General features: G+C 37.9%; 2 long non-coding RNA genes across 5 annotated transcripts; one reads left to right on the top strand and one right to left on the bottom strand.

Moving 5' to 3' along the window:
• Positions 1-51,864: 51,864 nt before the first annotated feature.
• Positions 51,865-126,122, top strand: LOC140696317 (uncharacterized). 3 transcript variants are annotated; one of them, XR_012072473.1, is made up of 5 exons: positions 51,865-52,018; positions 110,927-111,101; positions 111,839-112,413; positions 113,674-113,912; positions 117,740-117,927. It is a non-coding gene; the product is annotated as an uncharacterized lncRNA (long non-coding RNA). The 3 variants fall into 3 exon arrangements; XR_012072472.1 differs by lacking the exons at positions 51,865-52,018; positions 117,740-117,927 and adding exons at positions 93,102-93,353; positions 126,050-126,122; XR_012072471.1 differs by lacking the exon at positions 51,865-52,018 and adding an exon at positions 93,102-93,353.
• Positions 75,299-92,922, bottom strand: LOC140696318 (uncharacterized). Of its 2 annotated transcripts, none has more exons than XR_012072475.1 (3): positions 91,785-92,922; positions 82,193-82,332; positions 75,299-75,347 (listed from the first exon to the last, which is right to left on the bottom strand). It is a non-coding gene; the product is annotated as an uncharacterized lncRNA (long non-coding RNA). The 2 variants fall into 2 exon arrangements; XR_012072474.1 differs by lacking the exon at positions 75,299-75,347 and adding an exon at positions 76,745-77,532.
• Positions 126,123-144,179: the final 18,057 nt, after the last annotated feature.

Here is a 144,179-nt window from a genome sequence, read left to right as displayed (position 1 = left end):
CAGGAGCTTTGCAGATAAGCAACCCCTGGTTCAAATCTTCTGCCGACATTTATAAGTTAGATGGTATTTTCGGGCGGTTTAATCTTTCTGCATTTTATCTTCTGCATCCATAAAGGTACAAGAGTGATGTTTAATTCACTGATAGTCAACAAGGATTAAATGTGGTTACATGCAAGTATGGTTGCCAGTGTAAGATTCCTAAGGCGTGTGCAATGCTTGACAAACGTTGCTTCTTCACATTGTTGAGTGAGATAACGCCAATTTGTTGATGACAACAATAGCTCCAGAATTTCATGGTTATTGGGGAAATGAAATCGGTGTGTGTCATTAACCCAGAGCCTGAAACACAGAAGGCGTGTAAGGAAGACTTGCCCTTAGTTTGCTAACTAGTCAAAGGCATCAATGGTGATATTGAGAAGCTCACTTTGAAACACATCAGATCTTTCTGAGAAAGCATGTGTGGTCTCATGGAAAGGATCCTGGTCAGGAAGCCAGATTTCCTCCATAGTTATTTTGACTCTGTTCCTCAGCGGTATTGGTCACGATGTTCGGCATGCAAAGGCTATAGTCCCTCCATTAGCCATATGTTTACGTGGCATGGCTTAATAAGATTTCAAAACTGGACAGTTCTCTCCTTTGGAAACTGAAGCAGCTGAGATTGGCTCACCAGAGCTACCTCTTTAGTTATATTCTGTGTCGGCTTCCACCATCACATGAAGAAACTGAACTAAGGAACTCTTTTTACTGGGTAATCAAATGGCCATTTCACTAACTGATTGCAAAGGCCAGTAGAACAGAAGATGCGTTGAGTGGTGGTGGCCCTTTAACCCTATGCTCCCCAAATGGGGAACTGGGTTAAATCCCGGCCTTAAAGTGAGTATTTATGTGTACTTCCACCCTGTGTCTTTCAAACTAGAGATAGATCATACCTAGGAGTCTTGACCACGTTAAAATCGTCCAATGTTTTCAAAAAACTCATTTCTAGGCTAAGAGTGTTGAGAGTTTATAAAAATACTCACATGAAACCTTGCTGGTTTGTAAATATAAAAATAAACACACCAGCTCTTACAGTTTTTAAACTTGAGAAGCTTCTCAAAAAGGCAGTATAGTCATCAAAACTAAGTGTTGTATCTAAAATCTCCAGTCCAGCATGGACAGACGGGGCTTCTTTCTGGCTCCTTTTTCATTGTTCATTTATTCAATCTTGCTCCTGTCTAACTATCTCTGGCTATGGAAGAGAAGCAAGAAGCACAGCCTCGTGAGAGCAGGTTTTGGAGGGAGGAGGGTAGAGCTCAGTGGTAGAGCATGTGCTCAGCATGCGTGAGGTCATGGGTTTGATCTCCAGTACCTCGTTAAATACATAATAATAATAAACAAACCTAATTACCTTCCTCCTCTACCAAACAAACAAACAAAAACACAGGTTTTGGAATCAGATGAGTCAGCTGTAATCTGAAATCTTACCTGTTACCTGGAAACTGTGACCTTGAGCCAGTTACCTAACTTTTGAAGCCTCAGGTTCCCTATCTTTACAATCAATGATTTTTTTTATTGAATAATAATAATTTTTTTATTGAAGTATAGTCAGTTTACGATGTTGTGTTAATTTCAGGTGTACAACATAGTGATTCAGTTTTATATGTAGATATAATATATATTATTTTTCATATCCTTTTTCATTATAGGTGATTACAAGCTATTGAATATAGTTCCCTGTGCTGTGCAGTAGGAGCGTCTTGCTTCTCTGTTTTGTCACAGTGATTACTGAAGAGGGCTTCTGTGCAGCTCAGATGAGATGACACGTGGACTCTTTCTAGCTCAGTGCTGGAATATGTAACTGTCAACTGGTGGTATTACTAGTGTTATCAACATTTTCACTGTGAAGGTTATCTTTATGAGGAAGTACCTGATAATGTAAAGAAAAGAAGGAAGAAGAGTATGAAGCCAGTCGAGCCAACTTACAGGCCATTCAATCTCCTGAAGTGAATGTTAGTATAAGTAAAACTGTATTATAACAAGACCTACTACAGCTTTCTGTATGTGAGGCCTTACAGACACTGACAGACATACACACTCGGGTCAAGTCCATTGAACCTGTGGAAAGTGACCTGTACAAAGCATTTGGGAGGGAGCTACAGTCTGCATTTCTTCTGAGATGCTCTGTTGCAGAACCAGCCATTCCGGTACTAGACTATATTATATGTAAGCAGTCAATGTTTTCTTCATGTTAAAGATGCTCTTCCTTGCTTCTTGACTCTTTGAGTCTTGTTGGTATCATAAACATCGGACATCAACAGGCAAACGGATTCTGCAGAATAAGTTTTTTCAATGCCCTACAAAAATTGCTCAAGAAAAGACAATCTCAGAATTCTGACTGCCTCATCAGTCACAGGTAGGGAGGCCTCGGGGCGCTGTGTCTTGTCTGCCTTGCTGACATGAATAAACTGATGAGAAGCTTTTAAGAGAAGAAGGAAGGACAATTTCTCAATTAAAACATGTATGGGGAGATTGGGCTTGGCGGATTACAATTACTCAAGTTGGAAAAGGGCAAAGATATCAAGGTTAACCATCAAGTCTGAAAAATAAAAAACACTATACATGTCTTGGGACATTGTTAACGATCACTTTCTTTCAGCATTTTAACATCCACTTACAATCCCAAAGCCCCCGAAGTGGGAAGCACTATATAGTAGTCATTCCAACCCAGTTTGATGGAGTCTGAACCAACTCTGGCAGGAAGTTGAACAGCTTCAAGGACAGAGAAGCTAAGTTCTCAAGGAGCATAGTTTCTATAAGAAAATGAAAACTCCAGCCTCAGACAGGAGGCAGCTTCTGGAAATTTACTCGCAAGCGTCCGAAGAACGTTATTGGCTATTTTCGCAATTACAAGTGCGTCCATGCAAGATGAAGTGTGATGTCTCATTTGTGCCTCCCTTGGGCTAGGCTTGGTAGGGAGGATGTCAAAGAAGAGCCAGACTGTCAGGCTCTGCTGTGCTTTCAGGTGGATCCACAGTGACCTGTTTTCTGCCCCCTGTCGCCTTGTCATATAGGTTATAATGTTCATTCTTTAAAAGGCCACCTTGAGGAAGGATAAGGGGCACTCATCACAAGTCATAGGAAGAGAGTTTCATAAAACAAAATCAGAGTTCCTTAGGGACATCAGGGGCTGAACTAAAAGCTACAATGAATCAGAGATTCATAGACAGATTTTCCTCTGGCAAACTGTACCGTGGGAGGATTATACTTGGCAAGTTGTGACATTCTACTCCGTGCAAGGCATTGAGTTGCTGCTGTTTGATTTCAGGTGACCTTATGTGTCATTGTGAGAGGAATGAACCTACCAACTGCTAGTCAAAAAGAATAAGAAAAAGAAATATCATTTGCCTTGATTATATCTATTGATTCTCATGGGAGATTCATAATATTTCCCCCAAATTTTTCATGAAAGGGGTGTGGTAGCTGATGCAAGGACAGGGTCCCAGAGGACTGAATATTCAGAGGAGCTTCTACTGAGACAAAGGAAGACTTGAAGTTTGGGAAATAGGAAACCCCAGGTGTACTGTGCAAATCTCCAGGGAGGGTCAGAAAGACAGCAAGTCCAGAGCGGCCAAAGCAGAGATCACAGCCCAGGACAGACAGGCAAAAGTCTGCATTCTGGAGGCATGACAATGCACACGTTTGGACCCAGCAGGAGTGACACAGACTAGTCCTGAGAGGACTTGACTCTGAGGGTGACATGGCTTCTGAGGGTTTCTTGTCAGGGTTGGCAGGACTACAAATTGTCAGCACTTCAACTTGGCTTAATGTTAGACCCTATGGATAAAATAAGGTCACTGCTTACTTAGCCCAGGGCAGTAGGTAAACAGACAAAAATGATTTGCTAATGTGTATTTTTATGTCCTGTATTATTTTTAAAATTTCCAATTTCAGAAAGATTTTAAATTCCAGCTAACATCAAAGAGTATGAACTTAGTAGACTCAAATGGAAAAATATACTACAGGGTTTGCAGAGAACTGTACAGAAAATAGGAGACATATGTCATCACCTCCAGCGCCAAAATTATTTCAAAGCTCTCATTTTCATTTTCCTGCAGTAAACATGTACTGTTACATATTTTTAAAATCATCATATTTAGCATCGTCTAAAAGAAAATCTCAGGCACCATACGAACCAGACATTCAATTTTTAGAGCCGACATTTTCTTAAATTACAGATGGTCACATATTTGGTTAGAAGAAAAAAAATGAATATCTGCCTCTCATGTGTTGCTATAATGCATTCTCTTCCCTGGTCTATGCTCTATGGCTTCACAGTAAGATTCATCTTCTGTCTAGTTCACTTAGGTGGACAGATTGGTTTGACAATAGATCCATCTACATAAATTAGAATTAACCTGGAGAGGAAATATTTTGGATCTTTCTCCTCAGCTCCACGTTATGAAGATAAAGAGCAAGTTATATTTCAAGTTTGACGTAGACACCAGTTCTTGACAAAGAGTTAGGACAGACCTAGATGGATGTCAAACGTAACAATGAGATCATCTGGTATAGAATAAGACTGGTGACATAATGCTAATTATCAAAAGGATAGAAAATCATGCATACAATAGACTATTAATTATGTAAATATCTTATGCATTGAAAAAATACAACATCATGTTAATAGTTATCTAGGGCACAGAATAACGGTTGCTAGCTATTTCTTTCATGATCATCAACCTATTTTTCCCCTATTATACTAGACAAAGATCAAAATTACAATTTATAAAAAGCAATAATAACTTGCAAAAAGACTTTGAGGACTTTGATTTGGGCCATAAACAGACTTTGGATAAGATGTATCTAAGCATCTGAGATCTCAGATTTCTCAGATTAAATAAAATTATTCAGGATAAAGGGCTTCACAGATATGACCTCAGTACATCCTTGTTTACTCCCTGTTACGTTATAGCTGCACACACGAAAAACAGGTAGTAAAGCTTCTCAAAACAAACAAAAAAACTAAATGGTAATTGGACATATTGTTGGAATATTACTTAATTCTGTGGACGTACAAGAGAAAGGATATCCCCAGGTCACTGTCTTCCTTCTCAAAAAACAGAGTGTTCAGCCTAGCACTTAGAAAGTATTCTGGAAAACTGGAAAAGAATTTTAAAAAATTACCTGTTAGAGTCAAGCTGACACTGTTTTAAGTGCTAATGGAAGCTGTATGCAGTTATCAGCTCGGAATTCACATCTATTCAAGACTTTACTTAGATGATTCAAAGAAATTCTCCTGAAGGTGAAGAACTGTGAAACTGACTGGCAGAGAGATGGCAGGAATCATCCAATCATTTCCAGTCCAGTTCTTTTCTCTCACCAACCCCGAAAATGTCCCACATTAATAAACACAGAGGTTTGCTTGCTATATTGACGTTTCTGCATTCAATTCACTTTCTTAATTCTCCTAACAGTAAGCTACTAGAGCCTTAGCAAATACATTGAATATTCATTGAACGCCCATATTGTGCCCAATGTTGTGAACTGTTTAGGATGTAAAAATGTAAGACATGATTGTTAACACTGAATCACTTTCAGTCTAGTTACAGTGGTTACATCATCAACCAAGGTAGACTCATGAGGGTAAGCCATGGGAGGGGCAATTTTCTAGTCCAACAATTGCCAACAGCTGGTCGGAAGACCTGTATGAAGTCTGGACTACTTCTGCCAGCATCACCTGAGAATCTAACTAGAAATACTGGATCACTGAACATACCACGATATTCATTTTGATAAAGCAATTCCTGATGTGATCATGGGAGACCCTGGAAAGATCCCTAGAACTTTCAGTTTAGTAACTAACTAAATTTCCATTTTCACCTAAGCCAATTTTAGGTGGATTTCTGTAACCAAAAGAGTCCATGATAATTCAAAGTAGCTGTTTCCATCCTCCAAGTGGGAATTCCTTTAAGGAAACTGTGCTTTGATCACCTTTGTGTTTTAACTCAGTGGTCAACATCTAAAAAGTACCAAAAAAAAAAAATTTCTTGAACTGTACCGAGAATATAGGCAAGCATCAACAAACAGAAAGACTAGGAATGTAAGTGCATTAGATGCTCCGACTAGGACGCAATCATGGTGTGACATTGTTTAGAAAGAGGGAGGTGATGCCTGTTCCTGGAAGTGAGAGCAGGTGGAGCTTTTTAAGCTAAAAAAGTTTCTATGATCTTGATAGGTTTGAACCGTGCCTTGATATGCAGGCAATCAATCAATCAATCAATCAATCAATCAATCAAGGATGAATAGAAATTGCAATATGAGGGGGGGAGGCTATAGCTCAGTGGTAGAGCACATGCTTAGCATGCACGAGGTCCCAGGTTCAATCCCCAGTACCTCCTTTAAAACAATAATAAATAAATCTTATTACCTCCCCCTCAAAAAAATTAAAAACAAGGAAAAGAAATTGCAATGTAATAAAGAGAAAGGGGCATTACGCTCCTGTGCCAGGCACTTGAAGGAGCCCTGGTGCAAAAGATGGGATACAAGTGTGTGTGGGGGGGGGAATGTGAAGGGCTTTGAAGGCTAGAGATGAGTATGGAGAGTGTAGGAGAATCTGAGAGATGGCGAAGGTACCATGATGTCCCTGATGCACTGGGTTAGACAGACTCAGGAAAAGCAAAACAAACAAACCAAACAGGTTTGGGATTTCTTAGAACTCTGGACTTGTGATTAAAGTCTTGTTAGTCCAAGATGTTTTTTCTGTGTCTTTTAAAGAGAGAACGTTCATCAAGGTTGTGCATGTTCTTTTCTAAAAATATTCTGTAAGAAGCAAAGCTGCCTCGGTCAGCTGGCATAACAAGGATGTTAAAACAACAAATAAATCACAACCTGGACCTTTACCTTTCATCTGTGTAATAAATACATTTGGATATGCTAACGCCTCTTTCTGAACGCTGTCATTAGTTAAATTAATGAGGCTAGAATAAACAAGAAACTGGACGTGAGTATAGTCCTTAATGACTGGCATTACTGATTTATAAAGCATCGACAACCAAACAGGAACAAATTGGCCAGATATACATGTTTTCATACATTTATTGCAGGGAATCAGGCTTTCTCTTACCCGTTCATTTTCCAGAAAAATGTGTTGAAGTTGCAGGAAGGGAGTCACAAGAAGCAGCTGATGGACTTGAGAAAGAAAGTAAGAAATATGACTAGAATCTTGTCAGTGAAAGTAAAAATGAGTAAGGAGAAAAAACAGAAGATGAAAAGGTAGATGAAACAGGCTGCAAAATTGCTCTGAACACTGCTCACATTGACAAGATTTCGGGAGACAGTCAAGCCATTTGTGAGAATGTGCAATGTAGTTTTGTACGTTACTGGAAGAACGCTGTGTTAAAAATGACTTATACAAATCAGAAAAAAATTAAAATTGTGGGTTTTGTCGTTTCGTTATCACAATCACAACCAGTGGTATGAACATGGCAGGAGCATGTCTTTCTAGTCTTCCTTCTCTTTCTGGAAATGGACCAAAAAAAGTATAATAGATTGATATGTGAAAGAGAGAGAGAGAGAGATTGAGGGAGAGACTTTAAATAGCAACCATCCTATTTTCTATGGGAAGTTGCAGTTAAGAATACTGTAAAAGCTGGGATTGGCAGAAGCCATAAGGAGGAACAACAGGATAAGCTAAGAGAAACCAGGGGTTACAAATTTAAAAATATGTTGTTGAAATCGCAAAGGTGGGGCTCACGTGGAAATATAACACAGCTCACATCTGAAATAACTGGGACTAGAGAAGGAATCAGCAGAAATCACAAGGGACAGGCTGGCAGAGGGGCAGAGTCGAAGGGCCAGCTGGAGAGTGTTTAGAGGACCCAGAAGCCAACAGCAGAAATCAGAAGGTTTCAGCAAAAACACACTCTGTAAGGGTGGGAGATTTCCTTGAAGTGTATTAGCTGTGTTTCTTGTTTCCTGTGGTGAGTGCCTGGACTGGTGAGTACTGGACCCGTGGCAGAAACACTCCAGGACAGAGCGTGAGACAGTGTGTGAAGGCTTGAGCAATCTCACAGGGGAGCCGTGTTGGCAAGAAGCCATCTGGGTTTTTTTTGGAGAGAGACCTTTGAAGATGTGAAACCTGTCTCGGTGCCCAGACTTCCCACTTCTGAAACTGGCTGCAGCTACCAAATGACGGAAAATCCAGTTGATTAAAAGAGAAGTTATTTGAAAGACTTTTGCAAAGTATCAATACAAAGGGATTATACAAAAAAAAAAAAAGCATAACAAAATTAACCAAAAGAATGCTCACTATAAATGAAAAATAATTCACTATATATAAAAACAGATTAAAAAAGTTTCTCCTGTATAGCACAGGGAATTATGTTCAATATCTGGTAATAACCTTTCATGAGAAAAGAATATGAAAATGAATATATGTTTGCATATGCATGACTGGGACATTGTGCTGTGCACCAGCAACTGGCACATTGTAACTGACCTTACTTCAACTTAAAAAAATTTTTTTTGAATTTTTTTAATTGCTACAATCAATGAAGTTGATTCAATAAATTGAATGGATTCAATGAATTGAAGAAATAAAACACTCAGTGAAGGCATGATCTCTCTAAAGGACCATAAAGAATGAGTGAAGGAACAAAGGCAAACAAGGACAAGACAAAAGGAGGAATTTGTGAGGAGACAGAACACAGGGAAGCAGTAGATGGAAAAATTACCACAGAGCAGGAGATGAAAACGAACATTCATACAGAGAATATGGCTTAAAAATCTAAAAAGGGATTTAGAGAACAGGAATCTAGAAAATAAATAAATAGAAACACAAGTTTAAAATAATTAGAGAGTATCTATTTTTCTCTCTGACCGGACAGATAATGGAAGTCTAATAATTGGAATTTCCAAAGAAGATAGACATATTTCACACTTATATATGTATATATGAAAGTGAATAAAGGGAGGGAGGGTAAATGCTGGAAAGGAAAAGCCTTATTATTTGAAAATAAAGTGTTTAGAGTACACAGAACTCCAAAGAAATAATGGTCACATTCTTAAAATTAATCATAGTTTAGCAGGCTTGGCTGTTGACCAGAAACCTCCCTCATCCATCACCATGCAGGTGGGTATCTCACGTGGCAGCTGGCTTCCCTTTCCACAAACCCATGAGAATGACAGAGAACAAGCAATGGGGAAATCAGTCTTTTATGACCTAAAACTGGAAGTGACACCCCATGACTTCTGCTGTGTTCCATTCATTAGATGACAGTCACCAGGTACAGCCCGTAATCCAGGGGAAGGGACTGAACAAAGGCATGGATACCAAGAGTCAGGACTCACTGGGGCCATCGTAGAGGTTGCCTCTGCAACACCACGGAGCACAAAATAATACCACAAAAAGATAGTGCAGGCAAATGAAAGTCTTCCAGCATTAACAACAGAGGGTTTTTGCTTTGATGATTTGCTCCCCAATATTGAGAAGAAAAAACACTGGCATGGTTGAGCACCCATTACACACCAGTCACACCAGCCTCTGCGCCTCCTAGTTTCCAACGTGTTACCGCCTCTCATCCTCACGACCATCTTGAAGGCATTATTTTCCCCATGTTACAGATGAGAATATTGAAACTATGGGAAATGTGTTAAGTCCCTAAAAGCAACAACAAATAAATGGGGACAGTATTTCAGCTCCCAGACTTTTGCACTGAGCACAACTCCTTCCCCCACCCCCATCATTATCACAGACATGATCCCAGTATGGGCACCACCCAGCAGTGCCTGCTCCTCTCTCCTGCGCCTTGCAGCTCCACATCCAGGTGTCTTCCCACCGCAAGTCAGAATCTGCTGATGGGCAGCAAGATGTCAGCCCATCGCTGTGGTGTACTGGCCTCAGACAAATAGATTCGCACGTTTCTCCCTCTACTTGTTTCTATACAAAATACATTCTGTTTCTGGCCACATTTATGCTGATGTGGATGAAGCCTTTCATGGGAGGCAGCTTTTGTTGCTATGGTCTGTCTTCTTCCTGCCGGCTGTTCTTTCTCTCTAGAAATAAATTTTTACTCACTTGGCCATCTGAGCAAGTCTTTTCTGCCTGACACAATATTCATACATATATGTTTTTCAAACATCAGAAGTGTGAATTTCATGTACAGTAACATATTCGGGGAGTATTACGTCACTCTTTGAGGGTGAAGTAGGTTTCTTGCGACAAATGAAGGAAAGGATGGTCTCAAGCTAATTACCACTAGCTTGGAGGTAAGAGTTGTCTTGACAGCAAATCCCTGAATTCAAAGAAGGAGCATATATACATATATATATGTGGCTTCTTTACAAAATCTGTGCACTTAAACTGATTAATTAATAATGGGCTTAATGATAGATATTTGGTTAGTCACAGCCTTATGAGCAACATTTTAGCATTAGGGGAGCATGTCTTTGATGGAAATATAGTTTGATCTTTGGAGATCTAGGAAACTTACTGTGGATCCTGGCACTGAAAATTATGACCTGTAAGTTGTTGAATGGTTTGCTTAACATTTGAAAAAACTTACAGTCCTCAGATATGCATATATATTTATGAAGGTTTTGTGATGATTAAATGGTAATGCATGCAGCCCCCTTATCACAGTGTATAACATAAGGTGTTTTGTTTTAAAAAGTTATTATTGTTATTAATATTGATCCTCATTTTCCCTTTATGTTTTTGCGACTTTCCCCACATTCTCCTCCAGCATTTGTTCTTCATATATTTTTCTCTCATTTAACAAATATTTAGTGAGAACTTGCTGACTGACTGGTACTCAGCTGGGCATCACTGATACTGAATGATCAGTACCAGGCACCAGACCATCATGAGGCTCCCAGAGACAGATTTGCACAGCATCAGTTATGACAGCATATGGTACAGAAAATTAAAAAAAAAAAGAAAGAAATAAGAAGCAGTGTCCTATCTTCAAGAGAAATTAACATACTACTGAATTTTAATCCTTGAATACAATTATCAACAGTTTCAGGAGGAGCAAATGGAGCAAAATGAAAATAGTTTCAAAGACAGCAGATATTAATCCAACTATATAAATAATCAATTTAAAGGGTAATTGTCTAAATGTACCAATTAAAAGACAGAGGTTGTCAGAGTGAATTAAAAAGCAAGATCAACTACATGTCTTCTGTAAGAAATTGACCATTTTAAATGCAAAGAGTCAGATAAGGTAAAAGTAAAGGAATGACAAAGATATACAGCATTAATATTCATTGAAAGAATTCTTGAGTAGTTATATTAATTTCACATGAAGCATTCAAGGAGTTATGAGAGATAAAGAGATGAATTACATAATAAAACATAAATAATTTAGTTCTCCAAGAAGACATAAAACCCTAAAAGTGTATGCAACTTACCGCAGAGTATCAAAATACGTGAGGCAAAAACAGAACTGAAAGGAGAAATAAATCCATCCACTATTATAGTCAGAGACCTTAGCACATCTCATTCAGTAATTGACAGATCAAAAAAACAGAACATCAGTGAAAGGATATAGATGATTTGAACAGCACTATCAAACAGCTGGATCAAACTGACATCTACAGAATTCTCTATCCAAAACCAGCAGAAGACACATTCTTCTCAAGATCACATGGCATATTTGTCAAGATAGACCACATTCTGGGACATAAAACACACTTTAACAAACACAAAAGAATACAAATAATACAATGTGTTCAGACTACAGTGGAATTGAGCTAGAAATAATAACAGACAAGCAGCTAGAAAATCCCCAAATATTTAGAAATTAGACACTCTTCTAAGCAATCTGTTGGTCAAGGAGAAGTCTAAGGAGAAATTTAAACAGTATGCTAAATTAAATTAAAATATAACTTATCAAAATTTGTGGTATGATCTAAAGTAGTGCCTATAGAAGATTTATAGCATTACATTCACATATAAGAAAATAAGGAAGACCTAAAATCAAGATCCCAAGTTTCACCTTAAAAACTAAGAAAGAAAGAGCAAATTAAACCTATTGCAAGCGGAACAAAAGGGATTAAAAAAAATACAGAGCATAAATCAAGGGAATTGAAAATAGAGAAAGTCAATGAAACAAAAGCAATAACTGGTTCTTTGAAAAGAATAATAAAATTGATAAAACTCTAACAAGTCTCTCCAAGAAAAATAGAGAAGAGACTTGGACAGTTGACATGACCAGATTTGGTCATTGGCTAGGCACCAATGTCACACTGGGCATATGAAATGAGTGGCCAGCTGGTATGGACTACCACTCACCCAAGACTCTTCCAGCTGCTACCACCTCTGAATGGTCAACCTGCCAGCACAGAGTCCAGTATTTAGCTCCCAGTATGTTACCATCCCTGGGGGAGACCAAATAGCCACTTGATGGTAAGTTTATTTCAGTGGGCCTCTTCCGACTGAGATTTATTTTCCCTGGAATAGAAATGTATCTTTGTTTGAGTTTGCCTTTCTTAACTAAAGAACCTCAGTCATCATCACTATAGGTATCAACAAAGTTTCTGGTCCATAGGCATCAAATCCCATACAGCAGAGCTACTGACCAATGGACCCATTTTACAGTGAAGAAGCTGCAAGACTGGGTCCTTTACCATGGATTCCACTGATTTTGTTGCACAATGCGTTATTCAAGAGCAGCCTGATAGAGCGTGGAATGGTCTCTGAAAGCTACAGCCTGGCGATAGCCCAAAGGCAATACTCTGTAAGGATGGGGAAGCATCCTCCAGGATGTAAAATACTCATCAGAGCGTAGTCTTCTATATGACACTGTGTCCCAGTGGAAAGAATGCATGAGTCTAGGAAGCAAGTGGCTGGAATTACTATCAACCATCACTGCCACTGAGACACTGGAGAACGTTTGCTTTCCAACTCTACAACTCTGGGCTTTGCAGAGTTAGAGGTCCTGGTCCCCAAAGGGAGTGCACTCCTACCAAGGGACAAACTAGAGCCTCACAGAGCCACAAAGGGCAGTGGACAAGGCCTTTGAACTCCAAGGTAATTGGCCCCGATTAGCTAGAGGAGGTAGGGATGCGGGAAGGAAGGAGTAGTGGGCAACCCTGGCCATCCAACTTGAGTGCCCCTTGCCATTCTGTTGCCCAGCTATGAAAGGAACTCATGGAAAGGAAATGGTTACCAGGGACTCAGATTTCTCCAGGATGAGGGTATAGGGTCACACCCCCAACCAAGCCTCAAAGATCAACAAAGACAATATGTGAGGGAAAGGCGGACTTAGAGTGCAGGGTAGGGAAGGGAGTGAATGTACCACCTAAGACCCTGGGACCAAATGCAACATGGGCAAAAGCTTGGTGGCCCCACCATCTTTATTTTCAAAGCCTCCCCATAAGGAAGGCATACTGGGATGCTGGGGAATGTGTTCCCCAGTCATATTCAGAGATGTGGGTTCACACAGTATGTGAAGAGAGAATAGCAAAAGTCAAGGGAGCCCTTCATCCAACTCTCTTCTCTTCTTTTCTTTTCCACCAAACAGTGCATTCTGTTTTCCTGGTTAAATCGTTTAAATAATCAGTGCACAGCTCAGATATCATCTCCTTAGAAGTTCCTCTGACACCCATTCTGCATCATCTCTCAGGTCAGGGAGTCTACAGATTAATGTTGCTGGGCCCTTTAGCACACTAGGTTCCTCTCCAACAGAGCATGGCCACGCTGTACTGAAACCTTGTTTCCATGTGTCTGTATCTCCTTTCATTCTCTGCCCTTCGCAGGAGTATGCACAAGGGTTTGCATTACAGAGTCTGGCTCATGGTGGGATTCACTGTGCGTTTATGGAATTGAGTTGTAACTTTCACTGAACCGCAATGAGTCGTCAAACAGAAAATTCCACATCCGCTTCTCATAAAGATTCTAAAACATTAAATGCCATTTTAAAGCAATCATCTCCAGAAAACGTTTGACTTCCTCCACTCCAACAGAACGGATATCACTCCCTCCTGCATTACCTCTGTACTCTGCATCTTAGGTATCACAAAAAGTAATACTGCATTTCAAACCATATGTTTACATTACTGTATTCCTACTGGATATGATGAGAGGGACGATTTTGTATCCATTCCTGAATATTCTGATTTGGCACAGTATATTATACACTGGGCTCAACTTATTTGTTTAAATTGATAAATTTTCATAATTTTAATTCTGCTGATAGAAAACATTTCAACAGTACATGACGTACCACAATTCACTGGACTCTTCATTTAGTCTCACATTTCACACTTTATTTCTGGACTTCAGTAAGCTGATCCCCCACAATAACTTTTTTTGGAGATTACCTCCCAAATAGAACTGTGATAAAAAGAAATAAAAACATAAATTTAAAATTCGTCTTGAACGCCAAAAGTTCTATTCCTATAAATGCAAAACTCTGAGTGTTATCATAGTAATCTGTATCACCATGATTGCCATCATGGTCAGTCTCATATTCTATTTAAAACAAAAAAATAGCTACGTGGAGTTGGATGCCTCGTGTTTCTGTGAAACGTCTTTGAGAATGTGAATGGGGGTTGTAGAGAAGAGCAAGCAGAAACTGATGGGAACTCAATCATTCGGAAGGATAGCTGTTATTTTTCTCCATTGCTTTGCTTTATCCCCTGAGTGCTTGTCTAATTCCCTTCTCAGTCCAGGAATATAGCTTTTGCAGCCTCAGAGATCCCTTTGAATGAGAAATTTGGCTTGGAATAACCTTGACCTGGACCTGTGCTGTAGGGTGGGGCCAGACCACAAATTAATTGCACTCCAGTGAGTGCCGTGCATCTGAGGAGTCAATTTCCCAGACGTCTGAATTACGGATTAGGTACTAGGCTGGCTAGAACTTTGTATCTAGTCTCTGTTGTGGTGTTTCTCTTTTCTCCCATCCTATCATTTTGAAGCTAATCAAACCTTGGGGTTAAATTTATCATTTTTTTGTCTCAGAGTACACACTCCTTGAATTTTTAGTGTGAAGTTTATATGCCTCTATAGACTTCATGGGTCCATTACTGTAGTGTTTCCTTGCCTCTGTGTTTCACTCTGTTACTGTTAATATTTCTATCCTCAAACAAAAAATATAGAGGTGCCTGAAAAACCCTCTCTTGGCATTTACAGTTCCCAAATAAACAAATCTATTAAGACTCTCATCGTGTTTTTTTATTTATAAACATAATTTATTCTATTTCGGATTTTCTGTCAGCTGCTGCAGTATCTCCACTGGGTCCCTAGAATATATATTTTATTATAGCCATATTTCTTTGACCACTTTAAGTTCCTCCCACCTTAGAAATAAAATTTTTCATCGAGATGCCCAGCAGATAAAATATTTCCCACTAGACATCTATTTACTCAAGTTGCATTAGAAAAGTAAATTTGTGTCATATTGTGGACTATAAGAGATGCTCGTAGCAGTAAATCCCTGTCAAGAATCTTGCTGATTTTTTTGTGTAAAATGATAAAATATACGATGGCGTAGCCCTTCTTACTGGTTAGTGGATAGCTCTTTAAAGCAATTCAGAATTATTCTCTTACGGGAAATGTTAGATGCAGAAGCAACGCAACCTTTGATTGGCACCTCCTTTCCATGCCTTTTTAAATTAAGACATCAATGGGGAACACACAGACGCCAGCTGTGAGGAGCTGGCATTCGCCTTGACACTTCCATCTGCCCCTTACTCTAAGGCTTCCTCTTAAAATATGAACTATTAAATATATTTCAATCTATGTGACTTCAGAATTCTGTATTAAAGTAGAAAGCTAATAATTGATTTCATTACTTCTTTATGCAAATACTACAGTTCCATTCACTCTGGTCTTCTTAGAGCCAAATGAAATTGAATAGTAAATTACGACAGTAAACTATTGATTGCTTGGAAATTGTTGTCAGTTAAATATAATTTTCTTTGAAGTCTCTAAACACTGGATTTTCTTTTTTCTTTTTTTTTAACTTCAAGTGCTGGAATGCTCTGGTGAAAACCATTTCTGTAATAGCAGTTTTAAGTGTAAAATCAACAGTCTCTGAGCTTTCTGGTTGCCAGGATAGAACCCGGGGCATTCTTTCCCTTTTCTTGATCACTGTGCGAATTTTTCTCTGTTTTTGTACACACACCCTCAGATCTCCAGATCTACGAGAAGGTGGGTAACTACTGGTTTTCAGGAAGACAAGGTTAGGCTGGGAAACCAGAGACATAGTTATTGGAATGCAATGAGAATAATCACATCCCAAATAATGTGCAAAGTAGAAAAATCAGAAGTCTGCCTATGGTGTGATTTAATCAAATAAATAGTGTTCTGCTCAGGCCATCCAGGTGTTCTTTTAGATACAGTATTTAAAGACTCCATTTTTAAAAAGGAATGTATCGATAAGGATAAAGGATCTCAGCTTCTGAGGGTTTAACAATCTGTCAAGAAAGACATCATTTCCTTAGACAAATATTTATTCTGCTTTTCAGAAATAAGTTATCCATAGGTGGAGATAAGTCTCAAACCAATAGGTTTGATAAAGATCTGTTCCACACAGTCAGAGTGGACGAGTAAAGCTTCACATTAGGTTCGACATGGATTATATTATTGTTTTCCATCGGATGTGTGGCCCCAAAGAAAAAGCTCATGTTACAAACACTGTTTTTGAATCTATAGAATGGATACACTGTATGGACCACCGCCTAAGTCTGTGGAGATTAGTTTTCTTGCCTCTACTATAGCCATTAGGTTTTTTCCATCTAGCAATGTCCTATAAAATAGTATCATTTTCAGAAAATAAACAGTCAAGAATAAAATTTCGTGCATACAGTCTTGGCATCCCCAACACATGGACTTCCGGACTAACGGTCTCTCAGTCTTTTACCTCTGTTTACACAGGGAATGCTCCTTACAATGAGGACCCCCGATTGTTAACGGCAGTTATTTCTGAATGGGGAAATTCAGAGACTGTGCATTTTTTTTTCTGGGTTCTTATTTGAAATTTCCTGTTTCAATTTATTCTTTTGGAATAAATACATTTATTCTAAAACCATTTCCCTTTGTGGTACCAGAAAGAAGGAGCCCCCTATAGATCCCTCAAGCACCGTATCCTTTTTGTTTATTGTTTTCAAAAAGATGCATGGATTCTAGCTGCCGATTCCAGATCAGGATGCTGCCCTGTTCTCTAGTTAATGTGACACGTATGGTACTTGTGAGCGTGTGTGTGTGTGTGTATTTGTGTTTGGTTATTGTATTTGTGTTGTATTTATATTGTTAACTTGCTTAATTTTTAATGAAACAAAGACATAAAAAACCTCGTGTGGTCCTCCGGAAAGGAACGAGTCCTGTGTGTATGGGGCTGATGCTCATTCATCGCACGGATCTGATCACGGAGCTATTGCCCTCCTCTCCCGTGATGGAATTTACACAGTCAGTGCACACAGTCAGACTCCACCTTAGCACCGAGCTCCAGGAGCTCACTGCAGTCAAGGTGAAACCCACTTACCAACACAAATTTACAAAACGGAAAACCAAAGCTCTGGTACTGCACCCAAGCCCTCCATAATCTGGCCCCTGCCTACGGCTCTAACTTCGTCTCTCATGACGGTCCTTCAGCTTAGCCATGCCAGAACACTTTACTAAATACGTTGCTTTCTCACTCTATGCCACTGCACACTTCCTTTCTGTGCTATGTCCCGGCAACTTTGGCCCAACCAGTGAATTCGTGCCCATCTCTGTTTTCAGCTCTCATGTCAGCCCTTCTGTAAAGCCATGGTGACTTTCCAGGCAGAGTGAAACCCTTCCTTCTTGTCTCATCCAGAGTGCAGAGTACATGCTTCATTTTCAGCATCTATCTGTCTGTTGTATTTTGTTTGTTTTCTGCTCCGGATTGTGAAACACTACAGTCAGAGTGGGATTCTGTTCATCTAGAGGTTTCTAGCTCTTACCAGGATTCCTGGACTCAGATAGACAACATAAATGAATGACTAGATCATTAATGATCAAACGTTACGTTCTCACATTGAAATATTGAAAACATTCTATAAGGCTCAGTGGTACAGTGTGTGCTTAGCGTGTACGAGGTCCTGGGTTCAATCCCCAGCACTGCCATCAAAATAAATAAATGAACCTAATTACCTGCCCCCCAGCAAAACAAACAAACAAACAAACATTCTGGAAAAAGGTAAAGTATTCTGACCAAAGCCTGTTAGTCAAGTTAAACTAAGTAATGCTAAGGAACAAAGGACCTGCAAATCTCAGAGGTTTCCTTCCCACTCATGCAGTCTGTCCGGGGTGGCAGCAGCTCTCTGGACCGTTCGCCTTCTCAGAGATCCAGGCAGACAGTAGCATCGTCCTGTGGCTTCACCATCTGGAACCTGTGATCTCCTCAGTTGACAGGATGTGGGAAAACAGCGTGGAAGGATTCCATGTAATCTATAGAACGCTGTCATCCAGAAATGATATAGTGCACATCCACTCAACCCCATTGGCTGGAATTAGCCACGTGGCTACACCAAACCACACAAGGGAGGGTAGTATTTTTTTGGTCCAAATGAGAGGAAAATCACATGTGGATGGATCTTGTTTATTAACATCACGGGATGCAAAACAGGTGGGATTCTCTTAATTTGGGATATGAAACAGACGAGTATCAACAGCTATGAATCCACTGTGGGCAAATAGAATCTGTCCAGTCAGATACCAACTGTGAAATAATAGGACATCTGTGTTTGCATAGATTAAAAAAAGAAGAAGAAATACAGATATTGCCTGTGGCAATGATTTATTGGGGTGACTTAGCGTAGAGAAAAGGTGAGTGAGTAAGAGGCTTCAACTGTCTTCGTATTACTAAAGCTGTTTCATGTGAGTGGACTTGTGGCATCCGATCACTATGTGAAAAAGTTCATCCTTTCTGCAAGTGTTGCAGAATAGCATAACGAGAGAAGATATAAAATCTATTTAGTGGTTCATGAATTTTTCTGATTCAGATGTAGCATAGTATTGTGGAAAGAATGCTGAATTGAGTCTTTAAAGGTCTAGACGTGGTTCTGTCAGAGAACGCCTGAATCATATTTTATAAGTCACCCAAGCACTCTGTGCCTCAGTTGATTAACCTACAAAGCAGAAAAGTCAAAGACAGGAGTTCTTAGATCTCTTCCAGCACCAAAAGTGTGCAATTTGTGTAGGTCATGTATTCATTCATCTAATCTTCCATAAAGACCAAGTACAATAATTTAGTTTCCAATACTTAACAAAATAACTTCCAGGAGTTACTCCAACATCACCTTTCATCTCCCTCCTCCTGTTTCACACTGCCTTTTTCCTGGTATACTTTCTTCCTTTAAAGTATTGTTTTATTCATAAACCAGAAATAGACTCACAGACACAGAAAACAAACTGTAGCTACCGGCAGGGGGGTGGGAGGGGTGGGCAGAGGGGAGGGATAGATTAGGAGTTCGGGATTAACAGATACACATTACTATATATAAAATAGATAAACAACAAAGACCAGGGAACTGTATTCAATTTCTTGTAATGAGCTGTAATGGAAAAAAATCTGAAAAAAAAATGTGTGTGTATGCATGACAATTGCTTTGCTGTATACCTGAAACTAACAACTAACATTGTAAATTGACTACACTTTGATGAAAAATAAGAATTAAAGAAAAATTACCAGGTGTTGAACAGACTTGTTAAAATCATTAGGGCCTAATTAAAACTTTCTTCTTGATGCAATTAGAATAAAATGAAAGGACATTTAAACAAGAAGAAATTAAAAGCATGCAGCTATCCAAATATTGTAATTTTGGCATGAATTTATAACTAATTTATGGGGTCCTCCATAACTATAGCAAATGAATAAAAAGGTCTCCTTTAGACATGCCTTGACAGTAAAAAGAAATCCAAAAAATCAAAGATAGAAATTATTTAGCTTTGACTTTATGAAAGTTTTCAAAATACCACATTAATTTACTACAAGCAAGGCCATCTGAAAATCAAGTGATACGAATAGACTTTTTCATATCTTTCAGTGGTCTACAGTAATTTAAATTATCAAGACAAGACAATTTATGTTGCCATAGAAACTTGTAGAGGTTTATCTACTTTCTTCCTCTAATCTCCAGGCTTTCTTTACCATATATATATATATATATTGGCCCCTGGAAAGAAGAAAGAAGTTCAAAATTTCAAGAAAACAGTAAGGTCCAGAATATTTCTGTATAGCTTGGCAAATGTAATTGTTGGAATTGGAACTTGTGGTTTGGAGAGGCTGATCGAGAGGTAAAGAGCAGCCAGATGCAAAGCTCAGAGATCTAAAAGGCCAGGCGCGAGCCCAGGAGAAAGTGATATGTGTGATTCTGAGAATATGGAGTGACCATCTCGCCTTCCTTCTACTTGTTCTGCTCACGCATCTTAGTCTGAAATACCACAGACTTGGGGACTTAAACAACAAACATTTTTTTCTCACTGTTCTGAAACTGGGAAGTCCAAGATCAACGTGCCAGCAGATTGTATTCCTGGTGAGAATCAGTGTCATGGTTTGCAGATGTCCACCTTTTCTCTATGCTCTCCTCCATGGCTTGTAAGAGCCCTAATCTTATAAGAGCACTAATCCTACCATAAGGATTCATCCTCAAGACCTAATCACCTCCCTGCAGCCATTGAGGAAAACAGTATGGAGGTTTTTCAAAAACTAAAAAGAGAACCACCATATGACTCAGCAGTTCCACTCCTGGGGATAGATCCAAAATGCAAAAACACTATTTCAAAAAGATTTGCAAGCACTCCAATGTTCATGGCAGCATTGTTTACAATAGCCAAGATATGGAAGCAACCTAAGTGCCCATCAACAGATGACTGGATAAAGAAGATATATATATTGATATTTCACACACACACACACACACACAAACACACACACACACACACACACACACACACACACACACAATGGAATACTATTCAGCCATGAAAAAGAATGAAATATTGTCCCTTGCTGCAATATGGATGGACTTGGAGGGCATTATTCTAAGTGAACTAAGTCATACAGAGAAACACAAATACTATATGATATCACTGATATGTGGAATCTAAACAAACCAACAAATTAGTACATAAAACAAGCAAGAAGCAGACTCAGATCTAGAGAACAAACTTGTAGCTCCTAGTGGGGGGGAGGGGCAGTATAGAAGTTGGGGGTGGGAGGTACAAACTACTGGGTGTGAGACAGGCTCAAGGATGATCTGTACAACATGGGGAATGCAGTCAATATTTTGTAGTAACTGTAAATGGAGTGTAACCTTTAAAATTTATATTAATCTTAATTAAAATAAATTAATAAAAACATGAAAATTAGACAATAAAGTTCTTCCACATCTTAAAAAAAAAAAACCTAACCACCACCCAAATACTCGATCTTCTAGTATCATCACATTGGTGGTTAGACTTCAACATATGAATTTTGGAGGAACTCAAAACATTCACTCTATAGCGTTGTGATTATCCACAAAAATGCTCTGTTTTCTCTCAAACAGCCCCCAAACCCAAGGAATCAATTCAAAGATTTCTCTCAGAGTCTCTCAACTATTGATGCCCAATGCATGCAAAACGACTTTCACCTCTTTTTTGATTTTGCTGTCCTGCTGCTCAGAGCTCACCGTGCTGAGATCAGTTCATGGCTGGGGAGGGGACACCCAGATTTAAGCTCTCCAAAGATGTTGCAGGAGACAGTGTCTTTTGGCAGGATGAAAATGAGTTTTGTGGAAAAAGTATATTAGGGTTTGGATACGTGCCTTTCCATATCCAAGTTGCATCACCTTAGATGTGAATTTTCTAAGCCACCTTGGCTCATTTTGCAAAGTTACTGTAAGGATGTGTGGTTTCAGTCTCAGCGTGACTGTGTGCAGCTGTGAGGTGAACCCTGATGGGCCCAGGCCAGTCCCATCAGTCCTAATCAAAGTTCAGCGGCCAGCCTACAGTGGTGCAGCGAAGTATGTGGTGAGTCTGACTGCAAGCGTCCGGGAAAGGATTCTACTCTGGGAGAAAAACAGAATCTGGAACAAACTTTCCTCATGCAAAGCTGTTCAGAGAACACGTGAGGGTGATACTGACCGCAGCACCTTGAGGACATGAGAAAACAGCCTCGAGGCAAACAGCAGGGATGCTCCGATGGCCCAGGAGGAAGACGAGGGAGTCTGTATTCCTGAAGGCATTGCTTCCTTGATGAGCTGGTCCCAGGAGGGCCAACTTTGGAACTTTTGTTATGTACGCTGAAAGGACTTTCAGTGGCAGCCAGTCTGCTGCTTTTATTTGTTTGTTTGTTTGTCTGTTTTGTTTTTGTTTTTACCCCAAATGTGCCATATTAATGCATTCATCCTTCCCAGTCTTTACCTCCTCCTTCAGTCTATTGGTGACCTGGATAGCTATGCTCAGGTCTGAACTTACAGCCTTTAAGATTAAAGAGGCCACTCACTTTTCTCCTAACAGCTTTTTTTTTTGGTGGGGAGGGAGAGGATGTTGAGGAGAGGAGGAGAGGGAGGGGAAATCTGTGGCCAGGACAGCCTCCTGAGCTTCCCTCCCTCTTTTCCAGGAGACATGGGACCATTTCTCTCTGTCTTCCTTCTCTGATAACTAATTATTCAAGTTCAATGGAGAGTCGGTGTTGTATTTAATTAAGTCACAAATCAAAACGTATTCCAAACAAAGCCATCATATCCACAAGGTGATTTTTCAAAGCTCCTTATATATCTTCATCTAATTATTAATCTAAGTAATACCAGTCAATTTCTAACACAGATGGTGGTATAAGAGCAATGTATTCCATCTGGACCAACCAGATGGGCAAATGGGATTAAAGTTACGCAGATGAAAATTATGAGCTTTAGGAAAAAAATCCTCATTTAAAAAATGTTTTTAAATGACAGCTTAGCCATTCGTCAGTGATATCTGTCTCTGAGTATGACAGTAGGGAAAACCACTTTTTGCCACTAAATTTGTTCCCAATTACAGAGTTGTGAAAATTAAATAATAGCAATAATAATAATACAATACAAGTTTTAGGGTATAGTTATCTATATAATTTAGATATATAAATATTTATTTAAGTTTAGGGCCATAAACATCTATGTAATTTGAGAAGTGTAAACAACTTAAATCAGATAAATTAATATGTATATATTTAAGAGCACTGAGATGTTTAAGATCATAGGTATCTATATAAATGTAAGGGTGTATGTAGCTAGCTCTATTTAGGATTGTGGATTGCAATGTAATTTAGGGATACAGATAGCTACATAAGTTAAGGGTATAAATACTTAAAGTCTGTGGTCTAAACATCTCTACAAGCTGAGGGAAATAAATAACTGCATAATTTAGGGACAGAGATATTTATATAAGTGTTGGAATGTGGGTTTCTATGTAAATTTAGAGGCATAGTTAAATGTATGGGTATGGGTATCTACTTAAATTAGATGAGCAAATATCTAGATGTGTATATGTCTGTATAATTCCTGTTTCTATAATTCATGAATTACATCTTTAAGTACTGACTGAAAAGATACATGTATATATTTTTAAAAATTTCATTATCTAACTGTACTAAGAGTGCTGATAAACCAGACATTTTATGAGCAGTATACTCATTGTCAATTCCTAGGAACTAAGGAAATTTGTCTTTCCATCACAAACCCAATTTAGGAATAGAGATGACCTGTTACTGTAGACTTTGCAATCAGAGAGCTCTAAGTTCAAGTCTTTTGTCTGCATTAAATTAGGTATGTAACTTGCTTTACTGATCAATGAAGTAGAAAGATAATCGGTTAATTAATCGTAAAGCTGAAAGAGTATGACAGATGAGAATTTCCAGCAGGTTGTGTCATGTATGCATTTCCCTGCGGACCCTTACATCGACGGGGGTAAGCATAGCCCTTGTAGAGCCATGACACTCTGGGTTCCTCCTGAAGATAGGGAGACACCAAGGTGCCACCAGAGACCGAAGACAGAGAATCCCCAATAAGGAAGAACCTACAGAAGAAGGAAGGGGGCTAACATGGCCAAAAAAAGAAAAAAAGGGGACCCAAATATGAGAACCATCCTTGTCATAGACTCAGACTCCACTTGTAAATTCACGTAGTGTCCCGGTGTTTCAGTTTCCTCCACTCCAAGGTGATGCTAAGTTTACTAACTTCCTAAATGAAGACTCTACTAGACCTCTCCAAGAAACAGAGCCTGATACCACAGAAGGAGGAGGCATTCTTTAGCCAGACATTGGTGTGCGGGTCTTGAGGTGGGCTGAGGGGGAGAGGACACAAATACTGGTGTGTTCTATGTGCCACCAGTGCAATGCTGAAGCTCTAAATACAGCATCTCATTTCATCTTTACAGTAATGAGACACGGTAGATATTAATTTACCCCTTTTGCAAGTGAGAAGCTAAGATTCACGGAGATCAAGTAGCCAGTCCTACCTTAACACAGCTAATAAGTAGAAAAAGCAGACAGAGAAAGTAAGAAATAATTGGTTAATTAATTGTAAAGTGTGTGTATCATAATTCAAAATCTGCTCAGTAACGTGCTTGTCCCCACGAAAAATGGTTCAAATATTTTCTTGACTACACTGAACATTTTTTTCTTCGCTGAATACTCCTATCTGGGGCCAGCGTCCCCTCGATGTCCTAACACACGGTCTAGACCTTCAGAGACCTGCCTTCGCATGTGGTTTCTTCCTGTTTGCTAGACAAAAAGGTCTGCAGCAAAGGGGCAGCAGTTCTGGGATTCTCAGTCCCATTATCCTAACAGGACTCTGACCTAGTCACACACGCTCACACCTCCTGTCGTTACGTCCGCTTATCCGTGTGATGATTTCCTGCGGGAAACCATCCTGTCAAGGCTCAAACAGCATTCCTCATAAAGCAGTTCTTACACCTGCACTCTCGGTGACAGGACATTACAGAACCCGTCAGGGAAGTATGTAACTGTAAGAACGCCATAGGGATAAAATGTATTTCTCTCATCCATTGGTGATCACATGTTTTTCTGACCAAAATAATTTATTTACATAATTAATATTTTAACATTGTTTAAATATTATTGACCTCTGTTCTCTCGTCTTCATTTCCAATCTTAATTCTGTCTTTATCACTTGAACTTTTTTTGCATATGAAATATTTTTTAATTGAATAAACGTGCCATTTAACATGAGAAGGTTTAAGTTGTACTGCATGTTACTTTGACAGGTGTGTATATTGTAACATAATACATATCACTTAGATTTTTTGAAAACTTTTTTAAAGTTATTTCTTTTGCTTTTTATTTTTGCAGGTGGGTAATTAGGTTGATTTATTTATTTTTAGTGGAGGTGCTGGGGATTGAACCCAGGACCTTGTGCATGCTAGGCATGCACTCTACCACTGAGCTATAATCTCCCTAACTACCTTAGATTTTTATAACAGATGTTTTGCCTCTGTGTTTTCCCCTTTCCTCCTTCCAAAATGCCTTTAAAATGGCTTTAAGAGTAAGAGTTCTGAGAGGAAAATGTTATATATCAGTTCCTCAGGCAATTCTTTTTTTTTCCTTATTGAAGTAGAGTTGATTTACAATGTTGTGTTAATTTCTGGTGTACAGCATAGTGATTCAGTTTTATACACACACACACACACACACACACACACACACACACATATTCTTTATATATATAGACACATATTTTTATGTATATATTATAGAGAGAGAGAGTAAGAGAGAGACACATATTCTTTTTCATATTCTTTTTTATTACAGGTTACTACAAGCCATTGACTATAGTTCCCTGTGCTACACAGCAGATCCTTGTTTATCTTTTATATACAGTAGTTTGTATCAACAAATTCTGAATTCCCAATTTATCCTCAGGCAACTCTTGGACACTTTCTGATTCCCTGCAGGATAAAACTGACCTCATAGGCAAGACGTTCATAAAGCTCCCCTGATGGTCTTGGGCCCACGGTCCCTGACACAGTGTACTCCGTGTTCGCTGTGTTTAACCACGCCATGCTCTCTCCAGCTTCTTTGCGTTTGTACTCCAGCAGCCCACTGAATCTGGGCGCTCTTCCCTTCTTCTTCCACGGGAGTAAATCTTGCCCATGCCTCGCCACAGCCGTCCTGCTTGGGTTAAAGCCTGCTGAGCCCTAAACTCTGGACCGAGTGTTTTTGCTGTGTATCCTAGGGGAACTTGGCTTAGTTCTCTCTGGGGCTGACATTCAGCCCGTGCACCCTGGAGGAGACATACTGTTTAAAAAACTGTTGAGAGAATTCTCTACCAGTTGGTAAACAGCCGTCGCTGCAAGCCCTGCGAGTGACCCGCCATGACAACCCAGGCCAAATGAGGGAGGGCGTCCCCTCTCCTAGGATATGCCACACTGCCCTCAGATCCAACAACTAAGTGAGACCTTCATGCCCTCGTACCAGCGCTGCAGCGGGTGGTCACTCTGCACGGTCAGTCCCTGTGCTGCCCTGCGAACTCCAGCATCACCGCAGGATCTGTTACAGCACTCCGGACACTGCATGGTAACAGCTGGCTTATTTGTGGATTTCCCCACAGCGGCTGTCGCTGCTGTGAGGAAAGGAAAGCTAGTGTCGCCATCACTGTGTGACTGGCATCTAGAGGCATGCGTAGCAAAATGTAGCTGATGGATGAATGCTTCATTAAGGACGGAGTAAATGAATAGATAAATGAAGAAAATGTATGTCTAGCACAGCTGTCAAAGCACTGGCTGTCCTGAGAAGCACTTTGCCAAAATGCAGTCTTAGATAGATGATAGATAGATAGACAGACAGACAGAAAGATAGATAGACAGACAGATAGAGATACAATCTGAATTTCTGAGTCCTACTTAGGTGAAACAGAGACTAGTGCCTTGTGTCAGTTTTTTAAGTAGCCCCCAGACAGGTGAGAGCAGACAGATACAATGATTTGTAAATGAGGTCTTCTCTGCTTCCTGTGCAATGAGAGTGGAGGGTCCCACTCTGGGAACACAGGCTGCCAATGACTCAAGCGAGACCAGAAACTGACACAACATTGTAAACTGACTGTGTATATATATATACATACACACAGACAGCTGTAAACTGGAGAGGGAGTAGGGCAAAGGCAAGAGAAATGCCACAGAGCTTTCTCCCCATTTCCAACTTCCTTTTCCTTGATGCATCATTCACTTGGGTACTATAAGCCTTTGGCTATTTTCCAGAGTTCTGGCCAAGTTGGTTCTGACCATTTCTGCTTGCTTCTCAGTGTTTCTGCTGGAGGACCAGAGCTCGGAGCTGCCTGCTCTACTATTTTCCCAACATCCCATGATTACTATTTGTGAAGCACACGAGCTCTGTTTTATGCACCAGGGCTCCATTCTTCTGTATCATCGTCACAGTGGTTTGGCGTTTGTATTACATTTTATTAAGAAACTCAGAATATATAGTGACATAGAAAACAAACTTGTGGTTCCCAGGGGGGATGTGGGTGGGAAGGCATAAATTGGGAGTCCAGGATTAGTAGATACACACTACTATATATAAAATAGATAAGCAACAGGGTCCTACTGTACAGCACAGGGAACTATATTCAATATCTTGTAATAACCTATAATGAAAAAGAATATGAAAAGGAATATATATATATATATATACATATACATATATATATATATATATAAAACTGAATCACTATGCTGTACACCAGAAATTAATACAATATTATATATGGACTATATTTCAATAAAAAAGCAAAAAACAAAATTTAAAAAAAAATGTAAAATCATTGGGAGGGACTGTTTTCTTTTATACACTGGTCTCTTACACACAGTCTATTAAGGTAAGTTCCAGAGAACTTGTGAAGGGGTCTCCTGGTGAGGAGGAATGACAGTACGAACCACAGCCAGTCACCTCAATTACCATAGACCATGGATCATATGTGAGTGAGTGTGGATGGCACGTGCTAAGAAATCCCTCCATGGAATTAAATCCTGTTCTAAAGCACAGCACAAAATATTACAACATCATGATATAACACACAAGCCCTTGAGAATAAATAAATCTAATCTGAACTGAATATTTACCCATACACGAAAATATGATATTTGAATTATTCACAGTATAACTACATAGTCAAAGCCAATCTATGCATATGTATGTGTTGCCTCTTTCTGGAACTAAGTTGTTATACTCATTGTGTGAAACAAGTTGTTATACTTCTCATGTACAAGGAATTTCAGTATACCCATTTCTACCTTTTTTCTTTATTCTTTGGAAGGTATCATTGAAGAAAGTGCTGACCTGAATGTTATTAGTTTCCAATTTTCTTTATGCCTCAAGAAGCGAGGGTTTTTCTATTTTACACATTGTTATATCAACAGAGTCATGCTGAGGCAAATGGAAGATGCTCAAGAAGTATTTTTTGTGAATGGATGGATGAATGAATAAAAGAATAAAAGCACTAAAGAGCTTTTTTTTTCCAAATTTTAATCATCAAATGTCTGCTGGAGTGACAAATTAGAATCCAGAAAAGTCCTACCCTCAGAACAAGTCCGTGCTTAAAACAACCAATCAATAAAGGCTCAGAAATGGCCCAGAAGATGGAATTCTTAATAAAATCTCTAAAATAATTATGAGAAAAATGATAAAGAATAGAATAGGATATACAGGTAACACGCATGAAAAAATAGGACATTCCAGTAGAGACACAAAAATGTCAGAAGGACCTAAACAGAAAAGCTGGAAATGAAAATACAATATCATAAATAATGATTTGTGCTTAATAACAAACTGAAGACAGCAGAGGAAAGAATTGGTGACTATGAAGATGGAGCAAAAGATTAAACACAAAATGAAACAAAAAAAGAGAAAACTGAGGGGGAAAGAAGGAACAGAAATTATGAGACTTGTGTTTTGCTTTTAAAAGAAAAGTATAAATGTGCATATAATTGAAATCCCCAAAAGGGAAATATGAGATAATGGATAGAAGTACAATTTGACGAGAAAATGATGAAAACCTTCCCAAAGTTTGTGAAGAGAAGTCCACCCATAAATTCAAGAAGCTCTGTGAACCCCAAAGGAATAAATGCAAAAGAAAACCACACAGAGCCACAGCATTATAAAAGTTTGTAAAGCAAAGGTAAAGAGCAGACATTAAAAGCTTCCAGAGATACAAATACACACTGTTAACAAAGAAGCAATGGTCAGATGCCTGACTTCTCACAAGACACAGAGATGGTCAGAAGATGCCAGAATGAAACGTTGAAGATAACTAATCATAAGAGAAAAATTGTCAAAGTAGAATTCTGTCTCTGGTTAAAACATTCTTCAAAATTGAAGGCAAAAGTAAGTCCTTTTTATGGAGTCAAAATCTGAGAGAATTTTTTTCAGGTAGACTTGCACAACACATAGTGTTACGAAATGCACTTTTCAGGCTAAAAAAATGTACTGGGAAGAAATTACCAGTTTGTTTATGAGGAAAGTCATAGATAACTAGCTTTTTAAACAGCCAATGTTACAGGCAACTGTATCATAAACATGCATATTTTATTATCATACATCTATCTTTTATCAATTTGAACTAAAAAAATGGCTATTTATTTAAAATTGTATATTATTATGTCTATTTTTGCTACATGCATGCTATTAATGAAAGAAAACAACCTTGCCATGAATTACCAGTGGCAATTAGGAATTAATAACAGGATTAAGTAAATAAATAATATTGTTAGAAAAGCACGACATTTTGTGATTTTTTTTCTGTCCTCCACATTTTATTTATTTTTTTCATGTTTTAACTCTTCACTGAGTGTTTAAACCTCGTAGGCTTTATTATTATAGATTCTTAAGCTACAAAAAGGTTTGACTTTTTATGAGAAGTATATAATTACAAGACTAAGTAAAGAGATATTACCTATTTAATAATAATAAAAAAAACAGTATTGAACTGTTTTATTTCTGTCCCCATGATACAGGAATATTTTTAGCTTCACTGCTTCCCTTTCTAATAATACTTCTTTGATTTGTCAGGAAAATTTAAGGAAGTCCTCTTTTTTTTTTTTTAATCTGCAGTGGGAAAATGGAACACAGTGGAACGTGAACCTCCCTGACTTGCATCTCATCTTTTATCAAGCCCACCCTACTGTGATTCCTGACATCAGGTCACGTGATGCCATCAAGGCGAATAAGGTCTCCCTACAGGATGGAGCATGGACCACTTCAGAAATAACCAACAGCAAGTTTGTAGGCTTGGAGTAGTTAGTTTCCAGATCTTCAAATATGGCCATATATTTAATATCTACAGACTTTTTTGGTATGTCAGCTCTTTGCCAATTAGGTCCTTTGTGCCTATAAATTCATCAATATTTTCCCCACGTCTGAAATGTCAATTATTTTCAAATACTCTCAGAAACATTAGATGTCATTGGCTGAACCTTTCTTTCTCAGGTAAACTCTTTCTAAAGCAAAGAAGTACTTTGAAATTGTGAAACTGAAGCTGGAATTTCAATAAGTTACTGTTTTAGTAAAGAAACTCAGAAAACTCTGTTTAACTTGGCTGCCCTTTTCAAAAATAGGGACCTATTTTTGAATTCTGAAGCTGTTTTGTTCTTAAAAATTAGGAGTTTTTTCATGGTTTTTGTCGCAAATGACATATAAAATTGAACAACTCAGGTGCGGTCAATTTATTTATTTTTCAAGTCCTTATGGTCTTTTCAAAGACCATCACACAGTTTTGGAAAAAAGAACATATGCATTTCTGTATTTACTGTAAACCTTTTTCTCTCTATTCATGTCCTCAATAAATTTCCAAATTAAAGAAGGACATTCTTGGTGGGGAGGGCATAGCTCAAATGGTAGAGCGCATGCTCAGCATGCATGAGGTCCTGGGTTCAATCCCCAGTACTTCCTCTAAAACAATAATTAAATAAGCCTAATTACCTTCCCCCCCAAAAAAAGGACATTCTTCTTCTCCCACGTGTAGAAAAATATGACTTTATGGCAAGCCAACATTTTAACATCTTTTCGAAGGCCAGCACCAAGGACAGCCACCCTGTAGGCAAATGCTAAGGAAGCTATCTTCTTCTTTTTTTACAAATCAATAATTTCATTAAGTGCTTGTGCACATTGTGGGGAAATCAAATAATGGCTATTGTCACATTCATTTCTGCATATAATGCAGTATGCTCTGTTGGGTTATTTGCTACCAACACTACTCCAGCTGCGTGTGGTCTCCCAGCTGTCACTGAATAACGCAGTTGTCCAGCTTTCTTTTACCACGATGTCTGGGGTGTGATACAGCTGTGTTCACTGTTAAAAATTATTCTCGCCCTGTGGCAACACAAAGCACAGTCGTTACACCGCAAAAATCACAATGGCAGTGTATTTAAGTTGCCTCGCCCAGTTAAGTTGATCCATTCAGGTAGTTGCCTGTGTTTGAAAAGAGCAGTTACAGGGACTATGCTGATATACTATATCATTTTGACACTAAAAGCAGAGCATTCTTAGCCTTTTTTTAATTTTAGCTATTGTATGTGTTTTGTACTTTATCTGCCTACTTCTGCATCTATCCCGTTTTTTTTTTTTTTCAAATCTCACAGAGGGATTTCCAGAGACATGGGACTTTCAGTATTAAAACTGAGACAATCAGACAAACCATGAGACTTGGTCACCTTACAGGTCTAACAATGAAACCAAAACCTGAGAACTATATTTGGAAAAAAAAATACAGAACACTAAGCTTCACGTTCATATACACAAACATTCTTAATAATAATGATCATATTCAGCCATTTTAAAATGTCATATTATATCATGACCAATAGGGTACATCCTAGGAATGTAATGTTGTTTTAACATTCAAAATAAATCCCCCCCCAAAAAATAAATAACAGAGTAAACAACTTCACCTTTGACATGCAAAGATTTTAGAGATTATCATTCCAATTCTTTCAGCTGGCGAAGTTGGAAAATCAATGACTTGACTTGAACCCATTTGACAACTGATGTCACAGGGAAAAAAAAATCATCATCTGGTAATTTGAATAGACAGTTGCATCCAGAGAGATACAGCATCTAAAATTTGCTTACCAGGAGCAGAAGATGCTGTATGTCTAAAACAGGTAGGAACAATCAGATGGTAAGTGATGGAGGCAGATGGTGGGCTGACCTGAGAGTGTAAAACTCCTGGGGTGGCAAAATTAAAGGACCCCCCCACACACACTTTTGTGAGCTCTCCGTCCAGGAATTTCATCTGGTTCTCATGATGAGAATGTGAAAACACCCTCCCTCCATGGCCTTGGCAGGAAAAGAGAAGAGGAGCCATCTTCATACACGCCTAGATGTTTTTCTCTAAAGGACTAGTCTCTAGGAGCAAGGAATTCACAAGAGAATAAATCTGAAACCTTATTCTAGCTGGAGGAAGAAATGACAGTGTCTCTCTTGCCTAAAGAAAGACAGGAACATCAACACAGAGCTTCAGGGAAATTAGTTCGGAATTCCAAGAATGCTGCAGTCCAGGAGTGAAGTAAAAGACAGAAGGAAAAAACTATATATCTGGAAAAGAAAAGAACTACGTCTTAAGTCTGCAGCTCGAAGCCCAGGTCAACTAAAAGACTGAGGTTGAAATAAAAGATACCTGAATATTCCTTGTCCCCTAGGCTTTGCACCCACCTCAACAAGCTTCCTGCGTGAAAATAGTAAATTAAATGTGAAAAGCTGCAAATCATGGAATATCTCTGAGGAGAAGTCCCAATGCGAAAGAGGGAGGGGAACGTGCAAGGAAATAGAATAATTAAAAGTCATTTTAAAAAGCCATTAATGGCGAGAGATACAACAAAACACATATTTAGCCCAGCTCAATACTCGGTGAACAACATTCCTTACATTCAAGGCCTATGTAATTCAGTAACTGTTATCTAATAAAACACGTCTGGCATTGAGCAATAACAACAAAAGAAGGCATGATAAAAGAAAATGAAAAAAACATGTTTAGTGAAACAGAACAGGTATAAGGACAAGGTATATTTAGAATTTCTAGACGTGGAGTTTAACTATGATTAATTGTTGAGGGATCTAATGGAAAAAAAAAAAACAGACCTTGTAAAATGAGATGTGTAAAGTCATCAGAGAGAGAAAAACTTCAGAAAAAAATCAAACGGAAATGCTACCCGCTACAGTCAGGAACAAGGCAAGGATGTCCCCTTTCATGACTTCTTTTCAACATCATAATGGAAATCCTAATGAATGCAGTAAGACAATAAAAGAAAATAAAAAGTGTATAGTTTGGGAAAGAAGAAATGAAACTATTTCTTATTGAGAAGAATGAAATAAAACTATTCACAGATACAGATGTCATGAGTGTCTATTTTGAAAATCTGGAAGAATTGTCAAAAAAAAAAAAAAAAACCTCCTGGAACTAATAAATGATTATAGCAAGGTTGCAGAACACAAGACAAGTATAAAAAAAGTCAATCACTTTTCTATGCACCACCAGTGAACAAGAAGCCTCTGAAATAAAAACTCAATGCCATTTATGTCAGCTCCCCCCAAAGTGAATTATGTTGGTGTAAATGTAACAAAATAAATATGAGATCTATATAAGGAAAACTACAAAATTATGAGATCAAAGTAGAACTAAATAAATGGAGAAATATTCCATGTTCACATATAGAAAAAAACTAAATATTGTCAAGACGGCAGTTCCTCACAACTTATCTATATAAACTCAAAGTGCTTCCAGTCAAAATCCCTGCACATTATTTTGTGGGTATCAGCAAACTGATTCTAAAGTTTATGCAGGGAGGCAAAAGACCCAGAACAGCCAACACACTATTGAATTCTAACAAAATTTGTCATAAATACTAAAAAGCGTTTTGAAATTTTATTGGAAAGACAAAGAATCTAGAACAATCAACACAATTCTGAAAGAGAACAAATTTACAGAAAAAATTTTACTCAACTAAAATATTTCTATAAAGCTTCTGAATTAAAACAACGTGGCATTCGTGAAAGAAAAGAGATGTTGATCAATGGAACAGAATAGACAGGCCAGATTTAAACCCACACAAATATAATCAACATTTTTTTTACAAAGGTACAAAGATAAATCAACACAGAAAAAATAGTCTGTTTTATAAATGGTGCCAGGAAAATTGTGTCCTCATGAAATGAAATGAAATGAAATAATAAAATAAAATAAAATAAAATAAAATAAAATAAAATAAAATAAAATAAAAACCTAGGCACTGATCTTTTATATTAATGAGAAACTAATTCCAAATGGATCATATTTGCAGAGAGAGCAAATCTTAAAAGTTCTCATCATGAGAAAAAATATATTGTAACTATATAAGGTGATGATAACTAAACTTATTGTGGGTTTTTTTCTAATATATACATATATGAAAACCTTATGTTGTACACTTAAAGCTAATACAATGTTATATGTCAATTATATCTCAATAAAAATGTATCAGGGCCTAAATATAAAACCTAAAAACTGTACAATTTTCAAAGTAGGAATAGAGAGATTCCTTCAGAAATTTGTTAGAGATTTCTACCCAGAAGATCTAAAAAGAAAGGAAGAATAGAAAAATAGAACTTTGAAAATCAAAATTTCTACTCATCAAAACCCATTATTAGGAAAATTAAGAGACAAGTAATGAATGGTAAAATAATGCATGCAATCCCTTTACCTAACAAAGAAGTTGTATTCTGATTAGGTAAAGAACTCATACTGATCAGTAGGAAAATAAAGAACACAGTAAAAAGCAGAGCAAAAGATTTGCATGTACACTCCACAGGAAAAGACCTATGAAAGACCAATAAGGATATGAAAAGATGTTTCAAAATCATCTGTTATTGAGAAAACACAAAGTAAAGCCACAATAAGTCAGCACATATACGTGTATACGAATAACTAAACTGCCCAAGGCTGTCAATGAGAAGTGGCGGGAAACACAAACAGAATGAAACTCTCCTTTATTGCCACGGGGGAGATAGACTAATATTATCACTTTGGACAGCAGTATGGAAAACAGCTTCTTATAAATTTAGGTGTAGTATTACTATATCACTCAACAATTCCACAGTTAGGTATTTAGCCCGAGAAATGAAAACGTATTTCCAAAAAGACTTGTGTGTGAATGAGGCTTATATCAGCTTTATTCTAGGTGCCCCCAAACTCAAAGCAACCTAAATGTTCATCAGTGGATGAATGAGTAAACAAACTGAGATACAGTCATACAATGGAATACTAATAAAAAAAATCAGCAGGAACCAACCACGGATTAATATGCCAGTGTAGTTGTGTCTAAAAACATTATACTGAGGAAAGGAAGACATTCATAAAAGGATACATAATGCACAATTCTGTTTATACGAAATTCAAAAAAATGCAAATTATAGTAACAAAAAGCAGATTGGTGACTGTCTGATAAGGGGGCTCAAAGAAAAGCTTTTCTGCAAAGGGGCACAAGAGTGTACTCTTGGAATGATATGGGAAATGGTGTATATCTTGATTATGGTGGTGGTTCCATAGGTGTATACATTTGTCAAAACTCATTAGCAGGATGTATGCTTTTTATGTTTTAATAAACATGCTTGATTAAAAATAACTAAATGGGGGGAGGGGATAGCTCAGTGGTAGAGTGCCTGCCTAGCATGTACAAGGTCGTGGGTTCCACCCCCAGTACTTCCACTTAAAACAAAATAAGTAAATAAATAAACCTGATTACCTCCTTCTCAAATAAATAAATAAATAAATATGACTAAATGGTAATGGAAATTTGGATTACAGAACAGAATGCAAATATCATAAACCTTCATAAAACCCCAATTATATAAGATAATGAAAAAATTCAAGAGGATGTTAAAAATATACAATTTCTTACTTCACCTTTGATAATAAAGTTAAGGTATTCTGTCTATGAATAAAATATAAAATTTACCCCCAAAATGAATTTAAGTTTTAAAAATTATTTATAAATCTTTTATTCCTCCTGCAAAATGTCTTTTGAAACCTTGTTCTTTTGCGGTAAAGAAATAATTATCTTACATTTACCATTATTTGTCATTGTACTTCATTTATATTTTTCTACTATTGAATCCCTCACTATGTGAACATCCTGTATACATTCGCCTATTAAAATCTTCAATATCTTTCATTTAGGTCATATAGGTAGTTTTATGTGTAGAAGTTTAGGACATCTTTCTTTAAATTTATTCTCTGTAATTACATTTTTTGATATTACCATAAGTGATACCTTCCTTCTTCACTTTCTAGTTGCTTAAACACAAAACGTGAAAAACTTTATATTAATGTTTATCAGTGAACTCGCTCCACTGACATTAATTTCTAGACATTATCTGTACCATTTTTCTTTCCATGTATGTACGCACCGTTATGCATCATGTGAACTGACAGTTTTAATTGTTTTTTTAAATAAAACCATTAACCAAATATCATAAATATTATTTATAACTATTTTCTAAATATATCAAATGGGGATTGTGATTACAAATGATGAAAAGGTCAACACAAATATCAGCACATTTCAAAAATAGGAAAAGCATAATAAAGAGTGAGCAAAACGTTATGTTTCAAAAATAAAAAACGTGTAATAAAGAGTGAACAAATTGTTATGCACGTTACACCGTGTGCAAATATTTTGAATCCACTGCTGGCATCTAAGGGAAGCACTATTGGACAACAGTGTAAACATGAGAGAAACATAAGGAAGGAAGAAAAACACTCTGAATGCACTCAAGTAACAGGAGGGCTCCGCTTGATTACGTCTCTAACACGTGGTCCTGCTCCCACGTGATTTTTAACGCAGTGAATTCAGAATGAGCTATATGTGCCACTTAAAACAATGTAAAAGTTACCTTTAGTCATTTTTTCTTTTGAAAGGAAACCTGAACACCAAAAATAAACATCCTACTCGACTCAACTAAGTTCTTCTATTTTCCCTTAGAATTTTATTTATGCTCTAAATATTATAAATTAAGGCGATTTATAATATAAATTGTATTTATAATATAATACTATAATATAAATAATATAAATTAAGGTAAAAATGTGCTCCAACCTTTGCCTTGTGACCAGCTGCTTTCTGAGCATCACAATGGATCGGCAAAGCTCAGAATTTTAGAAGCTTCAGAAAAATCTTTGTGAGTATTTTATGCCTTTGCCTCTCTTTCCACACACACTATGTTTCTCTCGACAAGTTAGAAAATGGGAAGAGGTTTAAGCTATATTTGTTGTCTCATCATAGTTTTGAAAAGGATGTTTAATACAAGACAGGAGTCGTTTTTATATCTTGAAAGCCAGATACTGCTGCTAAGCTGGGATTATTATAATGAGAGTGTAAATGCCACATCCACCTCGAGTGACCCTGAACGTCTCCCTGACACGACTAAATCTCCTCTGAACCAGTATATGTAGCCATGGCCTCCTTGGCACCACAGCTGCACTTCATACACGTCACATCTGCTGCCTGCTTGTCTCCGCCCGTGAACTTGAGCAGAGGCAGGGCACAGAGGGTGCCTTCTTTATTAGTGTTCCAACATTTACTGCAGATTCTTGGACCCAGCTCAACAACTGCTTGTTGAACTAAATAGAACAAAACAGAGACCAATTTCTTTCAGTTTAGTGGGAAATAAAATTTTAAATTGTGAAAAAGAAAGGAATTATTTTGCTGATGTGCCCTCAGAGGGTGGTAAAGCACTTGAGGATAACCGTAGGTCAAGACACCTCTACTTGCTGAGATACGTAATTTATTAAATAAAAAGGGGAAACCTCAGAATGACAAAGAGAAGTATATTTTATGAATAGCCATCTTGTAATTTAGTGAGGAATGCATTTTGGAAAGGACTCTTGTGAAAGGCCTTTTCACGTCAACTGCCTGAAGTATAAACCCACCAGTGACTTTCCATTTCCATGAAGTAAGGCCACCATTTTTAAAAGTGGCCGCTACTACATACACTTCTAGCCTTCTCTGTCAATCAGAATGTATTTGGACACCACTGACACAAAGTTGGACTTACTCCCAAGTGCTAAATGTATTGACTGCAATAGCTGAAGTGCAAGGGTAAATACAGAGAAGACGTCATTGCTCAGTGTCCTTAGGGCAGACTCATTCACCCTGTCCCTCAGTGTTCTTGTTGTTGTTGTTTGTCTGTTCTTGCTTTTTGTTTTGTTTTGTTTATTTTTTAAGGGGCACAACTCTGAGGCTTCTGCTGATTCCTCTTTGGTGCTGACAATCTCAGACTTGCATACTAACCCCAACGGAAGAGATATTTTCTTGAGATAAACATTCTCAAAAAATTCCAATTGGATCGCGATGCTTCTGGCTGTACTAGCAGTTTACTATGACCTATGAACTGCTCCTTGTACATCTCCACTGAGTTCTTGGGTGACCAGGTGCATTGTCAATGAGCAATAATATTTTGAGAGGATGTATTTCTGAGCAGTAGTTCTCAACAGTTGGCTTCAAATATTCAGTCCCCCATGTTGTCAACAGATGTGCTGTCATTCAAGCTTTGTGTTCCACTTATAGAGCACAGGCAGAGTAGATTTAGCATAATTTTTAAGGGTCCTAGAATTTGCAGAATGGTAAGTGAGCATTGGCTTCAACTAAAAGTCACCAGCTGCATTAGCCCCTAACATGAGAATCAACCTGTCCTCTGAAGTCAGGTATTGACTTCTCCTCTCTCGCTATGAAAGTCCTAGTTAGCGTCTTCTTCCGATATTAAGTCTGTCTTGCCTACACTGCAAATCTGTTGTCTAGTGTGGCCACCTGTACCAGTTATCTTAGCTGAATCTCCTGGATGACTTTCTGTAGCTACATCAGGACTTGTTCCTTCACCTTGTACTTTTATGTCATGGAAATGGCTTCTTTCCTTAAACCTCATGAACCAACCTCTGCCAGCTTCAGACTTGTCCTCTGCAGCTCCCTCACTTCACTCAGACTTTATATAACTGGAACATTAGGGCCTCTCTAACTTGCTAAATTAGGGATTAGACTTTGGCTTAAGGGAATGTTGTGGTTGGTTTGATTTTCTATCCAGACCACTGAAACTCTCCACATCAGCAATCATGCTGCTTTGTTTCCACACCATTTATGTGTTCGCTGAAGTCACGTTTTGATTGCCTTCGTGAAATTTTGGCATTCACAACTTGGCCAACCACTTGTTGGAGAGCCCTAGGTTTCAGCATATCTTGCCTCTGGGCATGGCTTTCTCATTACATTTCATCATTTCTAGCTTCTGATTTAAAGTGAGGGAGATGCAGCTCTTTCACGTGAACACTTACAAGCCACTGTAAAGTTATCAATTTGTCTGATTTCAATATTGTTGGACCTCAGAGAAAAGGGAAGCCTGAGCGGAGGGGGAGAGATGGGACTGGCCATCAGTGGAGCAGTCAGAACACAAACAATGTTGATCAATTAGATTTGCCGTCTTAAACAGGCAGTGTTTGTGACGCCTCAGAACAGTTACAGTAGAAACATCAGAGAGAACTGATCACAGACCACCATAACAAATATAATAATAATGGAAAAGTTTGACATATTATGAAAATTACCTGTTTGACACAGAGACAAAAAGGGAGGAAATGCTATTGAAAAATGGTACCAACAGACTTGCTTGAGTCAGGTTTACCACAAATCGCTGATTTGTAAAAAAAAATCACAATATTTGCAAAACACAATAAAAGGGCAATGAAAAGAGATGTGCCTATAAATTCCTTTCCAAGTAAGAGTTGACAACTGACTGGAAAATAAAAGTAATATTAAATACAATAACAACTTAGATAACCAGTATGAAAAGTCACATGGATTTCTCAGGATGTGGGCATGAAGAGAAGGGGAGAGATAAAAGGGAGGTAAAAAGTTGCCAAATAAAAATGGTTTCCTTTGTTATCTTTCTAACTGCCCAGGGCTCACCCTGGGATGCTGGGATTTGCATCCTCATTAGGACACATCCTAATAGCCTGTTTTGTAAAAACGTATCTCAACATCTACTTGTCATTCATTCACCACCTGAATGTGCACAAAATATTTCACTGGAATTTTGATGCCATTTGCCATCAAACCTTGCATGTCTCACATGTGTCTTCCTCCCTGCTAAGGGCTACGTTCTCTTAGAGACAGGGCATTGAAAAAGAGTCTGTAAACTCAGGCCCCTCTCATCTAGGGCAGAAGCAATGCTGAATGATGGCTTTTACCAGATAGGTTTCTTTCTTTCTTCCTTTCTTCCTTTCTTTCTTTTTTTCAATCTCAGTTGCCAAAGTACAACGTATCATAAGATGCACATGAGGCATTCAAGATTATTGAAAATGTAATCAGTGTTCTCTTGCCCCTGGCTTTCCACAGGAGCGGAGCTCTGCAACCCTGCCTTGGGGAGACACAAAAACAACTCAAGGAAAGGCTTAAAAATAGTGATATTTATGTAAAGTTATTATAGCTGATTTCATTTGCTACTGAAACACCATTCATTTCACATCTTGCTCACTTCTGGTTTCTCAGAGAACAAATGAATTCCCTGTGGGAAAAAGGCTGATGGTATTTAATACAGAGCACCTATTAATAAATCACATTAGGGAACATAATTAATTATCTAACCCATTTGGAGGGGGTAATAAAATCACCTACTTTTAAATGTCCTTTGGGAATATATGAATATAACCCAGCCACGTTTTTAATGGCCTTCAGTATCAGAGGCAATCATTTCAGAATTCTGATTTTTTTTTTCCTGTATTATACAAGGGAAAGGGTTTTTTTTTTTATCTGAATATTTTACGAACACATGATTTAGGGCAGTAGCTGAGTTATCATAAAAGGGGAAGGCAAGTAAGTTGAGAAGTTGGAAAGAGAATATTTTGATGGTATTTCTGATATATATGATTATTAAATAGCTTCTCCTCATTGGATGCTGGATTTAGTTAGTTAAATAAGAGTGGAATGAGTGGGTTCTCCTGCTTTTCATTGGGTGCAAAACTCTTGTTTACTGTGATCTCACAACAGGAAAGCGCTGCATTGTATATAAACAACAGTGAGTGGAATGCAGTTTTGCAAACAAACTAGAAACACCTCTGATGTGAGGATGTTACCCGCCCCTTTTTATTCCTGGATCCCGCTACCCCTTCTTTTACCCATCCTTCTAAATCTCCCTGTGAACCTCCCTTGATCACTGTGGTGTGCCGAAAGACCCTGACCTGAGCTGGGCAAGAGAAGATCTCCTGGGGAAACGAAACCCTGACATATAGCATGAGTCATTGGAAGCTAATGGACATTCCTCCAGCTGTAATCAGCAGAACCAAGAAAATAGTTCAAAATAGGAATAAGGAATAAGGTCGAATTCTGAAATATGATTGGCAGACCGCAATGCAAATAACATTAGCTTCTTGCCTCGAGTCACCTGCTTGTGTCTCATGAAAGCTTCCTGAACACGGCAAAGTCCAGAGTATTACCTTCGTTTCTCAGTCAAGAGAAGATACGTTAACAGCCCAGGAGATGATGTACTTGGCCTTGTGCTTGCCCAGTTCACCTCTGATGGTGCAAGAACTGAGTATTAGATCTAATTCCAGAGCCAAATCTCTTTCCATTATATCGAACTCTTAACAGATCTTAAGCTGTGTGATTCTAAGAGCAGAACCACCACGAGTCACAGAAGGCTGGCTTCATTGTGTATTTAAAGCAGTTAAAGGAAAGAAGGTAATAATTGAGAAATGGGTCTCACAGCATGGTCAGAATTTAATTATATTCAATAGCTATTTTCTAGCATATAATTTGAATCCACTGTTTCTTCCTTCTACTTTATTTATAGTTACTTTCTTAATAATTGCCCCAGGGATTACAATCAACATCGTAATTTATAACAATCTAATTTGACTTAATGTCAACTTAATTGCGATGGTATACAAAAACTTTGCCCCTGTATAGCTCTATCTTTTTCCCCTTTCTTTGTGTATTTACTGTTGTTATTACCTTCTTTGTATGCCCATCATCACAGATTTATGATTGTAACTCTTTTTTTTTTAATCTGATCGGGGGAAAAAAGAATTACAAACAAATGTACTTTTATACTGACTTTATACATTTATACAGTCCTTATTACCTTTACCAGTACTCTTTATTATTTCCTTTCATTTAAGTCTCACCTTCACTTCCTGTTTGCATAGACACTCAGCATCACATAAAGGTGAGAGCTTAGATCTTTCTGTTGGACACGTACGCAGCCTTACACATGTGTGTGGCTTTCTAGATTACAAGGAACATATCAGAAATGTTCCAGCCCTCTCAGAACAGCCCATTGTTCAGCTTTTAAGCATTTTTGTTAGCTTATTGTTTTTTTCCCAGCTGTTATGCCCTGATTTCTGTGAAAATTATTATTATTATTTTTTAATTACTGACAAACATTCTTGGGAAAAAGGCATTTCTCACTGAGCAAGTTCCAGGTCAGGTCAGTTAAAGGCAATCTTGAAAATGTGCTCTTTCAGTGAACCACGACCCAGGCTAAATGATGACAATTCTCCGAGAGCGAGGCTACAACAGAGCTCCAATGTAATTGTGCTTGCTCTGGTTGGCTGCTGGCTTTCACCATGACTACATTTATTGGTTTGCAACGTTGCCCTGCAGCTGAGGAAAGGGGGATGGGAAGGCAGCAAGTTAAAATCCCACAAAACTGCCTCTTCCTACCATGATTTAGGTATTTTTCTTGCACAAATGCTGCAAGCCTTTAGCTGACATTTTTAGTTGACATCCTGCAGGCTCTCATGCTCACTGAAATATTTTCATTGTGTGCACATGTGGGTACAAGGCATTGTACGCCCATGGCTGTCACTTCTCCATCGGTTCATCTGCCTACAATAAGACAACAGGCAGATCTGACCAGTCGGGCACCAGGGTTCACAGCCAAGGGGGTTGGGCTTCCAGTGGGTCCAGAATTCAGAACTTAGCCTTCACCCAGGGGCCTCTGAGGTTAGTGGCATTCCTTTCTGAGGCAACAGAAGCTGGGGCTTAAGTGAATAATTCATGTTTAAGTCTCTAATCTCAGCTGGACAGGTCAAGGCTTAACCTCAGCCTATCAATATTCTGGGACAGGGCAAAAAATCAAACAAATTTCAGAATTCTGTGATGCTGACTGCTTTCCATTTTGCAAGTTTTCTCATTGCTTTTATGAAGAAGAGAAATTCTGGAGGCCTTTAGTCTCATTTGCACTTACATTCCCCCAGGAATTAATCATAAAGAAGGGAACAGAGAAAACAATAAAGGTGCAGGCAGGTGTAAGCATAAAAGCAGGAATTAGAATATGCTAATTAATGAAGCAATTAGTTGGGTAGAAGCAATGGGAATTTATGGGATAATCAGGGTCAGTTGGTGGTAGCCAATGAATGAAGGTCTTGAAAATCAGGATGGGAAGTCTGGCCACCATATTGAAGAAATAGGAATCTCTTGTTAGTTTATATGATTTCCAGTCAAGCAATTCTACCATGAAATCCCAAAATTTAATCTCACATATTGTGAATTAAATCACTTCCAGCAAACAAGCTTTCTTGGAGAATTAAGAGCAAAATATTGTTCCATTGTTTCATTGTTGTTTCCTTGTGTTCATTATAAGCAAAGTTAATTGAGATGCGTTTTATTCAGGGTAGGCAGGTTGTAGTGGAGGAACATGGATAATAACAAAACTAATAGGAAAAAAGAGGGAAATTAAAAAAAAAAAGATTCAATATTTATTCATGTCACATGATCATCATGGTTTAGGAGGTCGACTTTGCTACCAGGTTGAAGGTTTTCAGTTTCTTCCAGAGTGAGAAGAGAGTTCTCTAGAGAGACTTACATCAGTAATTTCATGACGTTTACAGTTACTGGAAACTCCTTGACCCAAACTGGTCACTCCATCCTCACCTGAGGTCTCATACATACAATATTGCCATCTACCAGGGAGGCAGAGAGAAAGAGATTCAGAGGATGTCCCATGGGGTCACCACAACCTCCTCACATCATGTACACCGCCAGGCGCTGATTGTAGGAAAGCTGTTTTGTGTTAGCTTTACAGCAATGGCTATGGATTAGAACACATCACCCCCAGTCTTTCATTCCTATTATCCCTCTGGGGCATGTTCTGTAGGGAGACTTAATGACAGCTTAAACCCTGAAATTCTTTGATTAGTATTGGTTACGACTTGACACCTGTTAAAAAATATATGTGCTTATATATTTTCACCAATGTAGTCCACGGTTGAAACCATTAACTTTTTATGTATAAAACATCATATTTCCTCCTCCAAGAAAAAGATCGTTTTTTCTTGAAAATGAAACACAACACAACAACCACCACGACAACAACATACCAAAAAAAATAAGCAACTAACGTCAGTAACATATACAATAAAGATTGAAGAGATAATTTAGTCCATGAAAGCAAAAAAGCAGCAGTATTTGATTTGTGTCTGTGTGGGGGTAGTGGTTCGGAATAGATTTCAAAAATTAAATAGTATAAAGTAGTCTCATTCTTACCCCCACACCCACCACTATAGTTCCAGCTATGCCCCCTCAAACACATCGGAAAGTCAGGCTGATGCAGGAAAAACAGATGTGCAGCTTGAGGAGAGCCACATCCCAGGTCTCTGTGGAGCCGCTGGGACGTGCCCCACCAAGTGTGGGTCCCTGGGTTCTCACAGGAAATAATTCAAGAGGGAGCCACTGTTGAGTAAAGGTAGATTTATTCAGAGAGATACACATTGCATACAGTGTGGGCTGTTTCAAAAGGCAAGAGAAAGGCCATGAGGTGTGGGAGTTGGGAGCTCAGGTTAGAATAAAAGGAGGTACACACTCCACAGACAGAGTGCAGGCTGTCTCTGAAGCGGGGGGGGGGGGGGGGGGAGCGAGAGGCACCACCAGGGGGCGTGTTGCTAGTTTTTATGGGTTTAGTAGCTTCATATTCTAATAAGTGAAAGGGCCATTCTAAGTGCCCTGGGGAAGGGGCTGGGATTCCCAGGAATTTGGCCATTACCCACTCTTTGACCTTTTATGGCTAGCCTTAGGACTGTCACGGCACCTGTGGGTGTGTTATTTACCATATTAATATATTACAATGAGCATATAATGAAGCTCAAGGTCTACTAGAAGTCAAATCTCTCACCATCTTGAGCCTCAAGGCCTCCTGGGTGTTGAATCTTATGCCATCCAGGTGTTAATTGTTGTGTTATTCCTAGAATGGCTGTGCCCTGCCCCCTTCCTGTCTCACAAACTCTTGGAACAACCAAGAAACAAATGCAACATTTCCTAGTTTTCCAAACAATGTGATCTTGGTTTAAATATCTGGTAATATTTATAAAACGAAGAATATCAAAAGCTGTCAAAGGAGAAACTCACATGGTGAAATTGGCTCAAAACAATTTAATAAATTTTTATTGAGGCTCTATTCTATGCCTGACACTTGATAAGCTTTGCCATGTTTACAGAGCTGGGTGAGTTAGTTTTTCTTTCAAACTCAGGTTCCCTTTATTTGCTACTGGTGATACAGGAAAAATGTGGGGTGAGAGGATGGCTGTGTCCCAGGTCTCGGCTGAGTGAGCCCCTGGGACATGCCCTGTCAAATGTGGGTTCTTGGCTTTGCACAGGAAAGAATTCAAGCGTGAGCCACAGTTTAGTGAAGGTAGATACATTTAAAGAGATACATACTCCATGGACAGAGCGCAGGCTGTTTCAGAAGGCAAGAGAAAGGCCACAAGGCATGGGGGTGGGTGCTCAGTTTAAACTAAAAGTAGATACACACTCTATAGACAGAGTGTGGTTGGTCCCACTCAGAAGGGAGAGAGGCCATGGGGTGCTGTTATAGAAGCCAAGTTCACATGCCCATCGCACCCTGAGGCCAAACTGAGACGTTGGAGTTTGGAGGTTTATTGCAGGACCAAGCAAGGAGAATCAAGTGTCTTAAGCCCAAGAAAACCCCAAACTCCCCAAAGGGTTTCAGCAAAGTATATTTAAAGGCAGGTGTGGGGGGTCATAGGTACATGATCAGCTTGTGCACAACGCTCTGGTTGATATCAATGTGGGGGGGTCAACAGTATCAACCCCTAGGAACCAGAAGGCCTGGGGCCACGTGCTCTCCATTACCAAGTAGTTAATTTCTTCCCTTTGGTAGTGGTTTTTAGCATCTGAAAAACTCAAGAAACAAACATGACATACTATTATCTGGGTCCTTCAGAGAGAAGCTGCAGCAGAGGATACAGGGAGGAGTCTGACCCGGAAGGCCCCACAGGGTCCTGCTTGGTTACAATTCCCCCCTTTTCTTTGATCCTCCTCAATCTTGAGAACAGGTGTTGGACAAGAAAAAAAATAATGTTTGGAACAGAGAAGTTAACCATAAACTCAGCAGAGGAAACTGGTTTTAGGGGAACTTGGTTTCAATCTCCAATCCTGTTTCATCCTTCCCCAAATCTTTCAGCAAATGGGGCGATGACAGCTCTGGCTACTTCCTGCTGTCATGGGGCACAGTCCTACCTCCATCTGGGGGGTGGACACTGAATTGAAAATATTTCCAAGTTTCAAGTTCTGGATCTGAGTCTTGTATGATTAAGATCTCAGTCTTTTAGTCCACCCTTTTGGTGCCAAAAGATCCAGTTAGAGATGCTTGGAGGAGTGACAACAAGAACTTTAATAAACAAAATAGATCTCACTCTCCATTCCCAGAGGAATTCAGGAGACTGAGCCTGAAAAATAGTCTGGACCTGGCACTGTAGGGGAGACTTACAGCCAGGCAGCCAGCTGTTTACTTTTATCTGAGTAGCTTTTAATTTCTGATGTGTTATTAACATATGCATAATAAGAGCTATTGGCTATTAAACATCTTTTTTTTTTTTCCTGGAGACATCTGATCTAAAATAATTTTATTGTCTAAAATTGAATGGTTACAAGAGGAGACCTTGAAGTCATAAGGCTGCAGCTGCCAGCAGGCACTGCTTTGAGAATGGTTGGTGATCTCCCAAGTATGGCTTAGCTCAGGAAATTTGAGTTCTCAGTGATACAAAAACATGTCTGAAATCAGGACCCCGGGGGCCACCTAGTTTTACCTTGCATGTCAAATCACAGCTACCCCATTTTTACTGTTAAATACATTCCCCATCTCAAGGCTAAAGCAGGTGTATAAATGTCCAAGAAGCCATAAAACAGACCACTTTGGTTAGTAAAGTTTAAGTTCAGCTACTTATTAGCCAGAATGACTTCCCTGTACCTCAATATGTGCAGATTTTTCCACCATTTCTCCTTTTGATTCCACGTCTTTCAATAGAAAGCACTGATGATCAAAATATTTGTCCCCCAATGCTGGGCTGATGGCTCTGGCCCCCAGTTCAGATCATGTTCGTCGGTGCTAGACCTCCTTTATATTTGCCTAGTTATCCACGTTGGGGAAAATCTAATCAGATGCCGTGAACAGGCTCAGAGGTATGTTAATGGGAAAACACATTATTGGCGATACATTTTGTCGCTTATACCTGCTTGTTACACAAGCATTGTACGTGTGCTTTTAGCAATGGACCCAGAGCAAGCATTGCTATACAGCATGAGTAGTTACACTCTGTGACAACTCCGTCAGAGAATTCTCTTTCTACCCTAAACACTGGGGGAAACAGTATGGTTGGAGGTAAAACAGTAACTTAATGTCATTAGGGAGATAAACAAATCTGATAAACAATTCAATTAGAAAATGCAGATTAAAAGCCAGTAATATTTCAGGCAAAACCAAAAAATTATAACCATATTTACCAGTTTACTCAATCTTACATAATTAATTCTTTTTACTAACAGTTTTATGAACTCAGTGTTTTCATTAAACTTTTCAAATAGTTTACCCAGCTCAGCAGTATGATTTAAGAGAAACCTGCACTTGTCAAAAAGTGCTTTTTTATGACTCTTACTGATGATAAAGCATTTTTCCAAAACACCAGCTTAACTAGATTTGAATAATAAAAGACTTAAAAAGTAAGGTTAAAGATCTAGTAGCAATGGTTTTTTATTTGTTTGTTTGTTTGTTTTGCTTTGTTTTGACAAAGATGTTTAATCAACTTGCTGCAGCATACAACATTATAAGATAACAAGACTGGAACTAGAATTATGATCAGAAGAGCAGGACTTGTGACTGATAGCAACATACCAGGACGTATCCAAATGTCAGAAACCTTGTATAATTCCAAGAATGTCTGTGTAAATGACATTTATTCACACCATACAATCTGAGGAGGCTTATCGCTCATTTCACGATGGCGTGTAACTTAACATACCAACCAATCCTAGTTAGTTTAACATTTTTCTCTGAGCTGTCTCAGGGGTCCTCTGAGGCATCCCAGAGTTAGCTGAAGTCCAAAGGACTTTGGTTAGAATTTGATGGGAAGTTTGTCAACAACATCAAAAAGTGTCACACAATCTTTTATCAGAAGCACCTGTTAACACAAGCAAGTTCGTTCTCTAAGCAGAGAGGAACCCAATCTCGCCCTACACCAGTCTTCTTTCAATAACGAAATCCACTTACCTACACAAATTTAATCTAATCTCAGCCCGACCACGCACAAAACTCCTTTTTTCAGGGTTCCCCTTCCACAAACTTTTCCCTTAACAAAATGCAACTCCATTTCTCACACTTTTTCCTCAAAACATACACCTATTTTCCTACTGTATACTGAAATGTTTCCTTTATTATTTTTAGTCACTTTAATGACGTTTAAATTAGAAGACTCAACTTTTAAAAACCTTAATTCCTAGTGAAAACCAAGAAGTAAGCAATTAGGAGCTGTCTTTTATATTAGCATTCTGTAGATCGGCAGACACAAATACCAATAATTTGTAAAAAACATGTGCTTTTTATAGAATATATGTCAGTGTGGCATCAAACATATTGAATAATAGTCCTAAGCACTTTTAGTTTATCCATAAAAGGAAGCCAAGTTCAGTAAATAATGTTCCAGTATCTTATTTTGTTTGGGAATGATCAGCTATTCAAGAAATTTCTATCATTTAACTGAAGTTAGCACAACTCTAAAATTTCCAAGTTACCAAGTATTTGGAGAGATTATTTTTCAGTAGATAGTCCTAAAACAGAATTACTTCCATAGAGTTTACACAAAATTTCCTGTTATTTGCATTTAATTTACTTGTAAGAATTTTGTCATACCAAGTTGATGGATGTTTTTTCTTTCTGACCAGCTGTAACAGAAACATGAACCCACTGCCCTTCAGTCAACCTGGGTACAATAAAGGACATGTCTGTGTTGACTATACCAACAAGCTTCAGCTAGCTTTGATATCAGATATTAATTTAATATTGAATAATTCCTAGATCATATGATCCTGAAATTTGTTGTCTAGTTTTTTTTTATACTTAGACATATTTAATTTGTAAGTGCTTACTTTTAAGTCAATTAAATAGAGCTCTTTTATGTGTTAATTTTTATGTAAAGACAGACAGAACCAGAGATCTCAGTTTTTCTGTTGGAGTTTGGAAAAAAAACCTTTTCCTTAAGAGCCCAGGTAGATCATTTACATCTCAAAGGCACAGAAAGAGAAATGCAAATTCATCCTCTACAGGTTCATACAAAACCCAATCACCTTGGCTGTTTTCAGGAATTTTATTTTTCCAGTTTCCAAATATCCAATTCAGTTTAAAGGAATAACAGTAATAGACAATTATTAATCACACACCTCATTTTCAGCAAAACTAGGAAGACAGAACAGGATTTGGACTCAAGGTACCAAGACACTCACACACACCCTCAAGATAAAAGCCAAATCGCAAAAGGCCCACTTCCACGTAACACCAGAGCCATCAGGGCCATTGGTCTCCAGATCTCAGGGAGCACTGAGGTCACATGGTTTTACAGCAAAAATATCACTCTCTTTCATTTATGGGAGCATAGCTGAAGATCTCCCAGTTTTGTAAAATACACTCTGGGAGGACTAGATATAAGATGGAACAGAGTTCTGATCATCCACACTTAATTATTCATGGTCACTGTTATCAAATAACAAGCAAACAATAATGCAAAATGGTCTCTCAGGGTCACAGTTTCCTAGCCCCAAAGGGGGCTTCCTAACCAGCGGCCCATCAGTCCAAAAGGGGAGAACCCCAACCAGTACCCATCAGAGACGAAGCCGAATGAAAGACCAAGGCTGGAAAGGGAAAAATGCCTGAGCATTGTGCCACCACAGGCGAGACCAACTCAATATGAAAGGACACCCTGCTGTCCACATGCGTCAGACCCGTTACTCCAAGACATTCCAACTGAACAACGCAAGTACTGACACATACACGTACAAACAGCACAGATGGTCGCACAAACAAAAGATCAGACCCAAGCATCCACTTTCACCTCCACTCCCGGACAGAGGCCTCCAAACTCCTGAAAGAGATTGCTCTCAGTGGGTCGCGATGAGCCCAGAGCAGCCCACTTTCCAGTGGGAATAAGCCCAGATAGATGGAGAAAATCCCCAGCCTGTGTGAGCTGGAGCCACTCACCCCCAGGCGACTCCGAGTGTGGACGCAGCTTCTGACGTTTCTTGGCTTCAAACAGCCTCCTGCTGTGTGGCTGGCGTCTGTTGGGGAGACACTCTCCCGGTTCCTCAGAGGCAAGTGAGTCCTGGCAGTTGCTGGATGCCAGGAAGGGGTGGTCCCTGGCTGAGGCCGATCTGCCACAGGCACACGCTCCTGCGCTGGTTTTGCCAGAACTGTTATCGAAGGCAAGTCTGTGTGCTCGCCGCACGGTGAATCCAAACAAAACCAAACATGGCAGTTTGGGGCTGAGGAAGGGTTACTGTGGGGCCAAGCAAGGAGGAAGGGGTGGCTCGGGCCCAAGTAAACCCTTAACTCCCTGAAGGATTTCAGCAAAGCATATTTAAGGCCAAATGAGGGGTGGGGGGTGGTCACAGGTACGTGATCAGCTCGTGTATAATCCTCCAATTGGTTGATGTGGAGGTAACACGGGGTGGGGGGCGTCAACACTGTCAGCCCCAGGGCACCAGGAGGTCTGGGGCCACGTGCTGTCCATCATTTAGTTCATTTCTTCCATTTGGTGCTGGTTTTTAGCCTCTGAAAAGCCCCAGAAATATACATGAGATACTATTATCTGGGTCCTTCAGAGAGGAGCTGCAGCAGAGGCTACAGGGAGTGGACTCACCCAACAAGGCCCCACAGGGTTCTGCTCAGTTACAAAATAGGGGTAGTTAGTTTTTTGGGGCTTGGTAAATTCATATGCTAACAAGTGGGAGGATTACTCCAACTACTTTGGAGAAAGGGTGGGATATCCAGGAATTGAGCCACCCCCCACTTTTTGACCTTTTATGGTCAGCCTCAGAACTTTGTGGCACCTGTGGGAGGACTATTCATGTTAATATATTAAAATGAGCATATAATAAAACTCAAGGCCTCCTGGGAGTTGAATCTCTACCATCTTGACACTAATCGTTGTGTCATTCCTAGAATGGCTGTGTCCTTCCCTCTTCCCCCTTCCCTCCCTCCTGTCTCACTGGGACCAATAATTGTCCTCATATTCTCTTCTCTGCCTTAGGAACATGACCGTGAATTGTACCTACGCACACTGCTACCAGATTCTGAGCACGTAGTGTACATAGGTGAGGACCTGTAACACAGCTCTGATGCATGAGATACGCTGAAGGAGAAGGAAAGGAACTAACTTCCCTGAAACTGCTCCCTGGACACCTCAGCTTGACGGGACACCCCTGGGTCAGGCTCCCTTGAGATGGTGGAGGGTTGAGGGGAGCCCTGGAGGCCGGATCCCTGGGGCAATCTGGAACAGGAGGGGAGAGGAGTCTCTTCTGAGCCACTCCGGCTGCCGTAGCTGATGGGCGGGACTCCGAGGCGGAAGTAAGTCTGAGGCGGAAGTCTGGGAGCACAAGAGCCGGAGCCCAGCAGCTGCGGACGCCCTTTTTGCTTCAGGATCATTTCCTCCTTCCTTCCAACCCCGTCCGCACCTCCAGCTGCTCAGGAACTTGGGAGAGAAGAGAACGCTGCTGGGATCATGGTGACGCCTTCCCAGGACTGCGGTAAGTTTCTCGGGGATGACCCCCCTCCGACCCTATCCAGGGACTCCCTGAGGCAGGCAGGGATCCCCATTTCATGGGGCTCAGAAGCTGAGAGAGTTCCCATTTGATGGGCGCCAAGTGGATAGGAGTCAGGGGCTTAGTGACTCTAGGAAGCTGTTGTTTTGACTGAATTTTGACTTGTGCCTGCTTTGAATTTTGAGGTTTCCATTTGCTGGCTGAGGTTTACATTCTGTGTTGTGTGCACAGGAAGGAGCAAAATGGGTGATACTGTTTCGATTCCATCAGAGAACCCCTTGGGAAAAATCTGGCCAGACTGGTCAAACTCCAGATAGTTACCAACTTCAGTAATTTTCAGATGCAAATGCTGTACCTGGTTTTCTCCTGGAACCCTGATCTTGCCACCTTTTTAAAACGCAAATCTTGAAAAAGGGGGTAGATAAATTGGAACTTGACTTGTTAAAGACCAAGGTAAATCTTGCCTCTTCCGTAGATAGGAGTAAAACCTTAGGCCTTTGCATTTTGTGCGTTTGTGTCACAGATGTATGGTATTGCCAAAATTAATTCAGGAGATAAAAGATATGGAACTTGTTGAAGACAGAGAAATTTTGTTTCTTCCATAAATATGAGTAAAAACCTACGAGGCCTCTGTGTTTTGTATGTTTGTGTGTCACAGGTGTATTTTATTGCCGAAATTAATTCAGAGGGGTAAAAAACTTGCAATTTGGCTTGTTAAAGACAAAGAGAAATCTTGCCTTTTCCATAAATATGAGTAAAAAATACAAGGCCTCTGCGTTTTGTGCGTTTGTGTGGCACAGGTGTATGGTATTGCCAAAATTAATTGGGGGGGATTTGGAACGTGACTTGTTAAAGACTAAGAGAACTCTTGTCCCTTCCATAAATATGGGTAAAAACCTATGAGGCTTCTCCGTTTTGTGCATTTGTGTGTTATGTGTGTATGGTTTTGCCAAAGTTAAGGGGGTAAAAAATTTGGAACTTGACTTGTTAAACACAAAGGGAAACATTGCCTCTTCCGTAAATATGAGAAAATCTATTAAGCCTCTGCGTTTTGTGTTTGTGTGTCACAGGTGTATTGTATTGCCCAAATTAATTCAGTGAGGTTAAAAATTTGGAAGTTGTTAAAGACAGAGAAATCTCCTTTCCATAAATATGAGTAAAAACCTATGAGGCGTCTGCATGTTGTGTGTTTGTCACAGGTGTATGGTATTGTCAGAATTAATTCAGGGAGGGAAAAATTTGGGACTTGACTTGTTAAAGACAAAGAAATTTTGTCTCTTCCATAAATGAGTAAAAACCTATGAGGCCTCTGCGTTTTGTGCATTTTTGTATTACAGGTGTATGATATTGCCAAAATCAATTCGGTGGGAATAAAAAATATGGAACTTGTTAAAGACAAAGAAATCTTGTCTCTTCTGTAAATATGAGTAAAAACTTGTGAGACCTCTGCATTTTGTATGTTTGTGTATCACAGGTATATTTTATTGCCAAAAGTAATTCGGGGTAAAAAGTTTGCAACTTGTTAAAGATAAAGAGAAATCTTGTCTTTTTCATAAATATGAGTAAAAACCTGTGAGGCCTCTGCGTTTTGCGTGTTTGTGTGACACAGGTGTATGTTATTGCCAAAATTAATTCGGGGGTAAAAAATTTGGAACTTGACTTGTTAAAGACAAAGAAATATTCTCTCTTCTGTAAATACGAGTAAAATCTATGAGGCTCTGCCTTTTGTGTTTGTGTGTCACAGGTGGATAGTATTGCTAAAATTATTCCATCAAATAGCTCTATTTAATTAGCTTAAAGAAAATTAAGTGCTTAACTGGTTACTCCGAAATATAAAGGAAACTGATCAAAATAAATTTTGGGTTCATATGACCTGGGAAACGTTCAGTACAAAATCAATATCTGGTACTAAAGCCAGCTTGCTTAAGTGTGTTAATGTAGACGTGTCTTTAGAATCATCAGTGTTAGGTATAATACTTCTCTTGTAACTAGGCTTGTTAAAAGTCAAATTAAACCTTAGTTTATCTGTTGCAAATTTGTCAACAAGAAAAGTAACTCAATGTGAAAAAATCTTTCAAGAAAACTAAAAGTAAACAAAATAAGAGCTTTATAGGTAAACTGTGTAAGAATAATTTTGTTGGGGGAATGTCTGCCTGAAATTGTCTCTACAGATTTTGGTAACTTAAAGCTAAGTTAAATGAAGAGAATTCTATCTGTCATTTGTAAAATATTGAAACATTAATTGCTGGGCAGACCTAAGTTTGCCTACCTTTGCCTTCTTAGGACGCAAAACTGAAGTATAAGTTTCCAATCAGGAAATGCTGGTATGACAACCAATTCACAATTACTTGCATTTTGGTTTTTGCCAGAGAGTTAAGATTTATAAGGGTTCAAGTTATAATATAAATAATTAAAAAGCTAAAATAATGAGCAGCAAACTCATAAGATACAGAAAGAGATAGACGTTTTATAAAAGATGAGCCCTGAAAAAAGAGTTTTGTATGTAATCAGTATTGGCTAAATTTAAGATAAATTTAGTGAAGTAAATACATTTTAAAAATTAAGCTAATGCAAACTGGAATTTGATTCTCACTGCAAAAAGGACAAAGTTTTCTTAAAATGTTAATATGCTTTTGTTTACAGGTTGTAAAATTTCTTTTCCCCCTTAGGTGATGTATTTGGTATTTGCCTTTGAAATATTTAATTGTTATCTTGGGCATAAGTATTGTTTCACAGTGACCAATGATCTTATCTGATCAAGTGTTTTAAAACTTTTTAACAAACTTCCCAAGTATCAAACTTTGGTTAAAATACTTTTGATCTCCAGATAACTTTGGGGTGCTTCAGAGGGCCCTTGACACATCCCAAAGAGAGACATTAAACTAATTAGGTTCATTTGGTATATTAAATTGAACACAAAGTATTATAAACAAGTAATACATCTTCTTAGATTATATTGTATGGGAAAATGGTTTTAATATAGATTTATAGAAATTATATGGAATTCCTAAAAATCTGGTGTGTCTGAAATGTCACCATTTATAATTCTGGTTATTGTAACCAGGTTTCTTTTTCGATGCATTGTAACCAGATGTTTAACCATGCTTTCAAGCCCTTTGTCATTTATAGACTTATTGTTTTATTTTGATGTTTTTGCAAAAAGCTTTCTCTTCAGGAAGATTTATAAAAAAGGTCTTTGGACAAGTACGTGTTTCTGATAACTTTTAAATCACACTGTTGAACTGGCTAAGAAATTTAAAAGGTCTAATGGAAACTCTGATTTCTTTTTTTTTTAACATTTTTTATTGATTCATAATCATTTTACAGTGTTGTGTCAAATTCCAGTGTTCAGCACAATTTTTCAGTCGTTCATGGACATATACACACTCATTGTCACATTTTTTTCTCTGTGATTTATCATAACATTTTGTGTATATTTCCCTGTGCTATACAGTGTAATCTTGTTTATCTATTCTACAATTTTGAAACCCCAGTCTATCCCTTCCCACCCTCTACCCCACCCCCCACTTTAAATTGTTAAGAAACAAGAATGTTACATGGGACTGGGTAAACTGATGAATATGGTTATAATTTTTGGTTTTGTCTGAATTACTGGCTTTTAGTCTATGCTTTCCAGATAGAAAGAAACCCTACTCATGCTCAATCAGGAACAAGAAAATTTCAGCCAAAGAATATAGCCTCCCTCAAGTGTGGGATGGACTTAACATGGTTAACAGCAGGCTGTGGTCATTTAAGTTTAAAAGTCCCCTTACACTGGGAAGAATTAAATCGTACAAAGGGTAACCAGCCTAACAACACTAGGAAATTGGGCCGGATGCCTTATGGACAGTGCCAACGTATGATTTACCTTAAAAAATAAGGGTTGGCATAGTACAAAGTCAGACAACCTGGGGACAAACTGGGCTGTACCTAATGGAAGTCCTTAACTTAAATTCTTATGACCTTAATATACTGCTAGTCATATTTGCATATTGCCTGATCTACAAAATTGTTTCTTGCACTACTAAATGTGTGACTGAGACACTGATAAAATGAGGACTAGGTAACCTGAAGCAGTTAACTGGATCTGTAGTTCTGTAGGAGATGTATGATCCTAATGGTGTAACTTCAGCCCTGGGAAGAAGCAACAAGAGGGAATCTTTTCCTGGACCATAACAGACTCATAATACAGGTGGTCCAGAGACTCTTGGCTACTGCAAATAAGGCCTAGGCCAGTGATAACACATTGAGTGGCCTGTCAACAAAACCCCCACCTGACCAAGGAATGAGCATTCCTAGCATCGTGGGATGAACCAGTCACGAAATACCTCCCAGGCCGTGGTCAAATTTATGACCATGGGGGGCTCTGACAATTAAAATTGGCACTTACTCTCTGCCTCTACACAAGAATTAAATTCCAAGCCACTGCAGACGCTGACCTTCAGTGTACCTTGACACGAACTCAGGCTGGAGATCAGGAAAGAAGCACTCTGCTCCGGGGAGGGGGAGGGGGAATCAGAACAGACATTCAGATAGATAGATATTTTCAGGAGATTTTATAAGCCCAAGTTCTTGCATTTCTTCATATCTAGAAAAGCACTAAAATCATTAACGGTGACATCTGCTTTAGCCACTGAGGAGAAAAATACACTTGAAAATCACAATGGAATAACTAGTGCAGACATCTGAGGTGAAACTGGGAAACTGCTGTAGCTGTGATTTCAGACAAGTTTCTGTCTTGCTGGAAACGTGAGTTTTCTGAGCTGTGTCAAACTTGGGACATCACCAGCCAGTGTCTGCCAGCGACTTGTAGCTGCAACTTTATGATTTCAAGGTCTCCTCTTGTGATTATTAAGTTTCTAAATAATGAAGTCACTTTAGATCAGCTATTAAGAAAACAAAGAAGAATTTTGTGTAGTGTTCAATAGCTCCTATTATGTGTATATAAATATCACATCAGAAGTTCACGTTAGACACCTGGCTACCTGGCTATATATGTCTCTGCAAAGTGACAAGCCTTCCTGAGAGGTCACGGTGACCTGGGGAGGTGAAATGAATGATGACAGTAAATAATTATTTCAAGGGCCATGACCCCAACTCCTTGATGAGATTCAAGGAAGAGTTTTTAAAGGCACATTTGGGGGAAGGGCCGCAGGGTGTGTGACTTCCTTCTGATTGGCTGGTGGCAAGGTAACATGGTGGTGTCCCAGGAATCTCATCATATCAGCCTTCTGGTTCCAACAAGTCTGAGGCTATATGCTCATGATGATCATGCAGTTAATTTTCCATCCGGTGGGGGTTTTAGTATCTGCAGAACAACTCAGGAATGTGCGTCAGACACTGTTCTCTATGGCCTTCAGGGAGGAACTAAAGATTCTGTGACCACAATATGGCTGATCTGTTATTGAAATTGCTACCAGCTCTCCTGACCCCACTGCTATTTTTTGTTATTATATGTTCACGTTCTTTCAATTGTTTACTTTTTAATAGCCTTTTGTGACCCAGAGGAGGCCTAGGAGACTAAAGCTTTTCCACCAATGACGCATGCAGAGGACATGGGGGATAAGGGGACAGTCTGCCACAGGAAAGCCCCATTAAGGTCCTGCTTGGTTACAGATTCTTGAGTCTATCATGCTAGCCATAAACTATTGGCTTGGAAATCTTTTATGTAAGGAGGAAACAACCCATATCTACAAATGCCTTAGGTACTTGTTTAAAGAGGGTGAGTGAAATTCTTTACTAGTAGACTCCTAACACACGGAAGATTTCACAGTGCCATTCATCATGCCATCCAAGCTAGGAAGCAACATTGATGCTCTCCTATTCCTCCTCACTCTCCCTTCTCTATCACCAAATTATCTATAATCCATTTCCATTTGCGCCTTCCCTGGAACGTTCATCATCTCCCACTTGAGTGTAGCTTCCTTTCTTTGCACCCCTGTTGATTCCAATGGAAATTTCTAAAATAAAATTTTCTATACCTGTGTCTATAGAGAATTTTCTATTGTCTTTTAATTACCTGTAGTATAAATCCATGTTTCTGAGCATGAAACGGAATGCTCTCCTCACGCTGTTACTTGTCTACTCTCTTCATAAACACCCACTCTCTTTTATTTCCCACTCCATCCATACAGAATCACTTGCAGTTTCCAGAATGTGTCACTCTTTCATATGCTCTAGTTAATGTGAGAACAGAGATCTGTAGAAGTTGCTCGGGATAGAACAAAATGTCATATGCTACAGGATGGGTAATTTTTTAATATACTTTTGAGGCAGTCTATCAGCTGTAGGAGATTGGGGAAGGCATTCCAGGGAATGGACAAATATTTCTGCGAAGTTCTCTTGACGAGCTTCACAAGAGATGCTATCATGTTTAAAGTCCGATTGTTTATTTGTGGTTTATGGTGCATAATTCATGCAATATGCTAACCTAAAGGTATTTTATGGTACTTATTTCTAGGCACTTTGATAGCCTAAAGGTGAATGTTGAAAGGCAGGCATGAAAAGGACTCCCAGCAATTTAGCACTCCCGTAGGAACTCTGTAATAAAGCCAGCACACAGAGCAGAAGCACACGGGTGGTGTTGTTTGGGGTGGGAGTTAGAGCATTTGGGTTTACAGCTAAGGGAGTTTAATATCATAAGTTTATTGCCCGTGCTTGGGGTTCAGGAAGGTCTATCGATACTGTCAGCTCAGAGTCACTCACTGCTGAATCGTGAATGAAGCTCTTTTATCCATTCTCCCAATTTATATATTCCAGATTAGCATCTTTTTAAGGCAAAATCTCCTATATAATGCTTTCTCTCTGCTGAAACTCCAAATGGAACATTTGCTATGAATGTTAACTGCACGCCTGGCATTTTGTTCTGAAAGAACCACACAGGCTCATTCCCTCTGGCAATCTACAAAATATTGGGAAAAATTCAGAAGCTAAATAAACACTTCTAGGAAAGAATACTGAATAGTAAGGAGGTCTGACCTGTGGGGCTTGAAGAGTGGGATCTCATGAGACTTTGCAAAATCATATGATTAAATGAGTAAAAATTCTCCTTCAGAATATAATTCAACATTTTAAATGGTACGGAGGTAATCATGATGTAATTTCTGCCTAGTTTGTCAGTCCGTGTCCCTCCTTCTCCTTTTGTATCAAACTCAACTTTTTTTTTTTTATCTTCTGAACGTATCACACATCCTTTCTCACTCCGATGCCTTTGAAGACAATTTTCCTCTTCTAGGAAGGCAACTCCTTTTTAATTGGCTAACTCTGAGCAACCCTCCACAATTCAGCTGATGCATCGATATCTCAAGGAGGCATTTGATTGACATCACCCCACCTCCTAGGGTTAAATAAACCGTACTTCTTCTATAGAAATTTTTTTTCCTACCTCTACTCTAGCGTCTATCATTGTGTTGGCAATTATTTGTTTACCCCTCACTCCAAAATAAAATGATAGCCCATTGAGCACAGGGATAATTGTTTTTGTGGTTGCATTTCTAACTTCCAACTCCTAATGCAGTGTGCAGTACGTAGATATGCTCACCAATTTTCTCAGTGAAATTATGAATTAAGAATGAAGCCTCTTAAATTCCTAATTCTTTGTAGCTGCAATCAAATATCATCAAATTAGTTTTATTAGTCATAATAGTAAATTATACCATGCAATTTTAAAGAAATGTTAAGTTAATCAAGACAATGTATTCATCCCCTAAAAAGTAACCCTCTTGAGTTTGGTGCTAAAAAGCTTAACAAATTATTGTGGCCTTTAAAGCACTTACAATACAGTTGGAAGTAGCCAGTATGTATCTAACTAGAATTATAACTAAAATACAACAGTAGAGATTTATTGATTTCCTAAATTGTAATAAGCACTGTGCTAGGCATAAAATAAGCTAAATGTAGCATGATCATTGCCCCTGAGATTTTAACATTCTAGCCTGGGAGAGAAACAGGATACAGATGATTAAGTTATTTTTCAAGAAGTACTTTATAGAAGTATAAACCATATACCAAAGGATCAAATCTAATGGGAAGGAGAATATTCATATATTTTCCTTGATTCCTCTAGCTTCAGTTCAGATCACTTGATCAGTAATTAAATACATACTTTTTCTTTTTAGGCAAATAGTTGCAGATATAGCCCAGCTTCATTGATACCTTTTATATTTGGAAGGACGCCTTGAGGTTGCCAGGAAGAAAGAAAACTTTTTTCCTACCCCTCAAAGTTCTTGGCTAAGATCCCTGTAATAATAGAAATAGAAAAATTAACACAAACAATATTGTGTTAATTTGCATACCACATGTGTACATGGAAGATACCTAGGGAAAAATAAATAACTCTCATAAATGGCTTAGAACTCCAGCTTAGATACCATCTTCAGCTAAAGACAAAAGACAGCATGGTGCAAGAGGCCAGTTATGGGGAGATTAGTAGAGAAAGCATGGTGAACTTGAGTAAGATGTGTTATGCAGAGCTCAATCCTCACCTTCTCCATTGATAAGTGTTTCTTGTGATTTAGTCATCTTTCTTTTCCTGGTACGGAGTGGGAAAGTTGCGTTATAAATGTAAATGTTCTTTACAAAAAGTAACTTCTGCTTTGTTTTCAGAGCTTCTCCTGTGTCTATTTCTTGCGATAATCATCTCAAAATAATCCTCGTGCCAAAGAGGCATATTTTGCCACAGCGTATTCTGCTACCCTTCAAACATAACTTTCTAAAAGTCAACAAAAAAATTACACAAACTGAAAGTGGTCACCAGCCTACGGCCACCAGGAGGAACACACAGATCTGCAAAGTTGGGTTTGTTGCTTGTGGTAACAAAGAACAACATACTAGGTAATCACAGTTCCTTTTACTAAGAGAGGTAGGAGGAGTTTGGTATAGATTCTGATTTTAGGTTACATGGTTTGTGAAAGAGTTCAGGAAAGCAGATATTTCCTCTAGACTGAGTGCTCTCAGCCCATGATTGTGTAAACCGATTGTTACCTGGTGAACAAGAGGAATGGAGTGGGACCGGATCTATGATTGGTAATGCAGCAGTAGTCATTCAAGTTGCTGGGAGAGCTGGGTTAGTCATTTTTGCATTTTGCTCATTGCATTTTTAACTTTTGTCTGTGCCCAGACATGATCACAAAGTGGTCTCTTTTGTCTTGCTGCATGAAGGTCACGGATTGGTCCAAGGATTCTCAAGGCTGGCTCTATTGATGCTTTGAGACAGTTAATTATTTTTCACTGAGGTAGTGCTGTGCATTACTGAATGTTCAGCATCGCCCCTCAAGTTGATCCATTAGATGCCAGGTCATGACAATCCCAAATGACTCCAGACATTGCTAAATGCTTCTTGAGGGCCAAACTGCTCCTGGTTGAGAACCACTGACATAGTATGAAGTTGGTATTCTGTGAAATAGTTTTAAATAGAGAGCAGTAGTAGCTACCAGCTAATATGTCAGGGTACTTTCGAACTTCATCAAAACTAAACAGTAACAATGAAAACAAAGACTCATAACAGGTGTACAGCAAGCAATCAAGCTTTAGGAAGGCTTAGGAAGGCTTATTCAAAAACACCTGAGAAAATGCATTAAATGTCCCTACCATTTAGGATAAACTGATAGTGCTTAATGAGATCATTTTGGCAACCGTAATAAAATTGTGGTGATGAATTTTATCGAAGCGTTTTGTGCATTTATTGAAATATTCATAAGATTTTTCCCTTTTCTCCACTATATTTTTGCATGTAATTGATTAATGTATGAATGTTAAAGCACTTTGCAGTCTTTAAAAATAAATCCGCTAGGTAACTGTATGCATCCGAGATATTGGGCTCCAGTTTTCTTTTCTTTCTTTTTTTTGGTAGTGGTCTTTTATGGTTTTGGTGACAAGGAAGTGGTGGCTTCACAGAATGAATCTGGGAGTGTTCTGTCCCCTTCAGTATTTTGAAATAGTTGAGAAGTATCTAGACCTTCTTTATACATTTGGCAGAATTCTCCTGTGAAGCTAGCCAGTCCTGGATTTTTACGTGCTGAGGTTTTTTTTTTGTAATTACAAATCCAATTTCACTATTAGTAATCAGTCTGTTCAGATTGTCTATTTCTTCCTGATTTAGTCTAGGAATGTTGTGTATTTTTAGAAATGCGACCATTTCTTCTAGGTTGTCCAGTTGGTTGGCATATAACTGTTTGTGACACTGTCTTATTTTTTTGTCTCTGGTATCGGTTTTCATTTCCCTCTTTCATGGAACAGAAGACCTAGAGGGAATTAGGCTTAGTGTAATAAATCAGACAACAAAACCTCTGTTATCGCTTACATTGGAATATGAAAAATAAAACCGACAAATGTATATAACAAAACAGAAACAGGCTCACAGATATAGAGAACAAACTAGTGGTTACCAGTGTAGGGAGGGAAAAGCAAATGGGAAGTTGTATAAGATAGCAGATACAAACTACTATGTATAAAATAAATAAGCAACAAAAACATATTGTACAGTATAGGGATATCCAGCCATTATCTTGTAACAACTTTAAATGTAGCATAAACTGTAGAAAATATTAAATGACAATGTTGTACACCTTAAAATAATACACTATTTAAATCAGTTATACTTCAACAAAAAATAAACTGCCTTAACAAATACTTTAAAAATTAATATTTAATAATTTTACTTTGTAATAATATATGATCCTTTTATTATATCTTTGAATCAATACCATTATATTTGAAAAGATTTTTCATTTATTTTCATCAGAGATATGGGTTTATATTTTTATTTTCTTCTAATGTCTTGATAATGTTTTGGTGTCAAGGTTATGCTGTTCTCATAAAATAATGTCTTTCTATTGTCTAGAAGAGTTTGGGTAGACTGAAATTATTTTTAAATTCTGAAAAAATTTACTAGTGAAATTATCTACTTTTAAATCGCAAGTAATTAATTTCTTTTAAAAATTCAGGACTATACAGATTTTTATATTTCTATGCATCTTTTAAAATTGGAGATCAAGGAATTTTTCCATTTCAAAAAATATCTTTAAATATAATGCATAATGTTTGAGGATCTAAAGTGATATCCTTCAATTCTACTGTACTTAATTTGAAGCTTCTCTATATTTTCTCTTGATGAAATTTGCTAAGGATTTAACAGGTGTATTTTTTTCCCCAATGACTAATGTTGACTTTATCCATTTTACTTACTGTTCATTATATATTTTATTGACTTTTATATATATTATTTTATTTCTTACATTTTCATTGGATTTAATTTTTTCTCCCTTGGCTTTTGATATGGAAATTTAGTTTATTGTATCTTAACTTTTCTTATTTTCAACTATGTGCATTCAGAGATACACATTTTCCTTTAAATATTTCTGTAACTCCATCTCTAAAATCTTATAATTTGATTATTATTCAGTAGAAAATATTTTCTAATTTTTCTTCTGATTTTTTTTTCTTTGACTGAGAGGTTATTTAGATATATGCTGATAATTTCAACTATGTTGAGGATTTTTACATTTTTATTTCTTTACATATATATTTTTCCATTGTGATAGTGGTAAAGTAATATAAAATTTATCATTTTCACAATTTTAATACATACAATTGAATGGCATTAAGTACTTTTAAAATGTTGTGTCACTATATAGTTAGAGAACTTTTTCTTTGCCCCAAAAGGCAATCCTGTACCTTATCAAGCAGTCATTTCATATTCCCACCACCTTTAGTCAGTGGAAAACATTAATCTTTCTATCGTCATACATTTTCTTATTCTACATATTTCATATAAATTGAATCACACAATTTGTAGCCTTTTGTGTCTGTCTTCTTCTACTTAACATTTTGAAGGATAATCCACATTGTAGCATATATCAGTACTTCATTTATTTCTATGGCTGGATGAGGTTGCATGGGATGAATATACCATATTGTGTTATAAATTTATCAATTGATGGATTTTTTTCTTTTTTACATTTGTCAATTTTCTGTTTAACTTATTGAGGAATTAACAAACTGTTTTCACAGAACTACATCATTATATATTCCCACTAATAATGTGTGAGAATTCTAATTTCTTTACATCCTCACCAGCATGTTCTTTTCCTTAAAAAAACAAAACAAATAATGTCTATTCTGGTGGGTCTGAAATAGTACTACTATGCAGTTTTTATTTGTATTCCCCTGGTGACTATGACATTGGACGTCTATCTATTCATGGGATTGTTGCCTGACATTTGTAAATCTTCTTTGGAGAAATGTCTTTTCAAAATTTTGTCCATTTTTAAATCGAGCTGTTTTTGGCTTTTTGCTGTTCATTTGTGAGACTTACCCATATTTTGATTATCAGATACTAATCAGATATATGATTTCAAGTATTTCTGCCCATTGTGTAGAATATTTTTTCACCCTCTTGATAATGTCCTTTAATAAGCAAAAGGTTTTTTTAATGAAGTCCAATGTATTTTTCTTTTGTTGCTTATATTTCCATTATATGTAATAACCCACTGTTAAATCCAGTGTCATGAAGACTAACTCTTGAATTATCTCCCTAATGGTTTCATATATTTTGTGTCTTATATGAAGTCTGTGATACATTTTGGGTTAGTCATTGTATATGGTGTGAGCTAACAATGCAAGTTCATCATTTTGCATGTGGATCTATTTGCGGCTCTCAGTCCTACTTGGTTGATCTATATTCCTAGTCTCATAACAGCATAACACTGTTCTCATAAACTATAGCTTTCTCATACATTTAGAATTCAGGAACTGTGAATTTTCCAACCTGGTTAATCTCCAAGGATCTTTAGACTCTTCTGGTCCCTTTCCATTTCGTATGAATTTTAGGAGTAACTTTTCCAATGTTGTAAAAAAAAAAAAAAAGCTATTGGTTTTTTAAATAGATGTTAAATCTGGGGCTCACTTCCGGAAGCATTGTTATTCAAGAAGATTAACTCTGCCAGTCTATGAATGTGTGATATAGTCCGTTCGTTTCGGTCTTCTTTAATTTATTTTAACAATGTCTCGTGTTAACTTTAGTGTACAAATCTTGTACCTCCTTGGTTACATTAAGTATTTTATACAATTTACTATAAATAAAATTGTTTTCTTAATTACATTTTCAGCTTGCCCATTACTAGTATATAGAAACACTGCTAATTTTGTGCATTCATCTTATATTGTTCAACTTTGCTGAATTTTTTCTTTAACTATAACAGGTTTATTACAGCCTGGAGTTAAAGTGGATTATTTGCCAGCCTTAAAATAGAATGAAATTTGTCCTGCTAGTTTTCATACTGGCTTGGGACCCATGACTTCTTTCTCCCAGTTTCTCCCTTTTGGAATGGGACTGTCTATGTAGTGCTTGTCACAGAACTGTATTTTGGAAAGAAATATCTTGTTGTCTATGTTTATAGTTTCACAGATTTTGTACAGGATGAGTTATACCTGAGTTTCCTCCATACCTGATTTAGACAATGTTAAGGAAAGATTTAGGAATTAGAGTTGAAATGGGTTAAGGTAAGTGGAGGCTTGTGGTAGTAGTCCCAAGGTTAAAGAAACCATGTGCTGCTCGGTCTCAATATTAGAGATAGGCTTGCTTTCAAAAGCTACTAAACATTCTTCTTGTTGTGTATAAATTTCTAAAAATAGACCTGTGATAAAACAGACCTGTGAGCTCATCAAAAAGTGGGTTTGGAGACCTGATGAACTGGGGAGCCTACTGCTCATTTGGACTGCATCTAAAACATTGGAAAAATGGGTGATATCTTTGAAGGGCACTTGAAGTAAGAACTAAATGGTAGAGAACAACAACAAGAAAAAGAGATTTAAAGCAGAAAACTAAGACAAACTTGCGTTCAGAATTTAATCTTACATTGCTCACAGTTTGCCACAAAAAAGTGGGTCAATCAGGTATCAAGTGAAGCTAAACCACTTACTTTGACATTAACTGGTTACTGAAAAGATGACATATAATTACATCATGGTTTTTAAAATTCATTGGCACACTCACATTATATTTTTAGTCTATTTTTAAAATATTTTAAATGTCTTTGTGATATAACGTTTTCAGTATAACAAACATTCAAACTGAGAGGACATTGTTGTAGGATTCTGGGAGAGATTTCATTTTGTGTAGAGAGGAGAAGTGCCCTGAAAAAAAAACATAAGAAGATCACTGTGAGACTTCAGTGTTTTTTTAATTTTTTAACATGACATTAAGAAGAGGGCTTCTATTGCCTGTGGGCATGTTTAAAAAAAGACATATAAGAATTAGCAATGCCAACCCTACATATTTTTATATGCATTTGTTCTAAACAAAAATTAAATTTACTAACATTCTTGAACGATTGCTTAACTCTTTTTTGCATCCAAACCCCATAGAAGAAAATATGTGAAACAATGTTGTATCTAGAATTTTCTAAATTTAGATAAAATAAACATTTTTAGAAAAATATAAATTACTAATAGCATAAATGACTTCAAAATAGATTTAAAACCTGGATAATAAGATAAAGGATAACAACCAATAGAGAAATTGACTCAATAACTTAAAAAATATATATATAGTAAAAACTACCAGATGAAAATGATTATAGATGGATTTTACAAACATTCATGAAATTTATAATCCCTCTATTTAAAAATAACTTGCAGGAAATAAAATGCAGGAAAGCTATCTAATGAATCCTATGAAATTAGTGCAACCTTGATATCAAAATAAGACAAAATTCATTTGAGCTTCTGATCATGAGGAGATACTACTACCAGATTTACTATATTGTCATAAAAAATTAAAAACCAGCCCAAAATTGGGGCACTCATTTTTAGGTATTAGATACCAGGCAGTGCAGGACTAATCCTTGAGACATAAAAATACACAGGCTGGCAACATTAAGTCAGGCTGTCTGTCTAGGGGCAACTTCTGTACAACTGGACCACAGCAGAGAGAAATTTAGCCAGGAAGAGCATGGCAGTCTTGCTGAGATCAATGGGCAAACACCAGAACCTGGAGCTAGTGACCTAAAAGTTGAGGTGCAGAGAACCAAATAAGAAAGAGATGCACATAGGAACAAAACCCCACAAGTCTGTGTATTGGTTCCCAACAGTTCCTTGGTCAAGGGATCAGCTGCAGATGTGCTGTAAAAATGGTGCTAAACCAGGCAGTGTGGGTTCTGTGGGACTGAGAACTGAATGAAGATTCCAAAGATCTGCATGCTCAGTTACATTGGAATTGAAGCCAAGCCAAGTTGGAAACACATTCAAAGGCATTTTCAGAATTGGTTGACGACTTAGAAAGGGCGATCTTTAAAGGAGAACAGCTTACAGAAAACGTTATGTTCTAGGAAGAAGGGAATAACCGAAACTGGCCTCCCGTGACAAGGAATATAATATAGCAAAGCCACTAGGATCTAGATAAGTTACCAATTATTTACTCTCTATGAGAACAGAATACATCACTGTATAAAGGGAAGCAGCAAATTTACAAGGTCCAATATAAACTTAAAATTACAAGATATTAAAGTAAATATGACCCATAATCAAAAAAAAGTTATGAAAAGATTCTGACATGATACAGATGTTGGAATTAACAAGAAAGGACTTTTAAAAAGCTAGTATAAATATTGATAAGGACTTACAGTAATAAAACCAATTAATAATTGGACACAAAAGGAATATCCTCACATAAATAAAAACTTCAAGAAGGAGTAAAATGGAGATTGCATCATTGCAAAGTACACTGTCTTATGTAAGAAATTCAGTGGATGATAACAGCATACTAGAGACTGAAGGAGAAAATATTAGTGAACTTAAAGGCAGACCAATAGAAATTATCTAGTCAGAGAATAGAGAGAAATAAGAATTTAGAAGAAAAGCAAATAATCACAGTGACATTTAGAATAATATCAAGTAGCCTACACATGTACAATTTGCAAATAGGGATAAAAGACAGGTTAGGAAAGCTATAAAATAATAACAACCAAAACTTCCTCAAATTTGAAAAAATTATGAATTTATATATACAAAGAGCTTCAAGCGAAAGAAAGGTAGAGAAATCATAGCTAGGAATATCATAATCAAACAATATAAAGTCAAAGAAAACTAAAAATGAGAGAAATTCAGTCAGACAGTAGAGGAAATAAGACTTTGAAGAAAATATTTTACCAGTAACAGCTGACTTCTTATCTTAAAAAAAATGGAACAACATCTTAAAGTGTTAAAAACACTTTAACGCATAATTCTGTATTCAGTGAAAATATCCTTCAAAAGTAAAATCATATTTTGAGATACAAAAGTGGACAGAATATGTTAAAAGCAGATCAAAATAATGTGTCTAAAAAGGTTCTTCCAGTTGAAGTAAAATACTGCCAGATGGACACTTGAATCCACAGAAGTGAACAAAGTACACCAGAAATGAGGAATATGTGTGAATATCTAAAACCCTCTATTTTTGTATTGAGCAGTTTATAATGTAACTGTAATTAAGATATATAACTACAATAGTACAAAGTGTGGAGAAATACTAAAGGAAGCAGTGTTTTTATAACGTCTTTATATTTAAAGACAGATGAAACGTAGGCAGCATTGTCACATGGCTCCCAGCGGCTCCCGTCTCACGGTGCCCATGCACTTGTGTAACCTCCTCTTCTTGAGTGACAGCTGAACCAAGAGACTTGTTTCTGAAAGTGTTAAAATGTCACTTCCAAGATTAGGTTATACATAGTGGTGGCTTCCATCTCTCTCCCCCACCCCTCTGTCTCTCTGTGCGTCCCTCTTCTCTCCCCCTCCTTCTGTTTCTCCCATTTCTTAACCTCTCTTTCTCTACCAGGACTTCTTGGCTTTTCCTCTTGAATGAAACAAGCTCTCATGTTTGAGAGGTTCCCATGACAAGAACCAAGAGAATCTGAATGAGATCTTTGGCCAACAACAAGTGAGGAGGGAGACTCTAATTCCAATAACCTACAAAGAACTGAATCCAGATCATAATCAAGTGAATGATTCTGGAAGCAGATCCTTCTCCAGTTTGACCTTCAGATGAGTACAGCCCAGAATGACAACTTCATTAAGCTTCACGAGAGACTATGAAGCAAAGGAACCAGGCAAGTTATGCCTAGTTACCTTATCTATGGAATCTGTCATATAATGATGCATTGTTTAATTAATTCATTAGTTGATTATTTTTATTGAAGTATAATTGAATTTTATAATATTGTATTAGTTTCAGGTGTACAACATAGTGATTCTGTGTTTTTGCAGAATATCCTGAATAATAGGTTATTAAAAGAATGGCTATAATCCCTTTGGTATACAGTGTATTACTGTTGCTTCTGTATATTGTACACGGTAGGTTGTATTTCTCAATCCCTATATTGTACACGGTAGGTTGTATTTCTCAATCCCGTATCCCTAATTTGTCCCTCACCCCATCTCTTTTCCCTTTGGTAGTCACAAGTTGCTTTTGTATGTCTGTGAGTCCATTTCTGTTTTGCATATACATTCATCTGTATTATTTTTTAATTCCACATATAAGTGATATCATACAGTATTTGTCTTTCTTTGACTTATTCCATGAAGCATGACATTCTCTAGGTCCATCCACATTGACATCCACAAATGACAGAATTTCATTCTTTTTACGGATGAGTAATATTCCATTGTGTGTGTGTGTGTGTGTGTGTGTGTGTGTATATATATATAATATTTTTCTTAATCCAGTCATCTGTTGATTGGCACTTCTGTTGCTTTCACGCCTTGTCTATTGCAAATAGTGATGCTATGAACATGACTGTGCATGTATATTTTCAAATTAGTTCTTTTGGTTTGGTTTGTTTTGGTTTTGGTTTGTTTTTTGGATATATACCCAGGAGTGAAATTGCTAGGGGAAAAAAAAAAGTAGCTCTATTTTTAGTTTTGAGGAGACTCCATACTGTTTTCTATAGTGACTGCACCAGTTAACATTCCTACCAACAGTTTACAAGGGTTCCCTTTTCTCTATATCCTCTCAGCATATGTTATTAGCAGACTTTTTATGATAGCGATTCTGACAGATTTAAGATGATATCTCATTATTTTGATTTTGCATTTCTCTAATAACTGATGTTGAGCATCTTTTCCATGTGTTTGTTAGTCATCTATATGTCTTCTTTTGAAAAATGTCTACTCAAGTCTTCTTCCAATTTTTTTATTGTTTTTATTTAATATGGAGTTATATGAGATGCTTATATATTTTATATATGAACCCCTTTTTCTTGTATCATTTGCAAATATATTCTCACATTTGGTAGGTTATCTTTTTGTTTTGTAATGGTTTCCTTTGCTGTGCAAAAGCTTTTAGGTTTAATTAGATCCTGTTTGTTTATTTTTGCTTTTGTTTCTTTTGCCTTAGGAGACAGATCAGAAAAAAAAAAATTGCTACAACTTAAGTCAAAGAGTGTCTGCCTATGTTTTCTTCTAGGAGATTTATGGTTTCCAGGCTTATGTTTAAGTTTTTAAATGATTTTGAGTTTATTTTTGTATATGTGTGAGGAAATATTGTAACCTCATTTTTATAGGTGGCTCCCCAGGTTTATAGCATGACTTTTTTTTTTTTTAATTGAAGTACAGTCAGTTACCATGTGCCAATTTCTGGTGTACAGCACAATGTCCCAGTCATGCATATACATACATGTATTTGTTTTCATATTTGTTTTCATTAAATGTTATTACAAGATATGGAACATTGCTCCCTGCCTAGCACCACTTTTTGGAGAGACTGCTTTCTTCATTGCATATTTTTGTTTCTTTTGTTGTAGATTAACTGACCATAGATAGGTATGTAGGTTTATTTCTGGGCTCTCTATTCTGTTCCACTGATATATATATGTCTTTTTGTGGCAATACCACACTACTTTGATTACTGTGTCTTAGTAGTACAGTTTGAAATCTGGGAGGGTTATAACACCAGCTCTTTTTTTTGTTTTTTCCCCTCAAGATTGCTTTGGCAATTTGGGATTTTTTGTGTTTCCATATACATTTTAGGAATATTTGTTCTAGTTCTGTGGAAAATGTTATGGGCATTTTGATAGGGATTACATTAAATTGCTTTGGGCAATGTAGACATTTTAACAATAATGATTCTTCCAAACTAAGAGTGTGGAATATCTTTACATTTTCTTGTGTCATCTTCAGTTTCCTTCATCAGTGTTTTATAGTTTTCAGAGGATAGTTCTGTCACTTCCTTGGTTAAATTTACCCCTACGTATTTTAATCTTTTTGATATTATTTTAAACAGGATTTTTTTTAAACTTTCTCTTACTGATATTTCATTCTTAGTGTACAGAAAAGCAGTAGATTCATATATATTTGTCTTGTATCCTGCAACCTTTCTGAATTCATTTGTTCTAATGGTTCTGAGGTGAAGATTTTAGGATTCTCTATTTAAACTGTCTTGTTATCTGCAATGAGTGACAGTTTTACCTCTTCCTCTCCAATATGGATACTTTTTTTTTTTCTTTTTCTTTTCTGATTGCTGCAGTTAGGTCTTCCATTACTATGTTAAATAGAAGTGGTGAGAGTAGCATCTTTGTCTTGTTCCAGAATTTCCTGGGAATTATTTCAGCTTTTCACTGTTGAGTATTATGTTGGCTGTAGGTTTTTCATAAATGGGCTCTATTAAGTTGAGATACGTTCCACCTATATCAACATTGATGAGAGTTTTTATCATGAAAGGATGTTGAATTTCGTTCAGTGCTTTATCTGCATCTATTGAGATGATCCTGTAATTTTTATCCTTCCTTTTGCTAATGTGATGTGCTACTTTGATTCGTCAACGTTGAACCACCCTTGTGATTTTGGAATAAATCCCAGTTGATCATGGTGCATGAACATTTTTATATAGTTGTCTGATTCTGTTTGCTAATATTTTATTGAGAATCTTTGCAGCTATATTCATTGGAAATACTGGTTTATAATTTTATCTCTTTGTAGTATCTTTGTCTGATTTTGATACCAGGGTAATGGCGGTCTTATAGAATAATTTGAGAGTTTTCTCCTTTTCATTTTGTTGGAGTATTTTGAGGGTATAGGTGTTAGTACTTCTTTATATGTTTGTTACAATTCCTTCTGGAGCCATTCTGCTCTGGAGTCTTACTTGCTGAAAGTTTTTTGGTTTGTTTGTTTGTTTTACAAATCCAATTTTACTTCTGGTGATCAATCTGTTCAAATTATCTGTTTCTTTTTGTCTTTATATTGGCAAGCTGTAGGTTTCTAGAAATAAATGTATTTAAAAAAATGGGTATCCACTTTGTTGGATATACATGACTCTTCACAGTATTCTCTTGTGATTGTATCTCTGGCATCCATTGTTGTTTGTCTTTTATTTCTCATTTTGTTTATTTGGGTCCTGTCTCTTTTCCTTTTGGTGAGCCTGGTCAAAGATTTATCAATTTTGCTAATTTTTTTCAAAAACAGCCAGCTGTTGATTTTATTAATCTTTTCTGTTGTATCTTCTCTGTGATCTGTGTTACTGATTTCCTTCTGATGATATTGGGCTTTATTTGTTCTTCTTTTTCTAATTCTTTTAAGTGTTAGGCTTGGCTGTTTATTGAGACTTTCCTTGTTTCTTGAGGAAGGCCTGTATTGGTGTTAACTTTCCTCTTAGAAATGCTTTTGTTGCATCCTATAGATTTTGAGGGATTTTGGTTTCCATTTTCATTTGTCTCAAGGTATTTTCTGATTTCCTCTTTGATTTCGTTATTGATTCATTTTCTTTTCTTTCTTTTTTTTTTTTTTGGTCGTATACTATTTAGTTTCAATGTGCTTGTTTATGCATTTTTCTTTCTGTAGTTGATTTCTAGTTTCATACTGTTGTAGTTGGCAAATGCTTGATATAATGTCTCTTAAATTTGTTGAGGCTTATTTTGTGGCTTGGTATGTGATCTGTCCTGAAGAACATCCCATATACAATTGAAAACAATGTGTATTCTGATATTTTAGGATGTACTGTCCTGTAGGGGTCTACTGAGTTTAATTGGGATTATGTGTCATTTAGGACCACTGTTGCCTTCTTAATTTTCTGTCTGGATGATTTGTCCATTGACATCAGTTAGATCTTAAAGTCCCCTACTTTTATTGTGTAATTGTCAGTTTCTTCCTCTGTGTCTGTAAGTATTTATTTTACATATTTAGGTGCTCATGTATTGGGTGCGTTTATGTTAATGAGTGTAATATCTTCTTGTATTGAGCACTTTATCATGATATAATGCTCTTCTTTCTCTGTTATTATAGCCTTAGTTTTAAATTTTATGCTGTCTGATATGAGTACTGTTACTTCCACATTCTGGTGATTTCTGTTTGCATTGATTATGAAAATTAAAGATTATTCGAAAAAATGGAAAGATATTTCATGCTAAAATAGATTTTTTACCCTTCTCTCTCCCTTCTCCTTCTGGAACCCCTATAAAGCAAATGTTGGTACATATGTTATGCCAGTGATTGCATATTGCACCCTTTTTTCATCTGTCTGTCTGCTGTTCTGATTGGGTGATTCCCACTATTCAGTCTTTCAGATCACTTATGCATTCTTCTGTATCACTTAATCTGCTGTTCACTCCTTTAAGTGTGTTTTTGTCTTTGATGTTGAATTATCTATTTGTTTTAATATTACCTAGTTCCTTGTTAAAATGATCAGTGTTTAAATCAATTTTCCCCCTATTTCAGTTAGCATTTGTATTACCAAAGTTTTGAATTCTTTGTATAGTAAATAGTTTATTACTATTTCTTTTAATTTTTCAGATATTTTCTCTCTTGCTCTATAAGTTGAGAGTAGTTCCTCTGCCTTTTATTTTTACTCAACTTTCTCTCTGTGAATTCAGTAAATCAGTTACTTATTGTGGTTTTGAAGGGTGTCCTTATGTGGGAGTGCTCCTATGTAGACTGCATGTGCCCATTGTCTTTGGTGTGAGGGTTCAATTTAATGTGGACATTAGTCATGTCACTCTTTAGGGCATGCTGGCTGCTATCTCCTTGGTAGGGAACATGGTTGTGAGTCAGCACTTCCTCTCTGATCAGTGGCCATCACTGCCCTGCCAGGGATGGGGCCTACTCCCAAGCTGCTGGAGCAAAAGCCGTCAGGGTCAGGCTCAAGCTGGCTCTATTCCTTTTCAGTGTGTATCTTTTCTTCTCCCCACACTGAGACCTTTACCCCAAAGGAGGGGAGTGCTAAAGCAAGTGGGGTTCATGTATTACAGAGGATTGATGTTCTGCCTGTGCAGGAATCTGGAGCTGTCTCAGACACAGCCCATGGTTGCATCTTTTCCTCTGTCATGGCCACCCCAGATCTAGTTCTAGGCTGTGGCAGGGAGTGAGTGAGGCCAGACGATTCACTCAGCTTGGGCTGCAGTGCACAGCGAGGTGGTTATGAGAATTCCACCAGCTGTACTGCTGTCAGAAGTCTAGGCTGTTTCTAGGGCCCACCCTGAGTCAGTACTAACAGTGGCTGCTGCCGTCCCACCTGGGCTATGCTCTGCTCCCCAAGGTCGCCTCTGCATTTCTAGGTTGAGTCTGTCCCCAGATCTTGGCCACCTTAGATCCAGTGCAGTGCTGTCGCATGGAGTGAGCAGGGATGAGGCATTCTCTCAGCTTTGACCGAAGAACATGGTGAGGCAGCAGCCATGAGTATAGACCTCTCTCCCCCTGTGCACAGTGTCCCAAGTTTGGTACTTCCAGTCTGTGGCTTGACCCGCTTGCTCCCCAAGGCTAGTAGCCTACCTGTGTGATCTCCCTTTTTCTCCAAGTCCCCTTCCAGGGGTGCAGGTCCTGAGACAACCACTTTCTTCTCATCCTACCCAATAACGTATTTATCTTTCTTATAGACTTGGTTTTACAGGAGTTCTTTTGTAAGTTTCCAGTCAGTTTTTCCTAAAAATTGTTTCATTTGTTGACATATTTTTGATATGTTTGTGTGGGTAGGTGTGCTCCACTTCCTCTTACTCTGCCATCTTCAAGATGTGTTGTTTTAAAATGCTAAGTTTTGGAGCTATTTATTATGCAAAAATATATGACTAATAAAGATATACAGTATTCACTTTAAGTGGACTATAATTAATTCAGGATGCTTATTATAATTAAGAATTTTTTTTTGTAATCCCTAGAATGAACATGTAAAAATAATTGCAATACAAAGAGATGTAGAAAATATAAAATTAAATGCTAAATGGAATGGGATACAAAAAAAAATTTGTCAACCTTTAAGACAAACAGGTAAGTGGTTTAGCTTGCAAAATCAAGTTTATTTGGGAAACGCAGAGGCATTGCAAATCAGGACGTTCAGTCTATGGCAATCTGTAGGCACGTCCTAAGAACAAAAGAAGAGTGTTCTTTTAGAGGAAAGGAGGAGGTTGAGAGGGGATGTTTTGAAAGAACGTTCTTTGGAGGAAAGTCAATTTTCAATGGCAGCTTCTCATTGATGGGGTCGTTGAGGGGCAAGAAAAAGAAATATCTTCCTCTTTCTGGCTGAGGTATGAAATGTAAGCTGCTTCCTGCTGGGGTATGAAACCTAACCTGCGATGAGTGATATACGCAAGAGAGTTTTCCCCTCAGGGCTTCCCGCCTCCATTTTAAATAAGCTTTGTCTTTATTCATTTTTACATGTTCCCCTTTGGATCAAGATCCTTTCTCAGAAACATCAATAATCAAGCATCAGTTTCTTCAGGTTTAGTTGTTTTGTCCCTCATATAAAAAGGACCTCTTCTGGATGTTGGGTCCCCTGTTTGAGGGAACGTATACACATTGGAAACCACTGAGGCCATAGTCAAGTAGTAAGAAAGGGTAGAAGGGAGAACTCTCAGGCATTTCCCATCTAAAAAGCCTGTATCTTATCAGAGTCCTTGTGTTGGAGATCATCGATCATCTTGAAACTTAGAGCTAGCACCACCTTACTGGGGGTATTGTTTCTACAAGTTTGGGTGGGAAGTAGGTACAAAGCTTAGAAATAATTATGCAAAGCAGAATTAAAAGTAATATAACAAATCCAGCTTGTATTATGGCTCTAAACCAGAGCCCTAGGCCTTAGGGTAGCCAACTAAACAAATCAAAGGACAACAGAGAATGAGGTAAAATCTGTTGTAACCAGTGTGTTTTTTTTTTCCTGATCTTGTTTAATTGAGTTTCTACCTTTCCAGAGAGGTATTTGTTCATGTGCAACCGGCGGTATGTGCTATTGGACAGACATCTTCCTATCCAGCTACTAGGTAATCAAGGGCTATGAGCTTGTCTCTAACTGCTTTAGCCGACAAGCCCAGTCATCATTGCTGGATGGCTACTGCTTTGGTTGTGAAATCAGCTAGCTCTCCTAATGCTAGCGAGAGGCTTCTGATCATGGGTTTATTGGCACTTACTCTGACCCAAGGGAGAAATGTTCTCCCCAGGGAGCAAAGCCAGAGTCGGGTGTGCCTCCTAAAAGTTCCTGTTTAAAGCAACCATTTAGTATTAATGAGGCAGATTTTGATTTGTTATGGGTGTTAATAAGGACAGTTAAATGTCTCAATAAGCATTGACCTCCAATTAAACAGCCATCTAAACATTCATATGCCCATCGGAAATGCCATGCACTGCTGACAAAAATGAAACCATGTAGAGCACAGAGGCCTTCAGCTAAGGTCTAGTTATTGATGTATTTATTAGTTGAAATGTTCTGATTAAACTTTTCAAGCTTGTGGATCAAAAGAGATCAAAAGATTGTGACATTCTGTAAGGAGCATTCCCATCCTAAAAGGGTCTTTTCTAAAAGCACTGCAAAGATATGTGAGCCCATTTGTATTTCCCTTGGTGCAGGAAGACAGATTCTATTACGTAAGGAAATGAACTTGCAGGAGTGAAGGTCATACAGTCAGTAAAGGTAGAGGTATTTGGTTGAGCTAGTATGGTTACAACTGAGGAAAGATGGCAGCAAGTTATGGAAGCATCCAGTTGTAACAGCCTAGCCCAGTAGGTGGCATCTATAGGCCTGTGGGTATAATTGGCAGTGGTATTTGGAATTAAAGACAAACTGGTTGGAGATAACACCAAGGGATCTTCAGCATCATGAACAGATCAGAGTTTCTGGTGATAGATCCAACAGTCAGAAAGGCTCTCCCCTTTTGCAATATTTTGCGAAATGTGGATAAGAATATTGTCTTTCCAAGAAAGAAAGGGATAAAATGAGGTAAGAAGTAATGGCAAGAAAAGGATATATAAGCCTGGCCCCATTATTTTGGGAACGTTGTTTCCTTCAGCTGTTTTCTGCTTCAAATCCTGGAAAACTTCAATTTGAGGTCACTAGTTGGTGTGCAGGTCCAGTCAGAATTCGGGGCTTTCTTTAGATGAGGTGCATGGGCTGAAGGTACAATTCCCTCGAGTTTGACAGCACAAGGATTGGTCAATAACACTTGATAAGAGTCTTTCCAGTGTGTTTGAAAAGAATCTTTTTGGACATTTTTTTCCAATAAAAATCTCCAGGTTGCAAAGTGTGGTGTTTGAAGTCTTCATCACCTGGGAGCACTCTGTGAAAAGATTACCCTACTAAAGCATGGTAATTTTCAATGGACATAATTAGACCTTTATGATATTAAAGTATATCTCCTTTTATTAGTTGTGGATCACAAGAGACTGGAGCTAAATGCATGGGGCATGCAGCAATTATCTCAAAAGGTGAGAGCTTAAGAGTTCCACAGGTGTATCTAAAATTCAGAAATACCAGTGACGATATTTTCAGCAAAGTATTTGAAGGAGTCTGCAAATAAGATGCTATAGGACTGACTGACTAGCACAGACTTGCCATAATATTTGACCAGTGAAATGAGCTCCCTGGTCACTTTGGAGCTCGAGGGGTTCTGAAGGTAGGAATGATTTTTTTTTTTCAATAAGATTCTAGGTACTGAAGGGACAATAGCTTGTTTACATGGAAAGATTTTAACCCAGTGGGAAAAACATTAAAAAAAATTACCAAGACATATTTGTATCCAGGAGATGAGGGTAGCTGAATAAAGTCCATTTGTCAGATCTCAGATTGTCCACTGGACCATTTAAAGTGTCTAACTGTAGTATGGGCAGGTTTTCCAGGATTATATTTTGGACAAGTAGGGTAAGCAAAGCAGGCACTTAATTGCAGCCTTATTAACAGTTGCCTGTCAAATGTTGATTTATAAGCATTACTATTTTATCTGTAGACCAATTATTTAATAGAGGTATAGTAGTCAGTAATGAGGATTTTAGCGTTTCTGGCAGAACTGGATTGTTATTTGGCCCAAACCAGAGTTCTCTCTTTTTATTAAACCAGCAACTGTTAGATTTCCAATTTTTTCTTTTTTTTTTTGGAGAGGCCTATTTTGGGGCACCTCTAGTTATTTTTTTACATTATTATTTGAGGGTACATTCCTTTGGACCATGACAGAGGTTTGGTTATTAATTCTTTGATAGCAGCAACCTTAGTAAAAATATCAGGAAGGTGGCTTCCTTTAACCTCCAGAAAGTATAGTTTGGAATGCATAAGGACTTTAATTATAGCAAAAACAGCTGGTAGAAATGTGGTAGCTAATAAACTTTGGACTCAAGAGCCATTTAAAATGTTATCCCCATTAGAGGTAAGGAAACCTTGCTGTTACCACAGCATTTCAAAGTCATGAGCGATCCCAAAGGCATATCAACTATCAGTATAAATGTTGCAGTTTCTCCCTTGGCTAAAACACAAGCTTGAAAAAGAGTGTGTAATTCACCCTGTTGGTGCAAGGTAGCCAAAGGCAAAATGCCGCCTTGATGACTTCAAAAGGAGTTGCAACTGCGTATACAGCACAATATTTATTTACCATTTTCATGCTTTAAGTAAGAACCGTCAATAAACCATAAAAACTCAGCATTGGTTAGGGGAGTTTCCTGTGAGTCATTGTGAGGGGTCAAGAGATGGTCTTTCAAAGACAGATAATCGTGAGTAGTATGATCTGCAGAAGAAAGAAGAAAGTGGCACGATCAAGCTTATTTCGGTGAGAAAAAGCTTTATGAGGAGCAGTTAGCAAGAGGATTTCATGGAAGGTAAGATGAATGGCTGCAAAGTGTTGAGTGTGGTGAGACTTCAAAAAGGCGTCTATTGCAGGGGGTACAAAAGTGATTGGGGGGATCCCATAACTATTTCTTCAGTGACTTAAAAGGACAATGACAGGAATGTCTCTGAGGAACGGGATTAGCCTTGTATGACAGGTCTACACTGGGGACTGTAGTACCATATGGAGTGATGATAATCCCCACGCTTTTGCTTAGGTACGATGCCAAGAACACTTCCCTTCTTCTTACATATGAAGAGGACAAAGAAAAGTTAATAATTAGAGTGTCCAAGGGAAGAGGAGGGTTATCCAGCTTTCCCTGAAAGTATTAAAAGCCAGATCATCCTGCTCTTCCCAAATAATAGGTTCAGGTTTGATTTTCTTTAATAAGACAGAAAAATGCCAGGCTGGGAGAGAAAAGTTCACAATCCAGTCCCAACAATAGCCAGCCAATCTGAGAAAACCTCATAGTTGGTATTTGGTTTTAAGTTTTGGGATAATAAGGATGCCACGAAACTTATCTAAATCTAGGTGCAGGTCTTGTTCTGAGATCAGGTGTCTCAAATAACAAACTTTGGTTTATAAAGTTTGAATAAACCAGTTACTCCTTAAAAACTTGATGTGTCTTTGAGGATGCAAGCTTTAACAGGTGGATGTCACCATTCTGTGCAGAGACCTGAGAAGGAGAGCAGGGAAGCAAGCCATTTACATATTATAATAAAGCAGAGCCCTCAGGAAATTTTACATCATCTAAATCAACATTTGAGATTTGAAGGAGTGTAAGAAGGACCTGCAGTAAAACCCTTGGTCATTACTGTCCAGGTGTACGGCTATCCTCATAAAAAGCAAAGAGATATTGGCTAACTTTATCTCGGAGATCTAAAGAAAGTGGAACATAAACAAATTATGGTGAAAATCTTGTTTTCGGTGGGGATGGAAGTTAATAAAGTATGGGAATTGGGAACAAGATGATGAGAAATAACAATAGTTTTTTCTGGCTCAGAGGTCTTGGGCAAATCCCCATTCTCAGTCATTGGGTTTCTTTACAGGTAAAATAGCGCTGTTGCAGGGACTAGAGCAGAAGGTAATCAAGTGCTGTGCCTTCAAGTCTTCAATTATTGACTTAATGTTCTGAAGGGCCTTTTTCAATATAGGGCATTGATTGATTTGTGGATGAGAATTCAAGGGATGTATTTAGATCTTAATAGAAGGTATATTGTGGATTCTGCCAATATCAAAGATTTGGCTCACAAGGAAGATGGCAGCTAATCCAGTAGTGGCACATAATTGGTGTCCTTAGAATTAGCTCTAGTGCCATCAGAGATGGAGGAAATGAACATGGGGAAGAGTCATTTTATTCACACAGTCAGCTATTTTGGTCACTGCTCTCAAGCTCTAGAATTATTTCTCCCTTTCAAGAGACAGAAATTCTAGTATGATTTTTTTTTTCAGAGAAGTCTCAGTCTGAGACAAGTTATGGAGGAAAGAGTGGGTATCTATTAGCCTAACAAAGAGGATACGCTTAGAATCATGAACCTGTTGAGATTTATCTCTCACTATTTGAACTGTTTTAGCATTCCAAATCAGGAATTGTTTAATAACAGTGAGGCTGAACAGTGAGAGGAATACTTTGGTGTCAGTAAGGACAGAGAGAGACTTGAAGTCTCATCATTGGAGACTGGGGGGGGGGGCATTGGCAAGGCTGATTTGAAGGCTGAAGGTGGCTGGAGCAGTTAAGCTTAAGAAACACTTAAGTCTTTGTTTATGTTCTAGATTTTTGCAATAATGACAAAGACCAATAGCGTTTGGGCTGTGTTCAGGGACCTCCATTTGTTGTAGTTGAAAATTGAGAATTTTAGTGGTATTTCTTTTAACTGAATCATCTAGGGTATGGATGATCTGGTATGCTAAATTAACTAAATCCAAAATGGGCAATTTCCCATTCCATCCTGATCCTTTTTAATTAGAAGAGAATATCTTATTCCAGCCCATTAGTTAACACAGAGTTAAGGGCCACTCAAGTGGATTCAGTATTCAAAGAAAAAGTATAATTTTCTTGAAGTCAATTTGGAACTTCCTGTAGTAATTATGCACAGGCTAACTGGGATTTGGAGTCGGAACCTGAATTACATTCAAGTCAACTAGCTTTGGGAAATACTTAGAAATTGCCAAATGAAGCTGCCTGGTGATTCCTCAAGTTTGATCATATAATAAAACACTGGGTTTTTTTTTTCTCCCCCCTCTTGTTGGTTTCCAGATTGTAATTCTAAAGACTGCTTGAGATCATCCCAGTTAACAGTTTTCATCTAGTCTTGGGCATCTTGACCAATGAGCATATAAACTAGCTGATATGAGTCAGAGAAACCAGATTAATAAGTTTGAATATGAGGATCCTCAGTTAAATCAGGAAAAATTTTAACTATGGCTCATTTGACTTTAGTTCAGGAAACATAAAAAATTAGGGGTTTAGCATTTGGGTCCCCAGAGGGTCTGATTTTAAAGGGACAGGTTTTACTAGAGTCAAAGGAGGAGGAATGGGAAATGGTTCAGAGAAAAAGGGCAGGTCAGTAAGAGGTTTAAAATGAGAAAAAAGAGGGTATAGAAGAGGGTGGGGATGGCTCACAAGGGAAACAGGAAGATGATGGCAGAGACAGAGGATGGGGAAAAAGAGACTTCAGAAGTCTTTTGTTTACTTTTAATTGTTTTTCACTTCAGTTAATTTAGAAATTGTATTTTATAAAGAACTGACTTTAGAGTTTTGAATGCTTTTGGAAGCTTCCAAGTACCAATTAAAACAGGCATCTAATTCAGTCTGTTTAATTTTAGACCCAAGATCTGAGAAAAACAAGTTTGAGGAGGCTGAAAATTCCCCACAATGGCCATTGATGTTCTAAATTCTTTGTGGTAATGTTGGTCCATTTAGTTAAAAATACAGATGAGGAGGGACCATTGTTCTTGAACATAAGTCCGTCCAGAAGGAAAGCCCTCCCGAGAGGACTGAGGTCTGACACTTTGAAACCCAGAGTTCAGAAAACTCCCCAAAAGGGCAGTGACGTCACAAAACAGGAACACATCCTACAAAGAGTTCAACCACAAGGAAAGAGCTCAAACGCAAGTGAAAACTTACCGAACTGAAAGGAAGAGGATGACTCGGAGCAGCAGAGAGCAGAAGGGGCCAGTGGGCATGGTACACGGTCCCAGGGCTTGTTGGTTCCTCATGGATTTGCCTCCTTTGGCTCCTGCTTCTGACACCAAATAATCTCAGCCCTTAAAAAGGTGAGCAGGATAGCCAGCAAAGTTGAGTTTATTTAGAGAGAGCAGAGGAATTGCCATCAGACGCATGCAAACTATGGAGAAGCATAGGCAAGTCTAGAGAAGAAAGGGGAGGAGCATCCTTTTACAGAGGAAAGGAGGAAGTTAAGAGTGGCTGTTTTGAAAAAAAAAATTCATTAAAAGAGAGTGAGAGTTTGGGGTTGTGGGGGCTTCTCTTTGGCTGAGTTATTGCTGGTGAGAAGATCGTCCCTCTTTCTACTGGGGTATGTCTACTAAGCTTTGACAACTGCTATGTGCATGAGAGCTGCCCATCCAGGGCTTCCTGACTCCATTTGAAATCAGGTTTTCCTTTATTTTCACATATTTAACCAAAATCCTGAAGGAAAAAAGAAACATGGGAACAACAACTAAAAGAAAAATATCAAAACAGACGGAAAGGCAAGAAAACAGAATAATGGTAGACTTAAGAAAGGTATACCATTAATTGCATTAAATCTTAAAAAAAAAAAAAACTCAAGTTAAAAGGTAAAGATTGTAAGATAAGACAAAAGTCCCAAATACATCTCTGTCTTTAAATAGGTTGAAAATAAAATGATGGAAAATGATAGAAAATGCAAATATTAACCTTAAAACCATTCATTCAGACAAAATGTTTTCTAAGAGTATTGTCAAAGAGAGAGACATTTTATTATGAAAAAATATTAATTCAGCAATAAATCATAACAATCTTAAATATGTCTTTTCCTGATAACACAGATTCCAAACACATGAAGTTAAAACTAAAACAAGAAAAACTTACATGATAATGGAAGAATTAAACAAATCCACAAATGTAATTGGAAATTTTAGCACTCACTTTTCCAAGCACTTGATAGGCAAAGCATAGGAATAAATAAAGGGAGATGATACAAAAAATATTATCATCCAGCTTTAGCTAACTGATATTTATAGAACATTACACCCAGCAACTGCTGAATAACATTGTTTTCAAGGACACATGGAACCTTCACTAAAATAGACAATAATAGCTGGGCTGTGACATAACTTTTAGCAAATGCTGCACTTGACAAAAGTACAATACAGACTTTTTAATTGAGTTATAGTCAGTTTACAGTTTTGTGTCGATTTCTGGTGTACAGCACAGTGCTTCAGTCATACATGAATATACATATATTCGTTTTCACATTCTTTTTCAATGTGAGCTACTACAAGTTATCAAATATAGTTCCCTGTGTTATACAGTATAAACTTGTTTATCTATTTTATATATACCAGCCAGTATCTGTAAATCTCAAACTCCCGGTCTATCCCTTTCCACCTACCTCCCCGCTGGCAACTGCAAGTCTGTATTCTATGTCTGTGAGACTGTTTCTGTTTTATATATAAGTTCATTTGTCTCAGACTATGTTTTGACTGCAGTGAAATAAAATTAGTAATAGATCTAGAAATCTCTGAAATCTCCAGAAATTAATTGTTTAATACATATATTTATAAATTAAACATTTACAAATATTTAAATGCTCAAAGAAGAAATAGCAGGGCAATTAAAAAGTATTTTGAACGATTGAATGATAATAAAACTATAACATAACAAAATTTGTGGGAAAAAGCAATAATAGACCTGAATGGAATGCATATCTTTTAATTACCCTGACATAAGTTTCCATCTTAAGAAGTGAAGTGAATTCCTTCCCCTTTCTCTTCTATTTCTTCTTCCAATCCCTTCTCTTTCTTTAGTTGTCCTTTGCTTCATGAACATTTTTTTTTTCATGGAAGTCATCCAGTGGGGTAGGTACTGTCACATGGGGCAAGAGAGGAAGCAGACATAATGGCCCAGGGCAGAGTATCAGAGCTTGAGACAGTAAGGGTGAGTCCAGTGGTGAGGCTATACAGCCTGGCTTATGTAATCAGTATCAAGGGGTAAATGTGTTGAATTCTGAGAGTGATAAGGAGATCGCTGGGGGTGAGGAAACATCTCTGGATAGGTCAGTACTCAAGAGGAATGGAAAAGGCATCCACGTGGAGAGACAGACTGGCTGCGTGCAAGGAGACTACAAATAAGTAAATATATTAAGGATAACTGCTTCCAGGCTTCTCAATATTGAGCAATGATATTAAAGAATAGAAAGTTAAAAAAATTGTTTTAAAAAACAAAAATTTGTGCAGTTGGGGTGGAGTTAGAGATACCTTTATAAACTCATGGTTTTCAACATACACACATATAAAAACAATCAGATGTAAATGTTCACCATGTACAAATGTGTAGGTGTACCTAAGTGTAGTAATACATAGCTGTATTCCCCAACTGTCCCCTGAGCAGCCTTGAGAACAGCAGCAGATCAGCAGTAATGGATATACCAAACGCTGAATTCTGAACATCTAAATACAGTTCTCCAATGAAAGGAAAAAGACTCAATTAAAAATAGGTGAAAGAAAAAAGAAAAAGTAAAATATTTGCTGAGACATCTCACTAGAGAAGATATGAAGATGGCAAATAAATACATGAAAAGTGTTCGACATCATTCATGTTAAGGAGATGTGAATTAAAACAACTCCCATCTATTGGAATGGCTATTCTTCACTTTGGCAGGAATGTGGAAGAACTGAAACTCTCATGAACTTGTGGTGGAAAGGTCAAATGCTACAAGCACTTTCAAAAACAACTTAGCTGATTCTTAAAACGTTACATGTGTATCTTCTATGGGATCCCTCTATTCCACTCCTGAGTCTCTGCCCAAGAGAAACTGAAGCAAATGTTATGCAAAGACGTCAGCATGGGTGGTTATAGCACCTTTACCTGCTGTAGCTAAAACTGGAAAAAAGCCAAGTGTCTATCAATAGCTGGTTGATTAAACAAATTGTGATATACATGTACAAGATACTACTTAGCGATCTGAAGGAAGGATCTGCTGCTGAATGCAACAGCACGGACACACCTAAAAATGATGTGGCCGAGGGAAAGGAGCAAGATTAAACAAATAATGCTTATTCATAGAAAATTCTGAAAATTACTAAGTAATGTACAGTAACAGAAAAGCAGATCAGTGGTTATTTGTGAAGGACAAGTAGTGAGACACAGAGGAAAGGGAAGTAGGGAATGGAAGAGTAAATAAGGAAACTTTCAGGGGTGATGTATTTTGGTGGTTTTTTTCCTAAGTGTGTACTTATCAAATTGTACATTTTAAATATGTGCAGTTTATCTTATGCCAATTATTCCCCAATAAAGCTGTTACATTTTTAACTTCATGGACTTTATAAATAAACTCAAATAATTTAAAAAATCAATTTTTAATTTTTACAATTTTAGCAAAAAATTGTAAAATAAAATAATAACACACCGCATAGTAACATCAAAAATATAAAGGACTTATATATTTAACAAAAGATTTTTAAAATTCTACATGGAAAACAGAATATTTTGAGTATTTATAAAGATCTAAGTAAATGAAGGTATATAATTATTAAGATACAGTTCTTTCTAAATTCAATGCAATTCCTATAACACTCAGCAGAGTTCAGTTTGGTTGATTTTTTTGTTCATTTGTTTTGATGGCAGTTAATGTAATTTTAAAATTTTATGGAAAAAAAACTGGATATATCCCAGCCAAAACAATGCAGGAAAATAAAAATAACTTCAGGAGGATTTGCACTGCCTGATTACAAGACTTACTACAAAGCTACAGCATTGAAGACAGAAATAAAGATCACTGACACAGAATAGAGAATCCCAAACAGACCAATTTACTTGCAGCAAAGTGCCAAGATAAATCAATGGGGAAATTCTTTTTAACATATGATATTGAAGAACTGAATAAATGTATGGGAAATAACGAACCCTAACTTCTACTTCACACCACTCACAAAAATGAATTTGGGATGAATTATAAACTTAACTACAAAGGTTTTGATTGTAAACTTTCTAGTATAAAAGATAATAGAATATCCTTGTGATTTTGAAACAGGAACATTCAAAACACTAAACTCAAAACCCTAACATCAACAAACACTGGTACAGGTGTAGAGAATCTTGGAATCTCAGGCATCACTGCTGGGCATATAATTAGATACACCTAGTCTTGAAAACTGTACTATAACGTATAGTAAGTAAGTCAGCCCTCAACCTAGATATCCTCCCTCCTAAATGTATTTAAGGCTAATAAAAGCATATTTTAAAATCACACGTATACAAATTTGGTAGTGGCTTATTTCATAATAGTCAAAAAATTAAACAACCAAATAGCTTTCCAGAGCAGAATGGTAACTAAACTGAGGTATAGTCATACAATAAAATGCTACTCAGCATTGCGAAAAAATTTCATAGGTAATAATATGAATAAGCCTTAAAAACATGATGAATGAAAGAAGTGAGAAGCAAGAATGCCTACTCTGATTTTACTTATATGAGGTTTGAATATACACAGAAATGATTTATATTGATGGATATCAGAACAGTGGCTGACCACCAAAAGGGGGAGTTAATTGAAAGGGCGTAGAAGGAACTTTCATACGTGATCAGAATATTGTGTACTACAGCTGGGGTTGGCTATGTGAGATGTACATTTGTTAGAACTATTTGAGTAATACACTTAAGATCTGCTCATTTAAGTGGGTAAATTTTACCTTTAAGTGAAAAATAGAAAAATATAGCTGCAAGACTCATATTTTAGCAATGACCAAAAGCTAGATGTAATCCAGATATTCATCATAGTAAAATAAATATACACACTGAAATACACACTCATTCAATGTATACTCAGACAAAAATGAAGGTGAACCAATTACATTTCCAAAGTATAGCGCTGACTGAATCTTAAAAATATAAGGGTGAATAATAATACGAGCCAGGCATGAAATAAAACATATGCTATAGAGATCTTTCCATTGAGTTAAAAATGAAGGCAAAATGAGTAATTAATGTTAAAAATAAGCATAGGGGTTACTCATGAAGGGGATAGTGAAGGAAGTGGAAAACTGAAGGAGCTTGCAGGGTTCTGGTAATGTTTTGTTTCTTAAATAAGGTGCTGACTGCATGGCATGTTCTCTTTATGAACATCTAATGAGATGACTATACTAATATTTTGTATAATTTTCTGTATATTAGTTATCCTTTAAAATCAATTTGCTTAAGAAAGAATAATCATTTTCTAATATAAAACATAATGAAAAATTAGTAAATAGTCATGAAAATTGGTAAATTTAAAAAATGCCAAGTAACATTTACTGAAGAAACAGAAAATAGTGGTTTGACATTTAAAAAAAATTAATGTAAAACTACATTAACATACTTATGAGGAATAATTATACAAGTATTTTAATAGGTATATAAAAATAATTCAATAAAAGTCAATACCCATTCGCAATAAAAATTAGCCTTAGTTAAGGGGGAACTAAGGGAATAATTGAAAACTGTTTAATTTCAAACTTCATCAAGAAAATAAAAAAGAGAAATAAGAGATGTGAAAATGGGGGGAGAGGGTGTAGCTCAGTTGTAGAGTTCATGCTTAGCATGCACAAGGTCCTGGGTTCAAGCCCCAGTACCTCCATTAAATAAATAGATAAACAAACCTAATTACCCCCCCCAAAAAAAGATATGAAAATGGGAAGGAAGAAGCTACTTCACTTTAAGTACAGATAAGGTAATTATTTACCTTAAATCTGATAGAATTTAGAATCCACTAGAACTAATCAAGGATTTTATCAAGATTGCTGTATAAAATCCACATAATAAAAATGAGTACCATCTCTATACAATTACCACAAAGCAAGTAAATTTAACTATAAAATAGATAAACTATTGAAAATAGCAACCACAATTTTAAGTACTTAAAACCAATCTAAAAAGATATAAACAAGATACTCTTCGAGAAGATGGTACAACCTGTTGAAAAAGACAAAACCCCTGAGTAAGGGAAACAGTATTGCAGCACGTCTGAACAGAAAGATTCAGTGTTACAAAGATGTCAATTAATCTACAAATCCAGTGACATTCCTAATAAAGTCCTAATAGCATCCGTCCAGGGAAAATGAGAAACTGACCTTTGCATTCACACGAAAAATTAAAGGCTCAAGAATTGACAAGATAATTTCTAAGGTGAAGACTATATACTGATGATATATGCTGTCGGACATTTAAAAACTGCAGTAATGAAAACAGTGCTGCATTTGACACAGGAAAAAGCTTGTAGATGAATGGATCCACACATACGTGGGGGCTTGGTACCTGATAGGAATACGTATTGAGTCAATGGGTTAAATTTTCATTTTTCAAGTGACTAAGTCTTACAGATTCTATTAAATTCAGAAAAGGTAATAAAATAAGATTTGTTCTTGGCGAAGCTACTATTATGACTCCCAAATCCCCTAGGATCCCTTATATATTTGCTGTACCTTCTTCCTGAGTGCCTGTGCACTTTTTGTTTCCAGCAGCCTGCATCTGTGACTCTTCCATGTCAGCCGACCTTGGCCTCTCCAAGCTGCTTTGCCTTTTTCCTCTCCTCCTCCAACTACCAAACCTATACCTCTGGCTATTTCTCCTTTAAATCAAAAACGAAAACAAAAGCAAGAGCACTACTTAAACTTCTACATACTGGACAGATTTCTCTTCATTACTGTCCTTCAGGGATGTCCAAGAAAGGGGTGCCTCTTTGGAGTGGTGCCTGTGTAGCATGCAGAGCAAAACCTAAGTTTCCTCTTCCTCTGTCAACTGAGGTAGGACATCCTCCCTGAGGACATAGGACAGGCTGGGAGAGGGAAGGCCATGTAGCAGAAGTTGAGGTCATGGGACACTGTGCCGTTTCTTCACATAATTTAACAGGTATCTCGAGGGCTGTTCAGGTGTTGATGGAGTGCTGATGGGATAGCTCAAATTTATAGTTTAGTGGACCAGACAACACCCTGTTCATGATTGGCAGCTCAGATCACGTGGTTGCTTGGTGGCCCATGGTTAAGTGTTCAGTCTCTACAAAGGCCCTGTAGCAATACAAAGTTTGTCCTTGGAAAGGAAAATAGTTATCCACAAAGTATGCCAAGCCTTTACTCCCAAATCCTAAAGAACTATACTATGCTTCACCCATAAGGGCCTCCAGAAAGGTCCAAACAACATCCCTATCTGCCACTGACACTCAAGCGCCATATGACCGCACAGTCTGCTGAATCTGTACGACCCAAGTGGAGGACAGCTCTACCATGTACCAAGTGATTCCATTCAAAACTAGCAGCGTTTGGAATTACTTGGTAAATGGGCCAGGGTGGCACACCCATCTGAGAAGTAGGTTGCCTCTGAAATCCAAAGAGGTCCATGAGATGTTTTGGCTTTTAGGAGGGGTCAGAGGCAACAACTTATTCTGTACCTTAGAGAAAATACCTCAGCATGTCCTACACCACTGGATCCCTAGAAATCTCACTGAGGCTGAAATCCCCTGACTTTTTATGGAATTAATTCCACACTTTCTGACAAGCAAATATCTTACCAATACGTCTAGAAGATTAACTGCTCTCTACTCACCAGGTTCAATCAGCATAATAACGTGTCAGCACGATGTCTTGTGGAAGAGAAAGAAAATCAGATTTCTGTGGACTGAATTATTGCATAGGATTGGTGAGCTGATATACCCTATGGTAGGATGTTTGAGAGCCAAAGGGAAAAGATACAACTGAAAAAGAGAAAACTGGGACATAAAGTTGGAGAATGTTAACACGAACTGGGTAGGGAAAACAAGGCTGAACTACCAAAGGGAAAGAAAATGAGAAATTAGGGAATCTGAAAGAAGTCTAAGAGAATGCTGGTTCATGAAATTTAGGAATGCAAAAGTATCAGCTGAAACGTGTGAGTAAGCACTTTGGTGCCAGAGGTAAAGGGGGAAATGTTAGAAAAATGGAGGAGTGGGGGATGGAGAAGGTCCTGGTGACCAGTAGAACACAGCCTCCAGGAACTTGAGAGTTAGTTGATGAAACAATTTTAACAATTTTTTTTAATGTAAGTAATCATGATTTTAATTTCCAGTTTATCAATCTCTGATTTTTCTTAGCAGATTATTTTTCTTCTGTTTTTTTTTTTAATTTGGTTTACTAATGGTAGCAGCCTTTAGAACGTTTTTGAAGGTACTAATGAGATGTTTTTCAGTGTTCTCATGTTCCTTGGATCTTTCTTGATGTGTTTGTTCTGTTGCTTGACTTATGAGTTTCCATAGCTACATGTTTCTGTAGGTCCATCATAAAAATCAATGTATTTTAAGTAACTTAGAACATACTATTTAATATTTAAGCACATACATATGATTTACATTTCCTTCGCTAGAAAATAACCCTAGAATTACAGTTTAAAGATATTAACTTTGAGAATATTTTAATTTACCCAACAACTAGAGACTTGAGCTATGGGGAAATGGAATTATTTTGGCTTATACATAAGGTGAAAGAAAAATAACCGTTTAAAAAATATTTGTAACCCAAGTTGTATTCCTAATTTTATCCTTGCTTCTCCCCAGACCATGTTTATTCCAAGCCATTATTTCTCAATATATTTATTACAGAAACTTCCTTTATTTCCCTGCCTTAGTCTTCTCTGTACTTCCTTTGCTGATGAAATTAATTTTAATTTTGGGTTCTGAAGCATGTGACTCCTCTTTCTACTTAATAAAGCTCATCTTTAACTAGGAATCAATTGTTCCAAGTGTTCTCAATAAATATTTTTAGGACTACAATGAGCTTTTAAGCATGGTGGGAGTTAAAAGGATTTATCTTCCCACCAAATCCTCAAAGTAATCTTCCTCCATCTACAGCTAGATTAAGTAACTGTTGATTCCACACACTTCTAAACTGTTTTCTTGAATTGTAGCCTACAGAAAACCACCTGCACTGGACATTAATAATCATTATTTGAAAGAAAAAAAGGAGAAGAAGGTCTGTGGTCAAATACATTTAATAATTTCTATAATCTTAAAAATGATAAATTACATTGTAAGGTTGGCAGGGAATGCATTGTTTACCTAGTATTTCCAAAATTTATAAGACAGAGAAAATGGTTTCATGTCTTTTTTCATCCCTTCACAAAAGGGGACAGAGTTAGTTTTCAAATCTTGTTCTTCTGCCCCCTAATTTTTTTGATAAGTACTTCCTTACACAATGAAAGTTTATACCTAAAATGTGTCAGCTTCAGTTTAATTAGCTGCAAAGATGTAACAGCCACACTATAAAAATTGACATTAAAAAAAAAGTGTTACATCACTTTTGAAAGTGCATGCAGTAGATCCTAAATACGTAATGATTTGCTGTCTATACAATTAAAATATGCATGAATATGTTTTTCTTTAACAGTTGGAAATTTGAAATATCTTGGTCTCTTAGAACTTGATTCTGTTCTACTTCCCAGACAGAATTTTAACCTAATATCCTGTGTCCTGCTTAAAGCTCTTTTATCTTAATACATGAAGAATGAGTTCACTTACCTTCTCAGAAAATGCAAGTAGTTCCCCATTGCCTAGTGAAGGAACTCAATTTTTTTCCTTTTGGGTTGAAACCAACAATTATGGGATTGTTCACCAATATTTCCATCTTTGTTCATGATACTAGCTTGTATGTATTCTGTGCTCTATCTAGCACAAGTAGAATTCTCATCGCGTGACCTCCCTTGGTAACTGTCGATAAAAGTTCTTCCATTTTTTCCAAAATGTTTATTCCCATTTCTGACAACATCTGCTTTATTTCTGATTGCTGAAACTGAATCTGCTTTCAAAGTTCCACTCAGATGCTTTCATGTAGTCTAAAAACTTCCTTGGTCCCACTGTAAAATTCGACTGGGAGGAGTCTTGGGACAAATCATATTCATCTGAGTATTTCATCTACATATATGTGTGTCTAATTTGTCCTTTCTGACTATTAAGACTCTTGAAGATACAACACATAAGCCAGAACATATTATACCCATCACAATGTGAGAATAATTATTATTCTTAATTCAGTTAACAGGCATTGATCAAGATACGGATCAGTAAGTTATCCACCTTGAGTTCTCAATCAATAAAGGACATTTTATCAGCTCTGTGGGTGTTGCCACAATGATGCTGATTTAAAATAAGCTCAAACTCTCCAAGAATCACTGCAACCTCCATTCATTCCTCTCACCCCTCAGTGTGTGTGTGTTAGTTGGTGTTTAGCTGGTCTCGGCTGGGTTCAGCCAAGCTTGGTTTCAGGCTACACGTCAGGTCTTGGTGGTCTTCACCTGTCTTACCTGAGATCTGGGCTAAAGGGCAAGTGGTGGTCCAGGGTGAGTCTCCTCATGGTGACGGCAGACAGAACGTGACGGGTGAACGCAACCGCATGAACACATCTCAAACCTCTTCTTGTGCCAAGTCTTGCGACCCTCCTGTTGGACCAAGCAAGTTGTGTGGGCTCACAAAGTAGAGGGGCTGGAGAGTAACACCACCACTTGGCAAGGTTGTTTAAGTATAAAATTCCACTAGGGTAATGAATTTGGACCAACAACTCAGTCTGTCTTGGCCATATGATTATTGTAGGAGAGGGTGTGTGGTCAGGCCACTCGGGACGGCTGTTCTCTTGTTCTCTGTTCATCCCCTGCTAGACCAATGCCTGCTTCACCTACACCTCCTCACCTGACTGACCTTCCCACATACTCGCCCAGGCCCCAGCTAGTGATGATTTCAGCTTTAGATCAGAGTATCTCCACTATGACAGCTTAGCCAAGGGGCCCAGAGCATGCTCCCCTGCTGGTTTCCTTGGTAACCAGTGAGCCAACCTGACATCAGTTCCCCATAACTGCTCACCTTCACCTTCCCCTAGGATCAAAGACTTCCTCCATGTACTGCCCATCATCCAAGGCACACAGTGCGGTGGGAGGGCCACTCTGGGACCTTCCTTCAGACCTGTAAGCTCTCCCGTCCATGAAGCCACTGATGTCTCCATCACTGACTCTGCGCACTTTCATCAGTCTTGAAGCTGGGTGGGTACAGGTCTTGCAGACCTGCAGGGTGCAGCCCAACAGGAGGGATATAAGAAAGGTATGAAACTAAAATAACTTGTACTAGGAAAAAAAACTTCACAGAAGGGACAACTCTAGAGTCAACTGTTTAGAGTGAACTACTTGCCAGGTACTATTGGCAGAACAGCACGTGATGAGAACAGGGCTTACTGTTCACAGGCACAAGGCAAGCCCCCCAGGGTGAGACACATGGAGAGGTGTCTGGTGCTGCAGGCTGGGCAGGGCTGTGTTTGCGGGCAAGGCTGGAGCCAGAGACACACACACTGTCCTGAATTGGATATACAACCCATTCTTTGACAAGACAGTTGACTTTTATTTTGTAGACAGCAGACTACCAACAGGTCTTGTTTACTGTTAATGTTTTCAGAAACTTGTCCTGTTAAGCTGTATTATTTCCTTAATAAATATTTTAAATAAAGGGGAGGGTATAGCTTAATAGTAGAGAGCATGCTTAGCAAGCATGAGGTCCTGGGTTCAGTCCCCAGTACCTCCATTAAAATAAATAAGCCTAATTATCCCCCCCCCCAAAAAACAAACAAGCAAGCAAAGAAAATTTAAATAAAAGCCTGAATGAATGGTTAGTCCCTCCCTTCTCCCTCTCTGCCTCCTTCTGTCTCTTCCAACCACCCCCATCCCACTTGCTTTCCTTCCTCTTGAAAAGGCAGTTTCCCTAAAAAGACTAGGATGTTCCTTAAAAGGGTAAGTAAACATAATAGAGTTATACATTTCTGTTTATAGAAATTGAGCTAAATAATAAGATATTGGGGGGAGGGTATAGCTCAAATGGTAGAGCGTATGCTTAGCATGCACGAGGTCCTGGGTTGAATCCCCAGTATCTCCTCTAAACATAAATAAATAAACCTAATTACCTCCCCTCCGAAAACAAACAAACAAACCCGAAACGAAACGAAAAAAAGGAAGATACTGAAAACGAATGCTTGCTGAAGCAACAGAAGCAGAATTGGCCCAACCAATCCCATTGCCTCTGACCCCGCCCCAGACAACTGATCTGCTGTTAGAAGTACTCCCGGCTGGACTGACACGAGCCTGATGGTGCCCCTCTCTGGTCAGCAGAGCTTTCACACACCCCTGTGTAGCAGTGGCCGTCCTGGGGCTGTGACAGCTGCAGCAGCGGGCTTGTGAAAATGGAACGGCAAAGGCTGCTCGCTTCAGCTTAGTCCTCTACTGCCACCTGGGTGCTGGCAGCGGCCAGCACACTGTCTCGGAAAGGGCATCACGCTCTTCTAGCCCCGGATGCAGGGTGCGGATGCAGGGTCTGGGGCAGCACTCAGGAATATGAGAGGGAGAGGGAGCTGGGGAGACTGGGTGACCAGAGGCTTGGGGAATAAGGCTCCTTGTCGCCCCGCCTTGCAAAACTCCTCCGGGAACACATTCAGAAACCCTTCGATACAGTGTAAGGAAAGGAAGAACATGATGGGTCCCCCAGAGCTCCTCTAAAGAAGGGCAATGTCCCTGTGTCTCTGTCTCAGGTTAATTCACATCGTGGAGAGAATTTGAGGTTATTCAGCTATTTCCATCAGAACAGAGGAAGCTTTTCTTTTTTTCAAGAAGGAAAAGTGCAAGCTCTTCTCTGCTCATGAATTCTGAGTGTATACCTGTGCCATTTGCAGAATCACGGGCAGGCCAAGTAATCTGGAAATATTAAATAATCTGGGCTTCATAACTGTAGGAGAAAATGAAAGTCCCTTAGAAAAGTTTCAGTTTCTAAATTGTACTTACAACTGTTTTGAATATACTGGCTGAATTCAGCCTTGTAAAACAAACGTTCGTAATCCGAGGAACTGTTGATGAAATTACTCTTTCAGGGAAGTTCTAACTTCAAATATTCTGTTTTATCACCGTGTTCTGACTTTGAAGTCAGAGAAACATGTTGATTTGGGTAAATTAATAAGTCCACCTTTGGGGTAGAGTGTAGAATCTTTGTATAATGCAGATTCAGGGACTCAGGTGGGCATAAGCCTCCAAATTCAGGGGCCAAACGAGTGGTCACGTGCTTATAGGGTTTCCAGAAACCCAGGAGGGACCTCTGAGTCACAAAACCTCAACACCATAGGCATGGCTTGTAATAAGTGATAGGTACACCGTCAGTTAAGAAGGATTCAAGTCACATCCTAACAGATTTTCTTGCAAGTGTGGTTTTTGTTTCTACATTTCATTTTTCTGGGGGTTGGGTAGCGTTACATCACTGAAGTAAAGGCAAAAGAAATGTTTAAAAGAGCCAGAGATGGATGAGGCGGGGGGCCTGGAGGCTCCCACTGGAACATGACAGTTTGACGTGAGACGTGAGTCTGTCACATCGTGACAGTCTATGCTCATTTGTCCATGGGCCACATGATGGGTCCCCCAGAGCTTCTCTAAAAAAGGATAATGTCCCTGCTTCTGCTTTGGCCTTACGCAGTCACACCCAAATGAGTGCAATAGAAATGAAATTAAGGCAATACACAGTCTTTGTTTGTTTAACGGTAGTAGTTTGGAATATGTATGGTGGATTTGATCATCCTGGGCTCCTGTCCAAATCCTGTCAAATATCTGCCACTTAAGCTCTGAGACTCAGTTTCCTCATGTCTAAGGTAAGGTTAATACTAGTTGTTAAGTCCTCAAGTTTTGCTGTGAGAACTAAACTGCCCCTTACAAGTGTCTTTCTGATCCAAAATGAGGAATCAGTTCATAAAGACTATTTTATATTTCATGAAAATGTTTATGTGAAGAGCATAAGATGCTAATAGAATTCAGGTACTATTGCTACTCTAATGGAAGCAGGATAAACAAAATCAAGAAAATAAGACTAAAGTAAGCAATATACTATAAGAAATTCCGTGGGGTTTGGAAAGCATCTTAATATTGTGAGTATGCTTTGGTGCACGGTTACAAAGCATGATTTGTTATGTACAGTTGGTGCAATACTGGCAAAGTTCCTGAACTTCTCTGGGACTTGCTTTCTTTATTTGTAAAAGGAGGTTTATATTCCTTTACCTCAAATTTCATACAATTATATCATAATAAGTGAGCAAGCTTTAAAGCAGTTTTCAAACTAGAAAAAAAATATTACAAGTTGAAATTTTCTCAGAAGAAGAAAGTAGGAAAACAGGAGTCATCTTCATGTCTACTTAGAGAAGGTGAAATTTCAAATAGACCTTGAAGGGAGGATAGTTTTCAAGTGACAATGGACAGAACACAAAGGAGCTGGAAGATCACAACCCACAGACCAGTAGCTCTCAGTGTGTTGAGTGTGGGGAGGGACTTCGCCCCCCCCCCCCCGGAGGTGTGGGCAATGTTGGAGATATTTTTGGTTGTCTCAGCTGTTGGGTAGTTCTAGCTGGCACCTCCTGGGTCAAGGCCACAGATGCTAGTAAGCATCCTATAGTGAAGAAAACAGCCCCTGTCCCCCAAACAAAGAATTACCCAGCCCAGAATATTCATACTGCTTAGACTGGGAAACCCACTACAGAGAGATGAGTCACTAGCCCAGCAGACGTGGAAGTTCAATCAGAAAGCGTTGGTGGATTATAAATGCTGGGATGGGGACCTGGGACGTTTGTGTACAGTGAGGAACTGAAGAAGTTTACTTGTCAAGAACTGATGAATTTTGCTTGGTAATGAAAGACAATTGTTATGGATATAATCATGTGGATATAATTTAGCAAATCACTCTCATGCAGTTGACGATGGCAGACTAAATATAAACATAAATTAGATACAAAGCACATTTGAACTGATTCACTGTGTCTCTATAATGTTTTTTCACTCATAGTGGGTCTCAAATTGTCTTTCTCATCACCCACATTTCCAGTGACATTTCATTATCCATTGAGAATAGGACATATGAGGGACTGAGGATACTTAGCTCCTTGGGTTGAACTAAGTGGCATTGTGACTTGCTGTACCCTATGAAATGGGAGCAGAGTGAAGGGCGCCTATTTGACAGAATGCATTTAAGAACTGTTAATAGTTCTCCACGCCCTCTTTTCTCTTGCCACGTGACATGGATAGGTATGTTTTCCAGAAGCTGCAGATACAAGATAGTGGAGCTTCCTGGCTAATATAGGAGCACGCCTTGGTTTATCTTACCTGATTATTAAATATGGGGACAGTCATCACACTCTTTAGATTTCAGTCTCCACACATTTGAAATGAAGAGATACAGGAATCCCAGTGTTCGTAGCAGCACTATATATAATAGCCAAGACATGGAAGCAACCTAAATGTCTATGGACAGACGACTGGGTAAAGAAGATGTGGTATATTTATACAATGGAATACTACTCAGCAATAAAAAAGAATAAAATAATGCCGTTTGCAGCAACATGGGTGGACCTGGAGATTGTCATATTAAGTGAAGTAAGCCAGAAAGAGAAAGAAAAATGCCATGTGAGATCACTTATGTGTGGAACCTTAAAAAAATGACACAAATGAGCTTATTTACAAAAATCAGACAGAGTCACAGACATAGAAAATAAACTTATGGATACCAGAGAGGGAAGCGGAGGGTGGAGGGATACATTAGAAGTTCAGGATTTGCAGATACAAACTACTACATATAAAATAGATAAACCATTAGGTCCTACTGTAGAGCACAGGGAACTATATTCAATATCTTGTAATAGGCTATAATGAAAAATAATATAAAAAAGGATATATATCTAGGTACCTATAACTAAATCTTTGGCTGTACACCAGTACACCAGTGTAATTAACACAACATTGTAAACTGACTAGACTTCAATTAAAAAAAGAGTTTACAATAAATGATTTTCGATATCTACTTAACCTCTCATTCTAAATGGATATTTACAACAAGAAGACATTCTTTTTTCAACTTTTTAACCAAAAGAGTCAGTTTTACGTAGACATATTGTTGGACTGGAGATTAAATAGCCAAATAATCAAATAATTTAGAGCATTAGTCTCATATTACATCTCAAACTTCCCTGAGATGCAGCTGCTCCATTATGAGTAGGCATACATCTTTAATCATTTAAAAGGTAAGAAGATGGGAAAGATTTAACCGTCAAGGAAAACTCAAGTCTTTAGGAGTCTGACGTACTTTGGCTACTGTTACCCAGATTTCTGAAGAGCAGGTAGATAATCCTTCCACAAATGAAGACACTGAGTTCCAAACAGGTGTGAGGACTCAACCAGGGTTGTCTAGGCTGTGAAGGATGAGTCATGGTGGACACACCAGCTCCAGTGCACTGTCCATGATACTGAAGAGCTGTGATAATTTCATGGAGTGGTCTGTTACTCTAGTAAATATCTCACCTCAGATTTATTTTTATTCAATAGGTTTTGTGAATATTTATCCTCCCTCCATTTCACTGAACACTCAGAGAATGAAAAGACCAAGACCTTCATTTCTTCCCTTGCTGTGTTTTTATTAATAGTAGTAGCAGTCCTATGTAGCATCATCGTTTTTATTATTACCAGTAAACTTTTTATTTTGAGAAAACTGTAGATCTTTATGCAATTGTCAGAAACAATATAGAGATAAGATGTGTTCCTTTTATGAAGTTTAGCCAGTGACAGTATTTTGCAAGCTACAGTGTAATATGATGGATTAGTGACATTGATACAGTCGTGATACAGATCTGTTCCATGATGGAAAGGATCCTTAACGTGACCCTTTTTTAGCCACACCCAGCTTTCAGCCCACTCTCTGCATAACTCCTGAGAATCACTAATTTGTTTCTCTTTGCTACTGTTTCATTATTTCAAGAATGCTATTTAAATGAATTAAACAGGATGTACATTTTGAGATTGGCTTTTTTCGCTCTGCATAATTCCTTGCAGATTTCACCAAACTGTTGAGTATATCAATACTTACTTCTTTTTTATTTCTGAGTATTATTCATGCGATATTGCAGTTTAACCGTTTACCCATTGAAGACCATCTGGGTTGTTTTAAGATTTTTGCTATTATGAATAAAGCTGCTATGAACATTTATGTAGAGGTTTTTGTATCAACATAAAACTTGAACATTTATTTCCCTGAAATATATACTTGTGTGTATTTGCTATTTCATATGTTAATTATATATTAGTTTTATAAAGTACTGCAATGTGAGAGGTTGTACCATTTTACATTCCTGCCAATAATGTCTGAAAGAGACAGTTCCTACACATAATAGTCAGCATTTGGTGTTAGCATTATTTTTCATTTGAGCCAATGTGATAACTGTGTAGTAATATCGCATGGTTATTGTAATTTGCATTTCCCTAAAAACTAATAATATTGAACATCTTTTCGTGTGCTTATTTGCCATTGAAATGTTTGTTCATCTGTTTTAGCCATTTTCTAATGAAATCTTTTTTTAATTGAGTCTTGAGTTTTATATATTCTAGAGATCTGTCCTTTGTCAGATATGTGGTTTGCAAATATTTTCTCCCCATCTGTAGCTCGTCATTTCATCCTCTTAACAAGATCTTTCAACAGGCAAAAATTTTTAATTTAGATGAAGTCCAACTTAGTGGCTTACACTTTGGCTGTCAAATATAAGAAGCATTTTCCAGGTCCTAGATTCTGAAGATTTTCTCCCATTTTTTTTTTCTTTTTCTAAAAGTTTAGTTTCATATTTTACACGTAAGTTCACGATCTGATTTGAGTGAGCTTTTGTACGGGCCTGAGTTGCTTGCGCTGAGCTCTGTTGAAAAGGCTCACTTCCTCTGCTGAATTGCTTTTGCATCTTTGTCAATAATCAGTTGTTCTAAAATTAGATAGTGGTGATGATGGCATGCTCTGTGCACATAATGAAAACCACCTAATTGTAAACTTTAAAGGGTGAATTTATGGTATGTGAATTATACTTCAAGAAAGCTGTTATGGAAAGTTCATATAAAAACCACTGTGCAAATTAGTGTGGGCTTATTTCTGGGTTCTCTGTTCTGTTCCATTAATCTGTGTGTCCTCTCCTCCACCAGCACCACACTGCCTGGATTACTGAAGCAATATAATGAACCTTAATTTTATATGGAGTAAATCTTCCAGTTTATTTTTCTCTTTGAAGATTAAGTTTTTCCTGTTTTTCTCATGTATTTTAGAATAAGTTTGTTGACGTCTCCGAAGCCCCTTGATGGAATTTTCATTTTAATTACGTTTTACTGTGGCAAGAACATTCAACATGAGATCTACCTTTTTGACAAAATTTTAAGCATACAATCTCTTATTAAGGTATAAGCTACAATGTTATAAAGCTGATCTCTAGAGCTTAACCATCTTGCTTAACTGACATTTTATTCTTGTTGATTAGCAACTCCGCATTCTTACCTCCCTCCACCCCATGGCAACCACTGCGTTATCCTTTGATTCTGTGAGTTTGACGATTTCAGCTATTTCATAAAAATAAAATCATGTAATATTTGTCTCCTGTTCCTAGCTTATTTCACTTAGCATAAGATCCTCAAGGTCCATCCATATTGTGGCATAATCCGTAGTTACCCTCTTTCTAAAGCCTAAATAGTATTCGTGTGTGTGTGTGTGTGTGTGTACATACACCACATTTTCTTTATCCATTCAACTGTCTATGGGCATTTAGGTTGTTTTCCACATCTTGAATAGTCCTGCAGTGGACAAAGAAGTGCCAATATCTTTTCAAGACCCTGGTTTCAGTTCTCTTAGATAAAAACCCAGAAAGATCATATGGTAGCTCGGCTTTTAATCGTTGAGGACGCTCCCCACTGTTTTCCATAGCAGCTGCACCATTTCACATTCCCATTCACAGTGTGCGAGGGGTCCGATTTCTCCACATCCTCAGCACCACTTGTCTCTTGGGTTGTTGTGGTTGTTTGGATAATTGGTACCCTGACAGTTATGAGGTGATATCTCATTGTAGTTTTGATTCACATTTCCCTGACGATGAGTTACATTGAGAACTACCTACGTCTTTTTTGGAGAGATATCTATGCAAGCCCTTGGCCCATTTTTAAATTGGATTATTAGGTTTTTGCTTTGCTTTTGATTTGTAGGAATTGCTTATATACTGGAGATTAGCCCCTTTTCAGATTTATAGTTTGCATGTATTTTCTCCCATTCTGTAGGTTGCCTTTTTACTCTGTTGATTATTTTCTATGCTGTGTAGAAGCTTCTTAGTGTGATGAAGTTCTGCTTATTTATTTTCGTTTTTGTTGCCTGTGCTTTGGGTGTCATATCCTTATAATTATTGCCAAGACCAATATCATAAAGCTTTCCTCTAAGTTTTCTTCTAGGAGTTTTACTGTTTCACTTCTTACATTTAAGTCTAATCTGTTTTGAATCAAATGTGCATATAGTGTAAGATAAGGGTCCAACTTCATAATTTTGATTGTGGATATCTAGATTTACCAACATTTATTAAAGAGGTTAACTCTTTTTTCCATTGTTTATTCTTTGGCCCTTTGTTAAAGATCAGTGAATTGTAAAAGTGTGGATTTATTTCTGGACTCTGTATTATGTTCCATTGGTCTATATGTCTGTCTTCGTGCCAGAACCATGTTATTTTGGTTATTTTAGTTTTCTAACATATTTCAAAATAAGGAAGTGTAATGTTTCCAGCTTTACCCTTCTTTCTCAAAATTGATTTGACTAGTTGCAGTCTTTTGTGGTTTCATATGGATTGTATAATTATTATTTCTATTTTCTTTAAAAAAATACCACTGGGATTTTAATAATGATTATATTAAATCTGCAGATAGCTTTAGGACACTTTAACCATAATGTCTTCTGATCCATAAACACAGGATGTCTTTCCAATTGTTTGTTTTCCTTTAAATTTCTTTTCATCAATGTTTTGTAATTTTTGATACCTAAATTTTTCACACTTTTAGTTAAGCGTATTCCTAAAGGGTTTATTATTTTTGGTACTATTGTAAGTGAGATTGTTTTCCTAACTTCTTTTTCAGGTGGTTTGCTGTTTGTGTATAAAATGCAACTGATTTTTGTATGTTGATTTTTTAATCCTATGGTGTTACTGAAATTGTTTATTCTAACAGTATTTTTTATGGACTCTAGGATTTTCTATACATGAAAGAAAACATGTGCACGCAATGATAAGTTGACCTCTTCCTTTATAATATGTATGTTTATTTACTTATTTGTTTATACCTAATTGCTGTGGTTAGGACTTCCAGTACTATGATGAACTGAAGTGGTGGGACTGGGTATTCTTAACTTGTTCCTATTCTCAGAGAATAGACTTTCATGTTCTCATCTTGGAGTGTGATGTTAGCTGTGGGACTTTCCTATATGTCTTTATTACGTTGAGGTACTTTCCTTCTGTACCTAATTTGTTGAGTAATTTTATTAGCAAATGAAAGAACAGACATTACAATTGATGACACAGAAACTAAAAGAATTATAAAGAACTATTGTAAATCACAAATGCCAAAAAAAAAAAAGTCTAGATAACCTAGAAGAAATGAGTAAATTCATAGAAACATATGACCTACCAAGAGTAAATCATGAAGAAAAAAATACAAACAGAACTGTAAACTTGTATGGAAATTAAGTCCATAATCAAAAACCTCCCAACAAAGGAAAGCCAGGGACCAGATGGTTTAACTGGCAAATTCTACCAACATTTAAAGAAAAATTAAATTCAGTCCTTTTTAAATTCCTCCAAAGAATTGAAAATGAAAGAACAATCCCAAAAGCATTTTATGAAGCCAGCGTTACATTGATGTAAAAGCCAGACAGAGGCACCACAAGAAAGAACTACAGGTTAATATCCCTGATGAATATGGATGGATGCAAAAATTCTCAACAAAATATTAGCAAGCTGAATCCAACAGTGTAAGTATCATACACACACACACACACACACACAAAATAAATATACCAAAGATCCCTTATCCCTGCGATGCAACTATGTTTCAACATATGAAATTAAATTAATGTCATACACCATATTAATAGAATGAAAGATAAAAAACAGGTGATCACCTCAATAAATAAAGGGACAATGGCAAATTTCAGTATACTTTCATAATAGTTATTTTGTTAAAAACTTGCTGGAATTTTGATAGTGATAGCTTTAAACCTATAAATCAATTTGGGGAGAATGGACATCTTTACTATATTGAGTCTTGCAGTCCATGAACACAATGTGTCTATTCTTTATTTAGATCTTTGATTTATTTTTTCTGCGTCTCATGTTGCTCAGTATACAGTTTCCGTATACGTATTTTTAAGTGTCTACCTTAATGTATTTTATTTCTTTTGAAGCAATTGTACACGGTATTGTGTTTTTAATTTTGTTTTCCATATATTCATGGCTGGTAAATAGATCAATTGATTTATCATCTTTGCTGGGTCTGTCAGCCTCACGCATTGTTTTTCATGGGACTTCTTGATCTAGGTTAGAAACCAGCCTGAGTGGATCACCTTTTATGGCAAAGTTAGGGAACACCAGACCTGAGTCACCATCTTCTACTGGATGCATCACACATTTCATAATGTTGTTCTTCCAGTCCTGGTGTCCCATATCAGTTTGCTTTGTCCGTGTTATCAAAGGCAAGTTCCTATGCCCAATGCACCATGAGGCCAAACAAACTGAAACATCAGAGTTTGGAGCAGAGAAAGGTTTATTGCAGGGCCGAGCAAGGAGGATAGGTGGCTCATGCCCCCAAATCCCCGAACTCCCCCAAAGAGTTTCAGCAATCTTCTTAGAAGACCACATGAGGGGAGTGGGTTTTCAGAGTACGTGATCAGCTTGTGCTCAATTCTCTGATTGGCTGATGCTGACATAACAGGACAGTCACCACTACCAACCCCCAGGCACCAGAAGGTCTGGGGCCACATGCTCTCCATCATCAAGTAGTTAGTTTCTTCCCTTGTGGTTTTTAGCATCAGGAAATAAACATGAGATAGTATTATCTGGGTCCTTCAGAGAGGAGCCACAGCAGAGGACACAGGGAGGGGTCTGTCCCAGGAAGACCCCACAGGGTCCTGCTTGGTTACACCCAGACTAGAATTCACTCTGTGCTTTGTTACAAAAATTAAAGTATATTGCCTAATGGGTGTGATACCAATGTAGAGTATAGCAAACACCAGAAAAAGTAATTGTGTGTAGGAATAATGAAACTAAAATTCTTCCTCAATTCATATCACATTATCTTTCCTGTTCCTTTCACATCAAATGCTAACGTATTTCTGAGGTATTGTTACGGAAATGACAGGCCAGCCAAGAAACAAGCACCACCCAGAGGGTTGGAGTACTCAGATTTATTACGTCGGCGGGCTCAGAGGGGCTTCTGCTCCGAAGCGCTGAGCACCTCCAAGACGTGCGCATGAGGTTTTATAGGGTTAATTACAGGCGTGGGGTATTCGGCCAATAGGCATCGAACAGCTTTAGCGGCATCCTTATCACAAAAGTAGAGGCAGGGAGGCAGCAAACCAACATTTCAAGGCCAGATATGTCTTTTTGAAAATCTAGCTGGCTAGCAAAAAAAAAAAAAAAAAAAAAAAAAAAAAAAAAAAAAAAACATGAACAGGGAATTAGCAAATCAACACTAATTAACTTAGATTTACGAGTTAGCCCGGCAGAACTCAGATCAGTAATCTGACACTTGTTACACTTAGATTTGTGAGTTAGCTTGTTAGCCCAGCCCAGCTTTTCCTTCACAGTATATTGTATATGTCCATCTACACCTCATGCAGGACCTTATAATTCTGTCCTGTATTAATTTAGTCCTCTCTGCTTATAAAGCAGTCAACCCATCGGTGACAGCAACACTGCTTCACTGGATAGGACTATCAATGCCGGTCTGTTTTCCTTTGATGCTTTCATGCCATTTTGAGAAAAATGATGCTAGGAGAATAATCTCCCCTCCTATTTCCCAGCCAAAAAGGTCCACTGACATTCACTGTACCTTCATGCTTAGGTGAGTCGTTACCATCCCCAAGAAAATTGAGACATGGAGGCATCTGAGGTTGGAAAAGCCCATGTGCTGGGCATCAGGAATCTCTCCCAGCTGCTGGGCCGTGCATGTGACCCCTCTCATCCGTGCCGCTACCACCCCACTCTCTATGAGGTGGGGATGAGTCTTTCACTTCCAGTAGCTTTTCTCTCACCAGCTGTTCTTGTCACTAAGCTCCCTTATCTTTGGAAAATGTTCCCTTCGCTACCTTGTTGCACTAACCTGCCCCTGAGTCGATACATTTCAGGGTTAACCAAAGAATATATTAGATGGGGTTTGTAGAATTGCAGAAATTGCCTCAAGGCCACAGCTGTCATCTCTGCTCACCCTGAGCGTAATCGAAACTCCTCCGCTATTTCCTCAAAACTTAGTGTTTCATTTCCACCTTCAAAGTCATACATAAAAACCAACATTCCCCAGGTTGGTTAGGGAAAATGACAGCAGAGCTACAGGAGTTTTATGATACAAACACAGGCAGTTGGAAAATGTGAGGTATTCGGAGCCTTACATGTGGGGCACTTAGGTTCTTCCTGATTCTTCTCTCTAAACTACTTTTAAAGCAAAAACATATGCTCTGACATCGCTCACTTCGTATCTTAGTAATGCCATATTCTTTAATATTGACTTCTTAAGAAATTACACTATTCTTTGGTTCTTCTGATTCCTGCTTTGTGATAGAAAATGTTTATTTGGTCCTGGGTTGCTCCTTGCACCTGGTATTGTTGGTAGAATTTTATGTCTCTCCTTACGCTCAAGTCACCTAGCCAAGCAACCTGATGACTCCTTCACAGAGAGAGAAACCCTGGGAGATTTAGTTTCAGGCTGCTTTTGCTAGACAATGAGTGTTTGAAATTCCATCTTGAAAGCTATGCAGGATGTTGAAGTCTCTGCTGCTCTTTTCAGAAAGAGCCCTGATCCCACTCTTATCATTTTTCACGCAAATGAACTTTGTCCATCATGTTTTCCTTCTGAGAATGTGCTGCAGGCACAATTCTGTAATAGTAAGTCTTTTACAATGTCTTAAAGTTCTTTCCTCTTTTTGCAACAAGCAACTGCTGATATTTACCAATGGTGTGATGAAATTCTCACATTGCAGGTCGTGAAAGTTTAGAAATGTCACACAAATTCTTCCAGATTGTATTTGCACTAGGCAATTGTCTTAACATTACAGAAATGCACTTTTTAGGTCATTTAGTTCATTATCTTGACTTCATGCAGGACAATGAGAATTCTACTAGCACATGGTTCAGTGAAGAATACAGAAGGAGTAAATATCAAAGCTCTCCAGTCCTCATGAGTCCACAGTTAGTAAACTGGTATGTAATCTGTTTTAAAATCAGATAGGTTGAGAGGCACATACGTAAGCATGTGTGTGAGTGCGTGCACATGGGACTCAGATTAATATATGCATATAAATATGGAACAAGTTTTCACAGCACTAGATTTTTCCACAAACAGGTTATTACAGAATTTTAATACTGGTAGGGCCATGAGATTATCTAGTTGGGACATCTCATATTATAAATCAGGACATTGAGATCTAATTGAGTAAATAATATTACTAAAGTCACACAGTCTATTCAAATCTGAATTCATTTAAGAATGTAGTTAATATTGAATGATCTCCCTGCCTGACCTTCAGTCTTTTATCCTTGAAGCAGCTGTTAAAGATCAGAGTGATGTTTCTAAAATGTAAATGTGTATCTATAAAGCATCAGAACCTCTGGTGCCCATCCTTGCCTGTAAAGTCCGGATTCTGTAGCATGTGTAGAAGGCTGTCCGCGATCTCCTGTCTGCAGGGCATCTTCAGCCACATCCCTCATTTTACCCCCGTTCTATTTCCTTACATTTTTACTGGAGACCAGGTTTGCTGAGCCCTGGCATTCTTGCCGTTTTCACCAGATTAGCTCTTTGTTCTGGGAGAGGCGTCTGTCCCGTGCTTTGTAGTCTCTACTCGCTAGATACCAGTAGCAACCCTGCACTCAGCCCCAGTTGTGACCATCAAAAAAGCCTCCAGAGGGTGCCAGCGCCCCCCCCAGAGGCCAAGTTGTCCCCCTCCATTTTAGAAACACTGCTTTGCGCTAGTAGCCACGAACAGGAAGTATTCACAACTTTTAGAAACTAAGACGTTGCAATCCAGGGTCCTGTTACTCATTCTGCTCCTGCATGGAACTCCTTTGACTGTCTTGCTCCATCTGTAAAACAAAAACAAAAACAAAAGCAAAAACACAAAAATACAAACAAAAAACCCTCTCATTTCAAGATTTCATATCCACAATAACTTCCTTTATGGGATTTCTTTTAGTACCATTTCCTTAGAAGGAGTCCCCTTTTTTGAGGCACCAGGTTAACTTCTGTGAATTTCTAATGTAATTGAGCAAGACCCTGTGGGGCCCTCTCAGGACACACCCCACCCCGTAACTTATGCTGCAGCTCCTCTCTGATGGTAGTATTTCGTGTTTATTTCCTGGGTTTTTCAGATGCTAAAAACTACTGCCAAAGGGAAGGAATTAACTACTTGAGATCCAGAGCGCTTGGCCCCAGACCTTCTGGGCCAGGGGGGTTGGTAGTGTTGACTGTCCTGTTACCTCCACATCAGCCCATCAGAGAATCATTAACAAGCTGATCACAAACCTGCAACATTCCCCACCCCCTGCCTACCTGGCCTTTAAATATGCTCTGCTGAAACACTTCAGGGAGTTCGGGGTTTTTTTGGGCCTCGACCTTTGGGTCTGTTTGGCCTCAGGGTGCTGCAGGCATGCAAACTTGCCTCAGGCATGTAAACTTGCCTTCAAAAACACCAACATGGACTCTTTGACACGTCATTGTAGCTTTGTCATTGTCCACTGTCATTGTCAATGTGTGTATCTCACTTCTGGACTGTGAACCAATCGAGGGCAGAGATCATTCAGATTCAACTTTAATGCCTCATCTAATGCTTTCCATACATTCAATTTCAAAGCATTTTCTCTGGGCAAGTCAGTGAGTGAGTAAGTTAATGGATGAATAAACAAATCAGTGAGTGGATAAATGCTCCATATAACTAACCTGATTTACATAAACTTAGGTTCTTACCGAATTGCCAACTAAATCAGAACCTAATAGGTTATATAAAAGTCAATCATGGAAATGACTCACAAATCTAACTGGAAAAAGAAAAGGATTCTCTCACCCTTTGCAAGCCTAGTGACATTCTCTTCTGCTCTAACTCAATCTGACATATCTATAGTCTCACTTAATTAGTGGCCAAAGAAGGTTTTGTGAAAGTTGTACTGTAAGCAATACAAGAAGTGGTTTTGCCAGAAAAGCATACATTTCAGTTTCGAGCTCTACACCACTTAACACATACACAAAACACGAGGAGGCTCTCCATGTGCAAAGTAGCCACTTCGTTCGCTGGAACCTTCCCTCACTTTGATTAATTCAGCCCAAGTTCTATCCCAGTAGCTTTGGGGCAATCTCCAAAACATTTATAAATATTTTATGTTCACTGATTATAATCTAAATATATTAGTTCAGAAATTTATGGTGTGTGGGGTTGCAAATTGTTATCTTTTTCTTCTCTCTACTCACATAGTTATTGGGTCTTTTAGATGTTGATCTTAATAAACCACATTTGAACTATAAAGACTGAAGACAATGAAATATAGAAACATACTTTGGTCAAGTTGACATTGTTTAGCCAACTACCATTTACATTCAAGAAAATTCCTATGAAATTCAGCAGTAAACATGGTTGTTTGTTTATAAATACATTAAAAAAAATAGAACCAGTACACTGTTCCCCAGGCTTTATATGCATTTGGCCATTAATCTACTAATCCTTTTCTTTTCAAGCAAAGAGTATGGATTAGGGTTCCCAAAAGATTTGTTGTGCTTAAGTGTATGGGGAGGTAGTCACATGTATATTTATATACACAGAAAACTGAAGCAAGTAAAATATAATCATTGAAATACACGGGAATAATTATCGACATTAGTTACAGAGAAAAATAACTTACTGGAGGAGAAAGTTCAGTAAGTGAAATGTATTGTTCTCCTAACCTTGTTGACATTAATTTCCTGTGTTATGTAACAATTGTTGCTGAAACAGTGATGAGATTGCTTAGTGGCCGTAAGTAGTGTTCTTTCAGAGGCCATTCCGCAGCTCTTTGCAATTCTTCACACAGTAACAGAGGCACTGCGGGTTCTAAGTGTGCAGATCTTAATTATTCTCTTTGGTCTGGATTTTAGAGGACTTTATTTCTGTGCAGACTCTCCTCTTAGACTCTGTGATGCTCACAAGAGTTCTGCCACCTGGATAACAAAATAGCAAAAAATTCTACCAAGACACACACATAGGGTGTTTGCAGAGATGTTCCATCCATAAACTCAATCTCAGATCACGAGAAACAGGAACGTCTTTTATTTACATAACGCTCAGGAATGTGTGAATCACAGAGTACGGCACGAGCCTATAAGCTTAATTGTTTTATATGAGTCCGTTCAGTAATCCCATAGGTCTTAATCACTATTTTAATAAATTTGTAGCAGGACACAACCAACGGCAGTCTTATTTTACAACAATAGGTGTAAAATAAATGAGAATATTTCCACATGCTAATAGTCAGAACCCAATACATTTAAAAAAAAAATTAAGTGCTTGTCAGGCGGTAGTGTGCTTTGAGCCAGTTAATCTTGACAGTAGATTCAAGTTCCTGAGTTTGTTTGAAAAGATGCTTTAATTAAAAAAAAAAAATCTCCTAGTCACTCTTTCAGAGACATGGAGACATACAGCTTGCCAGGTCAGCTGCAGTGCTGGGGAAAGGAAAAAAAACGATTCAAGTTTTAATGGGAACAAACCATTAACCCTATTTGGAGCAGGTCTAATCTGAACCATGGGTCGAACGAACACTTTCTACCTGGAACAAGGAGAAAAATCATCATATGTTTTCTCTCCTGAGCCTCAGACCCAAAGGGAAAAGTAGTTGCAAATAAATCATGTTAAATAGATGTACGGGATTTTAGAACTGTCCAGAGCTTACAGATCATTTAGATGGACCCTCCCACTGCTGATGGAGAAACCAAGGCCCAGAGAGTGGAGGGGCTTCCTTCACGTCGCACCATCAGATAGTTGACGTTCTGCGACTCCAGTCAAAGCATCTCGAATTTCAACTTAGCAGCAGGACTTGGAAGTTACTGAGGGAAGTAGAACCAAATCATGAGGTTGAAATTTCCCAGCTTTTGAATGAAGCTGAAGAAATAGAAAATTATGTGCAGTGGACATTTTAAAACATAAGACAAGAGATAAATTAAAATCATATAATAGTATAATTTCCATGAAGAGCCAGTTAAGGGAGAAAGTGAATAGATACATTAAAGTAGGGTGGAAAATCAACTGGAGAAAGGAAACAGGAGACAGGAATAGAAGGAAGGGAAAAGAAAAGATCAGGTAAGAAATGGGATAAAATGGGGAAAAAAAGAAACAATAAAGGGTAATAAGTTATACAAAAGAGAGCCATCATTATGGTAGGGGAAGAAATTGAGGAAAAAGTGTAGGAAAAAAGTATTTTTCTACTTTCATCCCACCCTGCCACCGCACCACGTTCTGAGTGTTGAGTACAATTACTGTTGATCTTCTAAGTGCCCATCACACATTTAAATGGTACCAAGAGATTTCTAACTACCGTATCCTTCGTTCTGCAGATACTGCTAAGAACTGGCCAGCAACAGCAGGGCCCTTGACAAGAGGAAGGTTCCTTCCCCAGCTTTAAAAGCAGGCACTGGAGTCCTCTCATTCTCAGGACCAGAGAAATTAAAGCCAGGAGTCCCCTCTGGCCAGACGTTCCCCCCTGCTAATTTATATGAATCAGTGAATCTGGTAAATAATTAAATTGCTTTAATACCCTTATCCTTAAAATGTCAGGGATGTAAAAATGATCAACAAATTGTACGTGGATTCAGACTTTCACACTGTCCATGGCTAGAGGAATGCAGGCAAAGTTGAACAAGAGGACAGTTGAATTCTTACTACTCTCCAAGTGCCTTAAAGATAAATACTTAGTCTGTTATTTTGAATCTCTGAAGTTCTTACTCATCAAACGTTTGTTGGTGAAGTTAATTCCAAAAAGTTTATTTTTTCAAAACAGTATATATATAATTTTTCCCAGCACACACCACACCTACAGATACTCAGTTTAGATTAACAAAGTATTTCTCATTCTACTGGTGTTTAATATCCAAGGGGAATATTGTTGAGGAAAGAGGTTTCTGCCTAGTTTATCTTGGAGAAAATGTTAATAGTTCAAGTTGTATTTATTTAATCTCTTTTGGCACCCTTATGGAAACAATGATGAGATTTCTATTCAGCCCGTTGTAGTGGAAATTTTAGTGTCTAATGGTGCTTTTTCGGTATAACTGATGTACCTAAAAAAACTCCAGGGATGTAAAGGGTAACATGAGTCGCAAGAAGAAAAAAATCTACAATATCCCAACAACAGTTTAATTCCAATGCAACAGTGAGATTCTTTGCCTGAAAAAAAAAAAAATCCCATTTTAAACTCATCATTTCAGGGTCATTACTGTGCATTAACCTTTGTTTCCTTCTCATTGCCCAAGTCAGGTGGAAAAAACAGAGAGTGGAATACTGGAAATCAGAGTCCTCCACAAATGGACTTTGCTTGAACCGGGTTTGAATCAGAGTCCTTGTTCTAAAAGCGTCTCTTGTGAGGCCAGCCTTGATCTGCTAGAAGCATGCATACCTAAGGGCATCTTCATTCAACTGGAGCCTTCCTCTTTGTCAGCAAGCTTGGGAGAAACAGCCTGCCGCACCATCCAGCACAGTTATTCATCCACTCAACAGTTGATTTCTGTTTAATTTTATGATCCCAATGAAATGTGTCACTTATCAGAGTTTTAGGCTGGGGCTCTGGCAAGAGTAGAATCAAAACCGTGACCCACATATCGAAAGAGCATGGGTATACATTTTCAAACTCATTCTGAAGGTCACTAATATTCTTACTCTTGTTCTTTGCATTTTCTTTAGCCCTTACTTTGAGTATCTTGTATTTCACACGGCCTCGTAATAATGATAAAAATGCACATAAACCTTCATATGACACCACGTGCCAGACTCTGCTGTAAGATCTGCTTTTGTTATCTCATCGAATCCTCACAACAAGCCTTTTGGGAAGGTAAACTATTAAGTTCATTTCCATGGTCTGAGGGACAGAGAAGAAGTAAGTAACTTGCCAAAGACCATATGACTAGACAAAAGCAGAGACAGGATATGATTTCAGTCACTCCAGCTCCAAAGCTAACGCTCTGAGCCATTGCCCTTTGCTGCCCTATGGTGGGCTATACACGGTGGGGTCTGCCTCTTGTTTCTAAAATGAGATAGAATTCAGATAAATAAATGAATAAGAGCATGACCAGGTCTCTATGTCTTGGTTAGTGAGTTTGAAAACCTGTCCTTCTGCAATCTAGTGTTTCTCCAGGTATGTGTTTAATGCTCATTAGTCAAGTGACAGTTTTGACACTTCCTCACATTTTATGTAAGAAGTGGTTGCATAGAAAACACAATTTTCATTCAAATTCCACAGCTCATTTTGAAATCACTTTAATCCTTTATTTGGTTGTGGCTTTTCCATAGCGGAGGGTCTTACCCTTAATCCTTGAGTCTTGGTGTTGCTGTCTGTCCTCAAGAGTCTCCTTCTAGATGCCCGATGAGTTCCAACTTAGGACACACTCGTTTCCTTTGTGCATCCCCTTCACATACATACTGGGTGGTTGGCTTGGCACACTGTCCTCAATGCACTTCCCCTCAAATTAACTCATTGATATTAGCATGTGCAAAGTCATTTAAACATTTAGATTCTAATATCCTCAGTGAAGATGAGCTTCCGGCAATTGAAAAGTGGGGATTTCTCTGGTTCCTAAAAAACTCCAACTAGAAGAGGAAAATATGCTCCTTTTCTAAGTTGTCTCTTTACCAACATCTTTACTGACCATGTTGACAATAATTTACTGACCATGTTGACAATAATTTAGACAATTTATTATTTTCCCATTTCCTGTCATCACAAGCTGAATTATAGCTAGGAAGTTTCAGGTACTTCAGTAATTATTGGCAATGATGGAGGTGAAAAAAATAGATCTTTACCCAAAGGAGGACATAATTTACGGAGGAACAGAGCAGATGTTTCTGGTCAAATGTGGCAAGTTTTATAGGTGTCTGGAAGTTATTAAGTTTCTACAGAAGAGATATTTGAAAGCATCATTTTTAGATAAATCAATGAATAATTCAAATATGCATAGATGGCATAAGATGCACTTTATCTAGATGAAAATATTACTGGCCCAGTGCGCCCAGCATATTCTCTCAGATCTGTTCAGAGATCTTACTGCTTCCTCCCTACAGAGAGATCATACACTTTTTCCAATTTTTTTTTCAGAACTATCCAGGTTGGGTAGTTGGCCATCTTTCCTTGTGGTCTGCACCCACATACTTTCAGCAAACGGGCTTCTTTCCTGAAACCGGAGACAGTAAACGTCTGTCACTGAGATACTGACACTTGCCTCTAACTCAAGGACTCAGTGCACCCACTTGCAAGTTATGTCACCATAGTCTTAAAGCAAGGCACTGAACAGTGGGAAAAAAATCAGCCAGTCAACTGTCTGCATCATCTTTGTGGTGAGAAACAATTGGACTGATTTTTCAGATTGATATTTTTGTTTATTTATATTACTATGGTTTCTGCTCATTCAGTTATTGGAATGAGCCAGATGTTTTAGTTAAGTATTGCAGACGTAGTCTTGATTACTTGTGTGAAAGAAAAGCAAAATTTAAGTGGGAAGAAATGGCCAGTAGACATGGCCAGAAGAAAGATAAATACCATCCAATATGGAATATACAAAATACACTCTAAAAATAATAGGTGAACAATCTGTCAAATTTGAATTGATGGATCAATTTCTTTAATAAACACTCATTTTTTTTTACCATGTTTCAAGACCTGCACTACTGAAATAAACAACTGTCCCCCCAAAACTGTGAATTCAATCTCAAAACTCAGGGTGGAAAATCTTCCAAAAATGAAAAAGAAATAAAAACTTTCTTAGAAAGCCAAAATTTGAGAGAATTCATTGCCAGCATACCTACAAGAAAAGTTAAAGAAAATTCTTCAGGAAGAAAGAATATGAGATCAGGTTGAAATTTGGGTCTGTACTGGGAAATGGTTAGTCCTGAATATAAAATAATAGATTAAGTTAATTTTTTTTTGCATTTAATTGTTCTAAATGCAACTGACTGTATAAAGCAAAAGAGGATGTAAGCACTGTGTGTCTGTAGCATGTGTAGTGAATGTTAAAAGGTGTGGCAGTCACAGTGCAAATGATGGAAGCATAAAGACAGGACTGCACTGTTGTGAAGTTTTCTCCTCAGGTCAAGTGGCACAATGTTATTTGAAGGGAGACTTAGATTATTTTAAAATCAGTATTCTAGGACAATACAAACAAGAAACGTTTAAAAGAAACATAGGTGATATATCCATAGAAGAGAAAAAAAAGGTATTCTGGAAGACATTCAAGAGAAGGATGGGAGAAAACAAGAGGCTGAACAGATGTAGGAAACAGGAAACAGCTAGCAAGCTGGAAGAACATAACTCATTTATATTAATATTCACATAAAATATGACTGGTGTAGACTCACCGAATTAGAGACAGGTGCTGATAGGTGGTATAAAAAGGTAAGAATTGATTATAATCATGTAACACTAACCAAAAGAAGGCTACTTAAGCTATATTATAGCTTATTATTTATAGCTTATTATATAGAGCTTAATTATATTATTTTACCTTATACATCATATAATACTGAAAGATATTAATACTGTATATTACATATTAAATATATATAAATATATAATTTGTATCATAATTATGTATTAATATAATTATAACTATGATTATATACCTTAAGTATATATGCATACAGCTGAATTATATAGAGTTTACTATATTGTATTAATTATAGCTATAATATAGCTACTTAGTTATATTAATATCTGACAAAGTAGACTTAGAATAAGAAAACTTATTTGGGGTAAAGAAAGGCAATTAAATAAGGGGAAATTATATGGTAAGTGTATTATATCTTAATTGAGTTTTTTTTTTTAAGAAAATAATCCTCAACTTTCAGCTTATGTCTAATACAAATTTTTTTTTTCTTTTTGGGTTGACATGAAGTTTTTTAATGTAAAATTTTGAGATTGAGTTTATCCCTAAGTATACTTTTTTTTTAATTGAAGTACAGTCAATTATAAGGTGTCAGTTTCTGGTGCACAGCACAGTGTCCCAGTCATGCATATACATACATATATTTTCATATTTTTTTCATTAAAGGTTATTACAACATATTCAACATAGTTCCCTGTGCTATACAGAAGAAACTTTTTTTAAAATCTATTTTTATATATAGTGGCTAATATTTGTAAATCTCAAACTCCCAAATTTATTCTTTCCCACCCCCTTACCCCAGTAACTATAAGATTGTTTAGTGTGTCTCTGAGTCTGCTTCTGTTTTGTAGATGAGTTCATAGTGTCCTTTTTTTCCCCATTTTTTTTAGATTCCACATATGAGTGATATCATATGGTATTTTTCTTTCTCTTTCTGGCTTACTTCACTTAGAATGACGATCTCTAGGTCCATCCATTTGCTTCAAATGGCATTATTTTATTCTTTTTTATGGATGAGTAGTATTCCACTGTATAAATATACCACAACTTTTTTATCCAGTCATCTGCTGATGGACATTGAGGTTTCTTCCATGTCTTGGCCATTGTATATAGTACAACTAGGATCATTGGGGTGCATGTATCTTTTCGAATTAGAATTCCCTCTGGATATATATCTAGAAGTGGGATTGCTGTATCATACGGTAAGTCTATTTTTAGTTTTTGAGGAATCTTCATACTGATTTCCACAATGGCTGCACCAAACTACACGCCTACCAGCAGTGTAGGAGGTTTTCCTTTTCTCCACAGCCTCTCCAGCATTTATCATTCATGGACTTTTGAATGATGGCCATTCTGACTGGTATGAGGTGATACCTCGTTGTAGTTTTGATTTGCATTTCTCTGATAATTAGTGATATTGAGCATTTTTTCATGTGCCTATTGGCCAATTCATATGTCTTCATTGGAGAATTGCTTGTTTAGGTCCTCTGTCCATTTTTGGATTGGGTTGTTTGTTTTTGTTGTTGTTATTAAGTTGTATGAGCTGTTTATAAATACTGGAAATTAAGCCCTTGTCAGTCGCATCATTTGCAAATACTCTCCCCCATTCTGTAGGTTTGTTGTTTTGTTTTGCTTATGGTGTCATTTGCTGTGCAAAAGCTTGTAAGTTTAATTAGGTCCCATTTGTTTATTTGGCTCTTATTTCTATTGCCTGGTTAAACTGCCCTAGGGAAACATTGCTGAGATGTATGTGAGAAAATGTTTTGCCTATGTTTTCTTCTAGCAGATTTATCATGTCTTGTCTTATATTTAAGTCTTTGAGCCATTTTCAGTTTATTTTTGTGTATGGTGTGAGGGAATGTTATAACTTCATTGACTTTCACGCTGCTGTCCAGTTTTCCCAATACCATTTGCTGAAGAGACTGTCTTTTCTCCATTGTAATACAAAAATGAATTCAAAGTGATTCATGACCTAAAAGTAAAACCTAAAACTAAAATTTTCCAGAAGGAAACAGGGCAAAACTCATGTGATTTTGAATTAACTAAACAGACACAACACCAAAAGTATTATCTTTTCTAAAAATGTATTATCATTTGTAAAAAATGTAAAAGAAACATTTGGTAAATAGAACTTTATTTCAATTAAAAATTTTTTAAAAGCCTTTGCTTAGGGAATATTCATTCATTACTAGTGAAATAGTCGTATCTGAAAAAAAGTTTGGCTTTTTTTTTTAATAGAGTTAAACACATTCATATTATCCAACCCAGAAACCTCTCTTCTAGATTTATACCCAAGAAAAATGAAATATTGTGCTTACATAAAAATCTATACATGAATGTTTATGGCAGCTTTATTAGTAACACCAAAAACTGGAAACAAGCCAGATGTCTTTCAACCCATGAATGCATGAACAATCTGTGATACATCCACACATTATTAACATACTACTCCTGTTAAAGGAACGCACTGTTGATTTGCACAATAACTTAGTTGCTTGTTAAATGTTTCTTTTTGTGAATGAAAGAAAACAAACACAAAAAGATACAGCTTGCATAATTTTATGCAATAAAGCAAAACTAAATGGAAGCAAACAAGTCCGTGGTTGCCAGGGGTTGGAAGGGCAGGGACTGTCCACAGGGGACAGCTTGGGGGAACGTTTGGGGTGATAGAAATATTCAGTACAGAAAGATGTTAGTGGAAGTGCAATTCTATTCATTTGTCTAAATGGTGTAAAGCTGTGGAAAACAAAATGTGAACTTTGTGTTTTTTATTAATCAATCAAGATGACTCTTCAAAAAAAGTCAAGATCCTGGAAGACAAGAGAAGACTGATCAACTATGACAGACTGGAGAGATTAAGGAAACATGACAATTGAATTTAATGTGGGACCTTGGAAAGGATTCTGAAACAGAAAAAGGTCATTAGTGGAAAAACTGGGGAAATCCAAATAAAATGTATAATTTAGATCATAGCATTGTACCAAAGTTAATTTCTAAACTTAGATAAATTTCTCATGATTATGTAAGATATTAACCTAAGGGGAAACTGTATAATAGCTACATAGGAATTGCAAATCTCTGGGTCAAATATGATCTCAAAACAAAACAAAAATAGAAAAAAAAAATCAAAAGCATTACATCAGGGTTAAAGTTTTCTTTCTTTCTTAAATATATTCCTTCTGTAATAACTCATCATATTGCTTAATCCCATTGTGTTCTGTGTTAGGCCAATGAGGTCTCCTCCACACACGTGTGCACATGCACGCACACACACACAAAAGATACCCGTGTTCTAATCCCCAGCTCCTGTGAATCTGCTAGTTTATACAGGAAAGATGACTTTACAGATGTAGGATCTTAAGATGGGGATGTTATGCTATGTTGTCCAAGCAAGCCCAAATTTGTAATCACAAGGGTCCTTGTAGAGGCAAGAGATTTAAGTCGGAGATGACGAGAGAGGACCATGTGATGATGGAAGCAAAATTTGATGGTTTAGTGCTGGCTTTGAGGATGGAGAAAGGGACCAGCAGCCAAGAAAGTTGAGGGATGCAGCTCTGGCATCTCACAAAGACAAGGACACAGATTCTCTCCCAGAGCTTTCAAGGGAGCGTGGTCCTGCTGACACCTTGATCTTGTCCCAGTGAAACCAATTTTGAATGCCTGGCCTCCAGAATTCTAAGAAAGTAAATTTGTGTTGTGTGCCAGTAATTTGGTGGCAATTCTTTATGGCAGTACTAGGAATGAACACATACACATACATTTGAGTCACCAGGTATCCATTTAGGAATGAAGTGAGACAAAAGTTGATATACTGAATTATATTTTATGCAGTAACAACAGGAATGTATTTGATTCCAATTACAACGCCACATGGACATCGTGAGTTTTTTTAGCCTGTGAATGGAAGCTTTTAAATGACGTCGTATTGGAGTGCCTCCCAGTGGACCTCGTTTTCAAGTTTAGTTTGTATCCGATGACTGCTGTATTCTAGGCAGTCACAATGATGTCACATTCTACAGTAACAATGTGGTGGCTTTTTCCTTCATTTTATAGATGAGACTATGGACAGTTAGTTACCTATTGAAGGTCTATAACTAAGTTAATAAGAAACATTAGGTGCAGTTGCTTCTGTATCCATGGACTTGCTCAATTTCATGAACACACTGCAGAGTGACTGAGTGCAAGGTGGAATTGCAGAGGAACAGAAGCTGTGCCCAGGGTCCTTTTCCCAGTAATGCTGGCGTCTCTCCATTTAGTCATGTCTGAAATTCCACCATTACTGTTTCCTTGCAAAGGCTGAAAAAGTTACTTGGCACTTGAAATCTGTATAAACTCACGTCTTCGTAAGAATTAGAAGACTGTCTACTGAGAGCAAGGCCCTAAAAAAATTAGCATTGACTCTGTTCGGGGGAAGGCCCTATAGGAACATCAAATGGGGCAATGGGTGTCCATTAGGCAGGAGAAGATGATGTCATGATATTCAGTGGACAGACCTCCAGCCATTTTTCTTAGGCCTAGTAAGATCCATGTGTTTGGGCAAGATCTTGAAGTTATCAGGTTAGAGCAAGTTTCATGTCTGTCATTTTGTTCAGGACAGTTTCTTCCCCAAACCACATGCTTACCTGAGACCTTTTCTGGGCTGGGCTGTACAAGAAGAGAAAACTCTACCTGGACAGCAATGGCTGTTGTCTTCAGACACTAAAATATTACCAGCCTGTAATTTTATTTTTCATGCAAATGAAAGTGATTCAGATACCATATACTGGTTTAGGGCATCTTGCTTGCTATTTAGGAAAAAAAATAAAATAAATCATTTAACTTAAATAATGCATGATCTTTAATTCAGGGATATCTAAGGGCATTTCCATTGGCATTAGGTAAAATCCAAAAGACATTTATTGGATTAATTGAAAACAATTGCATTAATTTGAAACCCACAGATGAGAATGGATGAAAGGAATCGGAACAGGAAAACATTCAAATTGTTAAATGTGTTTGAACATATTAGTGCTATACAGTGAGAAGCATGCATGTTTTAGCCCCATGTCCTGTATCCTCTGGTTAATAGTTGGCATTTTGATTGATTGAGATACTTACCAAATTGGTGTATGACTGAGATACTTAGTACCTCTTTCTGTTTTTACCCTCTTGTCTGTTAACTAGACAAAATCTGTGTCACAGAGTTGCTGCGAGGATCCAATTAAATGAGACAAAATTGATGAGAAAAAAATAGTGAACTTTATGGGGGGAGAGCAAGAGATAAAAATAATATTTTTGCTATTGCTATCATTTAGAACTTTATTTGAAATATATCATCTATTCCTGCTATGAAATTAGCAGGAGGCAATATGATAGAAAACTTCCCACTAATGGTAAAAACTGATCCAACATTTTCTGATTCAAGTAATGAATTATTATTTCTTCGCTGAATTATACATTTTTAGAATTTCAGACACTCCAGAGTCTAACCTAACCCACTTTCAGTAGTTAGATCATTCAGCCAGAATCAGATTTTGAATTATAAAAATGTACTTACTTTCACGAATGCAATTTTCTGATTTAAAAGCTATACAGTAATTTGCACTAAACTAACAAGGACACTAAGGAAGGGCTCACAGGGAAATTCCTTAAGTCCCTAGACGTGACTGATGCATATTTAGTAGAAAACTGCTCGTGTAAACAGGAGCTTTTAGTTACTTGAAAAAGACAGAGCTAAAAGATAAATAATTTATGTTGTTCTTTATAGCCTTTTAAGATGATGACTTTCTTTGTCAACACTTATTTTTTAAAGCACTTTGGAAACAAAAACTCTATATCCCAATTCCTCTGTTTCTTGCTTAGGGGAATATGAATTTTAAAGTCTTATTGTACACGTAACATCCTTTCCCATGCAATCATAAAAGGCATTTACAAGAGACACGTTCAGTGGCATAAATTATAAACTTTTTATAATAAATATTAGTATGTCTGGAAAATTAAAGTTCATGAAAAGCTGCAGGCCATTTTGAGTAGACATACTTCCATTCTACAGATGAGGAAGTTGCAGCTCATTTTTTTTTCCTAAAAAGAGTTTGAAATGAACAGAAACACACTACTGTATATAAAATAGATAAACAAGGACCTACTGTACACCGCAGGGAATTATATTTAATATCTTGTAACAACATATAGTGGAAAATATTCTGAAAAAATGTATATATGTATATGTGTAACTGAATCACTCTGCTGTGCACCTGAAACTAACATTGTACATCAACTACACTTTAATAAAAAACAAAATTTAAAAAGAAACTAAATAACTAAAATAAAGTGATATAGTCCCATAATTGGCAGAGCCAATTCTTAAACACAGCCCAGTGCCTTCTCACCATATTTTATATTTTTAGCCAAAACCACTGACATGATGTAATTGACTCACCTCTGTGGCTTCAGTTTTCAAGCCTCTTAAAGGCGATGCACCTGTTGTGTGGATCCCTCACCTGGATGGGGATACTTAGGTGACGATTTTGTTCTCAGCATCTTCCATGTGGTTGACCAGCCATGAGAACCAAAATGGTAGCCAGCTCAGACTTCCGTCTTTAGTGCAGAGATATTTCCAAATATATCAGGAACAGGAAAAGATTCAACTTACAGCCAGGAATTTTTCATTAATAAAAAGAAAGTCAGTTCATCTGATTTACTGGGAAATCTTTCCTCACCACGGCAGAAATGTGTTCGTGTCTGGGGTTTCATTACCCAGTGAATCAATTATTGGATATGTAATTCTGGATCTCCAGAATGGAAGGGCTCTTTTGAAAATAAATGACTGAAAAAACAGAGTGCCAGTGCTAATGGCACGGTAAAACTGACAAGCTGAAAATAAGATGTCAGAAATATCAGAAATGGAAGTTCTCATAGCAACATTAACCCTCCGTATAGCACACAATGTCTAAATTGTGAAGGATTTATTAACCTAACCAGCAAGCTAAAAACATCCTCTGAAAAAAAAAAAAGGAGATTAAGAAATTTCTATCCAGTTTCCATGGCCTCACAAGTGCATCTGAATAAAGCATTTGTATTATTGATGATTCTTACTGGTGTTTCAGTTGCATTTATAACAGAAAGAGAATCTGCTTTGATGCTGGGGAAACACGCATCCAGGTTTCTCTCCTTTCTGAACTCTTGGTTTTGATCGTGGTGCTTTCACCTCTTTGCCCCTCAGTTTTATTCTCTCTAAAGTGAGGTAAATATTTCTGTGTTGTAGAGTAAGAAAAAGACTGAGAACAGTAGATAATATGCTCTAAACTGTGGATTATTGTTAATCCCGTTCCCATGGGAAATTCTAAAGCTAAGGCCAAATGTTATGGCGTGATACAAAATGAGAGAATCAAACATATGTGGTCATTAGTCTCACCCAGTAGGCTTCTCATTTCTCATTGTTACTGAATTTATATTTGGATACCTTAATATATTTTCATTCATTTGAACGATTTTAGCCTAGCAGAATTTAAGATGTGCAATGATTTTTGGAAAGATGGTAAAGCCATGTAATACAAATTCTGAAATAATACCATAATCCAACCTCACACAAGGATTGGCAAGAATTAAAACACACTTGTCTGGTGAACCTCTGATTGGCAGCAAGGAGGGAGTGGAGGACGGAGGCAGTGAGACGAGGTTGCTGAGCAAGAGAGCTTGAAGAATTTAGGACCAAGAGCAGAAATTCATCCCCCCCCCCCCCCCCCCCCCCCCCCCCGCCTTGCTGTCTTTATCTGCAAATTGAGAAGGCTTTGGTTAGAATGCATATGAAAGATGTTCTGACTCTAACATCTACCTCATGTTTATTATGGAAAAGCTGCCTTGGCTTTATGATGTAAAAAGCCCAACTAGAGATTTCCAATTCATGCAATCTCCCCCTCCTCCCTTCTCCCTTTCCCTCCTCCTCCCCTCCTCTTCTCCCTCCCCTCTCCTCCTCACCTTTTTTTTTTCCATTCATGGTTGATAGAAAGCCTGCCATCATTTTCTGTTAATCGTCTACCAGAGGATTGATAACACAGTTTCATTAATGCCGTTTTGTTTTTTTCTTTTCTTTTTTTTTACTTAATATCATTTGACTCCTACCGAAACAAAATATCCGTACATAGTAATGTGCAGTGTATTCACCTCTGAACTGTCCCTCATCTGTCTACAGCTGTACTGATTCTGCTGCGGGTCCCTGCTGACAGTCACCGTTCTCACTGCCATACTTAGATTGACCCCAGCATCTCACATTCTAAAGTATGAAATCCTCTTAGGATCTGTGGACTTTTTCTTGTCACATTTATAGCACATCTTATTACTTTATTTATTCATGTGTCACTTCCTTGCCAAAAGGGTTGGAGGCAGAATAAAAGAGAAGTCATAAATAATAAAGCTGTAAAATAGGATTAGATTTTTTTTAAATCAGAAATTGAAAAGGAAAAAAAAAAATGTTGGCCACCACATATTTGTCCATTTTGTGTTCCCTGGCGGCCAAGTAATAAAGGGTTATGTGTTCCATTGTATTTCCCTATCAAAGAGAAGAGACCTGCTAATTTAAAAAGTACTCCATTTTATTCTAGCAGTATATTGAATGGAAATTTCTCATGTGGTCGCTTAGGTAGGAAGTAATGTAGATCATAGTAACATAATTGATAATATCTTTGAGTAAACAAAGCATTTTAAAATGATTGTATTTGTAGAAAAGCATGCCATCACATCATAAGTAACTCACCGAAACAGTAAAATGTCTTATTCATATAGGATTGCTCTTGGGGGAGGGTGTAGCTCAGTGGTACAGCGTGTGCTTAGCAGGCACGAGGTCCTGAGTTCAATCCCCAGTATCTCCACTAAATAAACAAACAAACCCAATGACCACCTCCCCCCCACCTCCAAAAATAAAAACTTCATATTGGAATGCTCTCTTTTAAATTTTTGGCATTTATAAATGTTTACCAAAATAATACATCCATGTTTTTAAATGAAATAACACAAAAGATCTGTCTGCTGCAACCAGCCTTTCCATTTCATTCCCCGGACATGATCTGCTCAAGTGACCTGCTCTGTCTGCTAGTCACTACCACCTCTCCAAATGCTGCTTCTACCCGTTTCTTTTTATTATTAATACCATCTGTGAAGGCTGCCCGTGATGGCGGAGGAGCAGTTAGCTCTGTAATTCACATGCACACACACACACACTTTCACACTTTGCCTCCACCAAGAATACAGTTTGTCTCTAATCTGAAAAAATATATATATTAGTCAACTTTCAGAGCAATTTACCTAAAAGAGAGTTGTCATCACAGGATAAAAAGTGTATTATCCTAGTGGATAAGCTCTGTGGTGACTGGCATTCTTTTGCCATTTTTCACTCTGAATGTCTAGCGTCTAAATGGTTCCAGATCAGTATTCAAGAGGAACTGTTTATTGAAAATAAAAACTACTTACTGAAAATAAATAAATAAAGTGTTTATCGAAAATAAAGAACTGTCAGTAGTAGTCAATAAACGACTGTGGAAAATAGACATTTTCTTTCAGAGCATCTGTTTCTTCAGTTAATAATTGCCTCATGTTTTCCTTTGTAATTTACCATGTATCACTCTTCCTCTTTTTTTTTTTTCTTTTAAGACTCACTTTTTAGTTGATTTTTGTGTTCTGTGGTGAGAGGTAATTAGGTTTATTTATTTTCTTAATGGAGGCCCTGGGGATTGAACCCAGGACCTCGTGCATGCTAGGCAGGCACTCTACCACTGAGCCATACCCTCCCCCTCGCTCTTCCTTTTCTTCTTTTTCCAAAAACACCTTTTGATTATTTTCCTGTTGAAGCTCTGTTTGCCTAGATGATCACACTTACAGACCTTCATCTGACTGCTTCAGGTTAAACTAGCTATTCCCACGCTCACGGGGACAAGTCATAGTGAGTAAAGAAAATACAAACAGTTAAAAACTCGTGAAAATGGCCCCCATACATAAGTGAGTAGAGGCGCTATTTTTAAAACTTCATTCCTTTCAGCATAAGCTCAGCAACATACATTGACTGACGCATGCGATCACTCAGTCACTAAACAGAGATGTTAGAACAGTTGCCATGTGGCAGGCCCTGTGCTTACACGGAGCGTCAAAGATACACCCGCAAGCTGTCTGCAGTCAGGGAAGTGGGACAGACAGCAGAGCAGGCAGGTGCACCGAGAACGTGGTCAGAAGGTCCAGCAGATGTAGGAAAGACAGAAGAATCTAGGGCTGCGTGGTGGAAGGTCATCTTGGAGAGTCTTCGCAGAATTTAACACATCTGAGCAAGTTCATAAAGGACAAGTGAGCAAGTTGGAAAATAGAAGCGCCGTGTCAAAGCACATACTCACGAAGTTTGAAAATTCTGACGCACAGCAAGGATGGATGGTGCAGAGGCTCAGAGCACAGTTTATGAAGCAGCCAGGCCAGATAATAAGGACCCTGTAGGCCAGGTACCACAATGTGTGGCCTTTGATGTCATTTAAGGAAAAGATCTGGATCTGAAGAAGGTAATTTTGACAGCTCTATGTTGGATGGACTGGAGATTGAAAGACCGAAGACAGAGAGACCATTTAGGAAGCCATTTTACTAGGCTAGGAGAGGGCTTTGAAGCCATGAACTTGGAAATTGTCAGTGGGGTTATAGAGAAGTGGGTGGAACTCAGAGGTCAGTAGGAGGTGGGAAGAAAAAGGATGTATATCTGAGGAAAGATCAGTTCAAAAGTCACACATTTGATGAGGCTTGTCTTGATACCAGAACTGAAAAGTTCTTCACCGAGTCAATATAGAGTTTTTGGAATTCAGACACAGTTCATCACAGGAAATTGCCGTATTTAGAAGGGAGGGTATAGCTCAGCGGGAGAGCATGTGCTTAGCACGCACGAGGTCCTGGTTGATTCCCAGTATCAATCAAAATACCTTATTGCCCCCCTGCAAAAAAAGAAACTGTCACATCTTGGTTTTTTTTTTATTTTGGTGAACAAATACATTATTCACTTCTTAACATATATATGTATATATAATATATATAAATACATTTTATATACATATATGTATTTAGCAATCCTTCAGCTATTCATTCTTTTTATAGGAAAAACATGCTGCAACTGAAGCAGTTCAGGACATCCTAGAGACAGAGCACCAGGGTAACAGCTCAAAGAGGGGAGAGGTCCGTGGAGGTCAAGCTTCATGTTTCAGGCTCATCGCTTTCTTTGACATTTCAAACATGTCAGACCACATGGATTTCCAAAACCAAACTTAAAATGCAAAATGGTCATGAGTATTTCTTCGGCGATAATGACTGGTGTCTAGTAAGCCCACACGCTAGCAGAAAACAGAGTAAACACATCTCTCCAATATATCATTTAAAGGAGAGCAAATGGACCAGAATTAACAGTAAAAGAATCAGAAGCTAACAAGAAAAGTCGCCCTAAGACATGTAGTTTATGTTTCTGCTTTGCTATTTGTCCTCTGTTTTGAACGTTAGACAAGACATGTGACATGATACGGATGTGTGTCTCCATGTGTGCCAAATCTGACTTGGTGAAATTTTAAATTTTCTTATTTTCACAAAATTACCACCACAGAAGAATCTCATGTCAGTTAGTTTCATGATAAAAAATAGTTATGAACCAATAAAATCCCTGCATCTACATGTGAACTTAAAATATTTAATGATGGAAGGGATGACGTCAGAAAGAAGTGGCTGGGAGGCTGAAAAAGTAGGTTACATGCTCCACTCAGGGCAGCTTTTCATCCCTATTATTCAGTCTATTAATATTAATGGATTCTGGGAGAGAAAGTTAGGGACCTGCTCTCCCATCTTGCTGTGCGGGAACTGAATATTGCATGATCTAAAATAAATGGACTGTTACTGATGCCATTTCGTCTCAGACGAAGCTATGGCACAGAGCAATCCCTTATCCTGACTCTTTTTTTCGGTTGGAGTCTAGGCAAAAAAAGTAGCTTCAAAAAAAAAAAAAGTAAATAAACAGTCCTAGCTTGCAAGAGCTGATAGGCATGAATTCCATTAGGGTGAGCGCCCTGGTCTCTATCCATAAGCAAGGCTGCTCTCTTCTGACTTGGCCAAGTGCAGACCTGTCTGTCGGCAGTGTAATTTGAACATGATTTAAGAGTAAGAAGAGTTATTACAGATTTTTTTTCCCACCACAGAGATGTTTGCTATGTCCAAGGAAAATTAAGCGTGGAATTAAAATGGACTGGCTGGTTTCATTAGCTGTAAAGTTCCCATTTTTCATTAAGTGCTGTGAGGCTGAGTGATTTCTTAAGAAGCTTTTTAGTGCAGAGGATATTAAAGATAATAAAGGCAGGTGGCTCCACCACCCAGGAGGGGCCGTTATTCTAAGGGGTGCAAATTCATTGGCATTTTAGGACCGTGTAGTTCAGAGTTGGGGAGGCTTGGACATACCCCGACTTCTGGTATTTTCTATAGAATTTTGAGGAAGAGATGAAACTGGTATATGCTGGGTCAAATGATGATTTCTGCTATATTTACATGCATGTGTGAATGAAGAAAAAAAATCCTTTATGGGGTAGCTCAAACTACTCAGAAGGGAGGGAGGAGAGAGAGAAAAAGGAAGGAAGGAAGAAAGAAAAAGAAAGGAAAGGAAAGAAGAAAGAAAAAGAAAGAAGGAAAGGAAGGAAGAAAGAAGAAAAGAAAAGAAAGAAAGAGAAAAGAAAGAGAAAAGCTGATTCACTTCTCGGCACTGCTAAAATGAGTCTGATCAGAAGTGTTTGAGTTAAAAAGGTATACAGATCGCTATTGATATTTGTATAGAAATGGTTGACTCTAGTGTATCTTTATATGATAGAGAAATTACAAATACCATATTCCCTTAACTATGTAAATATCTCCTCTTTGATTTGGGTATGTTTTGGGTATGAGAACACTTGTTGCCTGCTTTTTTGCGTTAAAAACCTCCCTATAAGAAGAGCAGTTGCCCAATGCAGTGACACATCAGAATTACTTCCAAGAAATGGAAGTGTAGTATGTTTGGTCTGTAAAGCAACGTCAACTGGTAATGTTCCACATATAAGCAAATTAATTGGGATGACAGAGTAAAGGCAGTTGGAGGGATTTAAAAAAGAAGCATTATATTTATCTAGACAATTTTAGCAGGATTCACAAGTAGCTTTGAAAAATCCTCCCCTAGCTCAGTGGTCAAGAGAAACACAATAGAGAATTTTTTTTTTAAACGTTGTTATACACATGGTTTCTAGGCGACATGAAATAGAACAGCCACTTCAGAGACAAAACACATAACATGGTTTCTGTAAATCTAAGAATTTGCTTTAATAAAATCTCTAGGCAGAAGGATTCTCCAGGTATGTTGATCTCATTTTCAGTTGGTTGCTTTTAAATTATTTTTTGAATGGAGGTGCTGGGGATTGAGCCCAGGCCCTTGTGCATGCTAAACACGTGCTCCACCACTGAGCCCTTCCCCTCCCTGTTCAGCTGTTTGTTTGTTTGTTTTTTTAACTAATTATAGAAAAGTATTAAAAATGAAATACTGAAACATATGTTAGGCATTACATGTCAATAAATACAGTCTGAGTAAATGGTTGAAGTGCTTTTAAGAAGGTGATCCATAGATTTAAAAAAAAAAGTTTCTTCTGTATAACACAGGGAACTATGTTCAATATTTTGTAATAACCTTTACTGAAAAACAATGAAAACGAATATATATGTGTATATGCATGACTGGGACATTGTGCTGTAGACCAGAAATTGACACATTGTAACTGATGGTACTTCAATTAAAAATAAATAAATACATTAATTAATTAATTTTAAAAAACGATCCAAAGTCTGGAATGAGGAAGCAGCTATCCCATGCTCTGGACACCAAGGCATGCAGAAAAGAATGGTCAAGGCACCGTCAAGGCACTACACATAATCTTTTATTCTCATAGAATCGTCGTGGTGCTCCTAAAGTGACGTTTAATTTCTCAGTTTCCAAGCAACAAAGAGATACTCACCTGCTCAGGTAGCCATAGGACTGACACCTGAGCCTGTCTGTCTTGGGAGCTCACACCTGTTCACCACACCATCACAGCACCATCGTGATGCCTGTCTCACGTGACCAGTGTGCACCCACAAAAGGAAACCACTTTAATGAGGGGCTCTATACGCCATCAGCTGTTGTCCACAATGAAATCTACAGGAATCATCTTTTATTCTGAGGAAAGAAATGTGCTGCCAAGGAAAAGAAACTTTATATGTATAGGACTTATTTTCAACCAAACATTAATTTCCTTTCCTTTGTTTTTATTTTCTGAAAAATATCTACTTTTAGACATATCTGAGTGTGAAAGACCGTTGAAAAAGAGTTCTGGTGATCAAAAGCTGAAACTGATGAAAGAACCACTTGTTAAAGTTATTGAGATTATGAGTGTCAAACAGAAAATGCGTATTATATCTTCACACAAGTGCAGCTGCCCCAGGGACGATGGGATAAAACATTTGAAACTGATAGCATCTCAGAAAATCTGGGGTTACTGTCATCTTAGCTGTAAATTCAGAATGGTGCCCCCCTTAACTTCTGGAGTACTATTTCTCTACCTCTTCTTGTTTGTAAAACTAGACAGAATATTAGAAATAGCAGTAATTATTTTTGATATCTTTATTACAAATATAACCTTAATTAAAATATGTATTGAAATATTAAACATTAAAATGTAAAATTAAATTAAAATATTAAAATATAATTTACATGCCATTAAATGTATGTGTTTGAAGTACACATAGTAGTTTTTAGTATATTCAGAGTTGCTCAAGCATCACTATGATCTATGTTTAGAACATTTATTTTTTTTAATTGAAGTATAGTCAGTTTATAGTGTTGCATCAATTTCTGGTGTAGAACACAATGTTTCAGTCATACATACACATGTATATATTTGTTTTCATATTCTTTTTCATCATAGGTTACTACAAGATATTGAATATAGTTCTCTGTGGTATATATACACAGAATAAACGTGTTGTTCATCCATTTTTGTGAGGATTCTCCTTGTGTTTCAGAAGTAAGAGATATTCTGCCCAAGTCCAGTTGGTATTCTGTGCGAATGTACATGGTAAAGTTTTTGCTTCAATTGTCAAACACAGTTTAGGAATTAAAAAGAAGAAAAATGTCTTTATTCATGGGTGTACTCCTTCCATTGTTTTCCTTTCTTTCTAATATTACAAAATTCCTTTTCATTATTTTTCTTATTTTTGCACAAATTTCTATAGCTAATCTGTTAAGATAGATCTGCTGGCTGGCCAGATGTTCTTTTATTTTTCCTTTCTTTGGGAACATCGTGAATTTCTCTTCACTCCTCAAAGATATTTTAGCTGGATTCAAAATTCTGCATGGATGTTTATTTTCTCTCAGAAGTTGACAATTTTTCTGTCATCACTTACTGGGTGACCTCTGTGGTTTATGATGATAAATTTATGGTTATTTGAATCATTTTCCTTTTGTAGGAAATGTTTTGTTTCTCATCACTGCTTTCAATATATACTTTTTTTTTTTCCCTTTTGTTTTCAGGAGTTTAACTGGAAAGTACCTCAGTGTGGATGGATTTTTGTTTACCCTGGTCTGGAGTTTTCCCAGTTTACTGAATCCATAGCTTTAGATCTTCTGCTAAATCTGTAAAGTTCTGATTCATTACTTATTTCAGCACTTTTTTCAGCCCTGTCATCTTTCTCTTCTTACAGACTTCGGTAACAGAAATTTTAGACTTTTGTTTGTTATAGTCTCATAGGTCCCTAAGACTCTTTTTGTCGGGTTTTTATGTTTTTTTTTAAATTTTTTTGTTTTTTCAGTCTGTTGTCTCTCTGTTGCTCAGATTAGGTAATTCCTATTCTTCTGTCTTCCAGTTAACTAATTCTTCCCTCTCTCCCATCCACTCTGCTGTTAAAACTATACATTAGTTTTATATTTTCCTTATTATATTTTGCAATTCTAAACTTGTCATATGTTCTTTCTATCTTCAGCGTATTTGCTGAGCCGTTTTTATTTCTAGAATGTCTATAATTGCTTGGTGAAGCATTTTATGATGATTGGTTTAACTTTTCTATTGGATAATTCTAACATCTTTGTCATCTCAGGGTTGCCATCTATTGGTTGTCCTTTCACTCGAGTCAAAGGGGAGATTTTCCTGATTTTCATGCGATAACTGATTTTCAACTGAAAACTGGGCCTCTTGGGTATTATGCTCTGAGGCCCCTGACGTTATGTAACCTTCTGTTTTAACTGGCTTCCTCTGATGCTGGTCTAGCAGGGAAAGAGAGGATGCACCTGATCTCTGCCAGGCATAGGCAGGAATCAAGCCTCCTGCCCTCCAGCAGCACCTGAGGGAGGTTCCTGTTGGTGCCGAGCAGAGCTGAGCAGCGCACCTCTGCTGATGCCCGTCAGACGGGAAGAACAGGAGTGTTGCGTTATTGGCCTCCATGTGGTCCCCACCCACAGGGCTGGTGGCCTCATTACCACTGGGCATGGATGAGGTTCTGACTCTCCACTGAGGTTTCTCTGACTCCACCAGCAGGAAGGTGGAGGGCTGCCTCGTTGCTCCTGGTGGGTGCAAAGCCAAGGCTCCCAGGTAGTCGCGACTGACACCAGGGAGGACCAGGGCCTTATTACTGCCCAGTGAGGATGAAGGCCCCATCTCCCTACTTGATTTCTCTGAAATCAGCCCAGCAGATGTGTTGGGATTCCTCACGAGGGCCCAGTGAGGATGGAAATCTAGACTCCTCGTTGGGCCCTTACTGATGCTGGGTGGAGGTAGGGTGTCCAGTATGTTCTGTGGTGTTTGGCTGGAGGAGAGCCATTATTTAAAAACTGTTTTCTGTCTTACTAGGCTGACATTTTCCTGATCCTTTGTAGATAGAGCTGGCTTTTACTGTGGCTTTTTTTTTTTTTTTTTTTTTGGTCTGTACTTATTGGCATTTGTGCCTGCTGACTTTTTCAGCTCCCAGTCTGGTGTATTAAAGAAGAAAAAAAAAGCCGCAACACAATTGTGTTTCAATTTTTGGATACTGATGTCCCTTGATGGTCTGCCTAGTTTTTGCCCCCACCGTTCAGTCTTTTTACATTGCTTTTAATAGAATGTTCAAGGTCTTTAATTTTACTTAGCAGAAGGAATGGGGAAAATCATGTCCACTTCATCTTCCCAGAAGCAGACATAATCCCTTAATCCACTTTTACTGGAAACCATTTGTTTCCCACAATTTAAGAGCTTATTCTTGCATTAATCCATTTTTTTTCTTATAATACATTTGTCCTTTTCTTTGGTTGATTAGTTGGTCGAAGCCTTGAAAGGAGATGCCCACATTTTGATTAAGGTTCAATTATAATTCTAGGTAGGTGAGTGTGGCAAAACTGTAAAACACTGGACTAAACTTTAGAGACAGAACATCACCCTAAAATTAATTTTTAGAGAGGATAAATAAAAATGTGGCAGTTTTTAATATTCTATATGAATGTAAAAGAGAGCATATAGATTTATAGCTCTACTATGTATATATGCCGTTAGAATTAAATCATTGAAACTACTTTTTATCATATTTGATTACTTGTTCATTGCCTGACAATTCAGAGACATTAAAAAAAAGTCAGCCCAGTTGCCCAGTCAGAACCAGGAAGAAAATAATTTTGTTTTTTGTTTACCCTGGCCATCCCAGGATCTGACACCAAGTATACCAAGAAACATTGGTGAGTGAGCAAAGAAAATCACTGCCACCATCATTCCTAGAATATAGCCACATAATGCTCTTATGACTCTGAATGAAACAGTGTGCCAACCTGTCTCTCTTCAGTTGAATCGAGGCTATCAAAGCTCTTCTTAGAAAAAAAAATATGACTATGATTAATGTTCAGTGGTATATTGTTCCTTTTTAAAACTTTGTAAATTATTCAAGCAAAGAACTAAGGCTTCTAGGATCAGCCAAGAACCTCATTTTTTTTTTTCAAGCTGTGACAAAAGGTTCTGCATTTCCAATAGATGATCCATTCGATAATTGGATGATACTAGTTTGGCCAACATGCTCAGAGAGGACAGACTATCCACAACTGAGTCTCATTCTCCCTCAGTCCAATCCATGCGCCAAAAACTATTTTCTGAATAAGCAAAATCAAATAAGAGAGAAAAAAAAAGTTCCCAAATTAAAATAGCCAGCCGGGTTGGAAAATCTTATCCAAAGTGATCTGCGATGCTTGGTAGAAGTTTTATTTTTTTTATTATGGGTGCTTTTGCTGAAATGATGACTTCTTCCCTGTGGTTTCTGAGAATCCTAAGTCTGAACAGCAGGGTTGAGGAAGGGGTCCTGAGTGCTGCGTTCTGCCTGCCCAAGTCCCCTTGGGACCAGTCGGTGGCACCTGCTGAGGGTGGAAATGGGACTCAAGGAGCTGTTCAGGGGCAAGAGGAGCCACTGTCTGTGAGAGGGAGGTCCCAACACTGGAGGACGGGGAGTAGGAGACAGTGCATGGGGCGAGCTGCCCCCAGCCTGGCTGGGGCATATTCTACAGTCTGCTGCCTCATCAGGCAGGGAGGGGAGCTGGTGGTCTGTACTTAAAAGTGGCTGGCCGTGCCAGCTTCAGTTGGGAGAGGAACAAACCAGGAAGCCACGGAGGAGGCAGCTCCAGCCAGCTGTCTGTATGCACATGAATTCCCCCGAGGACACAGACGGGAAGCTGGGGCAGGTGCACGGAGAGGCTGGGGAGCAGTGTTTGCTGGGCTTGAAGTCTCCCTGCCTCTACTTCACTCCTTGGTGATGCCCCAGCAACTGCTTGCACTGGTCCAAACAGCCAGCCTCCGTGCAGCGTTCTGCTGTGCTGTGGGGTCGTCAGGGGATGTGAGACTGGGACTCAGAGTCCCATTTGCGTCGATGACTGTCACGGAGGCTGGTGTCGAGGAGCGCGAGGTGGTTGCCGAGGTCTTGTCCCAGGGCCGGGCTTGGCGCGCTGCCCTCGGTGGCCCGGGCGGGCCCTCCCGGAAGCAGGGGCCGGCTCTGGCCGTGAGGGCTCTAGGTGCGCAGGTTTGGCCACAGAGTTGGCAGTGCCACTCCCAGAAGGACCTCATGTTATAGACAAGTAGGGCTATCGAAGGAAAGAGGAAGAAACTCATGGAAGTGACTGAATAATGGGTTTTATGTCCCTCGCACATTCACTCTGCTCCAGTTTCCTAAGAAAAATATCAGGTTAATTTCCATTGTCTTTGATGGGTTTTTAATTCCTTGAGGGTCTGTAGAAGTGCTTCAAAGTTGAGGGGTAGAAACGGAAGAGGTGAGCCACCAAAAGCCTTCAGGGGGTCTTCTGTTTTGCAGTGTGAGCTCTTGCTCATCCATCCTAAAGCCCTCACGTTCTGACATAGAGTAGGTACTCGGTAAGCAGTTACTGATTAAATATTGAGATTTGCTGTCTAGATTTCATGCTCAAGTCTCCTTTTCTGTCGTTGAGGAACAAGCAACCCAGTGACGCTGTTGAACTCGTCCCAGACAGCAAGGCTAACATCCAGTCTTGTTACTTCTAGACGGGCTTGTTTACCACCCCTGCAGACTGCGGACTGGTGTGTGTTTCAGTAAAGTTTATTGCAAGATGTTTCAGTGCAATAGATACTCCTGGCTTAATATCGAAGAGCCAAATAAATGATGCCAAAAAGTAGCAAATAATGCTCACCGGAATAAAACAATGTAATCAAGAAGTTAAAAACACTAACAGGAAAAAATGGACCTTTATTCAAAGGAATACACATTTCTTTCTTTCCTCTCACATTTCCCCAATGCTAATTCGCAACATTAAACCGAAGAGGTTTTAAATACATAGAATAGCTTCCTAGGCTCTTCTGTGGAATTCTCAGAAGAAATTAAAATGTATATAACTGGAGTGATGAGGATATTGATTAAATTTCAGCATTTGCCATCATGCTTTGCCAAAATTAAAGTGAGAAGGAGCAGTTAAATTCTGAGGCAAAATTTAACAGCAAATAGAGAATCTCAGCCAATCATCATGGGACTCTGAAGATTTATCATCGCTTAATAAACAATTTCAGAAGCACAATAGCCACAGAGCTAAGTTTGACTAAACCAAAAAAACAGAAAACGAACAAAAATTTAACAAGGATGATAGATCCATATAAACACTAGCTTTAAAAAACATGACAATTCTCTATACTTAAATTTTACTAGTCATTTAATTCAAAAACATAAAACCATTCAGAATAATTCAAATACCTTAAATTGGTCGTGGTACCCTTTCCAAAGTGGGAAGGGGAATAGCTCGTTTCCCACAGAGCATCCAGCAATCCTCAGGCACCAGCTGGGTGTCCTGCAATTCAAGCCAATTCTGACATTACCTACCCGGAGGTGGCATCCGATTCCACAGGTTAAATTTTCAGTCGTACGAGACTGCAGCCCCACCCCAACCCCTGCCCACTTCAGACACCAGTTGTAAGCCCAGGTTATTACCTGTACTACTGGTATGTGTGTGTGAGGGAAGGATTTGAGGTCCCCATGCCCTCTCCAGGTGTGCTCTCTCCCAGCACCTCCATGTGCTCACCGATCTGGAAGCTCTCTGAACCCTTTCCTTTTGGGCTTTTTAAGGAGACTTTGTTCATTGGCTTGCTTGTTTAAATCATCAGCCATTGGCAACTGATTCAGCCTCCAACCCCTCCTCTCACCCCCGAGGTCAGGAGTTGAGAATAAAAATTCTAACCCTCTAATCCTGTGGTTAGTTTGCCTGGCAACCAGAATCCATACTTAGGTGCTTTCCAAGAGCCACTTTATTCACATCACGAAAGGTAATTTTTCACTCCCTAACTTGAAATTCCAATTTAGGAGATTCCAATTGTTCTCAGCATTGTGAGCCAGGAACTGTGGATGAAGACCAAGTCAATTTTGGTCATCTGAATGATAATATATATTTCTTACAAATCATTATATCATCCACATAAACCACAAGACAAAAATTAATTGTCAGAGTTAAAAAAAATTTCCCTAAGGGGAAAAGAGTGGGGAAAGGATAAATTAGGATTTTGGTATTTGCAGATACTAACTGCTATATATAAAATAGATAAACAACAAGGACCTTCTGTATAGCACAGGGAACTATATCCAATATTTTATAATAACCTGTCATAAAAAAAGAATCTGAAAAATAATATATATGTATGTGTATAACTGAATTACTTTGCTGTACACCTGAAACTAGCACAACACTGTAAATCAATTATAGTACAAATAAAGGTTTTAAAATTCATTTTTAAATTAAAAATTAAAGATTAATGTGACAATGGAAGAAGGATAGTTGTTGGAGACGATGCATTTAACAGATCCATGCTGTGTGATTATGGACCAATTTTCAACTTCTGGCTTTTCTGTATCCTTATTTCTAAAAGGAGTGACAGCAATAACATAGAACTATTGTCAGAATCAAATTAGGCTCATAGAGCTCTATGAGCTATGTTAGAGCTCTCTCTCACTTTTTTTTTTTCCATCTCTTTTGTACTGGGTTCCCCCATGAGCCAGCTCTGAGACGAACATGATGGTAAATGAAGTTTATTGACAAATGCTATCAGAGTCATCGCCTACAGATGAGTGATGGAGGCAGAATAAACAGAAGAAATTGGGGTGCAATTTAGTCTCCACAAACCTTTCGGTTGACCCCACTGTGACTTCTGAAGATGAGACGGCTGTTCAGAATTGCCCCCTGTCAGGGTGGGGCTTGGGCATTTACATCCCAATTATTGGTTCCAGACTGCCTTGGAGCGAGGCCACCGTCTTTGGTTGAGGGCATCTCAGCATAGCTACAGAGAGAACTACCTTAGTCATGAAGGTCACCTCACTGCACTAAGGTGGCTGAATATCTTCCTGATACTGAAAGTAAAAGAAAGGAGCGTTTTTGGCATCCTTTGTAGTTAAGACATTGTCACCTGTTACATCATTGAACAAGGAGATAATATAGTCATGTTTTGAGAAGAGCAACCAAAGCACTGAAAACCACAGGGCAGAATCCAGGTCCCTATTATTTTTATATATATTTTTTTTTCTAGAATATGTACCCCTACTATTTGTAAAGCAGCCCTCAATGTTCAGTGTAGTATTCTGTTGGTTTGGGAATGTAACACAGTCCTCAGGCATTTTGGAAAACTCAGGCTATCTTTAGAAGAAAGAAGAGTATTTTATTTACTTAAAAATAGGTTCAGTGGTATGACTTCATAAATACACATCTTCCCGTCTCGTTTTCGTGAATATCTCCTGGGTACAACTGTCACAAAGCATTACCGAAACACATCTGTACCAGAAAAACAATAAAACTCAGAAGACTCCGTATAAAATTATTATTATTTTAAGTGTTATTACTTTTATAGCTACATGAATGCCTATGGTGCTTTGCAATAAATAAAATGCATGATGTGAAATACATGTATACAAAATGTGAGGACTAAAGAGCTTACACTGTAAAGACGAGACTAGCAGTGGACCGCAGGTGCTTAAAAAATGAGAATGATGCTGACTTTAGAGGACTGGGAGGAATGAGGGAAAACAGATAATCTAGTTCTGAAGTTGGAATGCTGCTAAAACATCAGATTTATTCAACCATTTCACTGCCATTTAGAGCACAGGAAATAGTCAAGCCATGCAAATCAAATTCGGTCTATTCAAGGTAAAAAAAAAATATATATATATATACATTTTTAAAGTCACCAGCACAGCATCAGTGCGAAGCTACAGTGGAAACTGAACACAAATTTATTTTGTGCCACACTTCGCCGTTCTTCTCAGCCTCCTTACAGCGTTCCTACCGAAGTCTCTCGTCAGAGAATGTTCTTTCCTCCTGTTCCTCCTTCTTGCCCACACAAGCTATGCCAGGACCCGTTAATATTTAGAATTTTTCATATTTTCAGCACTTCTTGGTGATTCCTCCACCAACATGCTACCCTCAAGTCACATCAAACCCTTTGTAGTTGCCTAAAGAATGTTTCAAAGTCGGAATCCTTATTTCAGAAACAAACAAGCAACTGTCTACTCTTTTGCTGCCAACAGTTCTTCTTCAAACAGATAAGACTATTCAACTTTACTCACTCATCTCAGACATTTATTATTCCAGAAGACTTCTGCTCTCCCAGGCTTGGTTATCATCCTTCCTCCTTGTCCTAGTACCATACTGTTCTCACCCACTGTCTTATGTCCTACTGTTGGGTCCTGGTCATGATCAACCTATTTACTCCCACAGGATCCCACGGGAGCCCGAGTCCAGCATCTTTTCTGCAGGTCCTGCCTTCTATCTCTCAAGTCCACCCCAGTGCCCACTGCACTCTTCTTCTTCTTGACTTACACTCTCCGAAACACAAGCCCGGCTCCTCCTCCCCTTCAGCTGGCAAACCTCAGTTAATGACCCCAACTCCTGCTTTCTCAGTAGTCTTCTTTATCACACAGATACTAGGGCAAAGAGTATTTTCCATTCTGTGAGATAATAAAAAAGACACTTCCTAGGTTCACTCTTAACCAAAAATTCCTAGCTTGCTGGGTTCTCTGTCTTGCCCTGTGGAGGCTGGCCCCTTTTACTCCACCCACAGATAACAGTAGAGTGCATGGAGTTTATTCAGAAAAAAAAAATGCAGAGACACCAGGAGAGGACAGAAAGTGATGCCAGGAAGAAGAGGGGGGAGACAGTAGGGGAATTCAGGGCTGAGGTTGAGCTTAATCCTACAGAGAAATTTATAGGCTGTGTTAATACATGCCTTGCTATGGGGAAAAAGGACCAAAGTAGTTACCCCCTCCCCCCACCAAGTGTTATTCAATGTTTAAGGGCTTCCCTGAGAAGGACATTTATTTAGTTACAGTACATTCCAGCAACCTGAGAGAAACCTCCAACAAAGGTGTAGATGTTGGTCATTAGAATTCCTGCTGAAATGCATGGCCACCGGGGTGCTGAGTGCATATGGGTGAAACACCAACAGCATCCGCCATAATCCAATAATAACTGTGTCCTTGCCTCACTTCACATTATGGTTGTAAGGTACGGGATTTTCCCAGCTTCCCACTTGTCCTCACATATCTCACAGAGCATCAGTTCTACTGCCAATTTACTTCATTAGTTTCAACTAACAGTATATAAAGCACTGCTAAACGTGATGAACACAGGACAGTATGTTTCAAAGCCTCTACAATATGTATTTTATTTTAATGTTTCGGGAGAATCGGGGGCACGAAAGGATGGTCATGTCCCAGGTCTCAGGCAAGTCCATGGGACAGTCTTCCAAGTGGGTTTCACGCAATAAAGAGGTCAAGAGCGAGCCACGATAAAGTGAAAGCAAGTTTATTTAGCAGGATACACACACCCCATAGACAGAATGTGGTCCTCCAAAGGGAGAAGGGAAGTGGGGGGTGGTTAGTTTTTATGGGCTGTGTAATTTCATATGCTAACAAGTGGGGGGATTGTTCTAACTATTTTGAGGAAGGGGTGAGGATTTCCAGGAACTGGGCCACCACCCATTTTTTGGTCTTTTTTGGCCAGCCTCAGAACAGTCATGGTGCCTTTGGATGTGTCAGTGAGTAGCTAATGTATTACAATGAGCATATAATGAGGTTCAAAGTTTACTGGAAGTTGAATCTTCCACCATCTTGGGGTTAGTTGGTTCTAACCAGTTTGTGTCATATCCTCAATGGCTGTGTCATTCTGTTAAAGGTTGTGCCCTGCTCCCTTCTCTCCTGCCTCACTAACATTTATCCTACTCTGTTAGATTAGGATCCCTTGTTATCCGTGCTACTACCACTTACATACAGATTCAGGTGTCAATGGCTGAGGACAACTAAAAGTGTGGCATTACTTCTAAACTAATCTCTTCTCTTCTCTCCTGTCCTTATCTGTTTTAAAACAAACTGCATTTTAATAACATAAATATAATTCAAAGTACTTAACAGAAAGGAATGACAATCCAGAGTATTGAAAAATCATTTGTCCCTCTCAGTCAGACATAAAACAAAAATGACAAGACATCTAAGTAGTTAGAATGTACCCTAGAGTGTAGGGTGCACGTGGGAAACAAGGAGAGAGAGAGGGTTAGACAGGGATTAACAGTTTCGAGGCAATATTAGGGAATCTGTTAGAGCATGTCTCAAGGGCCACTGTGGAGAGAATTAAAAAGTACAAAATGGAACATGAATGCCCCTATCTTCAGATTTTGTAGGGACTGATCTGAGCACCCAAACTTATACGCTGAGCATTTCTGGAGAACTAAACGTGTGTGCTGGATTCTTCCTCCTTCCGTGTTAGCAGAGGTTATATTTTAGCATCCACCTGACAAAGCTTTCCTGTGTAGTTTCAGAGCTGACATCCTTCAAAACCCTTAGCGGTCTTTTCTGCTGAACTGGGAAAGGATCTGAGGTTCTTTCGCATTTGAGGAAGCTGTTAGGAAATAAGGCATCTTTTTGTTGTTACTCTTGTAACTGTTTAATCTTGCCATTGGTTTAACAAAACTTGTGTTATCACAACTGTTAACCACAGGATAAGGTTCCTGCTGAGTTGGAATAAAGGCTTTGGAAAAATGGGTCCAACTTGACTCATCCTGGTGATACAAAAATCTTCAAAAAGCTAGAGTAATGTGCATGTCCTATCTATACATGCAGGTGTTTCACCAGATGCTGACCCTTTCTGTATTCTTTTCAGCAGAGAATTTTAAAAGGATCTGCTGACGATGGATTTAAGAGCCAATGACAATGACAATTTTTAAAAGTTTTCCTTTCTGGCAAATTAGTGTGTGTTTGCACGTGTGTGAATGCATGTGTGTTTTGAAGAAAAAAAACAACAACAAAAGAAGTTTTTGTGACTAATTAAGCTTTTCTGTGAACATTGGCTTCAAATTCCAGAGTCTCCTTTAAACAGGCAGAGGGAATGATTATAATTAAAGCTCTTCCATGGGAAGACAGAGACCGCTGAGTCTTTCCTTCCGACTGAAATATCCATTTTCCTTTCTTTAATATTTATCTATGTGGAGAGGCTAATTAGAACTAATTGAAGTGTGTACAAGGATACCAAACAGTAATTGGTATCTATTTTGGATGTAGTTTTTAATGATTTGCAAAATGAGATGCTCAGAAGCTTCTCCCTTTTACCAAAGGACAGATAAACAGAAGAGGACTAAGTTTCCAAGGTTGAAGTTAAAATGGTAAAATGAAATGTTAGAAGAGAAGGATTCTCAACAGCAGAACATACCATGGGTGAGTATAGATCACTGGTGATATCTTCCAGTTAGCATAGCTAACTGGGTCGAAATGCACTCCTAGGAAAGCACACTGACACACACATACACGCACACAAGTTAAATAAGCCGGTAAAATTTGACCTAATTGCCAGATCACAGGTGATAGTGGTGTTAGTGTGACTGGATGCACATTCAGTTAAAAAAAAATTTTTTTTATTGAAGTGTAGTTTATTTACAATGTTAGTTTCAGGTGTGCAGCAAATTGATTCAGTTACACATATACAGATATTATTTTTCAGGTTCTTTCCCATTATATGCTATTATAAAAAATTGAATATAGTTTCCTCTGCTCTGCAGTAGGTCCTTGTTGCTTATCTCATTTACATACAGTAGTGTGTATCTGCTCATCCCAAACTCCAATAACCCATAGTAGATCACAGCAGTAGCTGTTCAGTTTCGTATTTTTCCCTCAAGCATGAGAAAAAGAAAGCCTAGATCTTGTGCTTCCTACTTCATGGGGGAGATGGAGGCAGGCAGTCTAGCTCAGTGGGCTCAGGCTCTGGAAGAATCTGAACTTTATGGTGAAGGGAACACAAAGACATTTTTGATTAGGATTAAAGAAGGAAATTATGGAAAAGATCTGTATAATGCCCAGCATACAGCAAGTGCCAAATATATATAGGCGTGTATGTGTGTGTGTGTGTGTATGTATAAATATTGCACTCCTGTTTATTATTCTCCCAAGATGGATTGATTCAAATTAGGTATGATTCAAATTATCAGATGTTAGTTAGATAATCAGTCTGGCTTTCAGAGAATACCAATAAGAATTACATCTTGTTTTAATTTTACTTGAAATGCAGATGTACAGAGGGAACCATATTCAGTATCTTGTAGTAACTTATGGTGAAAAAGAATATGAAAATGAATATATGTATGTTCATGTGTCACTGAAACATGGTGCTGTACACCAGAAACAGACCCAACATTGTAAGCTGACTATACTTCAATAAAAATATATTTAAAACAAGAAAAATGAAATGCAGATGCAAATTTTGTCAACCAGGAATGTACCAGGTGGCAAACAAAAGTAGGACTTTATGCCTTGGCACCTATGTGAGGTTGACAGGTTGGGAGCACCGTGTTTCTGTCTGATGAAGCTCTGTCAGGCTAGTGAACAGAAGTCCGTTTGTACCCTTGCACTTGAAGATAAGCCTCCAGTTGGGAACACAAATGATGCATCTGAGAGGCATCATGTGGAAAGATGGGAAGCCACTAGTATGAGTAATGTGCTAACTGTAAGTGTTTTTTCCTGCTAAATTTAATTCATGAACAATGACACATTTAAGGTTAAAAATCAAACAGGACTTATGTTTCATAATGAAAAGGGGAATCCTTTGTCTAATCTGTCCACATTCCATAGTCTCACTCCCCAAAGATAATCATATTCAAAATTAAATCCTCTCTTCAGCCATACGTCTTCGTGCAGCTAAAGAACATGTTTAACGATTCAGGCTATTTCTTGTTTATCGATACTAGACATCACTTAATATAGTTCTGGAAGGTTTCTGTGTCAGACAGAACCATCTATATATGCCATTTTCTCAGTATGATTACATGCCACAAATTTTTGTTTAATTGTCATGGTTTACATTTTATGATGTCTGTATAACACATAATAGACAGCTTAGTCAAAACTTCTGTTAAACTTCTGCACATGTCTAAAAGTTTTCTTAGCATTAATAAACACCAGTTTTTAAATTGTATTCGGTTGGTTTTATCAGTGTCTGTCATTGTTTCTGTTTGTTTTTTGTTTGTTTGTTTCTCTCAAAGCTACCCTAGATCTTTCAAATTCTATACATTTTTTTTCCAGATGCTCAAGTCCCAAAATAGTCTGTTAGTTTTATGACTGAATCTCCTGGGCCCTTTTACACAGTATCCACTCTCTTCCTTCTCCCCCCGGAGCAATCCTTCTCCAGATGTCGCACACAGTGCTTGTCTGGGATTTCCCTTTGCCACTCCTCTGAGTGAGAGCCTTCATTCCCTAACGCCTATATCTCCTACAAAATGTACCTCCTTGTTTTGTTAAAGCATCCTTTCTAGTAGCTTTTAAAGTAAAGAATTGCTATACATATTTTTGAAACCTTAGGACTTTGAAAATATGTTGAATCAATCTTTAAGATTAATAAATTGGCCATGTGTGCATCACTGCATCACTGTTGAAGACTCTGATAATATCTGACTTAGAAATACCTATTGATAGATGATATTTACTTGTGTAACTCTGTGGATGTATAGAACCTTGTACCTTTGTGACACTCAGATTTATCATCAAATTAAATTTGTTGTTTATCATATGCAGAAACACATTCTATGAATAAGATCACATATAAGACTCCATAGATAATTTATATGAATAAGGTGTCAGGAGGCAATATTTGGGGGGGGGAATATTCAGAAACAGTGATCACCAGGAGTTAAGTACTTGTGTTCTTGGCTCCTTCACTAACTAGCTGCATGAGCTTGGGCCATGAACCTCACTTTTTTGACCTTGAGATTTGTGAACTGAAACAGAATGTCTGCATTGCAGAATTTTCTTCCTTTTTAAAAATAGATTGAGTTGATACTCAAAAATCATCTATGCCCGCTATTTTAGGTGAGTCTATTTCACTTTTTCCAATGGATAAATTTGAATATTTTTTACAAGTTGATGTCATAAAAAGCTAAACTTATTTTGGTATAAAATATCATGTTTTATGCTAACCATCATATGAAAAACAAATTTATCAAGCATGATAAAATACATTTATTAAAAACACATGGAACCAACTCTGAAAACAAAAGTCAGTTACTTGAAGTAATCTTCTAGCAAACCAAATAGTTAAATACACACAGTTCGAAGTGGAAAATAAAACATAATACTCAAGAAAAATGGTATAAATCAAAATAGAAGGAGCATATTTCTCTCACAGAAAAATCAAAGAAATGATTAACTTCCTTCTTTTTATAAAGAA

The sequence above is a fragment of the Vicugna pacos genome, chromosome 5 (assembly GCF_048564905.1).
Source record: "Vicugna pacos chromosome 5, VicPac4, whole genome shotgun sequence".
In the NCBI taxonomy this organism is placed as follows: Eukaryota; Metazoa; Chordata; class Mammalia; order Artiodactyla; family Camelidae; genus Vicugna; species Vicugna pacos.
This window is presented reverse-complemented; position numbering and strand designations above follow the sequence as displayed.